Below are 139,374 nucleotides of genomic sequence, written 5' to 3'. Positions count from 1 at the left end.
CAGTGCTTTTATAAATTAAAAAAAAGTAGCGTTATAACATCTTTAATTCTGTTAACAGTTGCCTGTTAGAGAAAGTTTCCCGATCATTTACTTGTGGTATTCTATCTAATTATATGATGAATACATTTCAGCCTTAAAACAATGTATTTACAAAAACAAACACACGTGAGGTACTTTGCAAGGTGCAGTTTTAAATCAGCGTTTTTCTTTAGCTTTGAAGACACATAAAATACGTAAAGACACAACTCAGGTTTCCTTTGCTTTTATTTGCTTTAGAAGGGACAGAACAATGTCGTAGTTACAGCAGACATTTAGAAAGATTTAAACCGTAACCGTAAAAAACAACCAATGAATCAGTAATGTTGATAAAACCAGGTGTAAAACAGAAGCCTATTCTTTTCAACCACGATCAAATTCCTGCAGTAAATAAACCCTTTACCTTTAACCCTACTGCCACAAAAACAACATTGATTTCAAATGTTTTTAAAGAAACCATATATTGTGTTCAATGACAACTTAAAGAAAGTAATCAGCAGATGTGATATCAGCATAAAAAGGAAAGCCAGCGACACGCGCGTTCACGTGTTCCTCAATTAATAACTGGTCTGTATTGTTGGTTGCACTGGTTTCCAGTGTAGTACTGGTCGCAGGTCAGAGTGTACTTGAACACGACGTGCCCGTTCAGGCTAGGACAGCTCTGAGTGTGTGTCCCTTGCTTCACATTGAACGCACATGACACCAGAAGTGCATTCTGTTCATATCTGCCACTGTTCCAGACCTCGACTGTGAAAGACTGAGAAGTGTCCACCTTCAAAAAGATTTGAAAAAACAATTGTTATCAGAATAAGTAGAAACAAACGTATTATGAAACTTTTCATCATGGATCAGAAAGCTTGGTACAGAATCATTACTATGCAAAAACTCTCTAGTAATGCGTTTCCAGTGTTTATTTTGGGTCTTTTCATCCATGACAATATATGAACAAAGAAACGTAGAAACTATATAATTAATTATTTCTGCTAGTGATGGAGACACAACACAAATACACACGAGGAAAGCGCCTGTGTTTGTAGCCCCCTCGTCTAGTGGATTTATAATAAGTGGTCATGTAGAAGCTATAATTGATATGCAGTACAGTGCTGTGTTACTCGATATTCAAGTTATACACAGTGCAGTAATTTAACTTATAGGACTGTTATTTGAAAAGCCTCTGAAACAGCTGTATGGTATTTTTAAACAGTCAATAAAACTCAGTAGATATTGATAATCTGGTAATCTGCATGAGGAATACATTAAAAGATTTGGCATCCCTAAAGATGTTTCCACTGCATTTCTGCAAAGTGCTCGTCGAAGCGTAATCGCTCCTATTGTCCACAAAACCAGAGGAAGAAGATTTACTGACCTTTCCCACGATGAACTTAGAATTCCAGACAGGTGCATTGGAACCGATGTAATGAGTTCTATGAACAGCATTTTTGTATTTCAAGAGAGCATACCTGGAAAAAAGACAGAAAAGTATTTAGTTTATATGCGTCATTTTGGCGAGTCATGATCACAGTGCCCACTATGTCGACCCCTCAACCCTGTTCCCCTTTCTCTACGTACGCTTTAATATTTCCAAATGCATTTCCATATGCATTTCCATATGCATTTCCTCTTAGCCCCGAGGCTTGGATGATGGTCACCTCCAGATGTCCCCACCCGACCTGTCGAGAACAGCACTTTGGGGAGTTCAGGTACTGGCCTCCATAGCCTGCCTGGCTCCAGGGCCTGATGGCGTTTTCCCTCAGGTAATCTTCAATAGCAGCCTTCAGGGCTATCTTTCGTTTAAAGTCCGACACCAGTTGGTGCAGCGGTCTCAGGGAGTACTTCACAACGTCAGGGTGGGAGGTGAGGGTCTTCAGCCAATTGTTGTAGCCCAAGGAGTCTTTATGGATGAGAGAAAACTCACCAGACCAACCTTTTCCACCTACCACCTGTGTGTAGTGGTTACTGAGACTGGAGTTGTACGTGGTGGAGAAGTCCTGATTGTGGAGGACATTGTTGCAAGACTTGATGTGAGCTACAGCGGAATGACCAAGGCCAACAGAGATTCCCCGCTTCAAGCAGTCGTGCACCTAGAAGACAGGAGGTAAATAAAATGAGATTAGTGGTGCAGTGGGTCATTATAGGACTGTTTAAAGGAACAGTGTGTGGCATTTGGGGGGTTCTCGCGGCAGGAATGGATATATGGTCTTCTTGTGTAAAATAACCTGAAAATAGGAATTGTTGTGTTCTTGCTCGCGTATAATTAATCGTTAACAGCTGGGAGCGGTTCTTCTTCTTCACAGAGCGGCCATGTTTCTGCATTTCCGTTTTTTTATAATGATGGATAAACCAATCACTGCTTTTGAAAATAATGAGTCATAGCTAGTAACTACCCTACCACACCTTTTCACTGAGGTAAGAGTTTCTATCCTTTCCTCGCTTAGAGTTGCTTTGAGAAGTTTCCTCAATCCCTCCCAAGCTAGAAGACTTTGCTAGAAATGTATAGGTAGCATCTCTCTGAAAGTAATCTCAGAATGACCCCTGCTCTGGTATATAAAGGGGCTCGTTATGGAGAAAACTGGTGTTTTTTATTTAAAATAAACATGTGTGTGTCACGTGTACCTGCTGTGAGGAGAGCCGATTCAGTGAGGACGAACAGATACATGCGGCCCTGACTCGATTCAGTTGCCCCCCAAATTGAACCTGAAATGAAGTCCAATGTTATTGAGACAAAAGACAACGTGATTATTCCTGTGAGCTGAGAAAATATAGGTGGTGAGTGGAGAGAGCGTGTGTCTTCACCTGGTGCGTATAATGTGTGCCATAGTTGTTGATGAAACTTCTGTAATGGGTTTTGGTGGAGCTGCTGTAGGAATGGGGAAGCCTTTGCAAAACACTGTAGAATTCTCTGCTGATGTATTTTTCCGGGTGGTTCAACAAACGGTAACTAAAACACAAAAAGAAGACCGACTGTTAGATTAAACAGAATGAAAACTTAGTTGAGAAACATGAGGCAATGTCACCCTACCTGTAATGGCTACAGGTGAGTCTGTGACTGCTGAAGTAGCGGTAGTCCTCTTGGTTCTTGGCTGCAGCAAATTTATACAGATCGGACCGTGTTCCCACATAGTTCCGGTCGTACGGGAGGAAACTAAAGCCATTCTGTAACGAGACAAGAGGCTCTTCAGCTGCTTTAAATTATTATCAGCCTCATGTCTTGAAGCACCAAGCGGCTATAATAGGTTTAACAATCACATTGAAACAAATGCTCATAATTATGCATCCTTTTTGAGTCTCAAAGTGGTCAAGGTCTAGCTACTCTCATAAAATATGTAGATTTAGAACGACCATTTTTTCGGGACGAAACTTGTCTACACATCTACGGTATCAGTTACTATAATAATATTGCAAAATATATGTTTCTCTTCAACATTATCTGTGACATGTTTCCTACCTGCCATCCATTACTGTTGGAGTAGTGCCTGAGCAGGGAGCTGCGGACACAAATTACAGGAAATATATGTGAAAATCCCTCAAATTGATGATTTTTCCAACTAACAGGTTCACAGGGATTATGTGTCCCTACAGTTGTAGGGCTTTAAATCATTTGCATTTGATTTTAATCTCCACACACACCCTCATGTCACTAAAACTTGCTGATTTATAGATGGATGCATGTTGTGACATTACTGGTTGAAATGAGTTTGAACTAGCTTACGCAATCACATTTTTCAAAACGTTTTAAAAAAAAACATTTTTATCATATTTTGATGAACATCTGCAGAATATTTCTGGGAAAGTAATCTAAAAGGTTAGAGACATTTTTTTGTATTTTATCTTAACTTTCAATTATTTTCCAGAGACATTTCTTTCAACCAACTTATGAAGCTAACGTTAGCTTCATTAATTAGCGACAGTTGTCATTTCAGCAAGCAAAGGTAAAAGTGATAACCCTTCTTCTGCATATGAGTTCAGAAAGGAGTGGAGACGGTCGGCTTTCCAAAGAGACCTAGCTACAGGGAATGCATTTCTACGTTGAAAGAAGCAAGCTTCTGATGAAGCGCCACAGAATACCTGACAGAGTTGTGTTCACTGTGGTCCAGGTGCACATTACAGTGGCTGAATGCACGCCACTCCTCTACAGCCATGGGCACCTGAATGAAAATAGAGTAATTAAATAATGCAAAGACAGTTCCAGTGCGAACAGGTGAGAAGACAATGGTTAACATGTTTGTTAGTGCAGTGCAGGTTTTGTATTTGTGCTTTTCTGATGTAATTACTTTCTGCAGAACGTTGCCTTGATGAGGGTTACGGTACAGACTGCAGGAGCCACCTGGTTTCAGGTATTTCGTCATGTCGATCACGTGGTGTTTTCGCTTCAGGGTGACCACATCGTAGCCCTGACCCACCAGGTTGTGGCCCGGAACAAAAGAAGCTTTGTGGCACTGGCTGTTGGTCCAAGGCCCCAAGTGACTATCGGAGAGAACAGCGGAGTGGTGCAACAGAAAGAGCAGCACACTCAGGCCCAGGAGGGGCGGCTTTGAGAAGGAGAGCATGGCTGGAGTCAAAGACACGCTGAAATATGAGAGGAACAAAGAGAGGGGAGAAGGACATCAGTGACTCATTTCATCTGTCAAGTGGTTATCAAGTTATTAAGTTATTAAGCTTTGAACTGCACATCCAGACTTGGTGATCCTTCCAATTCAAAGCGACGGTGATGCAGTCACAGCTCTTTATCAGAGTCTAATACTAATGCACATTTTTAAATGGCCAACACCACTGCAATGTGCAAAACAACATTAAAAAGTGTCATATGACGAATAAAGCCGCAATATTTTTAGGGTATTTGAGTTGATTACGGAAAAAAAACCTCATCTGTCAAAAGCAACAGAGGAAATAAATTTCAAAATAAAAGAATAAATGCCACAAATGTTTTTTGACCTGTTAAACATTCAACTTTCCCTCTGAAATCAAAAAAGCCCATTGTTCTTACCTCTGCAGGTCTGAGGAGGTGAGGAGGTGAGGAGAACGTCTCAGGAGCTGGTGAGACGGTCAAGTGTCAAACGAGGACTGAATTTGAGCTTTTATTCCTTCCTGACAATACAGATAATGACAGTGATTATTGAACAAACAATAAAACAGGACAAACCTCATCGCTGAAAAAAATACACCTTCCTAAAAACCTTTAGATTTGTTCCGACAAACTTGATCAACACATTTTTTTAAATAATTACCAGCAATAGAATTATATCATTTACCTCCACCTGTGCACACTGTCCTGCAAAGTATTGCATGTCTAAGTATTTTAAATATCTAATGATTCCATTTTCCAAAACCAGATTGAGGATCTGTCTCGGCACACATACGGTAGAAATGGAAAGATTACAGGAAAGCATTCAGTAAATGGTCCTTTTGAAGACGTGCACCAAACACGTCCGATGGAACAAAATAATCTCAGCACAAAATGATCCCATTAAACTAATGCGATTCAGCCCAGAAGCTTTGTTTATTGGGGGTGTGGGTCATTAAAATGAATCGGGTCAGGCTGTAAGTGTGTGTGTGTGTGTGTGTGTGTGAGGACACGAGAGGAAAGTGTTGTGTGTGTGGCTTCTTCCTGTCAACCAGTACGTAGGATGATGTGGACCCCAGACTCCGTAAAAACAGGACCGCTCATGTCTCCCACTTTGAGAGCAAAGGAGGCGTCTTCAAAAGGCTTCTGCATCTGACCTGAAACATAAACACACGCGTTACGTTGAAGTCACACATCTTGTGTCCACAAGACAAATGCACACATGAACAGGTTGTACATGATCAGCTGTGACCTGTCCATAAAGACCGGCGTTTACTTCCACCTTCAATGATTACACACAATTATGTCTTTTTTAAGAACACAACGTTTCACTGCCAGCTGATTGCATGTTGTGGCTAATTAAATGTCTTTTTAATCAGAAACAAGTGACAGTCAATGGAAATAAGAGCAGCAGTGACAGAAATTAATAAAACTAACTAGAAACACCGAGTAGGACGACTCCGTCTATGTCATGTTGCAGTTTAAGTCCATGACTTTCCAAAAGTTAATAACTTTATCCTAATATAAATTGTGTGAGTCTTTGCCCATTTGTTCATAATTAATATCTTTCATTTGCACTGGCGTGAGCACATTCTGGTGCGTGGTCACGTGTGCGTTTGTTTATTTGTACCTTTTCCAAAAATCCCAGGTCTCCACCGTTCTTAGCGGAGCTGCAGTCGCTGAACTGAGAAGCCAAGGACTCAAACTTCTCCTCTCCAGACTTGATATCTTCTATATACTCTGCACGGAACACAGAAATAAAGAACAACGTTAACATGTGGATCAGACCTGAGGAAATTTCAACATTTGTCATAAGATATAAAATACGCCTCACTTATGAATTTAGAAGGATTTCAAAAAGATGGTTGGGATCACGCGGCTAAAGGAGACTAAACGGCATTGTGCCGACTGGTCGCCCTTACAACTGTGTTGTGTTTAAAACATAATAAAAATAGACATTTAAAAAAAGGGCAACAAACTGAGTGAATCATAAAAATAAATGTTAGAGGTGCGTTGTTAACTATTCTTAATAATATAAAATACAAAATCATGTAGGATATTAATAAATGTTGGCTCCTTGTTAAATCGGCCTCTGATCACTTTGTTGCATGTCCTCTCTCTCTCTCTCTCTTCTTTCTTTAGCTGTTTTATAATAAAGCCAGAGACATTTATATTGAAGTGATTGAAATAAAAAATACTGCGAATGTTAACTACAAGTAACCACATTATTTTAATTTTATTCTATTTATGGACAAATAAGATAAGCTTGTGTTTATGTTTGGCAAACTTCCCGATCAAAGATTGTTGAGTTGTGGAGCACTGTTGCAGCAGCTACCGTTGCATTCGGAGGAAAGAATAAATGATGGATTTATCTTTAGCCGTTGTCGGCGTATTTATTTAGCAAGCTTCAGACACATCAGTCTCACGGTCAGAGCTACTTCAACTGAACAAATAACATGTGACACATTAGCCTTTATAGCCTGAGCCCTAGCGCCACCCTGTGGTGTAACCATATATACATACCACAGTACAGTATCACATTACATATACATATACATCTGAGTACATATCTCAACACCCCCACTTGAACTCAGGTTGCTATACTTCAAGCAAAAGAAACACACAAAAACAGAATGAATGTGAACCTCTGTCATACACATATCACTCTCCAAAAAGAGCACTTGCAAACCTCTTCAGTTTCTCTTCATTGCTTGCTGCAATGATCAAGTCATCGACCCATATGATTATGATCACCTTTCCTTCTTTTGACTCTTTGGCATAAACACAGTGGTCGGCTGGGTTTTGTGTGAATCCATCCTCAGTAAGGCAATTGTGCAAAACCCTATTCCAATTTCGGCCGGACTGTTTAAGACCGTAAAGGGATTTCTCTAGCTTATAAACTATACCCTCTTTTTCTTCATAACCCTCTGGTGGATTGATGTAGATCTCATAATCTATGGGAGCGTGCAAGTACGCAGTTTTCACGTCCATTTGGTGTAGGAGTAAATTCTCCTGTGCAGCTTTTTGTAGCACCACCCTTACACTCGTCATGTCTGCCGTGGGTGAAAACGTCTCCTCATAGTCTATTCCTTTCTCTGTCTGTAACCCTTGGCCACAAACCTTGCTTTGTATTTGTCTCTCCCATCTGCATCAGTCTTGATGGCGTAAACCCATCTACCCCCCACTGTCTCCTTGCCTATTGGCAGTGATGTCGGGGTAAAGGTCTTGTTTTCGTTTAAGGACTGGATTTCCTCATCCATGGCTTTTGTCCATTGTTTTGAGTTAGCTGACCCCATTGCCTCCCCAAATGTCTGTGGAATGCCACACACCGCTCTACAGCAGTAGTCTACTGTGATATGAAGCGCATCACTGACACCGTTTTCAGTTATGAACTCATCTAAATGACTCGGCTTCCTTCTTTCTCTAGATGGATACCTTTTACTCTCTGGTTCGCCACTTGTCACACTCTGTTGCGTTTGATTATGGTCACTAGACCTCGTTTCTGTACCTGGACTATCACTATTTTCGGTTTTCCTACTCACCCCTGCGTGGTTTCAGTAGTCCTGGGTCTCACAGTGTCATCATAGCTATCGCTTGGATCTGGCTCACCTGTCTGTGTTTGTTTTTCCACAGTTGACTGCCTCACAAACTTTACTAGTCTGTGTTTTTGTACTTTGTTTGTATCTGGATGATACACCAAATACGCTGGGCTGTTCTTGTCGTGACCTACAAAATGCCCTTCTCACATCTGGAATCAAGCTTCCCTTTGCTCTGTTTGTATGTGTAACATACAGACGCAAATGTTTGCATTTTGGATACATTGGGCTTTTTGTCGGTTAGCAGCTCATAAGGAGTCTGCCCTGTACGTTTGTTAAAACATCTGTTCCGTACCATTGCTGCTGTTTGTACAGCGAGGGCCATAGCTGCTTGTTTAATGCACTTTCAGCTATCATGCACCTACCCATCTCAAAAGAGTACGCCAACCCCTCTCTGCTGTTCCGTTCTGGTGTGGGGAATAAGGAGCTGACGTTTCATGTCTGATATTATTTTTCCTCAACACTGCTTGGAAATCACTGCATGTAAACTCTGTTCCGTTGTCGGATCTGATGCACCTCACCTTCCCATAAGGGATACATCTGCTAGGAACTTTTCCGTAGCCTGTGTTGTGTCACTTTTCTTCTTTAGAAAATAAACAAACACTGCGCTTGAGTAATCATCAGTAAATGATTGCACATATTTGTAACCTTCACTGACTCAGTGGATACAGGACCTGCAAGGTCTGTGTGTACCATCTGTAAGGGAGCCTTTGCTCTGGTATCAGGGTCCCTATTTCTGGTTTGGGCAAACTTTCCCTGAATACACACCTCACACTCTTGTTCGGGCCTACCCGTTTTACCTTTGATCTGCATACCTACAACAACATTTTGCAACTTCGCAACATCGTCATAGTTACAATGGCCTAATATTTCATGCCATGTCTGTATGTCGTGACAGGCATTACACTTATCATTAGATTCACATTCAGTATGCAAATAATACAGCTTTCCATACACATGAATGTTAAACCTGGTACCGCCTCTGGTTATCAGGACATCTTTATCTTCTTTGAAGACAATCGTAGCTCCACTCGTGGTAGCTGCCTTCACCGAGAAGATGCTCTGGGGATATGACGGTACAAACAAAGCATCTCTCAGCGTCGCCTTTCGTCGCTGTCCGTTGCTGTCGATGAGGGAAACCTCAGCATTCCCCCTCCGCTGAGCAATTCCGCTGCATCGGGTGCCGTCTGCCAGCTCGACAATGTGCGTTTCTTGCTTGAACGCGCTGTCGAAACTTTTGAACCAGGTTATGTCAGTGATGACATGAGAGGTAGCTCCTGTGTCCACCATCAGACCCTTCTCCTGGATACTGCACGCCGGCTGCCGCTGGGTTCTGGTTCCTCCGTCTCTCACCGTGAGCGCGTAGTCCTCGTCGGCATCTTCTGAGACTTTACTCACACCATCTTGTTTGTCCTTACGCCTACACGTGGCATCTTTGTGTGTGTCGCTTTTGCAACAACTACACCATGTTTTCTGTCGACACTCTCGCTCTGTGGCCTTTGATGCCACACTTGAAACATGACATTTCTTTGTCTTCTTTGTTCCAGTCACGGGCGACCGTTTTGGCGGGACGCCTTCCACTCTTCCCTTGAGTCTTCATCACACTGTCGCTCGACTCAGCTACGTTGAACTTCTCCGCTTCTTCAAAACTTCGTAGTTTAGTCTTGAATTCTGCAAACGTGATGTTATCGTCCGTATGCGCCACATGTATTGCAAATGGCTTAAAACTCTCAGGCAGTCCTTTTAAAACCATAGCCACTAGCAATCCGTCTCCTAACGTTTCACCTCGTTCCTCAGCGCTGTGATGGCGGTTTCTGCTCTGATGATATAGTCCATTATACTCTCATGGCTTGCCTTCTGAAGCGATGTCAACGTGGTGTACAAGTTGATTATACAGGGCTTTCCCTTCCTGCATAATACTCTCTCAATATTTTCAGAGCTTTTCTTCCATCATCGGGCGCATCCTCATTACTAACGAGAGGCTTTTGTCGTCCAACAGTAAAATTAGCTCTGCGTGCGTCAGCATTTTTACCTGCATCTGCTGCTCGCTCTTGTTCTGACGTCGGTTCTCTCAGAATAGTGTCCTTTAGTCCATTCAAATGGAGATATCCCAGCGTTTTGGTTTCCCAAATCTCATACTTGGTTTCGTCTCCGTCGAATGTCGGTCGAGGCAACCTGCTCCTCCTCGTTGTTCCATCATGCGAGCTTGCTCTTCTTCTTAGCTAGCTGCCCGTTAGCACGCGGTTCGCTGCGACTTTCTAACTGTTAAACTTTTCTTCCGAACGACTCCTGGGCCCATAACCTGTTGAGTTGTGGAGCACTGTTGCAGCAGCTACCGTTGCATTCGGAGGAAAGAATAAATGATGGATTTATCTTTAGCCGTTGTCGGCGTATTTATTTAGCAAGCTTCAGACACATCAGTCTCACGGTCAGAGCTACTTCAACTGAACAAATAACATGTGACACATTAGCCTTTATAGCCTGAGCCCTAGCGCCACCCTGTGGTGTAACCATATATACATACCACAGTACAGTATCACATTACATATACATATACATCTGAGTACATATCTCAACAAAGATAACGCTGAGATTCTTTACAGTGGTGTTGGATGCCAGGACAATGCCATCTACAGCAGGGGTGCTCAATACGTCGATCGCGATCGACCGGTCGATCGCGGCGACCTGCCAGTCAATCGCGGCGTTGTATGGTAGATCGCATGACATAAACATTTTTTGGCCCGCCCCCCTGTCACTTTCTCTATAGCGCCACATTACAGCAGCAGCATGTCATTTCTGTCTATACGTGTCGCGTTAACAGTCCTCTGCCCGCCGTCTCGTGCGCTGCAGAGCTCCGACACCGGTTTGCGCGCATTGGGACGGAGCAAAAAAAAAGTCACTAGCACCCCCCGTCAACAATCCTTCTCGGCTCGCGCGCGACTCTCACTCGCACGCCCCGCCCCCGTCAACAATCCTTCTCGGCTCGCGCGCGACTCACTAGCACCCCCCGTCGGTCGATCGCCTTGACTTGGTCACATAATAAGTAGCTCGCATGCTGAAAAAGTGTGAGCACCCCTGATCTACAGAAACCACATCACCAGATAATTGATCTCTGAGGTTTTCAGGTCCGAGTAAAATAACTCAGACCTGATGTGTCTTTCACAGCGACTCTTTTTATCAGCCGGGAAGCAAAATAAACTTGTTGTTGTTGTGACTAATGTTACATCCTAATAAGAAACACACGTCGTAGCTCCGGAGAGAGATGTCAATGATGCAACCATTGGGTGTGTCGTTCTAATAACAAAAATGTCACAGTCATATATTATTATTTTTTAAACAGTTTGACAACAAAATGCAAATGTCCACGCCATCACCCAAACTGCTTATTCTATTTAGGGTTGCGCGGGGTGTTGACATTGACCCAGCTGACATTGGGCGAATGCAGGGTTCACCCTGGACAGATCGCCAGGTCATTACATGGCTCATATGTAGACAGGCCTCCATTCACGCTCACATTCCCACCTACAGGCGAATTAGACTCCAATTAACCTGAGCTGCATGTCTTTGGACTGTTGAAGGAGGCCGGAGAACCCGGAAGGAACCCACGAACATGCAAACATGGGCAAACATTTTACTTTTATAAGTACATGTACATGTATAGTTCATGGCACGGTTTAAACAGCACATACTAATGACTTGTGTCTTGGCATTGACTACCATACATCTCCTTTCCGAACCAAGGTCCATGGGGGTCAACAGGAAAGGGCGGGACTTTGTCTCTTATCAGGTAGCCTGTCCATTCAGTGAAGCGCTTACTGCAGTCATAGTACAGCCACAAATACCAGATATGTTTTTATATGTAATAAGATTTCCAACACAAAAAAATCTTTATGAGAAGATTACCAACCCTGCCTTTAATTTGTAAGTTCTTCAGCTTGTTTTGGTGTCACTCTGCCCCAATGACTAAATACTAGTCTCCAGCTCTATTATTTATCTTCATGTTTGATGAGTGATACCGGGGCCCATCCTGCTGCCGGGTACTGGTTTGCAGCTCCCCCTGTCTGACACCCAGTGGGGCGTCAATGTAAAAGCACTAATAAACTGCCCCCGCCCTGTCATGTCTCCGTGCCTCCTGCGGTAAAGGTTTCCTGTGTTGCGTTTACGCGTGTGTGTAAAAAGCAGCTCCCGCCGCGGACCACTGGATTCCTTCCTCTCATCTTGTGTGGAAATGGCGTTTTGATTGAACCGAACTAGCCCACTGAAACCGCCCCGGGGCCGCACGTTAAACCCCTCCGTCAGTCCCACATTACAAGGACACGCCGTCCGGCACACGTGCAACTCATTTCGGTGACTGCGCGCCGCTGTGCCCACTGGCAGCACGGCGCTTTCCGTGAGAAGGAAGTGATGGAGGAGGAACGTTTCTGACGCCTCTCCTCCCGTCTTGTGTGCTCTCTGCTCGCAGGGAAAGTTATTTTTTTTTCGCTGTGCGCGCTTCGCTCGTCCTCGCCATTACGCACGAATACTGGACATCTGCACGATCTGTTTATGGATTCGGGATTAATAAGGTCTGCGACACTGAAATGTCTCAGGATTGGAAATGCAGCTCCACGCCTGCCTGTTGCTTTTTATGATCACAACAGGTAAGGACATCGACTGTAAACTGCTCTAATCTAATCCTCTTTAATATCACTGAACTTTGTATATATTCTTGGCTGAAACTTTCCTTTTCAGCTCCTTTTTTACATGTAATCACAACAGTGTTGCTCTTCTGTCAATAGGTTGTTTGTTTTATGTAAAGTTTGATATTTGAGGTATAACTCGCTTCATAGGGATCATTAGATTATTCAAGAGGTAAGAAACAAGGAGAGAACATCTGTGATCTGTTTCCCCAAACATGTAAGTTTGTTATGTCTTTAACTTGTTCATGCCCTCAAAAAAGTTGTGAGGATGAGAATGATCTTTTATTATCTTTGGTTGAACTGCCCATCATACTTTTATTATTTGTAAATCAGTTTCCAGTCAGCAGTGAGCCCCTCCTTTATTTCCCAGCATCTTCTGTTCCCTCTTGTTCCTCAGATAAAACATTGGCCTCGCTGCACCACCACTGTGGTGGAGATGTCAGCCTGGACCAGCAGCCAGCTGGTCACATCACTCTCACTTTCCCTGGACTTTCTACTGACACCAACATCACGCCCGAGCCCATGCACCACCGGTCTGACAGAACCCCGGCGGTCTCAGTTTGCACCTGGACGATAGGTGTTCCTCCGGGTCGGGCGGTACTGTTAAAGTTTGTGCGGTTGGACGTTGGTTCAAGCGTAACAGTGCGCTGTGTTTTGAACGAGGACAATCGGGAGGTCCTGGAGAGCGGGGGGTCGGCTCTGCTCGCCCACTGTGATGGAGACAAAGCCACCTTCACTTGGACAGGAGCAGGCCGCTCCTCAAATGGAATGCAGCTGTCCTATTCTGGTGAGAAACCATTACCCAATGAACTAGTTTCATGTATCGTGTCAGGAAGGCCCACTTTCCTGCACCCTGATCATAAGAGTCTGATCCTATTGTGGAAATAACATTTGGTTTTAGAAATGCTTATTTAGTCGTCCCAAAAAAAATAGTATTATGGTTACTTTAGATGTACAATGTGAAACTTTGGGAAAGTATTGTTCAGAGAGAGTCCATCGGAAAGTTTTGTATCTGTGTTGTGAGAGACAGATATGTCACGTTGTGGTGATTTTGCTCCTCACCCTCTCCCCCTCTGTTTTTTTTGGGGTGTTTGTTCCTGGTCGTGCAGTCCAGGAAGATGAGAGGAATTCCTCGGAGGACCCCACCAACCCACATTCGGACCTCCTGCGTCGGACTCAGACAGGAACCAGCTTTACGAGCGGCGCTCCTGTTGGTCAAGACGTGGTGAGAGGGACAGACGGGGGCAGAGGTCGCCTCTTTGAAGGTCTGGAGGGCAGCCCTGGGCCTCGGTCTGCGTCTAGTCCCTCCTCTCCGGACCAGGGGCCGCTCCGCCCCACTTCAACCCTGCAGGGACTCACTGTGGCTGGGAGAGCCGATAGGGAAACTCTCCCTCTTCCTGAGGAAGAACCAAACAATGGAGCGGATACATCTGGAGCTGCTCACCTCGGGGATGGAAAAATATCTACCAGAGAGAGAGCCCGCCCCTATTTTCAGCCCACAGACTCGCTGTTTCACACAGCGAACACAGCGAACACGGAGAAAGAATCCGACAACGAGGGCCCTCAAACCCGGATTGCTGCGACGGCCATTAGCTCCAACTCCTCGTTTGGCACATCCACAGCCACCCAGACATCTAAGCTATCTACAAACACACAAACTCGCTCCAGCGCCAGAGTCCCACCCCTCAAATCTTCTTCACCTTCCGGGACAACCTGGGAGAGTGATACCGCCCCGATCCCGCGGGTTGGAGCCATTAGTGAGGCGTCTAGAGGGGAGCGCCCTCATTCCCGGAGGAGCCAGCGAAGCACAGACGGGCTTAACTCTGATCTGAGCTCCGCCGTCACCTCTGATCCTCTAGGATCCCCCACTGAGCCTCAGCAGGGGGACTCGCACACTCGTATTGAACCCACTGCGCCGTCGCCATCGTCCTCTCAGGCCTCCAGCGGCACTCAGTCATCCGCCGCCCGCATCGCGGAGCCGGGAACCACCGTCGGTGCCGCGGAGGCCGCCTCGTTCCGTCCAAACGCGAGCGGAGCCGACTCGTCGGAATCGACTGGGTCAGAGGTCACCGGTCAAACTGCTGCGTTTGAGTTTTCCGACGAGCTTGAGATTCGTCACACTTTCACTTCCTCCACACCGAGTCACACAAACGCCAAGAAGCACACAGGGCGGGGAGAGCTCGCCGCCTCCCGACACGCCCTCCACGTTCACACGGGCGGGCGAAGACGAGACGCACGCGGCCAACGCCACGTCGTCCTCGCGGGGCCTCGCCGAAGTTCACAACGGGACTTTGAGTTTCACAGATTCTTCTTCTTCTTCTGCACCGCTGACGTCGGGAGACGTAGTCCAGACGTCGGCTACCACAACCACGGGAACACACACGCCGCGTCCCACTCACACACTCTTAAATAACAGCTCGCCCACAAACTCATCGACTCCCGTTCCACCGTTGTCGGCCAGTACGGCCGCACGCTCATCGACGCCTTCACACACACTTCAAACACACACTGCATCGCCCTCTCGCTCACGTCTAACTCGCCCACCACTTTCTTTTCCCTCCTCCACCACTGAATCCGCTGCACACACGCCGCCGCTCATCGGCCACGAACCCACGGCCGCGCCCTCACAAACAAGCCAAGCGACATCTTCGCGCACACCTGGTACACAAAACCAGCCGCCTTTGACCCCTCCTACTAACGTCCCAGTCACGCTCACACAGCCCGGCAACGACATCACCACTGAACCGACGCCTCCGCTCTCACTCACAACTGCGATATCTGATGATGGACGTGGAGGTGGAGAGGGAGAGGACGGAGAGAGGGAGGACGAGTCTCGGCAAAAGTTACCGAGCGGCACGACCACACGCACTCGCACGGCCGGAGCCCCGTCGTGGACCACCTCGCATCCCAGCCAGGAGACGAGTTTCACACCTTCGGTTTTGAGCTCCACCACTAGTCAGACACCCACGTTCTACATCATGCCAGACCAACCTTCAGTCATCAGAGGTAATGTACACATTTGTGTGTGATTTTGAATAATGGATTTTTTTTTACCGTCCAGACCTAATGGATTCATTTCCCCTGTTTGTGTCCAGTGGAGTCGATCGAGCTGCTGCTGCAGATCGTTGTGGAAGAGTCCAGATCGGCTTTTACTTCTGGTTTGGAGGAAGACACCGCTGCCTGGGTGAGAGACCTTGTACACACACACTCACACACACACACACACACACAGTGGCATGCAGAAAAGCGCCAACAAATCATGTGATTACACAACAGCTTTAGTTTGACTTAGTGGCTGCTACAAAGTCCTCCCTCCATGTCTCTTTCAGGTGGAGCCGTACCTTCAGAGAGCCCCAGGGTTCAGCCGGCTGCTGGGAGTCTGGAGCAGGTGAGGTCTTATCGAGCACATTTAGACCGGAGCTAAACTGCATTTAGCCTCATTTTGTGCCTCTCATCTATTACCAATTACGTCAAATCCCAGGTTTTAGACACAGCGTGGACATCTTTACACACTGACACGCTGTTATTGGCAAACGGTTGCTTATTGACACGTCCAGCAGACATGGAAGATAGATAGATAGATATATACTTTATTATTTATTTATTTTATTTATTTATTTAGAGAATAAGGGACAGTGCATATTGATTGACAGTACAATGTACATGTAAATATGCCAGATTATAGCCGGGAGGCTAGTTTCCATCTGTAGTCCCTTGGCAGGTTGATGTAATTTAAGAATGCAAGCAGAGTGAAATGGAAAGCACACATCACTTCACACATGACAGTACAGTAATACAAAAGAAGAAAAAAAGATTAATAAAAAGGTGCATGCAAGACATTTGGATACCGTGCGGATTAACTCTAATGGTCACAGGGCTGATTTTTTCAAGTTTCAAGTTTCAAGTTTTCTGTCTTTATTTTTATACAAGAATAATCGGTTGGAAAAAAAACTGGTTCAAATGCAAAGTAGCAGAAAAAGAAGAAGAAAAGAATAAGCAATACAAATATACACACAAAAAAAAAAAAAGAAAAGTAGACTATATATATATATATATATATACATACAATATATATATAATATATATATATATAAACAATGTAATAAAGAATATGTTCTGGTGTGTAGTGTTATCCTTGTTCAGCAGCCTGATGGCCTGACTGAAGAAATGGAGATGTCTCCTGGCACCACTGTACCAGTGATCGGTGATCAGCCCCAACACTGTTGTGTCGTCAGCAAACTTGATGATGACTGTGCATGGCCTGAGCTTGGTGGGGAACAATAGTGTTGAGCTGAGCTGTAGTCTGGATCTGTTTGGTGTTTGGGGACAGGCACAATGGTGGACATCTTGAAGCTCTCAGGAACAACAGCCCTCCTGCCAACTGGTCTGCACATGCTCTGATGAAGTCTGCACATGCTCTGATGAAGTCTGAGCCATGCCTTCAGGTGGCCTTTGAAGGTGACCAGGCTGGGGCTTTCCCTTATAGAAGGAGGTAGGCTGTTCCACATCATGCATCCTTTGAAGGACAGCACATTTTGCCCAAACAGGGTTTTTCTAAATGGGACCTCACAGTCCCTGTTTGTGACAGCTCTGGTGGACAGAGTGGAGTTAATAGATCAATGTTTGATAAAGGTTTTAAGGGGGGGTGGCGCTAGGCCATTTAGTATTTTGAAAATCAAACAGGCCGAAGTGAATTTTCTAAAATTATTAAAACTTAACATTTTGTATTTGGTTAAAATATAGCAATGATGAAACTTAAATGGTTTTTTATCCAGTATTTTCAATGCTTTTTTATAGAGTAGTTCGACCGGTTTAATAACTATTGAGCTTGTCATAGACCAACTGGTTAAGCAGTAACTCACATGTGAGAGTATCATAGAGTGTAAAAACAGCAAAGCGGCATTAGTCGATAGAGAGTTTCTTATTTGTTTAAAATTATGTATATGGAAGTTTATGGTTTTCGACATCATTTTAACATGGCTCCTAAAGGAGAGTGTGGAATCAAGCATAATGCCTAAGTATTTGAACTTATTAACAACATTCAGTTTCTCAGTTCCCAAAAACACATTAGAATGTGCAACAGTTGAGGATTGCTTAGAAAAGAACATACACACTGTTTTTTTCGTGTTCAATGAGAGACAGGACCTGGTGAAATTTGTCGTCACAGTAGCAGCACTAATAAACTAAACACACAAGAATAAAAAATAAAATAGAAAAAAAACAGGGATGAAAGATATAGGAGTATACAAAGTGAAATATAAAATAAAATATATAATAATATATTATAAAATATATATACTACGTTATCCTTCATTTCTGGTCAAGTGACAACTGTAGATCAGATGTCCTTTCTCCCTTTTAGCTCTCGTGTGATCTCCTATAACTCCTGAGGCGGGAAGTATTTGGCTCTTTAGCCGCTTAATGCTCCACTGTGTCCATCGGCTAATTCTATTGACTCAACGGCTCTCAACATGGTGACGGCTGAGCCGATGCTAACAGCGCTAACAGCGCTAACAGTGCAAATACAGCCAAAGTACAGTAACAGTGTTAAACTGAGGGGGAAACCGAAAACCAAACCGAGGGAGACATTACTCCAATATACCTCTTCTATGCAAATCATTGTTTGCTGCTAGATCAATGGTCTGGATTTGTTTTATGGGTTTTGCATGGGGTGAAATAAGACGCTTAGTTAGCTCTGTGACTGGAACACAGTGGGACACGTGAGAGGCTACAAACCGCTGCAGAGGGTTGTGTGGGGAGAGTGACAGGAAGTGAATGTGCTGCTGTTTTAGTGGCCATGCGGTGCAGAGTCTGGTGGAGTTCAGAACCAGCGGCGCTCTGCGGTGGCTCGCCATGACGGGACACGCCTCCCTGTTGGAACGGACTGGACTAGCTCGGGCTCTGTGCGAGGGGAGGAGCTTCAGATCATCCAGGATCACCAACATCACACTGGGAGGTAAGCCAAGGTTGAGTTGCCCATGGGTGATGCACACTGCTGCTTGTGGAGTGTATTTTAGCTGGATGTGTCTTCTGGAGAGGAGATATTTGGTTTCAGAATCCATCCAGATTCCTTTAATTAAGGATATCTCAGATTCTGGCGGAGGCTATCGGTCATTGTTGTTATCCAGGATTAGAAAGTCGACTCATCTTCCTTCCTCCAGAACAAGAGAAAACGTTGCTAATGCATAGCTTGAAGTCCATCTGCCTCTGTTTGGTCACATTTCTCACAAATCGGTGACATTTATGGGAATATTTTATGCAGCTTTACCGTCGAGAAGGCAACCTGTGTCGAGTTTCAAACTGCAAAGAGTGCCTGGCGTTTAGGGAACGGACATTCATGTTTTTCAGACCCTTGCTCAAGATGTCCATTCTTAACCTGCTTACCTAATTAAAGAAGTTACAGGCAGAGTCGCCTGAACATCGTAATGCAGTTAGATTGACTCGGTTAAACTCCCAATCCAGTTATCGGGAATCTGATTATGAGGACGGATATTAAACTCGTTACTGTGGTATGTGATCGTCTCACTGTGCTTGCTTTCGCTTTTGGTTTTTCAAGTTTACGACGCCAATTTCACAATGACTCCAGCTGCATGTTGCTGGCAGATTATTTGGGTCAACAGGGATACTTATTTGCAGAGGGCCAACTCTGCATGTAAACATGAGCACTCAATTAAATGATTGTGATGAGCACGACCACTGTAGATTATTTACAATCTAATGCAGTGCACTAAATGTGAAACAGTCCAGTTGAACTATGTGCTCAACAAATGCTCTATTTACTCCCGCTTGTTGCATTTGCTAAAAACTAAACTGCACACCAGATTGTGGAAAAATGTTTGTCCTTTAAAAAAATAAAAATAAAAAAATCTTTTTTAAAGATGTTCAGTGGGTACAGTAATGGTTTTAGGAGCGAGTGCCACAGACGGTATAGGGAAGTACTGAGACCGACTAACACAATGTTGTTGTTGTTGTTTTTTAACGGGATTTGTTAGCAATAATCAAAATGTAGAATAAAACCACACCTTCCCTCCAACTCCCCTTCCCCCCAGGTCTGCAGGGTGACGTGTGCGACTGGTTGCTGCAGTGTCCCGCAGGCTACAAGTGTGTGTTCAATCCTGCCACCTCAAACTACAGCTGCTCTTCTGTCTGCAACTTTGACTACTGCCACCACCGCGGCATCTGTACTCACCACCCGGACCAGCTCCCAGTGTGCCGGTGAGACCAGACGGAGGAGGCCTTGATGCAGACGCCGAGTCTGTACCGCTCCATCCACCCGGGAAGGTTCTGTGCATTTGCGAGCGTCTTCTTGTCTGGTGTTTTCAGATGCCTTGTGGGAGAGGACTTCTGGTACATGGGTCAGAAGTGTGACGTGAGGATGACTCGAGCGCGGCTCGCGGGCGTGTGTCTCGCCATCTTGCTGATCATGGTGACGGTGATTGGCGTTTTGGCCCTTGTGGCGGTGCGACGCTACCGAGCCATTCTGATCCAGGCCAAAGTGGATCAGACTCGGAGCAGGTACAGTGCGCCCTGTGCTCGCTCATTAAAATCACAGATACAAACATGAATACACACAATTCACAGATGCCGCACCGATTCCTTGAACGTGACATATGACGTATATGAGATGTAGTTGTAGTTACAGTGACGTCCACTAGGTGTAACAGTCTGGCTGCTGAACCACATATTTAGGATAAAGACTGCACTGTGGAAACTGAGGGAAATGTTGAGTCAGTCTGGTTGAATCCAAACGTCCACCGTCAGGACTCACAGTCAGCCCCTTTGTAAACTTCAGTCATCCGCTCTCCGTGATGCGTTCACTGCCATCACGGGAAGTCTGTGAGGCGCTAGACCAGGAGAGGATTATATTCTTTGAATGGATAATCTTCCAATTGAAGTGTTTAAAAGTCTCCTTAAGAGCCCCGTGGGAGCTTGATGAGTTGATAAGTGCAAACACTGCAGCCTCTCAAGGCGTTTATGTTGAGACGCGTTTTGTCTGAACCTAAATCACAGAGAAGCGTTTTATCCTCCTTGACTTCGAGACGCGTCATTTTCATCCTTTTGCTGATATTGCTTACTCCCCCTGAGGTTTCTTTTTGGGGGTGAGTTTTTCCTTTAGCGAGGATCCAAGGACAAAAGTTGTTGCATGTGGTCCATGTAAAGCCCTCTGTGGCAAATGTGTGAATTAAATGTTCACTGCCAGTCACTAATTTTTGCTCATTTTACTCCAGTGAGATTTTCTAAACTGGCAAAACTTTCTTTTTAAATTAAATATGTATACATTTTTTTTTTTACGCCAGATCAAATTGAAGCAGATCCAATGAATACTTCTCCTCACATTATAGTTTGTTGTGTGTGTGTGTGTGTGTGTGCAGCTATCGCAGGTTCAACCACTTTGATGAGCTGTCAGGGCGGTTCTGGTTGCGTTCATGGGCGGGATCAGAAGACTCGCTAGACAATCCCGCCTTCACGCGCTCCGATGAGTTACTGCACCTGCGGGCGCTCGACCGACCCTGCTGTTACCACGACGACACGCTGTCGCTGGCCTCCACCTGCCCCAGTCATGGGGCTCGCATCAACACGATCTACCCACACAGGTACACACACACACACATACACTCTTCAGCAGCTGAGAAAGGAAGGAGGATTTTGGATTTTTAGGTTACCCGAAGGCCACTTTTTGTTCTTGGAAAGCTTTGAAAGGAAAAGGTGGGGGTTGAAACCTTCAACCTCACCACTAGATGTCAATAAATCTTACACGCTGCAGCTTTAAAAGGAAAACAAAAAACCTGACTTTTAAAGCTGCCAGTCGGGGGCAGCAGATACAAATATTTGTCTCTCTTGCTGCTAAATGCCTGCGTGTTCATCAGCTAGTTGCTCACTACCTGTGGCTTAGAGGGAAAGTTGTGAACAGTTGTTTATCAGAGCTTTTTGTGAAAACCGCTGCCTGCGTCTTGGAGTGACGCCGCTGAGGATGACAAACTGAAAGCCAGAAGATTAAAGTTGTGGGTCGTAAAACCGAAACAATAAGATGAAAGATGCTTTACGTGTACTCCAAGCGATGGCTTAATACGTGTTTCATTCCTTTTAAAAAAGTTCAAATAAAGTGAAGAAATCACTAAAACCCAACATCCATGAATAAAACTACATTTCCGGTACTCTGCTAATCTGTATCGTAAGCTTTTACTGCTTATAGTTTCCCCACATGTTTTACAATACTTTCAGACATACATTTAAATGTGCCCACATTTTATATCTCATATAATATACATAAAGGACGTCTGTGTAAATGACCCTGCCTCTCTGTCTTCCCCCGTAGCTCTCAGTATGGTTGGAGGGGGAGCGTGATGAGCATGGGGGACGGGGTGCTGGACTCGGGTAAGGCCAGCGACCTTTCTGTCTGTAGCTGGCCCGTGGAACCCATCCAGTGGACTCCCTTCCCACTTCTGCAGCAACTAGCCTCCCACAGGACACCCACAGTGAGTGTGTGTGACTGTGTGTGTGAGAGAGAGAAACATAAATATATGTATGTATCTGTATATCTGGTTTCATTATGTGTTGTTTCCCTGTGAAACCAGATGAGGGTGTCGAGGCCGCGGTCCTACTGTGAAGGCATGGAGCTGGTAGACCTGGGTAAGAGCTGGACTGCTTGACACTCATAAAGAAGAATATAATGAAAAGTTTACACTGGTATTTGACTCAAATGTTCTTTTTTTGTTCATAAAAACTGTAAAAAATAATCCAAAAACAATGAGTGTAAATGTGTATAAAAGTGTATATTATTTTGTTAGATTTTTGCTCCATGTTCCATTTCTGTTTCTTAGTCCTCTGATGAGATGCAGGATGTACTGTAAAGAAGAACCGAGTGTGTCTAAATGTCTATGGCGCAGAGTTTTATATCATTCTTTAATAAACTTAAATCTTGCTGAGGGCAAGAATAAATGCATTACATGTTTTACTTTTGTCAATAAAAAAAAGTTATTTAAACATACTGAGCTTTGCGTGAGGTTATTACTTACAAAGGACAGTTTACTGAATTGTAATTGACTCTTGCATGAATTATTAATAAAACAATATGTTTTTTCTTGCTTGGAAATATACAAAAAATAAGTTTTCATTCATTTAATTTAGTCTGCAAGTTTTTTAAAGTCAAATTTACATGACATTCTCCATCATTCTGACCGGGTTTCCCCTCTTGTGGAATTTGAAGCAGAGGAACATGGCCCACTTTCCCATCCAGGCCTCTCCTGTGTTGTTAGCTTGCCAGGTCCATTAGTCTGTGTTGTCCCGTCTGACCGGATCAGGTGGCACTGGGCCTCTGGCACCCTCCTTACTCTTCCCCCAGGACAACCAGTGGTCTAATGTATAATCCAGATAAACGGTACGGTTAAAAAAATTCTGGAAATACAAAAACATTATTATTATTAGGGTCCGAGTGACTGTAGAAGTCAGTCCCAGAGGAACCTATTGAAATTGTTAGGATTCTTATTATTACTCCGCTCCTTATTTTTCCACTTTGGGTGCATATTCGGGGTGCGTAACATACCCCAAAAGTCACTAAATTTGGCAAGCTTGTCAGGCTTGGTGAAACTAGACATATGATAAAGACATCAAATTTGGGTCGATAAAAATTGCTTTAATCTGACATTTTTTGCTGTTATACATTTACGGATTTCTCCCACAAAACTCAAGGATTATCTTAAAGCCTTAAAGACGAATGGGGAGGAGAATATTGACTTTTCAGGGAACTTTACTTGACGTTATGTGCACTGCAATAAACGTCCACTTTCTGTGATTTGTTATGTTATATAGACTATTGCTCATCCAATCCTTCCAAAAGAATAATCATGCATGATGCCAGTCAAGACCTGAAAACATTTACATGAAGAAACATTCAAATTTGTCATAGTAACACCTACTAAAAAAATTAAATGACAAGTTTTAGACCATGATCAGCATTACGTGACAAACGGTAAAATGTCCGACAGGCGGTCTGCGTTTTCGGCCGAGTGGGCCGGCGTCCCGTCAGCGCCCCCGACTGGCCTAGATGAGCGAGGACCCATTCATCGCTTCTCGCAGCTTTAATTATTAGTATTTTTAATTTCATAAAAAGTTGTAAACAGTCTTGGTGTATCTGAGTCTTCTGAAAGTAAATTACAATCCAATAGGTTGAATACACACAGTGCACATCTGCATGCAATTAAGTTGACAAAACACGTGTCACTCCTGGACTGGTTTTGGTTAATGTCCCAGAGATAAAACACATTACATTGTTAAACAATTTATCAACCTTCTCGTGGCACGTGTCCATGGAAAAAGTAAGAAGGAAGTGCAAACAGGATTTCCTGCCCATGTGATGTAATCAATTATTGGTCTTGTCACAGTAGAAGACCCCCTTTTTCACAATGCTGAAATGTGGATTTTGTATTACTTTCTTATAGTGGAATTTATATCAACCAACTTCATGCAATAAAGTGTTTTCTGATTCAACTCTTCTACTTGAACTGGAAATGATTAATAGCCAACCGCTTACCTGAAAGGTAGCGAGAGATAATATATGTATATTAAACACAGTCTGAAGTGTATTTGGGCCTAAATCAATGTTAAGTAGCAGTACACGTAACTTCAATGACGAGAATTGGTGAGATGTGTTCACTTGTCTTTGTAAGGTTGGAGTTTTTTGGGGGGAGAATTTCTGTACAGAAATCTGTATCTTCTAATATTACATTTCAAAGAGTATTTCACATCCCTCCTCCCTCTCTCTGTCTCACTCGAGCACACACACACGCACACATGCACACGCACGCACACACACGCGCACGCACACACAAGCTACACTGCTACTCACTGCTTGTGAACCGGAGGTGGAATGTGATGCCATAAATGACGGGGGAAGACTGTTGCGGAGTGTAACGGACAACTATTTAAACTGCATTGCACTCATGTAATTGTCCCTGTCATGGGGAAAGGAATAAGGGAGTGATTGGTTCGGGAGGTGGGAGGGGTGGTGGAGGAAATGTGGCAAATAAAAGATGAGTGAATGTGAGTTAAAGGGAAAGAGAGAGAGAGAGACAGAGATAGGGGATGGGTGAAAGTGGAAGAAGCTACCTGCTAACTTCTTCCATATACGGTCTTAGTCAGAGCCAAGAGCCATGCCTGTGAATTTCTCTGACTGTGCCAGTGAGCAATGCAGGGAGTGTCTACCATGTGTGTGTGTGTGTGTGTGTGTGTGAGTGTGTGTGTGTGTGTGTGTTGTAATCCATGCATTAGTCACGCACGGCTCTAAATTATGAAATGACTTTTGGAAAGATATGAGAGGAAAGATTGAGAAATATCTGCCAAGGAGGAGTCAGTGAGTACAGAGCGAAAAAGTTTGAGGGGGGGGATTAATCGCTTTCTACATATTAATCTCTGGGTGCTGGAGAAGGATACATAAATCCATCCTAAAGCAGAATGCACATTCACCCACACTCCTCCCTATACATGCACAGCCTTAAAAAGGGAGATTCATTCATTTCCTCAGACTGGTCACATGACTTGAGCAGTGCATTCTCCCCCCCCCATGTGACTAGCTCCATTATCTCCTTATATGGATGTCATCCAAAGGAACTCTTAAAGGGATGGTTGTCCTGCCCTGGGTCTATACTTGGTGTGTGAGAGTGTGCGTGTGTGTGTGCGTGTTTAAAGTCGGTCTAGAAAAGGATAATGCCAATTCCCTGATTAAATCGTCCACTCCCCCCTCTTCCTTCCATGTTATTCTTAGCTGCTCCGTACCTGGTGACAAATGGGCATTTGTGTGTGTTTGAAGTTCTGTGCGGTCACTTCCTGTGTGCATCTGCAGAAGCGAAGCACTCTAAAACCTACTTCCTGTCTCCTTTGGCGAGCAGGCTATCATATACCCTTATTAGGAACACAAAGAGCCAATGAGAATTCCTACCATAAGTTTATGTGGCTTTGTCCGGTGCCCTTATTGAGTTAAAACCGCAACCCATACCCACCCACTTAAAGTCTCTTGTCGATTTATAACGTGAACTTTGCATAGCAGTGTTCAAGTGTGTTTTCATAAGAGTGAATATGAATGAGTAATTCAGGTTGGAGACGCACAAGCCTCGTGCGCATATGGGTGTGTGCATGAGCAGGTGTGTATATAGATACATATCAAAATGTGTCACATTCCTCAGTAATAGTTTCTCAATAGGCCTCACTGTTTTCATTTCGACGCCACAATAGGTTTCTGGATATTACACACCTGTCTGTTACACCTGATTGAGGCAACCAGTTGATTGGCACACTCCACTCCCTGAAACTGCACAAGTGATGAGAGATAAGGGATCTCAGGCCTCCTGAGTGTTTGCTGTAAACATACCTCAGCTAAGCGTGACCACATGTATCACTATCACTCTGCATGTGTGTGTGTGTGTGTGTGTGTGTGTGTGTGTGTGTGTGTGTGTGAGTGAGAGAGGAAGACTGGTATGTCTGGGTAGACTCGTTAATCAGGGTGTTGACAGTGCTGTCAGTGACCCTGAGGGTGGAACCACCCCACGTCCTGGTACTACCAGCCACGAGTGTCTGCCATGAATGTGCAAGTGCATTAGCATTCTTCAGTGCAATCTAGCTCTGTCTCTTTCCCTCGCCGCCCTCCACTTCAATGAAATCAATCGTGGGGCTTCTTGTCTGCGTTCTGCACTTTTCATCCGATGCACAGAGATAAAAACAGAAGATAGTAGCATGAAGAGATGAATCAAATGCATTGTTGGCCTCCGTCTCAATGTGGATGATGTCAGGGATTAAAACTTTTAACAGGGGTGGAGTGAAAAACATTTTTAAAATGTGATAATTAGCTCAGACAATAACATTAAAAACAACATTTTACAACTTGTTTCAAAGAGTCTGCCATGTGTCATGTGTTGCTCACGTGTGCATCATCCCCCATCATCATAAATAATGATGGGTGACATTTATAACATGTGTTTTATTGAACATATAGATTACCCAATAGATTGATACTTAATAGAACATAGGTTAGTTTCCATGAAGCTCGTCTCCTCCGTCTCCTCAACAGCGCACGAGCGTTATCTGCATGCGCCACACCCAGTGGACGCGGCTGGACCAATCAGAGGGCGCCGAGCGGAAAGTTCTCCTTTTATGGAAAGGACATGCAGCGCCGGCTCACATAAAACCCTGCAATGAGTTGTCCTCCATTGCAGTCAGGTTCAGACACTAAACCCTCCCGGAGTGTAGCGCTCAGTCACAGCCGATAACCCGCCTCCCTCAAAACAGGTAAGATGCAACTGCGAGGCGAAGAAGTGTGGGTGTATGCTTTTTGTTTTAAATGCGTTTATTCGACATATGCATGCATGTGTGTGTGTGTGGGTGTGTGATATTTCCGCGTGCAGGTTTGACACGAGTTTATTTTTTCTTCTCAAGTTTCAACAGCTAATTTAAATTCGCTCATTCGTTGTTTTTAAATGTTTCTGGTAACTGCAACAGTTTAAGGGGAAGTCCACATTAACGGTTACTTGTGTATCGGTGTGTGTCTGCATGCTGTTAATATCTCTCGGATGGTGTGGCATATTCCAGACTCGACACGCTGTCATCACTTCTTTTTACTAAATCAGACTGCATGTAAAAAAAGAAGAAAGAACAGTGCTTGACCTTCTCGATTACATGTCTGGTTCCGATACGCTGTCTGGGTCTCGTGTCTCACACACTGACACAGATTGCATACAAAGGAATTTAATTTAAAATACTTGACGCTCACAGAAATATGACGTTATTTTTGACGCTTTGTCAGTTCATTAGAATTTTTTAAAATCTTAATTATGGTGGTCACGACCGAATGGGTGGAAGTTAATTCACCACCTTTAACATTTATTTATTTTAAACGCCGCTATTAAGACTTTTGTGACTAAGGGAGTGGCCTTGCTGTGTGTGTGTGGTGGTCACACGGGCCGGGCTGCCTGTTGTCTCTCTCTCGCCTTATAAGGCCATGGCCAGCCCGAGTGTGTTGAATCAGCCTTTTGTCTCCCTTGGCTGGGGCCTGCGCCACTGCGACATCCAGCGTCCGGTCTCCATAACGACGAGGCTTTAACCCTGTTAATGTGGGCCAGATGTAACTCTTGACTGTCACACACAGAGCTTCAGTGTTCACCATTATCTCACCCCCTCCTCCCCCCCCCCTCTCTCTCTCCCACACCCTTCTCTTTGTGCCCAGAAAATGGAAGATGAAATCGCTGCCCTCGTTGTTGACAATGGATCCGGTATGTGCAAAGCTGGCTTTGCAGGAGACGATGCGCCACGTGCCGTCTTCCCCTCCATTGTTGGCCGTCCCAGACATCAGGTACAGCTTCCACACATTGTATAAATTATAATTAACAAAGTTTGTGTAATTTCTGTCGTGTTGCATCTTGATTTTTAACTTCTCTTTTTTTTTTTCCTTCATTGTCTTTACTAGGGTGTGATGGTTGGTATGGGCCAGAAAGACAGCTACGTTGGCGACGAGGCCCAGAGTAAAAGGGGTATCCTGACCCTGAAGTACCCCATTGAGCACGGCATCGTCACCAACTGGGATGACATGGAGAAGATCTGGCATCACACCTTCTACAATGAGCTGAGAGTCGCCCCTGAGGAGCACCCAGTCCTGCTCACAGAGGCTCCCCTGAACCCCAAAGCCAACAGGGAAAAGATGACCCAGGTAATGAGGGCTGACATGCTGATCCTCCAACCCTTCGCCACATGTGCAGTAAAAGCCCTCCTGACTCGCCTCCAGGGCCCCGCAGCAGGAACATACGTGTCCGCTCAGGCGTTTCTGCTCAATCTTTCTGTTTCCTCCTACTCCTTCAATCTCAGGTTTCTTTCATCCTGTGCTGATCTTTTCATCTCTGCGGAAGCTTCAGGTTTCTATCTCTCTGCACTGTGATGCATCAGGATTGACTTTGTTGCGGCATGGTCACTGCTGTGTTCCAATTAGTTTTTTTTGTTGTTGTAGATGACAATCATCTTAACTACACTGGTGTCTGCATGATGCACCAGATGACTGTAGAGCAGGTTGCTGCACAGTCAACACGACTAAACTACAAGTTATTATAACGACTGGGTTTCATATGGTGTTTATACTCTAAACAAAACAGGCCAGTGTGCTGTGCTAACCCAGACCGTCATACCCCAGGTTACATTGGCTCATCTCTCGTCTTCTCTCTCTCTCCTCCAGATCATGTTCGAGACCTTCAACACCCCCGCCATGTATGTGGCCATCCAGGCCGTGCTGTCCCTGTACGCCTCCGGTCGTACCACCGGTATCGTCATGGACTCCGGTGACGGTGTGACCCACACTGTGCCCATCTATGAAGGCTATGCCCTGCCCCACGCCATCCTCAGGTTGGACCTGGCTGGCAGAGACCTCACAGACTACCTCATGAAGATCCTGACTGAGAGGGGTTACAGCTTCACCACCACAGGTTGGTACACAAACTGCGACTTCAAAACAAGCTAAACTTTGAATACTGTGGTGGGGGGGAAACAAACTGTGACTGAGTCTAAAATGTCTGTTCTTGTCTTGCAGCTGAGCGTGAAATTGTGCGTGACATCAAGGAGAAGCTGTGCTACGTCGCACTGGACTTTGAGCAAGAAATGGGCACCGCTGCCTCCTCTTCGTCCCTGGAGAAGAGCTACGAGCTGCCCGACGGACAGGTCATCACCATCGGCAACGAGCGGTTCCGTTGCCCCGAGGCCCTCTTCCAGCCCTCTTTCCTCGGTAGGTTCAAATGCAGAGGGAGTTCAGCTGTTGTGAAGCATAGAGGGTCGTCGTCAAGTACGTGGAACAGAAACTGACTTTCCCCTTTACAACCGCTCGCAGGTATGGAGTCCTGCGGTATCCACGAAACTACCTTCAACAGCATCATGAAGTGCGACGTGGACATCCGTAAGGATCTGTATGCCAACACTGTGATGTCCGGTGGTACCACCATGTACCCTGGCATCGCTGACCGCATGCAGAAGGAAATCACTTCCCTGGCACCAACCACAATGAAGATCAAGGTATAACTCGATGCCCTGTTCCAGAAGGCTCTTTACTTCTACGGCCACTCTGTGAACACATTGAGTTAATTCAGCGTTCGAGCTCTTGCTCGTCTCCTCCGACATTTAATTGACACCTTTTTATTTCCCCCCACCCTCCAGATAATTGCTCCCCCAGAGAGGAAGTACTCTGTGTGGATCGGTGGCTCCATCCTGGCCTCCCTGTCCACCTTCCAGCAGATGTGGATCAGCAAGCAGGAGTACGACGAGTCCGGACCCAGCATTGTCCACAGGAAGTGCTTCTAAACAGACTTGTCAGTCCCCCCCCCTCCCATCCCCAAAACACACACTGCTACAAACTCCAAACGACTCGCTCTGCATACATGCCTACACCAACACACTGGTGTGTGCGCTGAGCCCGCAACGCCACTTCCCCATTTTCCCCTCATCACTATGGCACCGTGCCCCCTGATGTGGAGAAACTCTGCAGGAAGTACAGAGCGTCCCAGGCGGTGTGAATGTGTGAGGAACATGATGTCCATTGTCATGTGTGTGTGTAGGTCATTCCAGATGTGTTTGTTCACCACCTTATTTGCCTCTATGAAGGTTTTTCTCTGCTGGGCCCACTGCCCAACAGACATAGTATTGCTTATGTAAATTATGTAATCTTTTGTTTTTGTACTTTCAGCCTTAACAATACTTGGTCCAGTTTGTTTGTCATTATGCAAAAGACAAAGCTTCTACCTTGTATGGGGTGTGAGAATGATTGTGCCTGGGGCTTCAAGCCTCTGGCGTACACAACAACCCAATAAAGTGCACATGTCTGAGATTCCAGTCTGTCTACTTGGTGGTAATTTGTCGTCTGCTAAGAATTTACATTGTGTCAATCGCACGCTTTAAGTTGATGAAAGTTAAACACAAGTTCCGTTGCACTCTGAAGGTTAACTGTCACATTTTGCCTTGGCTGAGTAAATAAAATGACGGCTGCTGTATTCCATGTAGTTGCGTCAGTTTAATGGTCGTCACTGTCACGGCGCACTAGTTTACAACAGTCACATCTTCTGTGATGGTTCTATACTGGGGATGAATCCAAAGCTCCCAACAAGTATAACCTGACTACATTGTTATTCAGTCAAAGCACAATAAAATACAGTTGTCCATTTTCCAAACAACTATAGTTTCTTTGACTTTCCATCAGGTGGAAAGTGAACTGCAACAACCATCTGTTGGTTACTAACAATATTAAAGTCTTGCAGAAGACTGTTATCCTTTTGGTCAATCTGTAAAATTGGTCATGGGAAACTAAGGAACAAATGTTGACTGTTCTAAAATGTAATGCCAACTAGTGTGTAGCAGATGACAACCAACTAAATACCCCTGACACTCATTCGTGCATGATGACAAACTAGTGGCCTTTAGACTGTTAGTCCAACTAGGAGATACTCATCAATACTCTGCTTTAATAACTGGCAATTTTAAACTTAAATTCAGAACAGGATTATAATGTATACTTATGTTAAAGGGGCAACAGTCTACAGCAAAGTCGCCATATAAAGCATAGACTAAGTGGAAGTATTCATTTTAACGTATTCTATTGCGTCCCCCTAAATCTCACTGTTCCTTTTAAATGAGTAACTGCTCACAGCCGCCTTGGCGTTTTATTGCAGTGCCATCATGTGGACATCTTAATGGGAATTATTTCTGTACTAGATATATTATCCAACTTTGAAACGGACTAACAAGTCATTCAGTTATAACTAAGTTCACATTAGCATTTACTTTAACTAATTTTAATAAAACATACTTTAATACTTTGAGCTGATTATGATTTAACTGACACTTTTTAACAAACTGATATTTGATATTAGTTCTTCCCACTTTGTATAATTGTCTTAATTTTTCTGTCCATTAAATAAACCAAAATCTTTGCTATACTTCTACTCTCCTATATTTCAGAGGCAAACATTTTACTTTTTACACCACATAGGCCTATTAGCTCTATTTGCTCGCCACTTTGAAGATCAAGGTTTTACGTACAACTATGTACACATTGCATTACATTTCAGTATGTTGCATTATAAATTACTTTTTAAATATTAAACTCTCCCACAGGATAAGAAGTAATCTCAGTTGTGACCAGCTACTACATAACATGGTGTGTAGGCCTATACAGAAATGGACAATAATCCAATAATTTAAGATCACACTGCCTTCCTTCTGCTGCCTAATGAATAAGTATACGTTTAATACATTTTATGCGTGTATTCCCGGTATTCTTTGGCACGGATATTTTTAAATTGAATTCATGTATGACAAATAGAAAATCCCTGCATTAAAAACAAAAACAAATCAGATTGGACTAACAGCAGCAACTTCATCTTTTTTTACCGACCGGAAGTGTGTCCGTCACTGAAATACTTCCGTCCCTGTGCAGCAGCGAAAGTGGTCCGTCCTGTCAACGGAGGGATGTTACGCCCGGTAACACCGCCTGTGGTCCGACGGAAAGCGGTTTCATCGGAAAATGAAGCGCTGGGCGAACATCTAAAATCCAATTAAAATACAAAGAATCCTGGTGAACATGAGCGGGTCCGTGAGATGGATTTCAGAGGACATGGACCGACAAATTGTACAGGTGGGAAAATCGACAAACCCTTTATATTTAACGGTGCCGCTGGGCAACTGAACTAACGTTAGCTAACATTAACGCGATGTTGGCTCAGACCGACACAGGTTCCTGATAAATTGTTCAACCAAGTTTAATTAAAACGCTTAGACAGTGTAGTGCAATACTGATATGAAGGCGTTTGACCATTCGCTGGTAATGGCATCATCTTTTAATCCCAAATTGTACAATAGTTGTACGTGTTTCCGTACCTTCAACTATACCGCTGGCTAATTAGTCATATATAAGATAGAGCAGTATTAATACATTTGGTTGTATGTGTGCAGTGTCCATATCCTTGTCATATATTACATATTATTCAAAAGTTAGTGTGGGTAATTAAAATATATAAATGTAATAACCAGATAGGATTTTTGGCAACAGCTAATTTAAAAACTCCCTTCTAACTAATACTGATGCAAAATTATATATACATATAGAAAGTGTTTTTATAAATCAGTCCCACTAATTGATATGCAGCATTGTCTACAATGGCTCAATACAACCAGCATTAAATGGAGAGCTACCACAATATGAATGATATATTGTCATAAACTAGGGTCTTAATACCAGCTGCTGTCTCTTTGTTGAACCGCAATTCCAAAATACTAAGAATTAGGAGTTGATGGCACCAGGATTTGCAGCATCTTTGCCATTATGGTAATTCTACCCAGAGGTTGACTGAATACACGGAGAGTCTCAACGCTTTTAAACCGCGACGCCGCTTTCTTCTCAGGCCGTATTTGACGAGGACACGATGTCCTCCACCTCGGTGGGGATGTCGGATTTGTCCGACGAGATCCTGCTGTGCATCCTCCGCCACGTTCCAGTGTGTGACCTGCTGTGGAACGTGGCGAACGTCTGCCACAAGTTACACACACTGTGCCACGATAAGACCCTGCTCACAAACGTCAGCCTGTCTGAGGAGTATCTGGTAAAGATGTTGTATACTTTTTTTCTTTTTCTTTTGAACTGCTAAATTTCTAGATTGTTTTAGTCCAGATTCCCATCACAGTTTTCTATTAATCTTCACGTTAATGCATGCGTGTGTGGGTCTTTCTGTATATTTTGAAAGCATTTCGTCAACGACACAGTGGAGTATTTGTTGCATTTTAACAGCTGGATTTAATAAAATGAGTTCTTTGTTCTCTCCAGGCTGACGATCTATTGATTCGGCACATATTAAAGCGGTTGGCCAATCACGTGCAGTCTCTTAGCCTCAATGGTTGCTACTGGCTGGCTGGCTCTACAATGGAGCTTCTCGCTCGCTGCAGAGGAGTGACGCACCTCGATGTCACCGGCTGTCGCCTCACTTCCCTGCGTCTCTCCCGTCTCCTCTCCTCCCTCTCTCTGCTCAGATCCCTCGCTTTTGATGTGACGCCCGGCTTCAACTCGGCTCAGCTCAGTTCGGAGGCCGTGGCTTCCCTGAGCCGCCTGTCGGAGCTCAGACAGACGCTGCTGACGCCGAGTTATGGTGTGGTGCCATGTTGTGCACAACTCCGCAAGTACGAATCCGTCAATATTACTGCGTATTCACATGATGAATTTAAGTTTTAGTGCTCGATGAAAACTAAAAGAATCACCAACAAGATCACTGCTCATCCTGAGCTGAACATGACTGTCTGTACCAGATTTCATGGCAATCAATGCAATGGCTTTGGAGACATGTCATGACTAGCCAGCCCCGCTTACTATCTTTATTTTTTAATGTTTTTTTTAATGCTTGATTTATTTATTTATTTTCCCAGACAAATTCTGTGAACAATTCTGGTAGATTTAGTGGTGCTTTTTTGTGATTCTCCTGTCAAGAAACTCAGTTTTACAGATTTGTAGATTAAATGAGCAAAATCCTGTAAGTAGACTTATATTTTCTTCAAAGGGCCCCCATAGTCAGCAGGATTTGTCCTCTGGGGAACATGTCTCCAATGTTATGTGCCAATTCATCTTGTAGTTAAATCAAAAAATGAAAGTTTGACCTGCTGGTGGCGCTACAGGAAAGGTCATCGGATCCCTTAAGTCACGAGGATGTATCCTCTGTGGCTCATGAGAGTTTGAACAAAATGTCATCCTGAATAAATCCATCCAGTAGTTGTTATTTCAGTCTCTGGACCAAAGTAGTGGACTGAACCGACATCGCCATCCTTAGCTTGCACGGATAAAATCACCTGCATGTGCTTTCTGTCACAATCAAATCCTAAAAGTTATTTATTTAGAAAATGGCAATTTGCATTTACTTTGTCACTTCAGATCAGCCATCTTAATGCATGTGGTCCATTGGTTGAGTTTAGCGACACTACGCTAATGGAACTGGCATTTGCGTTCTTGCCTCGTATTCCACTCCTACATTGTTGACTGCGTGTCTGTGTCGGTGCCCGGCAGGCTGATGCTGCAGTTTGACATCTCAGACGTGACCAGAGAGGGGATCGGTGTCTGCTGTCAGTTAATGATGGGTCAGAGCAGTGTGCCGCATTACCAGCAGCTGGAGGAGTTCACTGCCAGGCTGGCTCCGGGGGAGGTGAGTCGGTTGGCCTTCATGTGCAGTACTATGCTCTCGTATACCTGCAGTACACGCTCTAATGCGGTGTGGTTTGTAATCGGTGTGTCTGTGTGTCTGTGTGTCCATGCCCTCAGGTGAACCAGACCTTGCTCCTCCTCTACCTGGCAGTGTTCAGCGTTCATGTGCCGAAGCGTCTCAGAGTTTTCCTTGTGTCGATTCCTGGGCCGAACCCGGCGCACTGGCCCGCCGCCCCCTCATTGGCCCAGAGCTTGGGCCAGCGCGGGGACCTGGAGGCGCTGCAGCTCCCTCGGTCCTGGCTGGATTCCTTGTCCCTGAAGCGAGCTCTGGAGGGAAACAGCCCGAAGCACCTGAGCTTCAGCCGCTGCCCGGCGCTGTGGCCGCAGGTGTTCCAGTCGCTGCTGGAGGGAGGAGTCAAAGACGCCACGCAGCTGACCAGCCTGAACCTCAGCGGGATCAACAAGGTCCTGTACTCTGAGTGCAGGAGTGTGGAGGATCAGCTGGTTCCCGCCACGATGAGCCGGTTGGCCGTCGGCTGTTCCAACGTGAAACAACTGAACCTGATGCACACGCACTATCATCACGAAAGCTCGCCGGGGCTGGGTGGGGAAACGCACCTGTGTGCCAGCTTGGCCAAACTGGCACACCTGCGCTCTCTCGCTCTGCCCGCCTGCGCTCTGTCGGACGGCTTGAACACGCATCAAATCACCACGAACAGCACGTCTCCCTCCCCGCTGTTCCAGGGCCTGAAGAAGTCTCCGCGTCTGGGGATCCAGAATTACCAGCCCGACGCGGAGTGCACCCTGTCGGGGGACAGCATAGCGGGGCTCACGCTGCTCTTAGCCGGCTGCCCTTTTTTAGAGACCTTGGAGCTCATCGGCCCAGGTTTTGTCTCCGCGCTGCCTCGGCTCGAGCCGTGCACTCGCGCCAGCGTGGAGCCTCGCGGCATGTGCCCGTGGGCCCGGGGGGTCGGCGACGCACACTTGGCGGCACTTGAGGCGTTGCCTCGGTTACATCGTCTGACTCTGGCCGGGCTGCCTGGCGTCCTCAGGGGGACGGGGCTGGTACAGCTGACCAGGCAGTGCAAAGACCTACAGGTGTTGTCCCTGGCCAACATGGGATCACTAAAAACCATGAACTACACCCCTGCCTTGCTGGACACACTTAAACAGTGCACGCAGCTACGGGAACTCAGGTTAGAGGATGTCTTTGTGTCCCCTTCATTCACTGTATTAATACACTCTAACCATCAGACAGTACAGTCATTATTATTATATGTCCATGTAGTTAACAGATTGTCCATTGTTATTTATATACTTGTCAATTCTCATATTTAATTTATTATTTGTTATTTAATCTAAATGTTTTCTTCAGATGGATGTTAAGTAGACTCAGAACCACTTAAACCATTGGTTTACTTTGTAAAAACAAGAAGAATCTAAATCTAATCTCTTGGCAATTTTTTTTTGCTATAATTCTAATTTAATAAATAAAACTTGTGATGAAAAATTGTGAATTAGCAGATTGTATTTCCCCCCCCAGATAATTACAATAACCCCCCCCCCCCCAAACTGAAAAAAAATACGTTCAGATTGACCTTGCTGTGTGATGGAGAGTTGTTGTTTTTCATGTAAAGTTGATCCTTCTATCTACTACAAAATAAAAGGCACTGCATCAGTTAGCCTGATTTACATGTCATGGAAATAATTCCCGTATTTATATGTTGAACATTGTGTGTGTGGGTGTTCCAGGTTGGAGCAGCCCTACCTGAATGCCAGCACCTCCTTCTTTGAGGCTCTGTCCTGCTGCTCCCGTCTGCAGCGCCTCTGCCTTATCTCCCGCGGCGGCGCCTTCGACCCGTCGGCCGTAGAAACCTTCATGGAGCGTTGCTGCCACGTCGTCATGTGCCACATGTTCATGGGCGGCACCTTGGTGGCTTGTCGCACTCTGCAGAAAGTTCTGCTCGACAGGTCGGTGCTTTTCTTTTTTTGTGCCGAAGAGAAATCCTCAAACATATAAGTGATAGTTTACATTATCATGCCTCGTGTTATCGTACTATTCATTTATTTATTTGTGTTGTTATGCAACTTTTTCAATGGAATCTTTTCTTGTGTTCTCTCTCTCCCGGTAGATTTTCCACGGATCGCTCGGCTCTGAGCGTGGTCATCTATCCGTTGCAGCATGAAGACCTGTCGTCAGTCATCAGAGACATCCCACTGACACTGCTGGACAGGATGACTTTGTTCCAGAGCCACGTGGCCCAACCCCCGCATCTATCCCCATTGTGACATCACCAGAAAGCTCCAGAGTGATTGGTACGCGACGTCTGCTGCGAGGTGCTCCGACCCATTTTATTCTGCAGGAAATAGAAGTCGCTCGTTGAAACACCGATTGTCACCTGCACAGTGATTTCTGTGTCATTTTGTTTCACCGAGAACAGTTTCAGGCTGCTCGACAACAATCATCATCATCATCAGATTGTTTTCATTTAGCTGACAAAGTAATAATGTTCTTCAAAAGGTAATTTGCTGGGAGGGAGTTTATTGTTCCTGGACATTTCACATGTGTTACCATTTGGAGACTCGAATGAGGCCCTTTCAATCATGAATCATGCCCATTACTACACCGGCGGTCTGTTACTTTGAAAATAAGTGCCAAAAATAGAAATGAAGGGATGTATTTGTTCAGATACTTCTGAATCAAATGAAGTTGTAATAAACTCCATTGAAGTTATATCGGTGTTGTCCATGTACCATTATTATCGTGATTTGTTGAAATCCACCGTAGGGTTGCATCGCGTTTTATCCTCTGGAAGGGCGCCCCGGATTGCCCTGGATCACATGACATTGTTCAACTGGAACTCTCCTCCAGGTCACACAGCTGGGCGGAGTCTATGACCCACAGTCCGGGGTAGAGCGGCTTCGTGAACGTGGTTTCTTCTCTGTGCAGCAGCTGCAGCGCCGTGTCACAGACGCAGTAGTAGGTCAGGCTACCCGCCTTGTGATCGAGGTACACGCCCACTCTGGAGGACCGGGGCTCCGGCACCGCCGTCTCCTCATCCCCGTGTCTGAAACACTTCGTGTTGCCGTTTATGTCCAAACTCCAGGATTTGTCGTTGCAGCCGAACGCACACTCGGCGTAATAGTCCGATCTGCCAAGATCTTTGTACGCCATCGCTATTTCAACAGAGCCTTTGAACTCCACCTCCCAGTAGCAGCGTCCGGACAGACCCTCTTCACACAGCACCTGGTAGAGGTGAGAGAACCTGTCCGGGTGTTCGGGGTACTCCTGGACTATATCTGTGAGCTCCACCTTTCGGTTCCCCTCAGACAGAACCATCTCTCTGTACGCCGTGTTCGAGTCCAGGGTGAGGCGACGGTAATCTGTGAGAGGAGAGGAAGAACAAACGCTGATGAGTCTTTTCATTTACACACCTGAAACTAATGTGCAAAACTCTTCACTGGGATGATTTAAGGAAATGTGTGTTTGAAGGAATAATTGAAATTTGGGGAAATTGACATTCGCTTTATTGCAGAGAGGTCCAGCAGATTAAATCAAGAAGATTGATACCACTCATGTTTGTCTTATAAATACGAAGCCAGACTGGAAACAAAGGGAAACGGCTTGTATTCAAGTTTATGTCCAATTTATTATCAAATTAATGCAACTGGGGCCATTTGGGGATTCTAAGCTCAATGCATATCCCAAAGAGCAACCGATTTCCATGGCACCTGAATTGTTTTGCGGTCTGTTATTTTAGATTAGAAAGACTCACATTTTAAGAAGTCTGCTCTCGTCTGAGGTTCATCGCTCTGTGAATCATTAGACACACACACACACACAGGTTCATTTTTATAAATCAGGGGTGCTCACACTTTTTCAGCATGCGAGCTACTTATAATATGTTATATATGTATTTATTTATATACACACAAACCCTGAAAAAGCAGGGTTGTCATATTTTGTTTGACTAAAAAGTAATTTACAGTGAAAAATTGGAGTAAACTCATGAGCAAGAACAGCTGATGTGGTGACGTCATCAAGTTAGCTGCTGTTCCAATCACAGAAAGACCGTCCTCCCGTCCTTCGGAGTCTGGACTCCCAAGACCAGACTCCAAAAGAACACAAGTCTGTACTCTGTGTACTTTGAATTGAGAACTGTAAATAACCCTTAAGGTGTATTGTTTTGTGTTGATTGCCTTCTTTTGTATCTGCTTTATTGGTTTTGATGTATGCCTTTTTATATTGTATTGTTTTAATGATTTTGTATATGTTTTAATCTACTTCCTCTAAGAGCTAAATCTGACTTTTATTTTGAAATGTTAAAAGGAAGCGCTGTTAAAATTCAAACTTGACGGTACGGCTAAATATTACGGACGGATGCGCATTTCATATAAAGTTGTAAAAGTTTGAATGGTCCCGTATGAGGCTAATGCTCTTACGGTGGTGACGAGGAGGTATTTAAGAAAGATGTTTGGTTCAATTGTATTCGCGGAAAGAAAGAAAATAAAGAAGTTCACCAGCAGTAAGTCTCACGCAGATTCAAATACGGGGATCCGTTACAGTCACCATGGAAACAGTCACATGACATGTAGGCCACTCTGGTTCTGTGCTGTGACGTCGCTAGTGTGTAGTGACGTCACGGAGCAGCGAACCAGAGTCTGTAACTAGCAGTGACTTCCAGCAGAAGTTACGTCTGTGAATCTCACAGAAACCCCCCTCCACCCAGGGAAGTGGCTGAATTGGAGAAGGGGGTGGGCGGGCTCTGCTGTGAGATCACAAAACGGGTGGGTGGGAAGGTGATTCTCAGAAATGAGAATTGCCAAGGACTATATATAAAAGAGAAACAAAAAGGAAATTCATTTCTTACATAAAGAAATTTTAAAAAAGTCACTTGCACCCCCAAGAAGTGAACACTTTTTGGGGGTGCAAGTAACTTTTTTTTGGTTGCTCCGTCCCGATGCGCGCAGACACGCCGGCATCGGAGCTCTGCTGCGCGCGAGACGGCGAGTCGAGAAGTGTTAACGCGACACGTAGAGACAGAAATGACCTGCTGTTGTTTGGATACGATCAATAACAGACGGGTGTTTAGTTTAATACAAGAACAAAGACGTCTTCAAGAAAAGGGACCTTACATTACTTCTGCTGTAATCTGGCGCTTTAGAGAAAATTATAGGGTGGCGGGCGGAGATTTCATTGGGGCGGGCCAATTTTTTTTAATGACATGCGATCTACCAATACTACGCCGCGATCGACGTATTGAACACCCCTGTTATAAATACTGCTTTAGGTGTTTTCAAAACACAGACGGTGCTAATATGTAGAGCTGAAATCAACACACTATTTATTACATAATATGGCAGATGTCTACAAAATCACTCATAATAAAGCTTTTTAATTATGTTATTGTAGTTTACTCAAACCCTTTAATCTGGATAGCAGAACATGAGAACAAATGATGTCAATAAATGCCTTGAGCTGACCTCTAATGTGTAAGAAACTTAGTTGATATTGTCAGAAACACATAATGATAACATAGATGTCAGTTTGTCTTAACATACAAATGAACACTTTAAATAAATTGTGAATAATATGAGCGTGTGATGAGTCGCATAAATGTGTGCGGCGGGCACTTGTTATGACACTTTACCATTGTCGAGCTGTGTCTCTCTTCCATTGCTGTAACAAGTGTCTCCCGGAAACCGGGAAAACTGTGTCTCTTTTAAAATGAATCAAACCTGAGTTTACATTTTCTTATTTGGTCTGGCTTTCCGTTTTCAACACTTTTTACTCCAGGAAGTCAACTTTATAATCAGTGGGCAGGGGCGTGGATTCACCTGCAGAGACGTGAAGTTAACGGCACAGGCATACAAATCGATCACCGATGTACTCGATCTAAGTGGGACGTCCTATCGAGAGTAGATTTTTAAACAATAAATTTACCTCCAGAAATAAACTGTGACATGTTTCAACTCAATTAATAGTCAGCTGTGATCCATTTAAAGGATCGAAGCGCCAAATAAGCCGGTTTATATTTATTGTTCTGTATCTACTAGTCAGGTCTTGCTCAGTTGGTTTGTCATTGAAACATCGTGGTGCGCACAACATGACAAGCTGCGCAGCTGCCCTGAAAATAGCATTTGTAAGTAATATTTTATTTTAAGGGACGTTAGATTGAAGTAGGTGAACATGTTAACGTCCGTCGCCTGTCTGTGCGTGCGAAACGGGAGGAAAGTATCGGTCCCTGTAGCGAAAGTGTGCTTCTTTTCAACGAGTAAGAACTCGACCGGGACCCTCAATCTGACCGGGGCACGAGATGTGTCACGACACTGGTCCTCCGGTCTCGTCCTCACACAGACTCCCTGGCAGCTGCTATCCGCCAGAACTGTGTTCCTATCAGCCTCTTCCCATGCGGGTGCAGATCCTCTGGGGTCCCCCTCGGCCCCGGCTGAAAAGGACCCCCCAGACGGGGAACACTTCGGTTCCTTCTCCACCGACATGTCCTCCAGGAGGACGTACAGGAAAATCAGCCCGTACGTCCAGGATCTCCGGTACCGAGAGGGAGACGAGGAGGACGGGGATGAAGACTGGGTGAAACGTCGCAAGAGGACGAACACACCGTACTGGTACTTCTTACAGTGCAAGAGGCTGATCAAAGAGAACAAGGTGAGTCCTCTTTGAGCATCTCTGTCCTCTCGCCTCCTTCTGTGTTTAACACATTGTGTGTGTGGGTGTGTGTGTGTGTGTGTGTCTGTCTGTGTGTGTGTGTGTGTGTCTCCTCTCGCAGCTGCAGCAGGCCTTGGACTTGTTCAGCAGAGACATGCTGCAGGCGGAGGGTCTGCAGCCGGAGGAGAGCAACTTCACGGTGCTGATAGGAGGCTGCGGTCGAGCTGGACAGCTGAAGAAGGCCTTCAGACTCTACAACGATGTAGGGAGATTTTATTCACACACTATTATTATGTTTACATGCTCAGCGGGGTTTAATTTTACTAAAGTGCTGTAAAATATAAGACGACAACATGGCATAATATATAATAAAATCACATTACATGGCAACAGCAACACAAAAAAAGCAAAAAAAACATAACAACAACTATATAATCCCATATGCAAATGAATAAGAAAAGGAAACGGATAGAAAACAAGAGATCTGGGGTTGGACTGGAGGTAGAGGAGCTCAGAGCTCTAGCAGCATCAATCTGCACGAGCTGCAGGCGAGATATGACTGGGTACTTCCCAAATAAAGAGCGTTGCAGTGACCCAGATGAGAGGAAAAGAAGGCATTTGTGATCATCTTCAGGTTATTAAATGAGAGAAACGGTTTGAGGTTGCAATATTTCTAAGTTTGAAATGGCGACCTTACAAAGCTGCATCGAAGACGACGATGTCTGGCAAGAAGGATGCTCAGTTGCTGGAGGATATTCCAGATCTAAAAGTGATGTGAAACTGTCTCCTCTGTCTGTTTTATATATAATGTATCATGTTATAACCATCAAATATGAGATTTCTTTACTTCTCGAAGGTGATAGTGTTCGTTCTTTGTTGAATCTAGAGAGGCGTTGATTCAACTTTAGGGTGATTTCGTAAGCTGCAGTTTTTGGTGCTGACATTTTTTATTTCTTCTAATATTTCTTCTCATTTACATTAATGAGGATAGACTAAATGTTTGAAAAACTGCTCAGTTTTAACATTCTACACGTCAACAGCAGCCTCTGAAATGATCATGAAGTTGAGCTTTGAACTCGCTCACAGTTATTTTTCACTTAAATTTGCCCCAAATTCATCCGTACCTTCCAGCAGAAGAATCGAAATTATGAAAATTCAAAAACATCTTCGCCTCACTTACTCATTTTACTGCTATCTTACTCAAATTGTGGTATTATATTTCCCGTCATAGTTTTAGTTTCAGTTTAAATGTCCATGGACAACGCGATGTAACGCTGCGCGCGTCTCTTCCAGATGAAGAAGCGCGGCCTCGAGCCCAACGACGCCACCTACACCGCCCTGTTCAACGCCTGCGCCGAGTCTCCGTCCAAACAAGCCGGCATCCAGCAGGCCGTGGCGTTGGAGCAGGAACTCCGCCGCAACAACTACCCGCTCTGCACCATCACGTACCACGCCCTCCTCAAGACGCACGCCATCACCAACCACCTCCAGGCCTGTATTCACACGCTGCGGGTACGACGCGGGGCCGACGTGCGGGAGGGGTCCGCTCGCCGAGTCGTCCCGATTCTCTACACGAGTCTTGTGTCCGTTTGCAGGAGATGCTGCAGAACGGCCACGCTGTGACTCAGAAGACGTTCCACTACCTGCTGATGGGCTGCTTGAAGGACAAAGAAACTGGATTCAGGCTGGCTCTACAGGTAGATGCACAGAATATATTTACTCTGAGATTTTCCGTGAAAGTCGGCAATCTCGAAAGTAGCGTGCTTCAATCTGTGGTCAACAGTACAACCCGAGTGCTACTATTTCAGAATCAAAAACTTTTTATTGCCGTGTATATTTACGTATACAAGCAATGTGTCATGGTGGATGGTGCAACAATAGACAATGACATTAACAACAATAAACAATAAACACAGTGCGATAATGAAAAATATAAATATAAGTATGAGGTAAAGTGCACAGACGGGCAGGTTTCAGAAATCTAACAAGTGTAAGTATTTAAGGTGAAGAGTTGTGTATATTTAAGTATATATAAGTGTGTTTAAGTGTATTTTAATGAAGAATTAAGTGATGTGCAGGGGGGTGACCGGAAAGGAAATGTCCTGGGGATGACAGTCAGTCAGCGGGGGACCCGGGCTCTGTTCATGAGGTCTTGGTCCTGACATTGGGGCGATAGGAGGTGCGTTCTCTCAAAAATCAATCGTATGATTATCCAGAAGGATCCACCATTCAGGAGCCCAAACACCGGCTGCGTCGGTACTCTCCGTTTCACAAATGTCGGACGAAAAAATCACACGTATAAGGCTCAGCAGAGCTGCTCAGAAAGAGGACGAATCTCAATCCTCGCGGTTTAAGGTCTCCTGTAATCCAGACAGTCCATCTAGAGCTTCCCTCACAAGCCAGCTCAGCTCAGCCACCGATGTGTGTGTGTGTGTGTGTGTGTGTGTGTGAATAAGGCAGTCCTTTTAAAGATTTACAAACCAACTGATTATAAATACATAAGTAGGAGGCGCAGTGGAACATAGAAGGAACTTGTAATATTGTTGTTATTGCACAAAGTCAATATGCACCGGGTCTCTTTACATCTCTTTTTGTTTCAGGTGTGGCGCCAGATGCTGAGGTCCGGGATTGTTCCAGACTCACAGAACTATAACCTGCTCCTGCGGACTGCCAGGGACTGTGGGATCGGCGACCCGGCCGTGGCCAGCGGCGTGCTGCTGAGGCCCGACCCGCCGCACAAGGGGGAACGCAATGACGTCATGGACCTGGACCTCCTGGAGAAGCAGTTGTTCATCCAACCTGACCCGCACACCGACAGCCAGCAGCACAGCGGAGGTGGCGAGGAGGCGTCCGACGGCAAAGACTCCGCCCACCTGGTGCCGGTCCCACAAGGAGACGCCGTCTTGCTGCCGGTCGACACGGCCGGCGATTCCACGGCCCCTAACCTGCTGGACCTGTTTGAGGGTAAGAGGGTGGACGTGGTCTCCCTCGGCGCCGTGGCCGGAGCGTCGGATAGGCTCGCCCTCATCGGAGGAGCGGAGGGGTTCCTGGAGAAGTTGGCCGCCGGCCAAATGTGTCCGGACATCAGAACCGTGACCCTGCTGGCGGACACGATGGAGCCGGGACGCCGGTCTCTGGAGACGCTGCTGAAGGTCGCCAAGCAGCACAAAGTGAAGCTGGACGCCGCCTTCTTTAACAGTGTGATACGCAGAGCAGCCCGAGCTGGAGATCTGGAGGAGGCAAAGGTAGACACACACACACACACACACCTACCTCTGTAGTATCTGGCCATGCAGATAGTTACCTTCGCATTGAAAATGCGGAAGTTTATGTTTTGATCGCCGTGTATTTATTTATTTATTTGTTTGTATGCGTGTTATTCGCTAAACTCAAAAAGTATTGAACCGAATCGCATGAAATTTGGTGGGATGATTGGTTATTATCCGGGGACCAGTTGATTAGATTTTGGGATTGATCGGGTCAAAGTTCAAGGTCAAAGGTCATGAACAGGTCAAAATCTTCTTGAATCTCATGAAATTTGGTGGGATGATTGGTTATTATCCGGGGACCATTTGATTAGATGTTGGGATCAATCGGGTCAAAGGTCAAGGTCATGGAAAGGTCAACATCTTTTTTTTACCATAGCGCGATACATTTTTGTCCAATTGGTATGCAACTAATGCCAAAATGTTCATAATTCAATGCCCAATCTTGTGAAATGCGAAGGTATGCGCTCTACCGAGTGCCCATTCTAGTTTTGGTTGTATCCACCAGTGGAAAGTACCCGAGTACATTTACTGATACTCATGTACTGTACTGAAGTACATTTTTTTGACGGTACTTTCAGTGCATATTTCTGATGGGATTCTCTCTCCTTCCAGTTCGTGTTGACAGTGATGCGACAGCGGCACGTCAAGGTGGATGTGAAGACGTTTGGGTGTCTGGCGTTGGGCTGCGAGCAGCAGCAGGACGGACTGCAGCTGCTGGAGGACATGGAGGTGAGGAAACTCTCAACAGTCAGCTTGAGGAATCGCCGTGTATTTGCATAATAAAGGACAGAATATCATGCACTATTCTGTCACAGCTGCTTTTTCCATTTGTTATATGTTGATGTAAACACAGAACAAAAGACGGTGTAACAAAATATAAGTGTTTATCATTAGTTACGCAAAGAGATGAATTGTAACATTGTCATGTGATACTAACGTCAGCAAAAATGGTATTGTAGTACTATTAGAAGACCAATTGTTTGACTTGTTATTTTCTATCTTTTATATGTATTTATTGCAGGAGGCGGGATTTCGGCCTACCGTCCAGGTCTTCTCTGCTCTGATTGGCCGAGCAACTCGAAGAGTGGATTTTGTTTACCTGAAAACGATGCTCAAAAGCATGAGCAGCATGAAGGTGTGGCCTAATGAGGTCATCATCAGACAGCTGGAGTTCGCCTCACAGTATCCTCCCAACTATAACAAGGTAAGCGTCATGGATCATCATGGAGCGAAAGGCTCACCTGTAGTCTCCATTGCCCAATCATTTTAGTGGAAGGGAAGAACTCTTAGCAATGTTGTGTTTTTTGCTTATTCCTCTGCACTCAAGTACCCAAAACTATCCCAATATGATGAAAGTCATACTGTTTATACATTTCGTATTGACGTATTCATATTGTATTTATGTTTCCCCTCTCCTCCCCTCGTGCTTCCTCCTTTCCATCCCTCCCAGTACAAGACGAGAAACAACTACCTGGTCCAAATCGATGGTTTCCGTGGTTACTACCAGCAGTGGCTGAAAGAAATGCCTGGTCAGGGCGCCGAGGACGATCAGGCAGAGCAGCAGTCTAAGACCGAAGGGCGGACACCAGGAGCTGCAGATGGATCCACAATGGCCCAGAAGAACCAGAGAGCCGCAGCGAGGAGATATAAGCCTCACAGCAAGGAGAAGAAGAGCTCCCCTCCTCTTTAACAGCACGGAGGATCTTCATTTCTTCACCTGATCCTCTGGTGTTCTGTTTACGTTCTGCTGCGTAACTCTGGATGGACGTCAGATGAGCGGTGAAGCTCGTGGACCTTCCTTTAGCGGACTTGTGGAAGATGCATTTAGAAATCGTTGTAATTTGTATTGCAATTAAAGTTCATGTTTGAAACATAAATCTCACCGTAGTTGTATATTTCTTTTTTAAATGGTCATTTGCAATTTGTGTAAAAATGCACATTGTGTGTAGGTCTTTCTTTTTTATTTGAATCAATGTAAAGCCGGTATAAGAGGACGCATATTACGATTTGCATCATAGATTTACAAGTTCACTGGGCGATGTTTTTCAGATGGTTTAAACAACTTAAAACTGACTTTCTTTGACCAAAAATGTATTTATTGAAGGACTATTTATTACTTGACCATCTCTGTTGCATTTGTAAGCATTGAGGGGCTTTGGGAGGGAAAGGATGGTGTAGTTTGTTGAATTGTGTCAATGATGCAATTTAAGAATCAACTATTATCTAATTGTGATAGACGTCAATCTTAAAGCACTGCTTGAAATGGGAATCTCTTGATGCTTGTTGTGCCTCGACAGGAAATATAAAATGAGTTTTTAGGTGTCTGATTACTTTCTAAAGAATCTTTTCAGAGAGAAAATGTGGATTTATTATTCATATATTATTATTTATGACTATCTTTCAGTTACAGATTGATCAAACGGCTTTCAATTTATTTTAGGTCGGCCTGGATAGGCGTTTTTCGTAATTATTACAGGAACGCTAAGATTAAAGAGATTTTTCTCATTTATTTTTAATAAGCCGGCATCCGTCTGAGTTGATTATTGTGAAATGTAAAACTGTTGTGGGTCAAAAATATGAAGTCAAGTAGACCAACAAAAAGATGAAACCATATTTATTTTAACTGCTTTATCTACGGCTCCACAAATCAGTCCACTAGGTGGCGGTAATACTCCACTGAGCTGGTTTGCCGACCAACAATTGAACCCACAAAGAAGAACATCGAGAGTCACATCCGGTTACGATGAGTTTTGGAAGCGCGGGGCGCCAAAAATAACTTCTTCAGTCTGGGGCAACAAAGGTAAGACAACTCGCTAACGAAACTAAAACAGCCACGTAAACGTATTTAATTTCTGTATTTCGCAATAAAGAAGTACATTAGTAATGTTTCCGCAATCTGCGACAGCTTTTACACGTTTGTAACTTTCTGTTTCCTGTCTGGAGGAAAAGCGAGCGAGCTTCTTCAAAATAGAAACTAAAACTCGTGTTGTTTTTTAAAGTTAACGCGACAACATAACGTCTTTTTAAAAAAAACACCATAGTTTAATGTCTCATCTAGTTACGTCCTGTATATTTCATCCCCTTCGCAGAAATACTGACAAACCAGCCTGTAAACTTTCAGTGAGGAACAACTCCTGGAGGGTTTGACTCGGGATACGTACGCCATTAATTCCTTTCCCGGGTTTTCTTCCCTGCTAGTCATCCCTGATGGGCACAACGGTGGACACTGGAGAAATAATCATCATTCTCAGTGATGATGAAGACTGTGAAGAGGACATGTGCAGTGATCTCTCGGTTCTCATCGTGGAGATGGAGGACGTGAAGAAGAGCGGTAACAGCTGTGTTTACTTACACACAGGGATGTAAAAGGAAGGTTGTGAATGGTCATCAGCTGATCTTCCTCTTCTTCTGCTGTGTTTCAGCCGATGCCGTGCCTCCCAGTGCTCCGGATGAAGACCTGGTCATCACCTTCTCCCGCCGTGCTGAGGTCCTTCCTCATGCACGCTACGACTGTCCCATCCACGCTTTTACGTGAGCGAATTTGCACTGATTTTCATAATTTTTTTGTGTTGCACCTTCATTGGCGATAACCCCCGACCTCTCCTCTGCCCGGTGCCCAGGGCGACAGACTGTGAGATCGGTGCTTCTGTGGCCAATAACCATCTCGCGTGCGATCAGTGCTTCTGCTACATCTGCGACAAGCTGGCGGCATCGGTATGCGATGACGTCGTCTTCCAACCGTCCACGCGAGTGTATTCTATCTAAACTATGTATCAGTCGTATTTATATTATTAAAACAGCCGCTGTTATTATCATTCTAGTTTTATCCACAGCTGCAGGAAACTGTGAAAAGTATCTCGAGATGACCTCTGTTATGATTCGATGCTATTTAAATCAAATGAATTGAAAGTAATTGTTCTTCTTTTCCAATGTTGAATAATTTGTGTGTGTGTGTTCAGTGTAAGATGTGGTCTTACGGCGGTGTGTGTCACTGCAACAGCCACAAGAGGAGCGACTTCTGGAACAACCTCAGAAACGGCTTGCTGCTGGGAGGACTGAAGACCTTCAACCTCACCGTGTCGGAAATAGATTCTCACCTCCGACTCGCAGGTACTTGCGCTCACACACACACACTTTGGGGAAATCCTCAACCTGAGCCACTCATTGTTTCATATTTACTCCCCGATTCACTGGATTTGTCGTCCTCTCGTCCAGACACGATGCTGCAGAGCTTCAGGCAAGGGCTCTCTGAGAAGTTCTTGTCCACCGTGAAGGCTCCGGAGCAATGGGGCGTGAACCAGTGGAACCAGAAGAGCCCCATCTTCGAGTGAGTGGCGGAGCCGTGGAGAGGATACCGACGTCCCTCCAGGTGATCTCGTACCACTGCATGCGTCGGGGACACATGAAAGCCTTTAGGATTCACCCTCCATATTTCCATATAAGTTTATAGAAATACTATAATGCATTGCTGGAGAGCTCCGTTAAGACGTCCCTTTTTTGGGACTTCAAAAACAGCAAAAACAACAAAAATAAAATACACAAACGTATTTTAACCGAGAGCAAAAAAATAAATATAAATTTTAGGGCTGTCAGCGTTAACGCGTTAATCTATGCGATTAATTTGGCCGCGTTAACGCACTAAAATATTTTACCGCAATTAACGCAATTTATTTTTTATTTTTTATTTTATTTATTTTTTAAACCGCGACAGTACGGTTTGACACTGTTTCCGTTTTTAAAACAATCATTTCTCCGCGAAAATAAGGAGCAGAAATCAGTTTAACTCGTGGATGAATCAGTCGGGTTTCCTCCTGCTCCTCCTTCCTCCCGTCTCCCCCTCTGATACACAGAGGAACGGAGGGGCGACGTGTCGGGGGACGCGGCGCGGAAAGAACTCGTCACACGAAACCTTCAACGTGATTGGTCAATCCGTTTGTCTGTCAACATTTCGGGGAAAAAAACCCCAATGAACACTCAGTAAATCACAAAGGACCTCCCACCTCACAGGTTAGGCTCATTTAGCAGCCTGTCAGTCAGAGAACCAGAGAACACGGCGCGAGGACAATGAGCCTCATTTCAGAGCTGAGATTGTTCTGGAATGTTTGATGTATAACACGTGGGGGTGTGTCACATGCAAAAGACTTTAAACGGTGAATTTAATTTATTTTGTAAAATGTATAAAATGAGCCCAGCCTCCAGAGGGTTAACGTGACATATGTGAATGTCAGTCAGTTATCAAGGCCACTGGTTTTGCTGCTGTTCAATGTTAAAGATGACAGGACCAATGGGGTCTCAATATACTTTTTTTTTTTACTAATCTGATGTTTCACTGAAGAAACAATTTATCATCCACGATATTAAATACCTCGCTGGCACTGTATATGTAGGAGCTTCTTTGAAAACACAGCTCTGTGTGAAGTTTGGTCTTTAAAAAGAATGAACTTTTAACTTTTAATTGCGATTAATCACGATTAATTAATCGCAATTTCAAAATGTGCGATTAATTAGTTAATTTTTTTTAATCGATTGACAGCCCTAATAAATTTGACTAACGCCTTTTAAGGAGCAGACTTTTAAATCGTCACATTACGAAAGAGACGCTTTTAGAATTCCGTTGTTTCTTCTCTTCGTGTTGCAGCTACACAACCGTGTTCGAGTTTGTGTCTTCGTTCCTGAACAAAGCGGCTCAGCAGGAGGGCAGAGCGGCGGCCATCTTGAGACTGGGAGCCGCTGCCGAGTTCATACGGCATTTTCAAATCTCAGGGTACAAACACACACACACACACACACACACACACACACACACACGCACAGCATGAAGAGCATTTCCTGTTCTAGATTAATCTTAACGGCTTTTATGCTCTCTGTGTAGTCATTTCCTTTGATTGATGTGATTCTCTCCAGGTTTTTCATCGCTCAGTCTCCCATTGCTACTACTGTCGATCCCAGACTGATGTTACTGCAGAGGTACACACACACACACACACACACACACACACACACAGAGAACCCATGTTGTGTCCCGTCTGAAACTAGTTAATTTAGATTTCCACCTTGTTGTGGTTCCCCAGGGTAATAGCGTCGATGCAGAGGCAGATGGTGATGACCGATCTGACCTCTGAGTTCATCGACAAATTGCAGGATTTTTTCAAGAGTTTACCTTTCCCCGCTGAGCTGAGGACCCTAAGGAACAGGTGTGTGTCTTCAAATGTGTCCTGAGCGCATAAACGATTCGTTGCACATAAAAAGCCTGTTTGTGCGTGACTGTAACTGTGTGTGTGTGTGTGTGTGTGTGTGTGTGCGGGCGCTTGCTTCAGCCTGTGTGTGCGGCATTGGGATGACGTCCTGCTGGTCACCGTGCTGAAGGGGCAGAACGTGACCGGGAACCGCAAAGACAAAGGCAAGAAGGACCAGCTGATTGAGAAGATTTCCGTCGTGCTGTTGAGAACGGAGCTCCTCCAGCGGCAGCACAGGTACAGCACGGAGACACGTGTCTACACACACACACACACACACACACACACACACACACGCGCACTAATGAAACCAAACCTGGCCGCGTCCTCCCTCCGTCTGCAGGTACAGAGAGTTGTGTCGCTACCTACGAGTCGTCAAGACGGATGATTCCAAGCGGTGAGTGTTCAAATAGTCTCGCCTATTTTAAAATGGCGCTGGTGTTTCACGTTGTTGTGCGAGGGACTTTATTGTTGTTGTTGTTGTTGTTGTCTCTCCGTTTAGTCTCCAGCAGGTTCGGGACCTCCTCCCGTTCTTCATGTGCATGGACGGCTCTCTGACCGGCAGCCTGAACAGCTTCTTCACGGTGGTGAGCGCGCCCGCCTCGCGCCTCACGCCGCAGCTCTTCCTCTTTTACTTCCGCATCTTCAACACGGCCACGGCGCCGACGGCGCCCGTCAGCCAGGTGGTGCACTGCTTCTCCGACGCGGCCTGGCAGCCGATCAAAGGTCAGACTTCACCGCCGTGGGAGGAGGAGGGGGGGGGGGGGTAGATTTGTATTTATTTTTAACTCATTTTCTCACGCCACGTCGCACTCTCGGTCCTCCCTCCAGACGCGGCGCCGCTGCCGCGGGCCGTGCTGGTCCGGTTCGCTCTCCGGGTTCAGAGATGCTCCGCGGCCGTTTTCCACGACGTGAGTCCCTCAAACCAGCAGAGAGACGGCCAGTCGGCTCAGACTGAAGTCACTCAATTCACTTTATTTTATATATCCCAGTATCACAAATTTCAAATTTGCCTCTGAGGGCTTTATAATCTGTACGCATACGACATCCCTGACCTTTGACCTCACATCGGATATTTACTCGTCAGTCCTGTTGTGTTTGACTATATGTTCTAATTATCTGTATTTCTTGTTTTGGACGCTGCGTTTGTGACACTATATGTCCCAGTATAATCTAATTTAAATGCTGATTAATAACCATAATTCTGCTTAAAATAGTCTCAGTGAACGTCTCTTCTGCCGACACGGCACTCAAGAGGGGGAGAAAATATTATACAGTAAACAAACTGTACATCTGATTCATAAATAGTTTTGGATGAATGATTTCATAGTTTTAAACCGACCATAAAGGCCGACATACACAGTATAGAATAATATTTTCTCTGAATACTTGTAAATCTATTTGATTGATTTCTTAGATTTTTTTTAAAAGCATTGCAAAGCCTGGGTAACACACAGGAGACGGACACGCTCGGAGCTCCTGAACCTCTCATCTGTCAAAGCTGTGTTTATTTCTTACGCTCCCAGAATGCTCTTCTTCAAGACTTGACGTGCGCACAGAAACGTTTTTTTTTGTGGAGTATTTTCTTTAAATAGTTTCGGTGCTTGTTGTGATGAAGTGATTTTGTGAGTTATCGTTTAACGCCCAGTGATGTTCCCCAGCGTGTGTGAATGTGCTGCATGGTTTGACGTGCTCGTGTCCCCGTGTGTGATCCTTCGCCTCGTGTCTTTCTCATCCAGTCTCGGTGTTGGATCGATTTACTCCAAGTCGTCAACACGCTCACCGCTGTCCCGGAACCACGTCCAGATTTTCTACGCGTATGTTTTTGTTGTTGTTGTTTATTGACGGCTCCTTTTCATTTATTTATTCATCAATAAGTTGTTTACATGATGGGAATCCTGTGTCTCTCATGTCTGATCTTCAGGAGTCGAAGGATGTTGTGAATTCAATCCTGCTCGGTCAGCATGGGTCAAACCTCCAGATCCCAACCTTCTTTCTGGAGGTGCGCACGCTCACGATCTACACACATCCACGTGGGTACTACCGAAAGGGTAGTACACTGTTAATATGTGTGTGTGTGTGTTTACAGGTGTACCCAGACCAGGCGTTGTTGCTGTTGGTAACGGGGGCTTTAGATGTGAGAATCCTGAGCATTGCTCTGAGTCCAGCCCTCCCTGTGCTCAACACCTTTAAGGTAACCTGGTGGCAGACATTTAGTCCAGAGAGCTGAGCGGCCTCCGTGTCCCTCGTGTCCTCCGTGTCACTCGTCCCTGTGAAGCTGAAACGTCCGTCTACAAGTTGTATCCAATAACATCTCTGTGTCCCTCAGGAGAACATGTGGGCTCTCAGGTGGCTCTGGGACAATTTGTCCTCCTGCCCAGAACGGCTCGGGTCCTTCTTACTGGAGATCTCGCCAGAGATGGAAAACACAAAAGGTGTGTGTGTTTGTGTGTGTTCGTCTTCCTCGTAGCAAAGAATCAACGCACTAAACCCTCAATATTGGGTCCAAATGTATCTGTGCTTTTGCAAAGATCGTTGGCGACACCTGGTGGTGACATGGATGAACTGCACCCACGTCTTGCCTCACAGGCCTCAGTATGCTTCTGCATTGAAAAGATCATGTGACGTCAATTTCTGGTCTCATCCTCTGAGTTAATGTTTCACAGTATCAATAGTTGTATCGTGGATAATAAGATGTGTTACGGGAGATGGTCTACAGTTAGTTTTCAGATACATGTTTTATCAATATTTAGGTGAATATATCATACCAGCGGATACCCAATATTCAAGGACTCTGATTGGATACGGGACATCCCTCCTTCTCTGAAGCTCCGTGTTTTACTGTTGCCTGACATCGAAGTTGAAACTCACAATTATTTTCAATTAAGCTGTCGATTATTTTCTCAATTCATCGTTTGACAAAAAAGTGAAGCATCTTCTTGTTTCCATGGTAGCGGGTGATGTCTTTAAATGTCGTGCTTTATATGATCAAAAGTCCACACTGATCTGCAGCTTCTATCTTTATCTTTTTAACATGTTTTCACTCCTGAATCACTTTGAAGGATGTACAGTATGTGTGTGAAGTCAGTCTGTTTGATTTTAAATTAGATTTTTATCCGGGCGGTTAGTGACGGCGTGGGCGCCATGGTAACGTAGCTCTGACAGCTGGCTCTTAGCAAAGGTCAATTAGGAGTTTAGAAGTCTTGCAATTAGTGTTCACAGCCCAAAAAAGTCTTTTTCTCTCTCTCCGTCAGATGGGCATCATGTGTTATCCTTTCTTCGCGCCGCTGTCGCCAACTCGTCTTCCTCGACTGTGAGTGAGATTTATTTCCTGACAAAAGCACCACAGCCCTTTTGAGATCACATTTTACACTGGATTTAATGAAAGTTACTCAAAGGATCTGAGCTGACCTTGTATCTCCCACGACCTCTCGCGATGCGCTGGTGCTCAGCACCTGCAGTGAGTCGCTGAGTCCTTCACGACGTCTTCAGTGTGTTGATCCACCCTCTTCGTCTCTCGTGTAGGCAATCGAGCCGCTGATGAACCCCGCTGCTCCTCCTCAGTGAAGGCCGCCGCGCCAGCCGTAAGTCACACAACTGTCGGCAGCTGTTTCCTCCTTTTTTAGGGGTTATTTAAAAATGCACTTTTGAAGGAAATACGGTGTTTTTTTATCTTCCATTGTGGAACATATATTTTCTTTTAGAAAGCAAACTGTATATTGTAATTTTTTTTACATGCAATTGTTTATGGATTTTTTACATTATTTAATATAGAAATATATGTATTTAATTTTTAACCAATGTAATGTTAAATCCATTAATAGTCGTCTTCTTCCCGGCCTTTAACAGCTGTTAAAGGTACAATGTGGCCTGAATATGACTTATACTCTTAACTGAACTAATATTATCAACTGAACTAATATTATCAACTGCATGGGAGCGGTTACAGTGTTGAGCCCGGCTGGTCCTGTAATACCACTTTGTACCTCTGGGGGCGATAGAGAGTCATTGTAGCGTCCGCTTTGCCCTCAGTACAGTTTTATATTTGATTTAAAGCTTCCTTTTGAACAACTTCCAACAGCTGCATGCCAAACTATCATTTAGTTTGTCCCTTTTTGGTGTTTGCAGATGAGCCTGATGCGATGAAGCGAAAAGGGGAGGAGCCACGAATATTATGTGTCTGAAGTTCTATGCAGACGCCAAAATATAACCAGACGACCAGACTTCAAACTTTGTTGTTTTTGCTTATTTTGAATCCTAATGTAAAATATAAGATTGTATTTGCAGAGTAAATAAACATGTGCAAAACTCAAGATATTCTGTACTGATTTTATTTTTGTTGTACTTTTCATAAATTATGACTGACTTTTTTACTTTTCATGAGTTTTATTCTACTGTTCTTTTGACAGACTGCATAGACTTTTTGGAGTGTTGCTCCTCCAATGTACATTTGATTTAACGCCTCTAATCAACAACTGAAATCATGTTTTTGTCCTTCTGGTTGTTTTAATTGAGTGGAGCTTATATTCACAACAGTTAAAATACTTACAGATATTCACTTTAAATGCAAATGCTTATCAGAGGCTGTCATGTAGTGTTTGCAAATAAAAGAAAAAGTAACTGTTTTCATGCTTTGACTATTTATTGCTCAAGTTTCTCATATTACAGCTCAGAGTAACACACACATGCTCATGGATATTTTTTGAGTTCAGGTGAGCCTGCGCTTGTTTTACGAGAACAATCACATTAAATGAAGAGCTGGAATCCACCCTGAGAACACCAGCCTCTCATCCTCATGCAGCTGAGCTGGTTCAACGTTAAAATGACAGTTAGTCAGGCTGTAGCTCCAGGCGGTCACCTGTAGGTTTCTTTCTCCCCCCCACGCACCGAAGACGAGCACACCGAGTTTATAGTCGGTAATATTCTTTATCCGGCTGCAGACTGCCTCTGCTCTCCCCTCTCGTGCCTCCATCCCTACGCCACCTCACACAGTGTAGAGCAGGGGTGCTCACACTTTTTCAGCATGCGAGCTACTTATAATGTTATATATATATATATTTATGTATTTATTTATATACACACAAACCCTAAAAAAGCAGGGTTGTCATATTTGGTTTGACTGTAAAAAATAATTTACAGTGAAAAATTGGAGTAAACTCATGAGCAAGAACAGCTGATGTGGTGACGTCATCAAGTTAGTTGCTGTTCCAATCGCAGAAAGACCGTCCTCCCGTCCTCCCGTCCTTCGGAGTCTGGACTCCCAAGACCAGACTCCAAAAGAACACAAGTCTGTACTCTGTGTACTTTGAATTGAGAAACGGCTATTGTCACTGTAAATAACCCTTAAAAGGTGCATTGTTTCGTGTTGATTGCCTTCTTTTGTATCTGCTTTATTGGTTTTGATGTATGCCTTTTATATTGTTTTCATGATTTTGTATATGTTTTAATCTACTTCCTCTTAGAGCTAAATCGCACTTTTATTTTGAAATGTTAAAAGGAAGCGCTGTTAAAATTCAAACTTGACGGTACGGCTAAATGTTATGGACGGATGCGCATTTCATATAAAGTTGTAATAGTTTGCATACCTGCAAACTTGTCACCATTCGGTGAAATTCACCGTTTTGAAATCAAAATAGGTCATCCACGTGAATCGTGTAGATCCGAAGAGTTTTTGTTTTGGGGTAGAGGGGGGGGGGTCAACGGGGGGGGGGTCACCTGGCCGGCCGGCGTTTCTGAGATTGGAGTGAGACACGGAGAACACTGACATCTGTACAGTAAATACTATGAAGCGACAGAAGGAGCTGTTTGCCGAGCTTAGCATAACAACTAATAACACATAAACAACCCTCGCCCACTTAAAAGTTGTTTCTTGGTGTAAAAAATATGAACGATGAAGCTTCAGTAAGCTAGCGGAGCACGAAGATTTGAGGCGGGGAGAAACAGCTGTAGAGAGAGAAGGTATTAATGTAACGTCCGCTCGCTTTGGGGTGCTGTGTGAGGATAGTTATTACGTGTGTAGGAGTTAAAGAGAAAACAGTTCACGCTCGCGCCGTTTAGCTGGCGGATGTCGCGCGCTCGCGGACAAGACATTCTCCGTGACGTCACTGAGTCACCATGGAAACATTGTCTGCGCTTTGATGCCGTGACGTCGCTCGTAGTCGTGACGTCACGGAGCAGAGTTAGTGTAAATAGCAGTGATTTCCAGCAGAGCAGCACCGTGATGTGACGCCCTCAGGAGGTGTGGGGGGGTGGTCCTCTCATACCAGCGGTGTAAAACTGAGTACGTCTTGTGGCGAGTCACCTCGTGTGAAGTCTCCGACACTCAGCTGCATCGCTTGGGTGGGGGGTATCCTGGCGGGTTAGTCACAGAAAGCGGTGGGCATGACTTGTGGATCCCACAGAAGGACCGGGGGGGGTCGGCCCCCCCTCCCGGGATGGGGCGGTTTGGTGGGAGTCACCTCGTGTGATTCTCCTACACCTCATCCCGGGGTGGGGTGGGGTACACAGAAGAGGGCGGATCGGCGTGTGTGTGTGTGTGTGTGTGTGTGTGTGTGTGTGTGTGTGTGTGCCTGCGTCCTCGGTCCTCGCTCATCTGCGCCGGTTGGGGGCGTCTCGCCGGCATCGCGTCTCGCCGGCGTCCTCGGCCGGCGTCTCGCCGGCGTCGCGTCTCGCCGGCGTCCCCAGCCGGCGCAGATGAGCGAGGACCCGTTCGACGCTGTCTCGCAGGTCGGGGACGCCGGCGTCGCGTCTCGCCGGCATCGCGTCTCGCCGGCATCGCGTCTCGCCGGCGTCCTCGGCCGGCGTCTCGCCGGCGTCCCTAGCCGGCGCAGATGAGCGAGGACCCGTTCGACGCTGTCTCGCCGGTCGGGGACGCCGGCGTCGCGTCTCGCCGGCATCGCGTCTCGCCGGCATCGCGTCTCGCCGGCGTCCCCGACCGGCGCAGATAAGCGAGGACCCGTTCGACGCTGCTTGCAGCTTTAATGTTTTTTTTGTTTTCTGTTTCTAATCTATTTCTATTTCTAATCTAATCTATTTCTATTGCTAATCTATTTATATTTCTAATCTAATCTATTTCCATTCTAATCTATTTCTATTTCTAATCTAATCTATTTCTATCGCTAATCGAAACACTAGAGAATCGCCGTATAGGTCGGGGTCAGGGTGCAGGCGACTCAACTCCTCCACCCCCTTAAGGGGGAGGGAGGAGAAACTAATAACCCGCACACTTTTGCCGAGGCTCGTCGTCCACCGGAAATGTGGATCGACACGAAGCAGTGCACCAACTCCACCGAGTCCCGCCAGCTCTTCGCGAACACGAGGCACCAGCATGTCGACGGGAATCGGACATACTGGCGGCCCTCCATGGGCTCTACCTCTCTTTTTACATGCAATTGTTTATGGATTTTTTACATTATTTAATATAGAAATATATGTATTTAATTTTTAACCAATGTAATGTTAAATCCATTAATAGTCGTCTTCTTCCCGGCCTTTAACAGCTGTTAAAGGTACAATGTGGCCTGAATATGACTTATACTCTTAACTGAACTAATATTATCAACTGAACTAATATTATCAACTGCATGGGAGCGGTTACAGTGTGAGAGAGGGCGAGTGCAATCACTGGCACCGACAACTCACTGGCACCTCACTGGCAACTCACTGGCACCTCACTGGCACCTCACTGGCACCTCACTGGCAACTCACTGGCACCTCACTGGCAACTCACTGGCACCTCAGTGGCAAGTCTGTGGCAAGTGCCACAGACTTGCATAGATAATGTATTTGTATTTTTTTAGACTTACTTAAAATATGCAATACGATATTGCTGTACAATACTGCTGTACTATATTGAATATTGTTTTGCTACTACTACGTTTCACTTCGTAATATATAACACTTATATACCATGATATGTATAATGTGGTCCGCCTTTCTTTAATAATAAAAAATATATAATTTTTTTTTTTACCATGTCATACTGTTATACCTCCATGAAATTCTCCTTTGAGGAGATGCCACTGTTAGTCTAAAGTTTAAGCACTGGCACTCAGTGACACTTGCCGGCACTTGCCATCAGTTGCCAGCAGTTGCCAGCAGTTGCCAGCAGATGCCACTACTAGTCAAAAAGTGCCACTACTAGTCAAAAAGTGCCACTACTAGTCAAAAAGTGCCAGCAGACGGAGGGTCGGCCGCAGTGACGAGTCTGCGACGATTTAGTGACAAGCTTCACTGAAGTGCCCGGACAGCGGAAGAAATCACTTTCATGATCACAAAATGGAGGAGCTGCGGTTTAGCTAGATAGATAGCTAAAATAGCTAGATACACAGATGGATGGAGAGAGGGCGAGTGCAATCACTGGCACCGACAACTCACTGGCACTCAACACACTCACACTCACTGCACCACTGCACCCTCACTGCACCTCACTGGCAAACTCACTGCACCTCACTGGCAACTCACTGGCACTACCACGCTCGGCACCTCACTGCACCTCACTGGCCTCACTGGCAACTCATCGGGCACCTCACTGGCAACTCATCAAATTTATAGTGGTGGCAAGTCTGTGGCAAGTGCCACAGACTCTGTGCATAGATAATGTATTTGTATTTTTTTAGACTTACTTAAAATATGCAATACGATATTGCTGTACAATACTGCTGTACTATATTGAATATTGTTTTGCTACTACTACGTTTCACTTCGTAATATATAACACTTATATACCATGATATGTATAATGTGGTCCGCCTTTCTTTAATAATAAAAATATATAATTTTTTTTTACCATGTCATACTGTTATACCTCCATGAAATTCTCCTTTGAGGAGATGCCACTGTTAGTCTAAAGTTTAAGCACTGGCACTCAGTGACACTTGCGGCACTTGCCATCAGTTGCCAGCAGTTGCCAGCAGTTGCCAGCAGATGCCACTACTAGTCAAAAGTGCCACTAGTCAAAAGTGCCACTACTAGTCAAAAAGTGCCAGCAGACGGAGCAGACGGTCGTCTGCCGCAGTGACGAGTCTGCGACGATTTAGTGACAAGCTTCACTGAAGTGCCCGGACAGCGGAAGAAATCACTTTCATGATCACAAATGGAGGAGCTGCGGTTTAGGGATAGAGATAGCTAAAATAGCTAGATACACAGATGGATATAAAATTTTATATAAATTTTCTTTTGTGACACTTACTACAATAAGATATGCTGTACATTACTTGTACTATATTTTAAATTTTTTTTGCTTCACACGTTTATGTAATATATTAAATTTTGCCGGGGCCCTGGAAGTATCTGTTATAAAGTGGCCCTTTATCTGGTAAAAAAAAAACTTTTTTTTTTTATTTTTTAAAAAGGCGGGTTTTTAAAAATTTGGGAAAGGAAGGGTTTAAAAATGGGTCCCCCTTATGTTAAAAAATTCGACTGCTGCTAAAACTGGGTTTTTCCCCCCCAATTTGGGAGGTTTGTTGTCCGCCTCCATTATGTTTCTGGGGACCCTCCCAAACATATTTCCCTTTCACCGGGGCACTTCCGCTAGGTGGGAGTGAGCCGTTTTGCACCATGGGGGGGTTGTGGGGATGAATTCCCCCCCAGTGTTAGCAGTGCCCCCAAGGGGGGGAAAAGGAAATGCCCATGGCCTTTGGGGGGGCTTCCCGCAGCCAATGGGCCTAAAACTGGATGGAAAAAATGCAAAAAAGAAACAATCCTTGGGGTTTAATTTTAAATAAAGTGTTTTTATTTTTAAAATTTATAAAGGGTTAAATGGATGGGATTAAGCCGTATTAGTTGCAAAAATTTTTTTCATGGTTTTTTTTTTTAAAATTTTCTTTTACAATACTTTGAAAATTTTGGGTTTCTTCCTTTTTTTCAATTTTGTTAACCCCGACAATTGATTTATTCAGTTAAGTTTTGAGTGAATTTTGTTGGGCCAGTATTTAATTAATCCTCAATTTAACATTTTCCAACCAAAATCCCACCCTTTTTAGAAGCCCTTTAAAAAAAAAAGGAGAACGAATTTTTGGGCCAACAAAAAACCACACAAATTTCAAAAACCAACCAACACACACACCACAAATTTGGCAAAAAATTTAAAAAGATGAGTTTTAAGAATACGAAGGTGCTCAAAAAACCAAAAACCAAAAAATTTTTTTAAAAAAATAAACCACGTTTCTTTAGTAAAACCCCAGTCCCCCAAAAGAATTTTTTCCCCCTGTCCCGGGGCTTCAGGGACTTGACAAACGCCAACTCGTCACCGCGACAGGAGAGGCCCCCCCCCTCTGGGCATTTTTCATGGGCCCTTTTTTCGATCACTTTTTCTATATGGGATTTTATGTAGTCATTTCAATTTCAAATTTGGGAATCCGGCAAGTTCATGGTGCCAGTGACCAATTAACTCTTCCTAAACATTGTCTGCGCTTTGATGCCGTGACGTCGCTCGTAGTCGTGACGTCACGGAGCAGAGTTAGTGTAAATAGCAGTGATTTCCAGCAGAGCAGCACCGTGATGTGACGCCCTCAGGAGGTGTGGGGGGGTGGTCCTCTCATACCAGCGGTGTAAAACTGAGTACGTCTTGTGGCGAGTCACCTCGTGTGAAGTCTCCGACACTCAGCTGCATCGCTTGGGTGGGGGGTATCCTGGCGGGTTACTCACAGAAAGCGGTGGGCATGACTTGTGGATCCCACAGAAGGAGCGGGGGGGGTCGGCCCCCCCTCCCGGGATGGGGCGGTTTGGTGGGAGTCACCTCGTGTGATTCTCCTACACCTCATCCCGGGGTGGGGTGGGGTACACAGAAGAGGGCGGATCGGCGTGTGTGTGTGTGTGTGTGTGTGTGTGTGTGTGTGTGTGTGTGTGTGTGTGTGTGTGTGTGTGTGTGTGTGCCTGCGTCCTCGGTCCTCTCTCCAGTAGGGGCGAGATCCCCCTAGCGACGCTGGCACTCAGTGGCACCTCAGTGGCAAGTCTGTGGCAAGTGCCGCTCGGTGCCAGTACTCAGCGACAACTCACTGGCACCTCACTGGCACCTCACTGGCACCTCACTGGCACCTCACTGGCAAGTCTGTGGCAAGTGCCACAGACTTGCATAGATAATGTATTTTTTTAGACTTACTTAAAATATGCAATACGATATTGCTGTACAATACTGCTGTACTATATTGAATATTGTTTTGCTACTACTACGTTTCACTTCGTAATCTATTACACTTATATAAGAATAAGAAGAAGAATATACACTTTTATTAATCCCCAAGGGGAAATTAGTTCTCTGCATTTAACCCATCCTTAGTTATTAAGGAGCAGTGGGCTGCGGTGAAGCGCCCGGGAAGCAACTGGGGGTTCAGTGCCTTGCTCAAGGACACTTCGACTTGCAACTAATGGGGAGAGCGGGGATCGAACCCACAACCCTGCGGTTGCAGGACGGCCCTCTTACCCCACTGAGCTAAAGCCGCCCAGTAAAGATATTTTATGATATTGTAACGTCTCGGACGTTATGGCACTGATGACACGGAGACGGGACGACGTTATTAATCCTCCCTTTATTGGGCATCCACCAACACATACAGCGTGTTCCTCTCAGCTTAGCAGGTCGAAAGTCAACAACAACGGTTCCCGTCAACCACCCTTAACTCCCGTTTTCCGACAGGTTAACCCCGCCTCCCCTCTACTCCGCCAATCACAGGCACGCCCCCTCGACCAGCATGCACGGTGCCACACTTTGATTGACAGCCACTTCACAGGGTCGCTACAATATATTACGAAGTGAAACGTAGTAGAAGCAAAACAATATTAAATATAGTACAGCAGTAATGTACAGCACTATCGCATATTGTAAGTAAGTGTCTACAAAAGACACTATATATATATATATATATCCATCTGTGTATCTAGCTATTTTAGCTATCTATCTATCTATCTATCTATCTATCTAGCTAAACCGCAGCTCCTCCATTCTGTGATCATGAAAGTGATTTCTTCCGCTGTCCGGCACTTCAGTGAAGCTTGTCACTAAATCGTCGCAGACTCGTCACCGCGGCCGACCCTCCGCCTGCTGGCACTTTTGACTAGTAGTGGCACTTTTAACCAGTAGTGGCACTTTTGACTAGTAGTGGCATCTGCTGGCAACTGCTGGCAACTGCTGGCAACTGATGGCAAGTGCCGGCAAGTGTCACTGAGTGCCAGTGCTTAAACTTTAGACTAACAGTGGCATCTCCTCAAAGGAGAATTTCATGGAGGTATAACAGTATGACATGGTAAAAAACAATTATATATTTTTATTATTAAAGAAAGGCGGGTACATTATACATATCACGGTATATAAGTGTTATATATTACGAAGTGAAACGTAGTAGTAGCAAAACAATATTCAATATAGTACAGCAGTATTGTACAGCAATATCGTATTGCATATTTTAAGTAAGTCTAAAAAAATACATTATCTATGCAAGTCTGTGGCACTTGCCACAGACTTGCCACAGAGGTGCCAGTGAGTTGCCAGTGAGTTGCCAGTGAGGTGCCAGTGAGGTGCCAGTGAGTTGCCAGTGAGGTGCCAGTGAGTTGTCGGTGCCAGTGATTGCACTCGCCCTCTCTCCCTCGCTCATCTGCGCCGGTTGGGGGCGTCTCGCCGGCGTCGCGTCTCGCCGGCGTCCCCAGCCGGCGCAGATGAGCGAGGACCCGTTCGACGCTGTCTCGCAGGTCGGGGACGCCGGCGTCGCGTCGCCGCATCGCGTCGCCGCATCGCGTCTCGCCGGCATCGCGTCGCCGCGCCCCGACCGGCGCAGATAAGCGAGGACCCGTTCGACGCTGCTTGCAGCTTTAATGTTTTTTTTGTTTTCTGTTTCTAATCTATTTATATTTCTAATCTATTTCTATTGCTAATCTATTTCTATTTCTAATCTAATCTATTTCCATTCTAATCTATTTCTATTTCTAATCTAATCTATTTCTATCGCTAATCGAAACACTAGAGAATCGCCGTATAGGTCGGGGTCAGGGTGCAGGCGACTCAACTCCTCCACCCCCTTAAGGGGGAGGGAGGAGAAACTAATAACCCGCACACTTTTGCCGAGGCTCGTCGTCCACCGGAAATGTGGATCGACATGAAGCAGTGCACCAACTCCACCGAGTCCCGCCAGCTCTTCGCGAACACGAGGCACCAGCATGTCGACGGGAATCGGACATACTGGCGGCCCTCCATGGGCTCTACCTCTCCAGGAAACTACAACCGACTAGTGGTGTTCACCTCCTATCAGGGATGGATTAACCAACGGGCCTACCGGGCCCAGGCCCAGGGGCCCATGAGCTCAGGGGGCCCCTGGGCCTGAGCCTCCGCGCGTGACGTCGCTGTGATTAACATTGTATTGATATGAATATGATGATATGACACGATGCGCCGTAGCCGGTATCTGCTAGGCTTAAGTCATTCATGTCAGTAACAGGGCCCCAATAGTCCTACTCAGGGATGGATTACCCAACGAGACTACCGGCACCAGGGGCCCATGAGCTCAGGGGGCCCGTGAGTTCAGGGGGCCCGTGAGCTCAGGGGCCCGTGAGTTCAGGGGGCCCGTGAGCTCAGGGGGCCCATGAGCTCAGGGGCCCGTGAGTTCAGGGGGCCCGTGAGTTCAGGGGGCCCATGAGCTCAGGGGCCCGTGAGTTCAGGGGGCCCGTGAGCTCAGGGGGCCCATGAGCTCAGGGGGCCCTGAGCTCAGGGGGCCCCTGGGCCTGAACCTCCGCGCGTGACGTCGCTGTTATTAACATTGTATTGATATGAATATGATGATATGACACGATGCGCCGTAGCCGGTATATGCTGGGCTTAAGTCATTCATGTCAGTAACAGGGCCCCAATAGTCCGACTGAGAAACTAAAGAATAGCCTAAACATTCACTTTGAAGATGTCACAAGAAAGAAACCATCATGATACCTTTCAAGTGAGTGTTTATCGGCTCAGTTTATCTAGAGGACGTTAGAGGAGCGGAGTACTCCATGCAATATGGGCCCTTCAACTCTGTAGGAGAAATCCAAAAAGCAAGTGCAAAACAATAGCAGTAGAGCTCTGTCTAAGCACCCCCAACACACACAAATGCGCTGTTTATGTATTTCTGTAAAGTTGTTCTTCATGAAGACCCCATTATGATGTTATCCACCCCTGATCTGTCTGAATGGAGCCCCTCAATCATAACACATCATAACATTTCACTGTATGCTCCTTTAAATAGGTTTTACTGGTAGGCCTTAACTGGGACAAGTGAGATTCCTTACATGAGCTTAAAAAAACTATTTTGAACAGTTTATAAAAAAAAAAATCTCGCGGTAAACTCGCGATAAAAAAATGAACACCGTTAAACTGACAACACTAGTTACAACTATCGAATATTTAAAGTTAGTAAACTGGAGACAGGCAAGTTCACGATAAGTTTTTTTTTTTTTAAACCTTTATTGTATTTTTTTTTTTTTTGCGGACGGGGGGGGGGGGGGGCCTTGACACGTCCAGGCCCAGGGGCCCGTGGTTTCTTAATCCGTCTATGCCTCCTATTACAAACTCTGGTTCTGCGCTCCGCGACGTCACATAAAGGAACCGTTACCGTGGAAACGCTGACGCGTGTGAGTTGTGTGTGGGAGGAGCTACTGCTCAAGAATTCAAATCATCGCGCAACAAAAAACAACACGGTGTTGCTGTTTCAGGAGAATCAAGCGCATTTATGTTTTTGCATTTTCATATTTCATGTATTGTTTTCATTTTCGTTTTGTTTTTTACTTTGGTTTATAAGGGACAGTGCACATTCATAACACATTTCTGTAAATGTGTCAGTTAGCCAAGAGGCTATTGTTCATCTGTAGTCCCGATTAATGAAATGCATTAATGGGAAAACTAAGCCAGAAACTAGAGCCATACATTTTTCCCAAATTGTGTTGCGATGCCTTGAATCATTTGTGTTCAGTAATCCAAAGAGACGTGACCCACGGCATACAAATATAAAACTGTAAAAATCATTCAACGCTGCAGATAAAAACATACACGCGTGATTGCTCACTGCATTTGGTTGTCAATATTATTATTCTCGACCTCCTTTATGAGTATGCGAGTGCAGTGCTACGCTGCGTACGTGTTCCTGTGCAGCTGCATCGAGTTGTACGAGATCCTCAAAACCGGCGGTCCACGTCCGGCGTGGCGCCGCTTGATGAGGTCGCACAGGAAGTGCATCACTCTCAAATCGTGCTCGCTGCTGCAAGGCGCTCGCGTGGTCGTGGTCGCGGCGTCCTTTCCTTCTGCGCCAACGCCGCCAACGCCGCCGTCGCCGCGCGGGCTGAAGGTGTGCAGCAGGGCCTGCTGGGCCAGCGCGGTCAGGCCGCCCTCCAGGTGCAGCAGGTAGGTGAGGCCGCGGCTGATGCCGGTGCGGGGGTCGGCCAGCCGGCCCACGAGAGAGCCGCAGTAGGACGGGCAGCGCAGCGTCCTCTGGTCCAGGTCCAGCAGCGCCAAGTAGCGACTGTAGCGGGTCAGAGAGTGGACGACGCCGGCCGAGGAGCCGGAGGAGCACCTGGACGAGAAGAAGAGACGGAGAGTTTTCATTGGTTGTTCACATTTTATCAAAACGTCGACATAATGCATTAAAAACCAGCAGCAGGAATAAACCTGAGCTGTGAGCCAGTGGAGTCAGTAAATGCTCCTTCAGGCTATTATATAGAATAATACACTTATAAAGCAGCAATAACTGATTTATTCTGCCCACAGAAGCTGTAAACACAACATTAACCTTTCGTGACCTTAAGGCAGTTAAACAGTTGCTTATTGACACTTTGAGCAGATTTAACTTTGACATTGTTTTTTAATGGGAGGGTTTACGAAGAAAAGATGACATGGATGAAGCTCAACATAACAATAATCATTCAGTGACGAAAGGTAGAAGGTGTGAGGTTGTATTAGGTTATTTTGATTCTGCACATGAACATAGAGGAAGTCTTATGTTTTAAATGAATACAGACAGGAAGATGTTATAAATAGGAAATATTAGGAAGAATATTATGATGACTGTATTGTGAATTCATTGTGAAGCACTGTTTTCTGTTATAACTATGTAATAATAAATGTAATCGGCAAGTGTAATGATCCTCTGTATGCCGCATGAGAATGAGTGTTAGTTTATTATTTCAGAGATGTTGCATGAAATGAAGGCCGACTGAAACCCGAGACGTTCCCTTAACCCTTAAGGTAACATAATGGACTCTTATTGTGAAGGAACTTTTTAGTCTGATGACCGGAAGTGTGACGTTTGACCCCGGGGGGGTCGTGACGTCTGACCCCACCATTTTGATCTCTGGCCTTAAGCCAATGAGAATGTTGCATGCTCTGAAAAGAACAATGGACTAACCTCTGGGACGAGCTGATTGGCTGTTGATGCTCATAAACTTGCGTGTTATGGGGTTTAGTCGCTCTCTTTACGTCCTGACCGCGAGCTTTAATTGTTCGTTAGACTTATTGCCATTAAATATTGTGAAACTGAGCTCGAGACGTCCAGTATTCTGAATCTTTTCAAAGGGGGCGTGTCCTCTGCGGTACCTGTGGATGCCCATCAGCCTCCAGGTGAGCAGGTCGCTCAGCTGGAGCGGCGAGGTCAAGCGCGTCATCACGGCGGCTCCGTCGGGACCGGCGGCGGGCAGGAAGAGGCTCAGCGCCTCCACCAGCTTCCGGACCAAACCCCCGTCCCGCCGACGACGACCAGCGGCCGACCGCTCAGGAGGCAGAACACGGCGTGCTGGGAGAACGAGTTCTGTTTGAGGAACCTGAGCGCTCGGAGTCCCGCCTTCCTCCTCCTCCGATGACGGCGGGCGAGGGAGAGCCGGTCCGAGGAGCCGGCGACGCTGGTGCTGTCGGAGCCCTCGTCCACGCTCAGCCGCCGGAGAGGAGCGCCGGGCGGAGACCAGCGGTCCGCCTCGGCGCCGGGGGGAGGGGGGCGGGGCGGCGGCACGGACCAATGAGGCGCCGACTCCACTAATAAAACAGTTTTATGACACGTTAAAGAAAATACTTCGAGTGGTTTTGTCCCTCATCACGACGAGCGGTAACAACAATCCATCACTCAAAAGAAACGTGAGACGGAGGATCAGTTTTTAACGGGTTGATCGTCCCCCGGTTTGTGACCTCCGGCTTCAACTTTGACCTCACGTACCCGGTTTAGATAATCTGAGACTGCTCGCCACATCCGACTTTGCCGTGTTCCCAGATCTCAGCAAGTACGAGAGATAATGAGCGAAATTACAATAAATAGTCTTAATAAACCCGAGTGATGAGATATAACTGCAGATCTGGTGCCTTTAGTTTTTAAAGTTATGACTTATTTACTCCGTGGAATACGTAACGGTGTGAATCACTTGCAGCGGACTGATCTCTGTTTATATTTAGTCTCAAAACTCCAAAGAAAAGAGACATTGAGGTTTTTAAATCAAGTTTTGGTCGCTGAATAGACACTTTTCCAAAAAGATATGACATTTTTTTATTTACTCAGTTTTGTTCTTTTTTTCAAATTTCTTTTTTATTACATTTTAACAATCTCAAAATGTGTGGATTCATTATGTTTCATTATTTGAAGAACGTTCTATTCTATAGTATTGTATATATATTTTTTAATATATTTTTTTATTTGCTTTCTGAAGCGAGGCTCAACAGAATTTCACATTTCATGTCCAATAGTGTGAATGAAACAAATAAACAGAACTCGGCGGCTTTAGGCACGAGTGTTGCAGCAGATGCATTTTACCTCGCAGTCGTTTGGACATGTCTCGGTGGTCTTCATCGATCCGGTTGCTCTTCATCCCTTCACCGGCCTTCCCCTTCTTCTTCACGAGGACCTCCCCACTAACGGCGATCCGCTTTCCGGCCTCTTCTCCGTCAACACGGCCGTCGTCTTCTTCGTTCTCTGAGGTCGCTGCAGCCGCTGTCTTCTCCTCACGTCGACACTGGGCCCGTGACTCCTCCTCCTCCTCCTCCTCCTCCTCCTCCTCCTCCTCCTCAACGCTGCTACTCAGAGGCTGGAGCTCCGCCTCTTCCTCCATGATGGCGGTGAGGTCGTCCGGGCAGATGGACTCGGTGGTGCTCAGCACCTCGATGCTGTCCTCGCTGTTGCCTCGCCTGGCGTACGCTCGCCCGCCTCTGGCGCCTGAATCTGCCGCGGCTCGCCTGCAACAGGCGTCCGCCATGGCAACTGGCGTTTCTGTGGGAGAGAGGGGCGTGTCCATAACTGACACACGACTGCAGAGAGGATTTCTGAGGCCGTTACAGTGGTTATTACCTTCTCATTGAAAATGCGGAAGGTAATGTTTTGATCGCCGTGTATTTATTTATTTATTTGTATGCGTGTTCCTCGCATAACACGAAAAGTATTAAACCAAATCGCATGAAATTTGGTGGGATGATTGGTTATTATCCGGGGACCATTTGATTAGATTTTGGGATCGATCGGGTCAAAGGTCGAGGTCATGAAAAGGTCAAAACCTTCTTTTTACCATAGGCGGTCAATTTCTATCCAATTGGCATGCAACTAATGCCAACATGTTCATAATTCAATACCCAATCTTGTGATATGCGAAGGTATGCGCTCTACCGAGTGCCCGTTCTAGTTTCTCTGTAGAATATGTGCAAAAAAGTCCCAGAGTTTAAAGGTGAAATCTAGAAATTCATTGCATAGATAAATAAATAAATAAAGGATATTCACTATAAATCACCAGCTGATAGTTTTCTCGTACCTGTGCCGTCAGATCCGGCGCCGACTTGCTGCGTTCGGTAGGACTTCTCGGTCCCGAGCACTTCGATGCTGTCGCCGCTGCTCATGCTCCCCGTCATCTCGGGGTCAGGGGTCAGCGCTCCGGCTTCTCCTGCCTCCAGTTTGATGGAGATCTCCTCCACGCAGGAGAAGAACGACTCCAGGCTCATCGGCTCGGACCGGAACGCCTCGGCGCCGCTCTTACCCGCCGTCGCCTCGGCGCTCTCCCGCTCCTCCTCCTCCTCCTCGTCGGCGTCCTCCGGGCCGCACGCGTCGAACAGGAAGTTGACGAGCGCGCTCCCTCTGGACAGCGGGCGCGCGGCGCGAGCGGTGCGCAGCGCGCTCCCGTTGCCGCGCAGGCGGCGCTCCGTGTCGGCGAGCTGCTCCTTCATCAGCGTCAGGAAGTAGTCGTGGCAGAGCTCCTCCAGAGGCTTCAGGCGGCGCTCAGACCTGCAGGAGGCAGAGCAGCAGGAGGAGAAGGAGGAGGAGGGGGAGGGGGAGGGGCAGCGCTCAGGAGGCAGCGACGCAATCGGATCGGCGAGGGAGTCGGCGGGGTCGTAAGGCAGGAAGTCAGGGTGTTTCAGCTTCCTGTTTGGGTAGGAAGTGACCTGGCGGACGAGGTCTCTGTGATGCGAGATTGAACGCTCTACGGCGTGGAGCTCGTCTTCCTTCCCTTCCTCCCCCGTGGACCCGCTGGGCGCCATCGGAGGTTCCGTCTCCTGCAGCAGAGTCAACCTCGTGTACCTGAAACAGTCAGAGAGAGTTCAGCCAATCAGCGGAGAGCAAGACAACGTGCACTGCCCGCTGTGGTTGTAAGACTCTGTCGCCACACAGAGGGACGATGACATCACAGCCGGCGGTGCATTCTGATGTGTGGGCTCTCATGCGGCGCCAAGTTGTTCTTTAAATCAAAGTGCATCCTGAACTTACTCGAGCTCCTGTAATCTCCTCTGCAGCTCCGAGGAGAACGCCTGCCTGTTTCCCGTCTTGAGGCTCTCGGAGGCCTTGGAGAAGCCCGTCGACAGCTCAGAGAAGTTCTCCATCAGCTTCCTCTGGTCCGAACACACGTAGGCCATGCAGAAGGGACGCACCATGCCCCGGGCCTCGAGGTCGTACAGGGTCACGTGTTGGACGTACGCGAACGCGTCCTCCGCCGAGTCTCCCAGGACCACTTTGGAGTCCTCGCTGAAGTTGAGGCGGGGCCCGGGGGATGTGGGAGGGGCCTGGCAGGGGCCGGACGCCTGGTAGTCCACCGACATGATGCGAACGGAGAAGTGGTTGAGGTCAAACGACCCGATGACCCCGGGGACGTCCGGTATCGTCAGGACCGGTTTGGGTCCCACCTTCAATCAGCAATAAAGAAAGATTACTGTTGGGTGTGTGGAGGACTTAGGTCTTGTGTGTGTGTGTGTGTGTGTGTACCATCCGTTGTTACACCATTAAAAACATAACCACAAGTGTATGTTAAAAACACATAAATTAATAAAATACATTTAAATCATTCAATATTTCAAGCTTCCCTTTTTATAAATGTAGGTGCTTTGCAAAAATTAAATAACTAATTCACCTCTGTGAAGGACGTTTGAAATAATAATAGTAATTAGATAATTAAGCATTATTATTATTATTATTGAAGGTTACACTACAGAACTATGGCACTACACACACCATGATATTGTACCACATATATATAATTTGATATACCTGTATTAATACTCTTGGATGCGTTTATTATACATTCTTGGTTGTAGTCATTTAATGCACATAAAGAAAATGTATGTTTATGGCCTCTGGTATTGTACTATTGAGCGTCATATTTATCATTTTAATCGATGAATAATTTTGATATCTTTATCTGGTCTCTTTTATGTGTCACACATTTTATTTCCCCAGAGAAAGTTTCATAAAGTCTTATCTTATTTCCCCCTTTTCTCAAAGTCCCTCACAGATATTGTTTCATGATTCCCAAAACATCAGGAACAATTTGTGTGTGTTAATCAAAAATAATAATACAAATTTAAACACACACACACACACACACCTGCTCTGAGAATTCAGCCACCAGGATGAAGTCCCTGTGGAACTGGGCGCAGGAGGTCCAGGGGTTGGATGGAGGTAAACGGGGGACCGAGAATTCTTCCGGTAGAGCCTCCCGGTCCTCCTCCCCTTCCCCGAACCCCTCAGTGCCGGTGAAGGCCAGCAGGTCCGGAGACCCGATCATCTTCAGACCATGAGGGGGGTTCAACCCATGGAGGGTCTCCTCAGCACCGGGTACCGAACATCGCAGTAATCCGGTGCGTCTCGGTTTTGTAGTCGGTGAGTCAGCTGCTCACACGGGACGCGACAACAACAACAACAACTTAAGAATTTATTGCGCAGTTGACTCAATCCAAGAAGTGTAAAACTTCGCTTCCGGTGAACGAGGGTCCCGAAAACAAGGGGCGATTTCACTAACAGACCTTCCGAGAAACTTAACGGAGAAGCGAAACTCCCCGGCGGGCGGCAGTCACACGGTTCGCTGACCTTTGTCCCGGGACCTGCGCCTCTCTGTGTCACGTATTTGACCGGCGGACTGAAGCCTCGACGCCTATATTTAGCCACGTGACGGACGCCGCGCCGGCACCGGCTCGCTTCTGTTGCGAAAGCGGCGCTTCGCGGAGGTCTCGAGCCTAGTCGGTTAGACTTCCGGTCAACAGTTTCAAAATAAGTTTATTTTTTATTTTTTTAAACATCCGTTGAAAAGCTGTTGGAAAACACACTCAAATACCTCTATCTGCCTGATGGATCGTGGAGGTCTCCATTGTGGAATATGCCTACTGCGAACTATTCATACACTGTCATATTCATTGAATGTATTTTAACTCTAAATCTGTCATTCTGGTCACATGACGTCTGTTCTTCTGTCCATCCTGGAGAGGGATCCTCCTCTGTTGCTCTCCTGAAGGTTCCTTCCCTTTTTCCCCCCTGAAGGGTTATTTGGGAGTTTTTCCTGATCCGATGTGAGGTTTTGGGACAGGGATGTCTACGTGTACAGATTGTAAAGCACTCCGAGACAAATTTGTAATTTGTGAAATTGGGCTATACAAATAAACTGAATTGAATTGAATACAGTCTATGGCCAAAACTAGCTGCAAAAAAAAAAAGAAGGAAAAAAAGTGATTTAACAATGCTGCAATAAATCCTTCAGGCCTGGAACAAAGAGAGATTAGAAACACAATAATAAATAGGCTTAAACCCAATTTACTCAGTTGTAGGCTTTAATCCAGGGAGCCAAACATACCATGCATGCAACCTGCAGAAAGGTAGTGCTGTCAATAAACCAGGACAACCTGTAAATTCACACTGCAAGCAAGAGGCAAACATTTGATTTGGCCTAAATCAGATTATTTTGTTGTCACTGCTTCACGATGTGCGAGTTACATTTTCCTCTTCCTGATATTTGAGTCACGTAATTATAAATTAATTCAAAAAGACCAACTTTGTAGAAATATAGTCACAATTTTAATGAAAGGGAACCTACCTGTGTTGTTGATGGAAAAATAAGACACACTAAGAAGAGTTTATAAATGACACGAGGCCTTCGCAAAACAATAACTAGACACCATCATCAACCTCAAATGATATAGATACTAAAATGTGTTCCATTACAACTACAGCACAACCACATTTCATGTTTCTGGATGATTGTCATGTGTTAGGTCGATAACCCCCTGACCCTCACATGAGTGTAAACTTATCACTCGTCTTTGTGACACTCAATTAAAACAAAGATTTCAGGGCAACAGAGCAAGAATCTAAACAAACGCTTTAATTTGTATGTAAACTGTTCAATCGCACAAAATACATGTTCCGTCACTCGGCAAGTGAAATGGTCACAACATTCACACAGTATTTAAAAGCAACTGCATACAATTTTGAGGCAACTTTAATCATAATATAAAGGGTTAGTTAACCCAAATACAATTGGCAACAGACTGAACACCAAACCAGACAAAAGTACTGCACACCGGAACCTTTAGTATGATAAAAATATACCCTTTGCGTAAATAAGTTAGACAAACTAAATACTTTTATAAGTGCATTAAAACCGGTTGGTATTAGGCAGGTTATTAATTTCCTGCGTAGTTACATTATATTAAAGGAGATTTAGGAAAATTAATGCAGAGCACACGCCATGAGTCAGAGGCAATAAACTGACCTCTGCGGTAATTCGGTCTGAGCTGTGCGTGGCCACGCTGACCACCGCCGACTCCCTGTGAGAAAACAAAAAACATTCAAACTTAAATGCAGACTTTTGGTGGCTGTGGTGTTCTGATCAGGCACATCCTGAAGCATCAAGTCATGTTGTTGACGAACACTCCCACAGCTCCTTTCCTCGGCACGCCTCCTTTCCTCGTGAGAGGTTCGTTTCGCCCGCTTCTCCCTTTGCGGAGGAGCTAAAGAACCGGGAGCACGCAGGGGGAAGAACACAACGTCATAGCGCTGACCGATGAAAGATGACTCCTTTGATCTCTGTGTGTGTGTGTGTGTGTGTCAGAGCTTGTGTTCCGTGTCCAGACACGTTACATAAGCAGTATTTCAGGCTCTGACACAGCGCAGTACAGCATGAAACCCATCTGGTCCACCTGGTCCTCCGACAAGCCGCTCAGCAGATTGACAGCTGGCTTGAAGTAGCTGTGCAACGCCCCTCGCTCCAGGTAGCCAATCAGCTCCGCGACGCACTGCTGGAACCTCACGTGCAGGCTGATCTCGGACCAGTCGCTTTCACCGTCGCTCAGGTGCAGGATGAGGTTGGCCAGCGGCGCGGCGCCGAGCGGCCGCAGGGAGGGGTTCAGTCTGCACACCGCCTTCAGGGTCTTGAGCGCGTGGCGGCGGTAGCCGCCGTCGGCGTCGTCGAGCTGCGTCAGCCGCCGATTCTCCCACGGGTAGAGAGACATGTGCCAGGCGGTGACCCAGGGAGAGGTGAGCTCCGGCTGGGCGGTCAGAACCACGTCCTCCTCCCTCAGCAGAGGCAGCATGGAGATGAACAGGGGCGGCGCGCTGCTCGCCATGCCGGCTTCATTTCCAGGCCTGCAGGATTGCAACGGGAGAAAAGTCCATTTGAGAGAGCGAGCACATCTAAAACACACGCAGGTTGATGGATGTGATCGCAGACATTAACCTGTGTGATTGGGTTTTTGGTTCCTATTTAGAGGTCTTGGATGCGTTTTTAGATTTCTTGGATGTGTATTTAGTAGGGCTGTCAGCGTTAACGCATTAATCTATGCGATTAATTTGGCCGCGTTAACGCACTAAAATATTTTAACGCAATTAACGCACTAAAATATTTTAACGCAATTAACGCAACTTTGTTTACTTCCGGTGTTCGTTGAAGTTTTTACACTCAAACCGAGTGTCAAACCGCGGCAGTACGGTTTAACACTGTTTCCGTTTTTAAAACAATTATTTCTCCGCGAAAATAAGGAGCAGAAATCAGTTTAAACTCGTGGATGAATCAGTCGGGTTTCCTCCTGCTCCTCCTTCCTCCCGTCTCCCCCTCTGATACACAGAGGAACGGAGGGGCGACGTGTCGGGTGACGCGGCGCGGAAAGAACTCGTCACACGAAACCTTCACCGTGATTGGTCAATCAGTTTGTCTGTCAACATTTTGGGGAAAAAACAACCAATGAACACTCAGTAAATCACAAAGGACCTCCCACCTCACAGGTGAGGCTCATTAGCAGCCTGTCAGTCAGAGAGCAGAGAACAGGGCACCAGGACAACTGAGCCTCATTGAATAGAGCTGAGATTGTTCTGGAATGTTTGATGTATAACACGTGGGGGTGTGTCATATGCAAAAGACTTTAAAAGGTGAAGTTACATTTTTTTGTAAAATGTATAAAATGCCCCCAGCCTCCAGAGGGTTAACGTGACATATTTGAATGTCAGTCAGTTACCAAGGCCACTGGTTCTGCTGTTCAGTGTTAAAGATGACAGGACCAATGGGGTCTCAATATACTTCTTTTTTTTTACTAATCTGATGTTTCACTGAAGAAACAATTTATCATCCACAATATTAAATACCTCGCTGGCACTGTATATGTAGGAGCCTCTTTGAAAACACAGCTCTGTGAAGTTTGGTCTTTAAAAAGAATGAACTTTTAATTGCGATTAATCGCGATTAATGAATTTCAAAATGTGCGATTAATTAGTTACTTTTTTTAAATCGATTGACAGCCCTAGTATTTAGAAGTCTTGGATGTGTTTTTAAGAGGTCTTGGATGCGTTTTTAGAAGTCTTGGATGTGTTTTTAGAGGTCTTGGATGCGTTTTCAGAGGTCTTGGATGTGTTTTTAGAAGTCTTGGATGCGTTTTTAGAGGTCTTGGATGTGTTTTTAGAGGTCTTGGATGCGTTTTTAAGAGGTCTTGGATGCATTTTTAGAGGTCTTGGATGCATTTTTAAGAGGTCTTGGATGCATTTTTAGAAGTCTTGGATGCGTTTTTAGAGGTCTTGGATGCGTTTTAAGAGGTCTTGGATGCATTTTTAGAAGTCTTGGATGTGTTTTTAGAAGTCTTGGATGCGTTTTTAGAGGTCTTGGATGCGTTTTTAGAGGTCTTGGATGCGTTTTTAAGAGGTCTTGGATGCATTTTTAGAGGTCTTGGATGCATTTTTAGAAGTCTTGGATGTGTTTTTAGAGGTCTTGGATGCGTTTTTAGAGGTCTTGGATGCGTTTTTAGAGGTCTTGGATGCATTTTTAGAGGTCTTGGATGTGTTTTTAGAGGTCTTGGATGCGTTTTTAGAGGTCTTGGATGTGTTTTTAGAGGTCTTGGATGCGTTTTTAGAGGTCTTGGATGCATTTTTAGAGGTCTTGGATGTGATTTTAGAGGTCTTGGATGTGATTTTAGAGGTCTTGGATGCATTTTTAGAGGTCTTGGATGCGTTTTTAGAGGTCTTGGATGCGTTTTTAGAGGTCTTGGATGCATTTTTAGAGGTCTTGGATGTGATTTTAGAGGTCTTGGATGCATTTTTAGAGGTCTTGGATGCATTTTTAGAAGTCTTGGATGTGTTTTTAGAGGTCTTGGATGCGTTTTTAGAGGTCTTGGATGCGTTTTTAGAGGTCTTGGATGCGATTTTAGAGGTCTTGGATGCGTTATTAGAGGTCTTGGATGCGTTATTAGAGGTCTTGGATGTGTTTTTAGAGGTCTTGGATGCATTTTTAGAGGTCTTGGATGCATTTTTAGAAGTCTTGGATGTGTTTTTAGAGGTCTTGGATGCATTTTTAGAGGTCTTGGATGCGTTTTTAGAGGTCTTGGATGTGATTTTAGAGGTCTTGGATGCGTTATTAGAGGTCTTGGATGTGTTTTTAGAGGTCTTGGATGCATTTTTAGAGGTCTTGGATGCATTTTTAGAGGTCTTGGATGCGTTTTTAGAGGTCTTGGATGCGTTTTTAGAGGTCTTGGATGTGTTTTTAGAGGTCCTGGATGTGTTTTTAGAGGTCTTGGATGCGTTTTTAGAGGTCTTGGATGCGTTTTTAGAGGTCTTGGATGCGTTTTTAGAGGTCTTGGATGTGTTTTTGGCGTCACTCTCAGCTCCATTTTTCCACGTCCTGAGAAAAACATCTAAATTTTCTGTCTGTTGATCGTGTAACAGGGAGAGGGGCGGGGGGGGGGGGGGGTTATCAAAATGTTTTCATTCAAAACGAGAGTGAACCAAAACACTTATAGCTTATAGCGTCTCCTTATAGCTGGGGGGGGGGGGGGGGGGGTGAAGGGTTGAGAGATAACTCGGAGATCGTCACCAGAGGCGACGCTTTCACACACGGGAGAAGTTTGCCCTCCGGGCTTCCTGCCAGTTGGACTTTACCGTAACCCACAACATGAGCTTTTCCTAAACCTAACCATGTAGGATCGTCGCCTTAATCCTCGGGAGCTTTCCTCCTGCGTGCACTCGGATCACATTATGGGGATTTGAGCCATTGTTCACAGAGAGGGGTTTTCTTTCAGGATCCCATTTAACCCAGGGGATTTAAAAAGGACTTCTATTTAGTTTCCTTCTTGATACTTAAAAATGCAAGGGAGATATATTAGACAACAGATAAATGGACGATTTTGAAATAAACACTTTACATTAGTTAATCACTGCATCGACAACCATTACATAATTGTGTTATTACTGACATCTAAAATTCAAACAGCCGAGTGAACTAATAAAAACCACCAAGCACTTCTTTTGTAGTTGAATCTCATCGTTAAAAAAACAACAATAGATGGATGGACACGCACCGAATCTCCAGTCTCAGGTGTGGTCCTCCCTGCACAGGTCGGACCAGACAGTCCATGGTGCTGCTGATGGACAGCCAGTTCATCGTTTCCATCACAGCTTTACTGAACATGTTCACAACCGCTTCTGCAGACAGGTAACTGCCCACCAGGTGCCTACAAGACAAGAGAGAGGGACCAGGTTACGGAGAGGCTCATTGTGTTCTCTAACAAACCTTTAGCTCTCATTAAGTTGATTACTGACAACAGAATCACAAAGGCTCACTAGCATCGGCTTTGACACTGAATAATGTGTGTCGGTCAATGGTGATTTAAAACTAAAATCAGTGACCTCATATATTACACATTTCAATCTGATTCAATGTTAATATAAAAAAAAATTTTTTTAAAGGATCCTGTCTGTGAACGTATGTTACGTGAAAAATAACTTTTTAGTTGAAACAATTAGTGAATTTGATTATTTATCATACAAGTAATTTTTCAATAGAAGAAGAAAAAAAATTACAAATTTAAATTGCCACATGATTCCAGCATCTCAAAGGGGACTTTTCTGATTTTCCTCTTTCATACATCATTGTAAACTGAATATTTTGGCGCTTTTGGTCAAACATAACTAAACATTTGAAGACGTCACCTTCTGCCCTGCAGAGCTGTGATGGGCACTTCATAAACTAAAGGATGAAATATAACTCTTTCGTCTCAATTATGATGAGATAATTAGAAGGAGAAAAAGGTTGATTTAAATTGTGAGGGTATTTAAAAATATATATATATATTTTTTTAATAGATCTATTTAAATAGAAGGAAATATCAAAGTGCAGGCTGCTTGACAGATTCAAAGTATTTGGGTTATTTGTGTGTGATCACCTGTCCCAGTAGCTGAGTCCTTTGGGGAAATATTCCAGATTGACCCGTTGGACCATCCAGTGCAGCGGGTGTGTGAGCAGCGTCTCCTCTCCCGGGATGAGACGCCACAGAGAGGCTTCCAGCTGGAGAGGCACCAGCAGACACGCGTGGTCCGCACTGACCACCTAAACACACACACACACAAACCCAGGTGGTAACCATCCACACCTTGCTGGACAACACAAGAGAATACAGTGCGTGTACCTGCAGGTCGTCCAGGAGAGAACCCCCGAGGCTCATCTCTCCCAGGGGCATGTCGGGGAGACGGCTGTGCAGAAAGCCCTGGATCTCACTGCAGATGTCCACAGCCAGAGACTGAGCCCTGCGGACCTCATCTGGAGCTAGTGCCACCCTCGTGTGATAGAACAGCTGCAGTCGCTCCTACACACACACACACACACACACACACAGTCTTATGTTGCACAGCTCAGGCAGGAGACTACTGGACTATGTCTGTCTCCTTCAGAGAGGAACAATTACTGTGATGCCGAGGTGACGCCTCTAAACACGAAGGTAACAAAACAGTTTGGATGTTTTTAACTTCCTCTGGAACAAACACGAGTAAGAGAATATTTAAGGTCTTTCTGTGCCTCCAAGCAGATTCAAAGTTAGAGCGTACCTAGCTTCTGTACTGGGGCGTATTCCCTGGTGAAGCAGAATATTTGAGCGGTGATGAGATATACAATTGATCGTATAGAAGTTATAATGTTAGTATTGTGACAACAGAGAGACAGAACAGACTTAAGGAAAAGTCCTCGAGGACTGTTCAGGCCAACAAAAAAAAGAATTTGGTTCATGAATGACTTATATATTTGTTATTACCATTATTATTATTATAGGGCTTAGTCAGAGCGCAGGACCTTTTGTTCCTAAACTGATTATTATCATTATTTAGATTTATGGTCAGAACAATAAAATGACCGTAGTTGTGGTTCTAAAAGCTTTGAGGCTTCATCAAACAACGTGGATATGGTGTGGTGACAAAAAAAGAAAGACACCTGCACCGCTGACTCACATGTGGCACCTTTTCAGAAACAAGTAATTAATATTAAAAGTATTGTTGTTGTTTTTTAACCAGATGTACACATCCCAGTGTTATTTGTAAAAGCATTGGTCCTGGGATGCAGAATAGAAAATCGAGATGATCCAATTTACAGAAGCAAATCTCATTTCTTCAAATCCCCTCATGTCCAGTCACGCGTTTGCAGCTGCTCTGCTAACATCGACTGAACAAATTGTTTCGTGTAGCTCATCTAGAACAATCCACCACCGCTCTGCCCACGTGGGCGTTCTGCACACCAACTCAGAGCGGCTTTCATGCTCGTTTGACTTCCTGTACGCAGCCAGTGCGTAAGCACACACAGTATCGTCGTGACGCGGGGCTCTCGGGGCTCTGTGCAGCCTCACCAGTGCGTAACAATGCGTAGCCCCCAAGCGCTGCGCTTTAAAATAAAACACGTTACACACGCATAAATGAACGAGCGCGTAAACGCAGAGACAGCAGCCGCCGAGACCGAATGCGTCTTCTCTGCCTTCGAGAGCTCGGAGGCCGACATGTGAGCGCCTACCTGCAAACTGAGGACGCTCAGCTGGGCTCTCTCGGACTTTGACTCGGGTTTGGACGGCGCCTCCGGAGAGGACGTCTGAGGCTGTTGTGAAAGATCAGCTGAAAAAGATGAAAACTGCTGTCAAGTAAATACAATGACGATCAGAGCATATGCCTTATATACACCTCGCAGATATTTATGTGCGTGTCATTTGGATGTGGTATGTAACACACACACACACACACACACACACCTTTATGCTGTCTGGCTGCCTTGGCAACATGTTTCATCACCACTTCCTCAATGCCCTTCTTGATCATAGTTGGGGAAGCAGAGGCCAGACTCAACTCCTCCCAGCTCTCGGCCATCTTCTGCTTCGCTTTTTCGTCATCGTCAGCTGCACGGCCCGCGCGCTCGATCAGCTAAACACAAACACCCATCGTCACATGACTGATAGTGCCGTGTGCAAATACTGCCATGACCCGCGGGTAAGCCAATTCAGATTGAAGAGGCACACAGATAACCGTAGACAGGGATTTCTGCATACTTTAGTCCATGACGTACAATTTACCATTTTCCAAATGCATTTTTTTATAAATTTGCAGTAGATTTACACTCATATTAATATATATTTTTTAATCAACTAGTTTTTTGTCCGCCTTAGTTTATAAACAGCAATCATTTAAACCCAATACTCTGATCTACAATTCTAATTCAGGCCCTACTCCTGGATTGGAATACAGACCCCATACTGTAGATTGGAAATGATTTAGTCTAAAAAATGAGTAGTTTTGGTACTATAGTCTATTTATTTGCCATTAAATCATTCTAAAAAGGTAAAAAAAAGCTGGAGGATTAACTGCCAATCTATCCAAAACAACTGAATGGACATACTAATTTTTTGTGTGCTAGCGTCGCACTTGTGCATTAAAGATTAATAAGGAATCCAGAGCTTTACTGCACTTTTTTTTGTGCCCAGGTCTAAATCTTTGCAGTAATGAATGTCTTCAAATACAGACGGGTGATGTGTGCCTATGAATGACGTGGTACTAACAACCTGGAGAAGAAAAGCACTGACCCGTTTCACTGCCAGAGTAGCGATTCCGAGCACGGCGGCGCCACCGACTCCCAGAACCAGCTGGGCATTAGACAGCAGGAAATCAATCACCATGGCGATGACATCCTCTCCTCGCCTACGACTGCCCTGGAAGTTCATCGCTTCCTTTCTTTGTGGTACGCCTTGGGGAAAGGAGATCGCATAACATAAATTCAAGTGGGCAGAGAGTAACGAGACATAACTGTCAGGTAGAGGGAAAAGGAAATCCCTGGAAATCGTGGGATGGAGCTGAAGAAGAAACATAAATGTCAAGAAGTCAGAATAACCCATGAGACAAACTGACAGGACGGGCAGCAGAATAATATTTTTCAAGACACACCGACAGGTAGAAAAGTAAACAAAGTAAAAAATCTGGCTGAATGAGCGGAGAAACAAACAAATGCAAACGCCTTTATAACTGGCATATCATAGGAAAATAATGGGTCACCTCTCAGTCTATAGTTCTCATAATGTCCCCGAGAATAACTTCCCTTTCTGTTAAAGAACTCGTGAACGTGTCAAAAGAAATACAAAGATATGTAAAGCAGCGTCACTTTGATAAACATGGTTGTAACTCGTTTCAGAATCATAGAGGAACATAAAGCTTTGATTGAGTTGTTCATCGAGCAAAACATCTGAGAAACAAATTGCTTTTAAGTGGAGTTTCAATACAGTCTCTGATGTATTAACCCTCCTGTTGCCTTAGGGTCAATTTGACCCCATTCAATGTTTAACCCTCCTGTTACCTTTATATTTACTGACATATTTTACCCTTGGGGTCAATTTGACCCCAGCAATTAAAATCTCCAGAAAATTATTAGAATTAATATTGTTTTCCAAGTTTAAGTGTAAGGTACTTTGTGTTTGTTTGTTGACTACCTAAATAGCCCTTTAAATATATAAAAAAGTTGATATTTCTTATATGTTTGACAGTGAAAAACAGCCTGGGGTCAAATTGACCCCAAAGAACACCGACGTTAAACATTGAATGGGGTCAAATTGACCCGAAGGTAACAGGAGGGTTAAGAAATGCAGTTTACATGAAGAAAAGTTATCTTTTATTGATTAAAGAATATTATTTTATGCTGTATGGATTGTAAATCCCCTTGATGCCATTTTTTAAATATTAGGCTATGGAAATAATAGAGACTTGGCTAATTAGTGCAATTTTCCCATCTTTCATCTTTGATGGCAAGTTCAGTTTTGGAAAAATTAAAACCCTCTTATTGGCCTTAAACACAGAGCAGATAATATGTTAGTCATTTAACAGATGTGGTTGTTTTATAAACAGGAAGCTCACAGAATAACCAGACATGCGTTCTACTCGTAAAAAGGATGTGGGAACTGCGCTGTCGGTTCGTTTCCCTCGGCTGCTTCGGTACCGGAGAAGTTGACGGCAAATTCTCACTGGAGACATTTTGGTTTGACTTTTATTAGGAATATAATAAATCTAATTGTTTAACAATGGTTGAGTTTCATTGCAGTGTTTCAATAAACATCCAGTGACACACGTATAATGCAGGCACCATTGCATATCAAAATGTTTTCTGTAATATTTTCTTTTTGGGAGAACAGCTGCCCGTCTGACTTTAAAACCTGTGATCAGGACGTAGGAGGCTGCGGCCGTGCAATGCTTCTCAAAGCTAAAGCCATATTCTGACATGTAAACATGATATAAACTTGACCGTGTGCCCTGTGCTTATCTTATTTAGCTCCAAGCACCTGATATCCAGAAATAGCCACGGGACAAGACTTTAAAGCCATTTCAAACGAGTAAGTCTCCTCTCTTTTTGCCCGAGGTACCGGATCCCAAGAATGGAGACACGCTCTATTTATAGACCCAATACATGCCTGAGTCAGACCCGCTGGGTCACATATAGAACAGCCTCGCTTGTCAAGTTACAGCACAACAAATTTCTGCAGCACGTTCAGTACTGAGGTGACACTTTCAACGTCAGAGGAGAGTTCACTTTGCGTTTTGATGTGAGCTACATTACCGTCAGGTCTACCAGAGAACTCCTGATGTTGACAGGTTTTAGTTGAGCCCATTGTAGCTGCAAACAAATGGAGGAGCTGATACATATATACTCAGTTAACTAGAGCGGGCACTCGGTAGAGCGCATACCTTCGCATATCACAAGATTGGGCATTGAATTATGAACATTTTGGCATTAGTTGCATGCCAATTGGATAATAATTGGTAAAAAGAAGATTTTTACCTTTTCATGACCTTTGACCCGATCGATCCCAAAATCGAATCAAATGGTCCCCGGATAATAACCAATCATCCCACCAAATTTCATGCGATTCAAAGATGATGTTGACTTTTTCGTGACCTTGACCTTTGACCCGATCGATCCCAAAATCGAATCAAATGGTCCCCGGATAATAACCAATCATCCTACCAAATTCCATGCGATTCAGTTTAATACTTTTTGACTTATGCGAATAACACGCACGCACGCATACAAATACACGGCGATCAAAACATAACCTTCCGCATTTTCAATGCTACGGTAATAATGCTCTTACACAATATGCTTTTCGCTGCTTCCAAACAGTGCAAGGGGGCTGTACCATATCCTAGTAGTCCAACAGAGTGTATTTAGACATTTCTAGCTTGAAAAAAACTACTAATCTAGTAAGAAAGTTGCAGATTGTGTAGCATGAGCAGCGTTATATTCCACCAGGCTGTTACTGTAGAAGCAGTCTCTCTATATGGGGTAGTAACAAAGTAATCGTACAGATGAAACACTTATTTTGTGTTTGTGGTATCCTGTACTGGCCAAAGGTGGCAGCACTGCGATACAACGAAAGGTGAGACAACATTATGGCTTCTTCTACGCAGTATAACGGCACGTAATCCCCGAGGCAGGAATTCTGACATTTCGAGTTTAACGCATTTAAGTTGTTTACGTTATCGTCCACCTGGCATTCTCTCCGGTGTTACGTTACAACAGGTGACCGTGTTAACTGTCGACTTTCAGCCGATCGCGCCTGTTGTCGTAGTAACGACGGCTGTTGAACATCGGACAGTCGAGGACAACTCTGTGACGTCAGCAGTTGTCCTCAACTGTCCTTTTTTCAACAGCCGTCGTAACCAGGACAACAGGCGCGTTCGGCTGAAAGTCGACAGTTAACCCGGAGCACCAGTGTTGCAATACAGTCAACAGACGTCGCTCACGTAGAATCGACAAATGTGCGTCTAGTTAACCCGACGTGACCGACGAAGTTTAGCGGCGCGAAGATAAACGAACAAACGGCTGTGTTCGGCTGGTCGCAGCTAACGTCAGTTAGTAAAGATGACTTAGTTAGTTAACAACCAGCGGACATTAGCAGTCCACAACTCCTCAGTACACTTACCACTTAGTGCGCAGAGAAGTACAACATTAGTCTTTCGATAAAATACGTATTTAACAACAAGGCGTGAAGTTACTTTCAATTGTTCACGGACAAAAAGTAAACATAGCTCAGCCAGCTAGCTAACAGCGGATGTCTTCTTCTTCTTCTTGTTCTTTTTCTTCTTCTCCTCTTTAATTGCGGTAGAGAGGAGCGGAGTCACAGGAGAAGCTCCGGAACATCCAAAACCGATATATTATATCTGGAACAATCTCACTACAAGAAAAAACTGCAACTACAATCTGGCATCGAAAGTTACCAAATGATTTTACTAAATTGTTTAGGTACTTATCTCCATGTTATGATAGTTCTACTTCTCACATTTTGGAGAAAAGTATTGCACTTTTTACTTTACACTACATTTATTTAAAAGAGCTGTAAGAAACTTTTCAAATGAAGAATTTGCATTAAAAAAAATATAGGATTAGTTTATAAAATATATCCGGTTACATATTAAACTGGCAAAAGTGCATAACGTAATTAACATTAGCTCCACCTAGAAAAAGGCAGCTTTAAAGTAGCACTTATATATTCAATTGATCCAATAATGTAATAATAGAACTGACGGCTGCCATTATGAGTCTGTACATTTACCTTACATTTTGAATGCACTTTATTTTTAGTGGAGTATTTTAATAGTGCAGTATTGCTACTTTTACTTAAGTATAGATTACAAACTCAAACCGCTTTTCCATGGTGAAGAACGAACTTTGACCTCTTATCTCAGAATTCATTTTCCAAACATGCTGCCAATTAATCAGATTGCCAATCTGTACCCACATTATCATTTGGTTAAACCGAGACTGGATCTAATTCAATTTGAAAAAGTAAAAACAAATAAAAGGAGGCTATTGTTCCTTTTCAGTTGTGGTTATCTTTTGATTTAGTTCATTGGGTCAGAGTCCACGTTACCTTTGATTCTACAATTTAAAAACATTTAAACGCCAATACATTTTAAATATTCTATTTATTGAATTATAAATAACTTTCTGGAAATATAGGGGATGCATAATATACAAACATATATATACAGATTCGGGAACTAAAAGGGAAAATTGAATTGCAAAGGTCCAAACTTGTTTTCACTTTGACTTCTCACCGTGAGTAAAAAACACTTTATTAATATGATCCTAGAAATGCAAATGAACATTAATTAATAAAACAACTAATCCAAAGCCCCACACTGTTTTAATGAGGATGAGGGCATAACTTCTCCACTAGGTGTACCTTCCAGCTCAATATGGCCTCAAAGAATGACGGAACATTCACCGAGGTGGACAGAAAACCTGGAACACGCCTGGACTAACATACAGTATATACTGTATTGTTTTAACATAGATGGACATGTTCTAGCCATATCAGTGGTTCCCAAAAATGTCAAAGTTGAACAGAAAAGTCTTTTGTTGAAGAGACATTATAGTCAAGAGAATTGAGGAAAAAAGAGAAACCTATCTTTGATAATAGCCCAGTGTTGGAGTCAAAACCCCCTAAAAAAAATTCTTAACCCTCCTGTTACCTTAACATTTACTAACATATTTTACCCCAGCAATTAACACCTCCAGAAAATTATTAGAATTATTATTGTTTCCCAAGTTTAAGTGTGAGGTACTTTGTTGACTACCTAAATAGCCCTTTAAATATATAAAAAAGTTGATATTTCTTATATGTTTGACACAGTGAAAAACAGCCTGGGGTCAAATTGACCCCAAAGAACACCGACGTTAAACATTGAATGGGGTCAAATTGACCCTAAAAGGTAACAGGAGGGTTAAACAAGTGTTTGCGGGGTTGAGACCCGAGTCTGACACCTTTGATAAAACACGACATTAAAACCACATTGGCTCTCCTCAAATTCATCAAAAAGATTCCCAGTCCCATGGAAAAAGAAAGTACGTAATTATTTTAACAATTAAAGCGGTCGAATGTGGAGAGTTTAGCGATAAGCCCACAGTTGTGGTCTTGAAATAAAATCCTGATCCCCATTTGTCTGATACAACATTGGAATTTTTTCGCCTTGAACCGAGCTTTATTTTCTTCTCCGCCGCGTGTTAAAGAGACACATGGAACGAGACGTTAAAGGGCCGGCGTTGTTCAAATATCACCAGAATAAATGAGGAAAAAATTTGATTTAATACAGAACAGCAATAACATCCTCCGTCACTTTACAAGGTAAGCGACTTCCAACCGAAACCGGAGTGTAAAACAAGGCCCGAGGTTCTCAGCACTCCATAAAACATCCGTCTGGTGGCTGCGCCGTGTCGTTACCTCCACAAAGATGAGTCGTACAGCAGGATCAAATCAGAACGCAGGAAGCATTTCTGCACGTCTGCCAGTTGCTTTAACTTAAAACTGCGCCAGGGAGGCCAAAGTGAACCGAGATCTGGGATGGCAACGAAAAGATAAGGATCAGAAATGTGGGTGCAATAAAAGCAAACCTTTCTTTCCACATAAAAGTTGCCCCAATCAAAAGACTATACAAAAGTATTGTACATTATAACAAGTTAGAATACAGCCCAGGTTTTCTTTTGTACAAATCCATACATACATCTTTTTTTTTTTTTTTAGCTCTCGTGTTCTGTACATCTTGGTTACAAAAAATACATGCCATTTTCTGAAGTGTCTATGGACGTAGAAACAAGAAATGTTCAATTAAAGGTGAATCAACAACGAAAGCCGAACTGGGGTTAATAACTTGAGGTTCTGGACTTTGGGAGACTTCGCCTGCCAGGAACAAATAACGCACCTCAAACTCAAATCAACATGATGACTGTGGCTCCTTGGGACTAAAAACAGGAGCGAGAAAAATGACAAGTGATCAAAAGAATATGACAATATTGAAATACATAAAAGATATATTTATATGTATACATGTGTGTGTGTGTGTGAGAGAGAGAGAGAGCGAGAGAGAGAGAGCGAGAGAGCGAGAGCGGCGCTCATTGGCGTCTCATCTTGACTTTGCGCCCTGAGCTCTCCCGGTGTTTCTCGGACTCTTGGTCGCGTCGCCAGTAGCTCTCGGAGCTGATGCTGTCCCGGCGGTTGTGGGAGGAGTTTGACGGGTGTCTGTTCTCCTCTTTGTCCATCTCCAGCACCCGCGGCCTGGCGGGGAAAGGGAGGGAGGGAGGGGGGGGAGACAAAGATTGAGACGCCAAGTCAGATTTGCATCTTAATTAATGCAAATGACATGAACACGTGAGAACACCGTTACGGACTCAGAAGTTGCCGTGCTCTTTTCAGACAATATTTAACATTACCGGCTTCATCCGTCTGTTTAACTGATGGCTTTGTGTCATTTAAACACAGGGGACTTGAGTTAATGTTCCTCGCGGATTCATTCAGGCACGAAAGCACATTTACTTGTGAGGGAAAGAGAGCAGCGAGTTTAAAATGTGATGACAGCCAGAAGAGGGCTGTCTGTTCTCTCACGAGCTGCATCGCTGATGGATTTTTAATTATTTTGCTTTTGAAGTCTTAATTAATGACCATTGTGGGCGTGAGGGCCGCTCAGCGAGTCCACGGATACATTCTCATACTAATCTCGTCATTTAAATGTTATTAGAGTGGCGAATTCAGCTGCCCGTTTCATATCGTACGACAGGGCACAAGCATTGAATGTCAGTCCGGTTCATTCCTATTCGCCCATACACATGTATGGGGATTCATCACGAAATGGGAAATACAGTTACAAGAAGTGTCGGTCTGATTATTACATTTGAAGTGGAAAATTGTTTGAATTAGTATAAAATAGGCTCTTTCATAGTTTATTAAATTGATTTTGTGCAAAAGATCTGAGGCCAGAATACAAACCTTACAGGAATTGTAGAAGGAAAAACCAGGCACACATTTCTCTCTGTGCATTTTCTTGTCACATAAAAGTGAGCACAGTACTCATTCAGACACGACGGACCGGTCCACTTGGTTCCTATAAGCGAGACCCGATTCATTAACATTTGGGCTCCGTCCAGACTACGTTCGGTCCGACTGGCTCCGTCGTCAGTGTGTCAGTACATCTCAGTGAGCGACCTGAAAGCGGCCCGACGTTAACAAAATGCCCGGGGCTGCGTTGTTGGGGAGGGCGGAATGTTAGTTTCAGGTTCCAGTGAGAGGATGAAATATGATCGCGCCAAGACGACTCGAGAAACAGATCCAAGGGTTTGAGGGCTCGTCAGACGCCAAAACACTTCACGGTAATTATAATGTAACGGGAGAGGATTTTGGTGCTCGTCTTTCGTTGCGATGATCTGGGAGGTAAGCAGTAGAAAAACAGCATCGCAAAATAATCAAACAGGAATATGTGCTTGAACACATTTGATTGGCCGATGCAGCGCCTGGTCAGACGAGGTGGCATTCCTGCAAAAGTTTTTTGCCAGAGCCCTCGGAGATTGCATCCCCTGCTCTGTCAATAAAATCAATGATAGCTGCATTTCTTTTCTTAAAAAAACCTTCAATACCCGGTGGATCTAATTATGTGATGCGCCATAATAACGGAAAGACAAGTGTTTTTGGGGGGGAAATGGAGTCAGTAAACTGTGATTTTTAAAGGGGAAAGAATTACAATTAGTGTTACTCTTTTCTACCACGGCTGCTCGTTCAGCAGTTGTGCATCATGTTGCTGGTATGCAGCTATTTACAAGTTTCTTTGATGCTTAATAAGGAAAATATATCACACTTCCCTCTGATGTTAGTTAAGTGGCTCTTAACATGATGTGCGACTTTCAGATCGACTGACTGTCCGTCCATAGGTCTCCTTTAGATATGGTCTAACTTTTTAGTTTATGCAAATATAGTAGGTTTTCCACAGGTCTGTTGGGCCCCGTGAAGACATGTGGTGCGTCTGTATACCTGCGAGCAGCGTCAGGATCGGCTCTGCGATGATGATGAGAGCGTTTGGCTTTCAGAGGAGCCGGTCTCTCGACGGGAAAAGAGATTTCAGAGTCCAGTCGAGGAGCATCTGGTCGGGTCCTGGCCAAAAAAGAGGAGGGAGCGAGGATTAGAGAGATTTACGACTAAATAATTCCCTTTTTTTGGAAAGAATTGGCACTTTTGACTTACTTTCTCAGTATGATGACTGCACGACGTGCCTTGATGTCTTGTGGGCGGATGCAGTGGGTGATGTCATCGGCGGCGTAGCCACTGAGAGAGAACGATGCCGTGAGCCACAAATACAAACGGCAACGCAATCAAATGCGGCAGGACAACACACACACACACACACACAAGATCTCACCTGAGCACCGTGACGCTGCCTCTCCTCACGGGCAGGGTGAACACCGGCTCCGACACCCGGATCGGTTTGAACTGGAAGCGGCAGCCGAAGCAGAGCGCGCTGTCGCTGAATAAGGACACGGACACGATGGGCCGCGCGAAGATGTGCAGCGGATCCACGTGCGACACGATGCAGCCGCCCGGCTGGTAGTCGTTGATGACCGCGCTGTTCACGAACCCTTCCGGGACCACTCCGCTGGCCACCAGGCGCTTGATCACCAACTCGTGCACCCAGCTCGGGATTTCGTCCACCTCTCCTTTGGGGTACAGCCTCTCCTGGCCCGGTCCCCGCTTCTCCAGCTGGGACCCGTACGTGTAGCCCTCGCCGAAGAAGTACTTGTTGCGGAGAGGCGCCCTGTCGACCGTGTGCTCGCGGTAAAGTCCCGCCTCCCCCTTGGCCACCACGTCGTCGATCTTCTCCTCGATGAGGGCGCACTCCTCCGGCGTGAAGATGTTCTCCTGCAGGATGCTGCCCTTCACCCGGCCGGCCTCCTGCTCCCGGCTGTCCGCGCTGTCGTCGCTGTGCCCGTGCTGCTCGTCATCGTCGGACTCCCGGAACTTGCGTTTCCCGCTTCCCTTCCCGTTGCTCTCCGCGTCCACGTATTTGTTCTTCACCTCGTCTCGATGCGGAGTCATGGATTTGAGCTTATCCCTCAGGTCAGAGTACCCGCTGGCTGCCATGTCAGCCACCCCCACCCCCCCCTCCAAAAAACCCGACTGGGCGAAGTGCGACGTGAGCTCCGGAGCTAACGGCTAGCTAACGTATCAGCGCCGCATCTCCGCACCGTTTTAACGGACTTGTTTTTAATATAAACCGGACTTTAACAGGAGTCTTTGACGGGGGACTATCTTAAGGGACCCGCACACACACACACGCGCTGACGTGTAGCTAAGGCAAAGTCCTCGTCCGCGCAATGAAACATCAACCGTAGTGTGAAATATGCCAATCCGTGTGTCCGATATCACCTGAACGCGTCTCCACCAGAAGCAGTCAGCCGGCGGTTTAACGGCTAACGGCCGCTATCCTACGTTGCTTGGCTACGAGCTGGCTAACGTTAGCTTAGACTAGCCTGGCTCAATCTGTCCGTCACTTCTTGGAAATACCGACGAACCGACGCAGCGACATTTCACGTGTGAGTCCGTTAAATTCCGGACCCCGGTGCACCGGAGACGTGTCCACTCTCGCGCGGACTCCGAGGGTTCGAGAGGAAAACCATGGTTGTGTTCGCCGCGAGCTTCGACCGCCGTAGCCCTTTTCCCCTCAGAAAAAAAAAATAAACTCGTGGAACCTGCCACAGATCGACGCATGCTCAGTGGTGACCTGCCAGTTTTGGGGAGGGATTCTCACGTGACCTGATCGGCCAACACGCGCATGAATCCATTTTTGGAGCCGAGCTATAAAGCGATTGCTAATTTGGTCCCAACTGAGGTCTCGTTTACTTCAGAAAGTACACAATGTTTATTTAAGGTTGTCATTTAAATTTTTACAAAATTATTTATCGTTTTGATATCTATCATAATAATAAACTGTATTTGTATACTTAATTATTGTTGTAGCCTACCTTCTGTGAAGAGAAACTTATGCAAATACTAATATTTACGCATAAGTAAGAGAAAAATATAAATTTATTTGCACAAATTCACTGCTGGAGTACAATACTGGTGTTTAAAGTAACACTGTTTATTTATTTAGATTTGTAAAATCTTTTATAACATGTTTAGTTTATTTCCATAACTCACCCAGTTATAGACCTAAAGTTACACTGAACAATTATGTATTTTTAAAATATGTTTACGCAAATTCATTTAATGATTTAGTTCTGAAATGATCAATTTGGCCAATTTATTATTCGAAATTGTCTGGGCGTTTTATAGATGAAGCAATTTGTTGTGAAATGTAAAAAATAAACAATCATGAAAATAAATAACATATTTCCGAAGTTTTTTGGAGTTTTATGCATATTAAAACATTCAGTTGTGGCATTTATACCGATACCTCTTTACAAAAATACTTTTATCAATAGACAGCAGCAATGCTCATATTTCTCTTTTAAAATAGCTGATTTTATTTAGATAAAATATTCTTTACAAAACAAGAACATCGATGCATTAACATTGGTTGAATACAACAACTGTTTGACTAACATTGCATTTTTCTGATAAACTGTATAAATAAAAATAAATTAAAAAACATGTTGGATATCAGTTATAAAACGTTGTAATGACAAGGCACGGCCCGTGAAGCTGCCTCACTGTTCATTAACAGTTTCTGTACATTCTAAAAAGTCTCTAATGTTTCATCAATCAAAACTACAGTAGCAAGTATAAAGGTTTCAATCTGAACTGATATTTACTTTTCACTGTCTTCAGTCTGCACTTTGTTCAGTGAATGCAGTATGATAATCTAGTAAAAGTGAGACTGACTTCGGGGTCCACTTATGCATTCACATATGATATTAGAACCCCTGAAGGCAAGAAGAGGTAGTCTATTTATAAAGGTTTCCTCTGCATTAGTGTGTCCATGCGACTGTGTGTGCTATAACATGGTGAGTTCACTGGGTGGCAGGGTGAGTCGCCTCTCCCGCACGGACATCATGTTTTCCACCTGCATGGCGATGACTCGACACAACTCCAGGCCCTGTGGACAAACAGCGGCAACATGAGCGCAGTAACGTAGCGACTCCTCCGCTCGACACGGCAAATGATCCCGCGTGGCCTCTGAAGAGGGTCCTCGTCTGTTTGCGTAATACCTGCTCCAGCTGCAGCTGAATGACCCGCTGTGTGTTCATGTCCCCCAGGGTCAGGTCTACATACGGGTAGCTTGTTCCAGCAGTGGGCCTCTGGGTGCGGCTGGACTGCACCTCCACCAGGGGGACCGCTGCCATCAGCTCCTGCGTCACAGAGACCAAGTGTTATATATTATATATATGTGTGTGAATATGAAGAAAAAAAACACAGGGCTGAAACTGCTATGTGACTCGACTCTTACGTGTGTGTTTTTGTGCAGGAAGTGGAGGCCGTGTTGGTTTACGGCAACGATGCAGGGGGCGTAGAAGGTGGTGGAGCTGCTGCTTTGGATGTAGAAGAACGAGGAGCCGAACATGGGGAACGCACTGATCAGCCCTGCACGCACAAAGACACACAATGTACACACAATGTACCCCACGGTAAGTGCGGATGGTCACATTTGTGTTCATAGCATATGGACAAAAAAATGCATTTTTAAAGCTTGAGAAAAAAAGTTGTAAATGTCTTCTGTGGAAGGGATTAGTCCAAATTACCCTGGTGATGTCATCAGTCATAGGTTGAGATGCATTATGGGAAATATGGGATGTGGTGTTTTGAGGATTCTACCCATACAAGAGACTAAAAGTCAATGAATCTTAGCCTCTGTTGCTTCGGGTTTGTTTAATCTCACTGAATCCCTGGAGCAGCTCTTTAAGACACACATATGTTCTGTATTATCAAAATATCCTTAAAACAGTTCAAATTTACACGTTAACATTGCAGCATTTCTTCAGTTCCTGTGAATGTGAAGATTCATCCGATGATCGGTTGTGCTCCACCGTTTATTCTTGACTCTGGAAACAATACTTGACAAACCTATCTCAACTTAAGGTTAAATTGGAGTGTTTAACCATCCTACACATATGGTGACGGAGGAGTCCAGACGTAGAAGGTGTAGAGAAAATGGGTAAAAACTGACGAGTTCAGCCAAAATCAATTTCACGAATAAAAATAAAGTATTAGTTTGACCTGCAGTGCCTTTATGTGAACAGGAGATGTTACCCATAAACTGTGCTCTGGCCTGGTGCGGGCTCAGGATTTGCACTTGCTGCACGTGTTGCGTCACCATGGTAACCCACTGCTGGGGTGGCTGCTTCTTAAAAAGAGGTGTGGCGATGTACTCCGATAGTTCATGTCTAGAGGAGAGAAGAAGATAAACAGGAGTCAGCTTCATTCAGGGATTTCTTAACATTTATGATTTTACTCTGTGAGCTGTTCTGTGTGTGTGTGTGTGTGTACACTATTTAAAACACAACATTTATTGACTGCATTCTCTCCTCAACAAATACTTTCTTCCTGTACGGTTGTTGAATATCAGCGCTGAATTCAAAATGTAGAAAACATGGATTGCAGCTTTAGCGCTGCTGGACTGTAAAAGCTATCCAAGTTGTCCACATTACACCTAAATAATAAAATATACAACATTTAACAACAACAACAACAACACATGCCCATAGATGTAATGTGCACCTGCAGTGAATGTGCTGAAGCAGAAGCTCCGCTTAAGATTGATTTAGCAAAAATAATGAACCTGCAGGTAAAAATGGATTTTTTTACGGGAAATGTATGCTCATTTCATTTTGATATTTCAGTCACGTTACATTTTCAAATTAAACTGGATTGGTGTTAATAGAGAAAAAGGGAAGGTTAAATGCACCCTGAAATAATAAATAAACATAATTTAATTGCTCTAATTGCAAAAATGAAAATCTGGAGGCCGTTGTGTTGAACGTATTAAAACCAGAAGGGCTCAATATACAGTACATATTTATATATTTATATATATATATATATATATGTGTAACCCTCTGTATTTAAGAATAACTTTGGTATTTTTCAACCTATTTACCCTAAATGACTAATGTGGACACCGATTTTTTAAACTGGTCCAGTGTTGAACAAGAACACTGCAGACACTAAACAAGCTGTAATGTAATTACATCGGGCAATTCCTCATCCACTAAAAGCTGCTTATTTTTGCCACTGACAGATTTATATATGGAAAGGAACCTCCAGAGAAATAGAACATTTTTTATTTACCTTTAGCATTCTCGTTTAATTCTACTTAAAAAATCATTGTCCCCATCAGTCCAGGTTGCAAAATATTGAAATTATCCATTATCTTCTCTCTATTTGAACAATTCTTGACTTTTAACAATAAGTTTGTTCTGCTACACCCTCAGCTGTAAGTGAACCCAGCAATATGTTTGATAAAGTTCTAAACTAAATGGAGTTTGTGTCCTCACATGCTGGGGATGAAGACGCTGTCTTTGGCTCTGTGCTGCAGAGCCGCCAGTTTGGAGATCTGGTGGAACTGCTGATCGCTCACTTTTCCATGTGTTAGAACATTTAGCAGGCCTTTACGGTAGTCCGGCAGGATCTAAAGACAGACACACACACACACACACGCACACACACACACAGTCACGGTCACGTGCGCTCATGTCGGTAACGAGCACCGCGTGTGTGAAACTCCAGCCGTGTGACCTGGTTGAAGTGCGTGGCGACACAGAACTCGTTCTCAAACGCGAGCGGCTGAGTCCAGACGACCCGTCGGAACCAGAAGCTGTAGCTGGTGTCCACCGCCTCGGCCTCCGTCGCCACATCCAGGATGTACTCGTGTCGGTTCAGAGGACGCACATTCTGACCTACACGCACACAAATGAAAATTACACACAAATTACCCAGAGATTTGGATAATAATCTACTCCGCAGCTGAATAATATTTGTCAATATGAAGGGTTTTAAACCCAACACAAACCGCTGACATGAGCATCAGGCTAATACTTGTGTAGACACATGTTGCGTGAGCTGCTGAGCTTTTCAACAGCGACGGCAGCTGCCAGCCGATGTCATGCAGAGATATTTAATGCTCCGGGAGGAGAGGAAACAACAACAGAATGCACAGAGTCCCGTATCGATGCTTCGGGGGACGACGTCGGCGTGCAAATGAATCTGACATACGTGTGCAAAGCAACAAGAAACACAACAAAAAGCTGCTTCTGCATTCAATCAGGGAAAAAAAAATAGTTTAAGAAAACATGCAAGTTGCCTTTGTGTTCATTAAGTGTGTTTGCCAGTTTGTGCATCGTGGTTTTCAATACATCTCTCTATCTATTCACCGCGTGCAAGTGAATGGCACATTAACATTTCACGAGGAGGGAAAGAGGACTCCGTTTGGTGACATCGTCATCGGAAATGAAACGGTGACATCGAGCCGCGCGTCGTTATTCGGCCGCGCCGCTCCAGATGGAGACTCTCGCGGGACTCGTGTGTGACTTTCTCCCGCCGCTTCGAAACCAGAGAGCGGCCCGAGACGTGATCTGTGAGCGGCTCTGCTTCACCGACGCCGACGAGAAGGACGGCTCGTGTGCAATCGTACAATGTTTTGCGTGTGTTTGTGCGAGAGAGAGAGAGAGGACGAGCACACCTTTGTGGGTGACTAAAAATATGGCGTATTCTTCCATGGCCTCCAATTTGTGCAAACCCATCTCGTAGCACAGCTCCTCAATCACCTCCAGGGCAACCTGGAAGACACAGCGGCATCAACACGGAGCCCGGCCGCCTCCTCGGAGACGCCGGCGGCGCCGAGCTGCTCGCGGGGCACTTACGGAGCACGTCTTGATTTTCACGTGGCGCTCGATGCCTCCAGGAAACAGGAACAGCTGACGCTTTGAACTCCGTCCCGCCTGAGGAAGCATGAGCACACACTCGTATAGTAACACAGATAAACCGACATATATCTGCAGTGGGGGGGGGACTTTATTCAAGCCAAGCTTTTATGTGCTGAGATAATTGTGCTTTGCATTAAGAATTGATGTACGAAATAGAGCATTCGTTTTGAAGATGGGATTTATCATATTATTAATTAAACTACGCAGAAATTCATGGTTGAAGGATAAGGATGTTGATATTTTACATTTTTCTTTGTCTCTTATCACGTTTTGACTTCCCTGCTCTGAGATACTCAGCCAAACGTCAAGTGGTTCCGAGATAAATCTTAAAAATGACATTAATCGTGAAGTTTTGGGGGCTATTGTCAGGCTTCAGTGGCCGTGTTCATTGTAACGTTTCCTTAATGTGCTTTTAATCGTTTTTTGGACAACAATGGAGCTCTGTGGCACAGAGGACGACGCTTTGAATACGCAGAGAAAAGATATATATTTAATCCTTCCATGAGATTAGTTAACAATGAATAAATAAAATAGATTATCACTGGACTTTTCCTTGTCCTTCCAGATTAATGTGCAGTTTATATCAATAATGTTCACACTATAATATATACATGTGGCTATCCTGCACAACGAGTGGCCAATCCTACTGCTCCATGGATTGAGGCAGACATTCATCATTTATTTATCTTTACACGTTATTTTTTATTTCCGTAAAGGATCTGAATACTTCTGGAGCACTGACCATCACGGCCTTCAGCTCCATGCCGTTGGGTGGAACCGTGCGGCCGCCGTACCGGAACGTCTTCTTCAGGTTCTGCTCACACGCTTTAGCGATGCCTGGCGCACAAAGATGGCGTCGGCGTTAACGTGCTCACGTGCACCGCAGACTCACACCTGGTTGATTGGGTCGGTGTCGTTACCCTGATACTGCACGCCGGCGCAGCGGGACGCCTGCTGCAGGTTCTTCAGCACGAAGGGCTTGAGGACCTCAGAGCAGCGATGGAAGGCGGTCAGGATGTACAGCAGCCTCCAGCCTCGTTGGCAACTATCACTGAACGACACCAGAGCGCACACACACACACACACACACACACACACACACACACGCAGAGGATTACAGGAGAAGAAAGAAGAGCGCAGAGTGGGTTGGAGTTGTTGTGGGAAAGTGGACTTACGGTTTGGAGCTGGTGTTAGCCGTAAGCTGTTTGAGGAGTTGGCAGTAAGCCTCATCCCTCATCAAGGTGAACTCTGCTATGAGCTGAGACACAACACACACACACACACACACACACAAACATTAGGAAACTGTCAAGGAGAATAGTAGCTTTGGAGAGAAAGAGACTGTGTGTATTTACCTTGAGGACAATGTTGACCAATTCCTGTTCTGTCAGTCCCCTCGATGGAGAGTCACCCATGAAACGCATCACCGCTACACAAATTACACAACCAGGACACACACACACACACACTCACGCAGGTCAACAATAATTTAAGTATCCAGTAGGATATTTTGCAGAGATATCCAGCACTTGAGAATTCAAAGTCTCATTTTAACCGAGGATGAATCGGAGCCCGGGCGTAATAAGGTGATGTAATGAGATGATGTAATAAGATGATGTAATTATGAGGAGAGATGGGAGAAGGTGAAAACTTACACAGGAAGAGATCAGCTGCCACTCTGTTCATGGCTGGATCCATAAACTCGATCAGAGACTCAGTCAGAGGGACCTGCGAGGGAGAAAAAGTGTCAGGCAAACAGCTTAATACACCTCATTACAACATACAGAAGATATATTTGATATGTAAATTAAGTTATAGCGAGGAGAAAGCACCTTGGAGAACTTGATCATTTCAGCGGGCTCTCTGAGATCTCTGTTCTTGCTTTTGCTCTTCAGGGAATCTCTGAAACACAAATCCGGCACAAAGTGCAGAATTTAGATTTACAACAGTGATAATACAAAGATACTTTACTTCAGTAAAAAAGTTGCAATACCACTCGATAAAAATAAGTCCTGCGTTCCAAATTGTATTCAATACAAAAGTATTTCCATGTACTCATTATGCAGATTGGGGTGTCACAATGTTTAGTATTTTCTTATTCAATCATTATTACTGAATTACTTTAATATTGCAACTGGTTCAGGTGGAGCAGATTTTATTGACTTTAAGTGCTGCTGGGCATAATTTTTTTATGAACCAATGATATGTTATGAAGGTCAAATCTAAAAAGTAACCAGTAATTATAGCTGTTGAATGAACGTAGTGGAAAAGAGACTAGAATGTGTCACTAAAAAACATCTTGGACTAGAGGTATAAAGCATCATACAGGATATGTTTTTAAATGATATTTCGCTTCTTTTCATCCCTGGATTTGAAATGGTAAATGTTTGTGGGCTCTTTCTCCTCCGGCGTCTCACCCCTTCCCGCTGGTTTCTCGTCTGAAGAAGTTGTTGGCGAACTCCAACATGTCATATTTACTGTCCTGCAGGGCCCTCTCATCCAGATCTCCTTCGGCGAAGCCGTCGAGGGAAACCTTCTGGAGGTCAAAGGTCGTCAGTGAAGAACAATCACGCACCAGAGACCCGATGTGAGAGTGCGGCGCCTGTGCACCTCGAGCGTTTGATCTATCTCGTGCGCGGCCACGGTGGACGCCACGGCGACGGCGACCGCCGATGACGCGGCGAACTGCCCCGCCCCTCCTCGGGGCTCCGCCCGGCGGTCCAGGCGCAGCGACAGGAAGTCGGGAGGAGCGACGGGATGGACGCAGTCGGCCGGGAACGCGCCGCAGCGGCCGAACACGGCACCGAACTTCCACCCTGACGCACACGGACCAGAGAGAGATTAGGAGGGCCGACACACACACACACACACACACACACACAGCTGAGTGCTGATCGCTTTCGGCCTTTCCTCTCACAGCGGGTCAACTTTTCATTTACAAGTCAGATCTGTATCGGCGTGCTTTTCTCTCTCATTTGTAAGACTCTCGCTCGCGGCGACGCTGATAACACGGACACAGCAGCCTAATTATAGATACAATACACAGGGGCGCTTCTGTCACTCGTATTGACTGACATCGACTCCCTGCAGGGTTACCCAGAACCACCGCAACAATGCACCAAATGAGTGTGAGAGGGGGGGGGGTCACACGTAGGGGTGAATCCACTCAGCTTTGAGTGTCTTTCAGCTCATTGTTTTGGTTTTTCCAGCCCACAGCTTTACTGTTTTGGTTCACTTTCCCCCTTTTTCATCGACTTCATAACCAGCAGCAACTGTTCACCGTGAAAAGGGCTCCGATAGTCTCACTGGAGCCACCGGCTGGGGAATGTAGTGGAGCATTTAGCAGAAGCTTGAGGAGGCCCAACACCCAGCTAGGAGTAGAGGTCACAGCGGACTTACATTCAGAAGGTGTCGAGAAACAAAACCAGTGCTGCTCCGTATCGGCTGGATGTGTACGTACGCAACTGTTCGCTAACAGAATCAACTTTATATGGCGACATGTCAGAGCTTTGTTGATAGTATTTGCGTTTCAGGAGAAACACGACGTGGACTATGTTGAATATGCTAAGAAATAAGTTTAACAAATGAAATGTGTGTTCAAATATGCAATGTAGGAGAATTCTACAGACGCAAATAGATAAATAAATGAATCGGAAAATAAATGTGTATTTTGGATGTTTTTCCACTAGTCGGAAAAAAAGACATCAGCCCAAAATCTAAAGATGTTGTGCCTGAAACAATTATGTTTGAGCCTGTGCAGCTGCTGGTCCCCACAATGTGACTTACAGGAAGTATCCACTCACACAAGCTGTCCTCCTCACACACCCTGAGGTTGTAATACTTAATGACAAATTAATTGTGTGATGCAGCTCAGATCTAACATTCAGATTTCATATTATTAGTCCTGGCCTTTCGAAATGTATCATATTTAGCCAATTAAACATGATGACAGCTCTCAGTGGATCGTATGGTGGAGGATGGATCCAGATTCAGAAAACCTGCCCACTGTGTGCTACGCGAGGCTAATTTAAGAAGCCCAAAGAAAAGAATGAATGTATCACGGTTATACACAACGATGCGCGTGGAAGCACACACAGAGTTTGTCTTTTCTTTTTTCTGTTGGGCGACCACATGAGGGGACTTCTCCTCATCTGTGACCGTCTCCAGGAAAATAATCTAAGAATCAATATTTTTCAAATTGCATCGCCATCTTACAGCTGACACAGAATGTTCTGATCCAATATTGTTTTTTACAAAGTGCTGTGGGCAGCCTCATCATCACGGCAGCTAGTTCTCAGTCCGGGTTTGTAAACCTCTCGAAGCGGTCAGTTTGAATTACCGCCTGGTTTTTGTTTTGGGAAACTCGGCGCTAACATCTGGTTACCACGGCAATGCAACGAACACTCACCAAAGTCTTGAGTGTCTCTTTTCAGATCCTCCAGAAACACCACCTTCTTCCTCACCACGCAGCCGTAGCTGTAACCTGGACACACACACACACAGTTGGATCAAAGATTCCCTCTGGAGATTACATGTCATTCATGTCCCGCTGTGTCTCACCCCTCTCCAGTCCGTCCATAACCTGCAGCCGGATGACGTCGCCTTTGTGAAAACTGAGTTTCGAGCGGTCGTCTGTCACAAAGTTTCGCTCTGCGATCACGTAATCCGAGTCCTGCAAGCAGGAAACACAAACAAACAAACAAGTGGATACGGTCACACTGTTGCTGGAGTAAGATGACGATGCATGACACATAGCCATAAACCCTCCTGGTGCACCGACTGCCACACCTCATAACGTTTTGACATTTGAGTTGTTTGTGTTAGCTTCAAATAAATCATTGTTTGTGTCCTTGTGTCACCTCCTCTTCATGTGATCTGTCGTGACGAGTCATTCAGGTGTAATCACGACTTCAACAGCACCACAGACGACTAAAGTTCTTTGTTAGCTCAAACTGTTCAGCTTAATGTTTTTTTGGCTGAGCTGGAAATCCAAAAATCCAATAAATTAAATGTATATAATTAACAAATGTTTTTGACAGCATTGAAGCCCTGATTCATCATCAATGTACAACGTTGTTAAACTCTGAGTCGTCCTCACTCCAACTGCAGCCCTTTTTACCATTGAAATACAGACTGGACAGAGCAGGAGTGTGTGTGTGTGTGTGTGTGTGTGTGCTGTACCTTTTTGATCTCATTGATGAAGGTGTCTATGAGGTCTTTGACCTGCGGCGCCTTGGCTGAGAACAGGATCAGCTTCTCGTTGGTCAGATTGAACTCCAGCATGTTTTCAGACGGGATGGTGACGAACAGGATGTCTGCGTAGCTGAAGGACACACAGCGCAAGAGCTCCCAACTGTTAAGATGGAACAACTCTTAGATATAGATCTGTCAGTGTGTGTATAAAACATGCACATACGTGTAAGGTCGTAGGACTCTGAAGTAGTCTGGAGCTGCAGCGCTGCTTTTTACGGTCTTCAACAGCTTTATACCGCCGTGTGACACCGACAACACCTGCACACCTGTTCCTACACTACCCTGCACACACACACACACACAGTTCAATAAAATGAAAATATCACCCTGTGATATAATTATTTTCCTCTCAGGCTTTACCGCCCTCACCGATGCAGGGAACAGACGGGAGAAGTATATCTCCCAGGTTTCTCTGGCAGCCGTCACGATCGTTTTCTTCACGCGCTCCTCCACCGGATCCATATTCTGCTCCACCCCGTGTTTCACTGTCATTCACACAAACGAGACACGTGAACTCATGAGTGTCGACGAGCCGCGCTCGGATTAAACGGTGATCTGAGGAAAGATCTTGCGGGAAGAGCCGACAGAGTACCGAACAGAGCCTTCATCCTCTGCCTTTCATCCCGGGTGATGCGGACACACGCCTCTGACAGGGTGTCGTTCACGATCTGCAGGAGACCACGGAGGTGATGTGAGAAATAATTGAGTTTTTCCGTTGTACAATTTTTCGTGCCAAGGGGTAAAAGAAGTAAGAAGATTGAATGAATTAACAAAAGCGTTTGATTAAATGTAGATGTAAACACGTGTTTATCTGTCTATTCACCCTGCATGAATCCAACTCTCTCTTAGGTCACCTGTTTGAAAATGAGGTCCAGCACCAGAGGATTGTTGAAGCTGTCTCTGGGATAAAAAACCTGCAGAAGCAAGAGAAATGACTCACAGCAGAATATAATGCAAACATTACAACAGTGAACCACCATGTTTGCGTTTGTGTCTTTGTCTAAGTACTCGCCTCCTTCCTGAGGTACAGTCTCCAGGGAACATTGGTGTAGGTGTAGTGCTCCTCGTTGGTTCTCTGATGGAGCTGCGTCTGGGTGGTCTCGGTCTCGACGGGAAGCTCTCGAGAAACTGCACCAAATATGTCACGTTATGCTTCAGTTTCACTTCCCTCCATGTCCTTATTCAGAATTAACTGTAATCAGCGTGTTAATGGAGCGTGTTGATGATCTGCTGCTGTCTGGTTTGAGTATTCCATCGTTCTGATATTGATATAATCTTGTTTAAAGAAATTCAAAGAGGCACAGTGGCGTACTGAACTAAAGATGAAACACAAAAAAGCAGATTTAAACAATGCAGGCTAATTTACAACTTTCAAAAATCGTGAGAGGGAAAAGCAGCACCAGCGTGAACGCAATGCATGGTGGGAGTCACACAACTTCACTTTCATTGCATTTAAATAAAATGTACTGTAATGGTTGCAGAAAACTCAGAGAGAGACATGGTGAGTAAAAATAGAAGTCTGAATAGTTCAAATGCTTAAAAATAAATATTCCAGCGTAACATTCGACATATTTTAAAGTCAAAAGTCAAAGTCATCTTTACTGTCAATTTTCCATTTGTGGAACATTCAAAAGATCGAAAGTATGTTTGTCTCTTGTCCGACATAAAGTGAGTTATAATAATTGTAAAAATAAAAGTTTAAAAACATGACTGGAGAAGTGTAGACTTGACGGTATTGATAAAGCTTAAGAAGTAACGGATTATGGGGACAAATGCTTGAATTTCTGGTTTGTTTGTTTTGTTTTTGTTTTTGTTTTATATATAAGGCTCTTCCGAACAAGTTTTCAAGCAATCATAGGTTAGGGCACTTATAAGCTAGATAGCTTCATCCTTAACGCTTTCGGTCAGCTTCTTTTTTTAAATTCCTGGTGGTTGTATATTTTGCTGATCAAAATAAATAAACTCATTCATTCAATAAAATTGATAAAGTGATAAATTGCAAACATTTAACAACAACAACAAAGAACATTTAGACAACATATCATTTATAAATAAAGAACTATACAATAACGTTGCGTCTGTATTGTAGCAGCAGTGATCTCTGCAAAGTGCTGCATTAGAATATGTGGATGAGTGTCGACTTTGAGTGAAGGTGAGCACCTGGAGGAGGAAGAGGGAGAGGACGAAGGGGAGCTTTCGTCTTCGTGCTCCTGGTGGGTTTAAATCCCGCCTCCGTCATTGCGGTCGCAGACGGTGGGGGGGCAGCAGCACGTTTGGGCTGGGCAAACACACACAAAAACAACGTTTCTCCGCATGACTCACTTCAAACGTTTCTCGCTCTGCTTGCTGACAGTGTAATCTTGCATGTGTGTGTGTGTGTGTGTGTGTGTGTGTACCTGTAGAGCAGGAGGGTTGTCCATCTGCGGCTTGAGGATCTGTAAAGCTTCATCACGAGGGGTTTGCTTCTTCTTAAACTTCCTCTCTAGTCTCCTAAATACATCCACAGTGTCATTTCACTCTGGCGCTGTGTGCTTACTGCAAGCAACAACAACCCGGCCGGGATCTGTTGGGGGTTTGTTGTGGCCTGGGCTTTACAGTATGTGACTGGAAAATAGAATGGACCTGTATTTATAAGCTAAAATGTGTGTGTGTGTGTTCATGATAGCTCACCTCCTCTCGTGTGGCAGCAGGTCTCCCGGTGGAGGTGGGGAGTTGTACCTTTTGATGATGTCTTTAAAAAAAAATACAAACAGTGTGAGAATTACGTAGATTACTCTTTCTATTTTATTTTTTATGGAATCAAATCTAAATACCAACTATGGTGTCTGTTAAAAAATAAAGAAATGCATCAAATATGATTCAGTTTAGCTGTATAAGCATCGACATTTTTAACCCTTGTGTAGTTTTTTTCGAATCAATCAACCTCCCCCACCCCGAATGTAGTGACCCCATTCAATGTTTAATTAATGTGTTTTTTCGGTTTCCATCAAACAAACATAAAAAACATAAAAACTCAAACTAAAAAAACTTTAAAATAATAATAATAATTTTTAATTTTTTTATTTTAATTTGCAAAATTGAAATTGTAAAAAAATATAAAAAAAAATATAAGTAGGTAGGAGGTGGAAACATTGAATGAAGTCAAAATGACCCCAATGGGGAGAGAGTGTATTGATTGAGGTCAAAAAAATGACCCTAAGGCAACACAAGGGTTAAAAGCTTAAATCCAGATGCCTTGTATGTCTTGGCTGGGGACGACGTCATCTGAACACCGAGCAGAGTACTTCACCGCCTCTCCAGCAGGGGGCGGAACAGCCGTCACCACGGGGGCTATAACACACACACACAGAAAAATGAATGAACACTACAGCTGATAAGGAGAGATGCTCTCTCTCTAAAGCTCTCTTAAGGACCAGTTTTAGTTAAAAGGGCTCTCTCTCTCTCTCTCTCTCATGTTCTCTCTTACAAAACTTTCTGACTGGTGTGTCCTTGTTTATGGGGACGCCGGGAGCCTTCCTCCGAGGGACGCTGTCCTCACCCGACTGAACCTGCAGGAAGCCACAGAGAGGACAGAGGAGTTGCATCGCGGCTCTGCAGACACACACGAGGGACGTCACACTGGACTGTTTGATTGCAGCACATTTATTTGAGGAGAAACGTGGAACCTGCTATTCGACACGGTCGTTTGTGTTTCGTCAACGTTCTTTGTGAATTTGGTTGTCGGGGTGTTTTAAATGTTCCCGTGAAGTTCGGTCGGACACGTTCATTTCACGTTGCTCTGATCTGCACCCTAATGTTAAAAAATAGAATCATAAAAATAAAAAAATGTCGCTGTATCAACACATCTGTAAAGTGAATCACAACAGTGTGACTAAAAAATATGAAAATAGAAATATTGAATCATGCCTTCAGCTGTACGAGCCACACCTGCAATGAGTTGCTGATGCCGTTAGTGCAGATGTTTTGTCTGGTTCTTTTTCTTTCCTAGGGTCTCTCTGGTAAAACAGATCCTGATCTCAATGATTAAATAAAGGTTAGAAGTATGCCTAAATAAAGGTTATGTTAAAGGATGCCTGCTTCTCCCTTCCCTCCAGCTATTGCTCATCACCCTGACTGCACAGTTCATAATCTTACTGCAAACAAACCACTCACTCTTTTTATCTGTGAACTATATCATCTTCCATGAATTTAAAAAAGCACTGATTACGTAACGTGACGTGTCACTTTGGGCTGTTACATCACGCGTCTCAGATTCACTGACCCGTGCGGCAGCGTTCGCTTGAGCTGGCTCCGTTGTGTTCGTTTCGGTGTAGCTCGTCTGAGTCTGGGGCTCCGCGGGAAGCCGAGCCTGAAGCTGCCACGGGGTTGGTTCCGGCCGGGCCGGGGCAGGACGCCTGGGCGGGACGCCCGCCGCGGCCGCGTAGCGAGACGGAGTGAAGTTGGCGTAGGGGCTGGGCGGGAAGTTGGCGTACGGACTCGGGGGTATGACGGCGTAGGGGCTGGGAGGGTGGTGGAGCACGGGGCTCATGGGAGGGCTCATCATCGGGGAGGTGGGGGGGCTCGTCATAATGGCCATGGCCTGCATGGTCATCTGCTGGGCCTGAGGAGCAAGACGATGATGCGGACATTTTTTTTTTAGAAGAAAGCGTGACGCTGGAACAAATAAGCAGACGCGGCTCCAGACGGAGGGTTTACCATGACGGCCTGCTGGTCCACGATCGCCTGCTGCTGGCGGGCCCAAACAGCCTGCTGGGCATCTGGAGGAGGAGGAGGAGGAGGAGGAACACAGTGAACAGGAAGGGGGGGGGTGAATATTTTGTTTGATGAGGTGTTTTTCTTTTCTTCTTTTTTGTCTCATATTTCTCTTCACACTCGATACCAACCAGGTGGTACAGGTGCCACAGCAGCAACTGGAGGCGACATCATGCCTCCCACAGGAAGGACTTGCACAGCTGTGGACACACACACACACACACACACACAGCAAATTTCAGATTTGACGTCTGTTTGCTTTATTACGCATGTTTTTGCTTTATTGAGATAGTGAGTTTTTTCCAGTGTGTGACGATGCATCTGTCCAAATGAGTCCATATTTACTTCCCAGTGCACTTCATCTTCTGTCTGCTACTTTATTTGAGTGTAACATGTACACTGTGTCGGGAAATACCTCAACAATGCATACAAAGGGACAAAGAAATGAGTCACCTCAAAAGTTCCTGGTTCTTTTGAATGTGTTTTAGGTTGGAAGCCTGAAAGAAGATCTGTGGTGAACACAAGCTTAAGATATTTAAAGTTTTGATCCACGATGTAAAATATGTCAGTAGATACGACTCTCAGAAGTATCTTAATAAAGTTGGTTGCTAACAAGAGGCTTAATGAGACGACTAAAACGCATCACGCTGACTCGTCGCCTTTACAGCCTCGTTGTGTTTACTCGCGCCCATGTGACCCCGGTGTAGTCCTTTTTTAGAGTCTTTTTTTTTAGTTTTTAGACCTGTGATGTAGATGTTCATGTATGTGGAGGTAGCCATTTGTCCTCGCTGTGGCCTGGACTACGGAGACTGATACTACTGTTTTGATTGTTTGCCGTTTGTTTTGTTGTGTTCATTTATTTAAGTGTCAAGGATTGCTCTGTTTTGTTGAAAATGCACACAAAAAAACGTTAAAAAAAACAAAACAGGAGAAAGTGAAGGAGTAAAGAAGGGAGTGGTTTTGGACAGAGTCTGTGTTTTTGACTGACCCCCAGGTGGAGGTGGGGTGCCGGTTGACGGGTCTTGCTGTTGCCACCCCTCTCCGACTCCCCCCGCCCCCTTCATCCTGCTGGACAGTCCTGCAGCCGATTCCACTTCCTGTGAGGACAGACGGACAGACTTTAGAACCGAACATCCGTTTACACCGTGAATGCAAAAGAGAACATAAATCCAGTGAATAATATCACCCCAAAATGAGTATCAAATACACGATATATCAGTCTACTGGCTGATGTGTCATCATTGACGTACGGCTAATAAGAGTCAATATTCCATTCAGAGTTGTTTTTCCTCTCCACTTGCACCTTATGGTTTCTTCTTTTAGTTTGGAGAGTGTGATTCAGTCTCATGATTATCTCGCCAAAAACATCCTCTTCGTCACTTGGTTTGGTTAATTTTGTAAAAAGTTGAATTATAACACATCATAGATGACAGCCGACTACACCTGCTGCAATCTCCACACCTTTGAGGCTGTCTTAAACCAGCAGGTGAAGTGTTTGCTACCAAAAGATGGCTATGCTATCATAAGCTGCATTTGTTATTGTGGAAACCGATCGGAGTTCGAGAAAAACATCCGAGCGAGACATAACGACTCGTGTAATCAGGGCACGTCTTGACCGTCGAATCAGAGTATTCCCCCTCTGATGTGAGCCGCTTCGTCCATCAGAAATCAGCCTCTGACCCATAAATCCACAGGAGCGTGTGTGTGTGTGTGTGTGTGGGCCATGTCTCATTAAATAGTAAGCCCTTCATTTGCCAGAGTGTCAGTTCCTCGTAAGCAGATCCGCACGTTGCCCGGGTGGGAAACCACCGTGGCGATCTAGCCGCTGTGACAGTCACGGTAACTGGGTAACGTAATAGGTGGCTGGGGCAGGAGCGCTCTGTAGAACACATCTGATACATGCTAATTCCTGTCAGCCACATCCGATAGCGCGGCTGACATTCACCACGTCTCCGGCTGAAGGCTGATAGATCCAACATGGCCGGCATTCACGGCACCAGTACCCCGTAATGTAATTTGTGAGAATGGGCTATACAAAATAAACGGAATTGAATTGAAAACGTGTGTGAATCCTAGAGGAGCTGACACAGGTGTTTGCTATATTAATCTGCTAAATATACACCTTCGATTACAGACAAAGCACCTTATTAAAAATGATGGCTGCAAACTATTACAAGACACATTTCCTATTTTATCAAATCTGGGAATGAAAAGAAAAAAATAAAACAGGTTTCCAGATCAGTAGCATCTGTACGGTTCATACGGTTCAGAGACAAACCTTGTCATGTTATAATAATAATAATAATAATAATGGATTCCATTAGTAAGGCACTCTTCATCCAAAAATCTCAAAGTGCCACAGAGCCAGTACATAGTTAAAACTATAATAAAAAGGAATAATATTGTTATTTGGTCCTTTTATTTATTCTATTATGGTATTATTAGTATTGTTGTTTGTATATATGTCAATGCATTTTTTCTATTTCTTTTAAATCTATGTTTTTATCTATTTACTAATATTCCTTCATGCTCTGTTTAATACAAATATGTAACCAGGCAATATCCTCAGAATACTCATCACGACGTCGGGTCGCTACATGAAAAAATAAATACTTACGAGAGCTCAACACGACCTCGACAGTAACCATCGGTGGATGTAGGACAGAGGAAGTGTGTCAGTGTGAGTTATGTAACTTACTCCGGTCCCCTCAGCCAGCACCGGGTCAAACAGGCTGTCCAGGTAACGGTCCATCCCTCTCTGAGGCTCAAAGTCTGCGAGGACGAGAGGCTCAGTCAATGTCTACGGTGATGGACATCGACGCGAGCCGCTGCCACATGTTCACGTTTCAATGCTTACCTCGTCCATCGGAGCCATGTAAGACTGAAGACATGAAATCATCCTTCATGTCAAACCCACTGCCCAACAGGCTTCTGCACAACAACAACAAACAACGATTACAACCTCTTCATCGGGACTTAGACTTCGCAAAACACTCAAAACCGTGACTTAAATAAATTGAATATTATAAATAAAGTATCGCGAATAAAAGCACTTGAGCCCTTTGTTTAATGAATACGAAATTATATTGAATTCTGAACAGATTGTTAATAATAAACATATGCATTAATATTAATGCACAAGTAACATTTAACTTGTGGCTGGAGTTTGAACTACTTTATTTACAGATAGTTAGTTTAGACCTCCCATCAAAAGTGACTCAATATGTTTTTTTTTATTCTTTGTTTTTTGTGTGAAATACTGGATACTTTTACCTCTTAAATGTTTCCTTGGAGGAGCAGCCAACAACTTATCTTTTGGTAAAGAGTTTTCTTAAGTTTTCTTTATCAGCTTATCATGTGTTTCTAATTTAAAATCTAAAAAAGAAATGTAAGTAATAACTACAACTGTCAGATAAATGTAGTTTTCAGAAAGTCGTATTAAATGGACAAACTACAAAGAACAGGAATGTTCCTGAGAAGTCGAGCTCAGGTATGTGTCTCACATGCTGGCGTTGGGCCGCACTCTGCTCGGCTCCTGTGCCGAGATGATGAAGTAGCTGCTGCGTTTGGGGAAGTGAGCAGGAAGCTCCAGGTCCGACATCAGGTCCAGAACGTAGTCCGAGCCCTCTAGCTCCACCCACTGAGCCGGCTCCTTCAGCAGCACCGACCAGCCACGACGACCATCCACCACGCCCCTACACACACACACACACACACACACAATTACAATCACTCATTCTCAACCTATCCTTTAGTTTCCTATCTTCAACCCTTCTATGTAATCCAATCTATACACGCATTGCTATATTTTACAGTAAGACGGTACCTGTGTTGTAAGATGTCTTTTGCCATTTCATCTCCCGTTGTCCAGGAGTGTAGAGGACACAGGAAGGACACGCCTGGAGGAGAAAAGACTTTGTAATTATGTTTTTTTGTTAGTTTATAATTCATTAAAGGGATAGTTTGGATGTTTTGAAGCGGTGTCGTATGAGATCCATCGTAAGAGCCTTCCCTCAGTCGGCTTTGCCCCAGTTAGGAGAAACAGACAGGAGACAAGCAGCAACACGTAGTTCACACACAGAAAAAAGTCAATATCCGTTTAAGTTTACGCCGTTTATCGAATATTTCCACTGCTTTACCTTCCTGTCGGACGGCTCTTGCCGAAAGGGGAACTGAAGCTGTTATATGCATCGAATGCTTCCTTCAAAGCGGACTCCATTGCCAAAAACATTCATTTCACCCTGCACCCTGATCATTTAGTGTGTTTGTGTGTTTGTGTCACTTTGAGTGAATCCGAACTGACACTTACACACATTAAAGTCACAAAAGGGCGAAAACAAACTGATCAAGGCGGCGGTAGACCGGAAAAACATGTTGTTTTTAATCAAAAGGAGTCTGAGATAACAGCTTCCGTTCCCTGAAAGAGAATATTCTAAATATAGCGTACACTTCAACTGATATTGATTGTTTCCTCTTGGTGGAGAAATTATGTTTTATCAGGTTATGAAATAGTTCCTCGACTGCATCCCTCAAACAGAGTAGCACTCTCCCATTTCTGCCTATAAAGATTTACACCGACAGCATCATCAACAAACAGACACAAACAAAGCCGGAGCCCCAGAGAGGCGATCGGGTGTCGTCTGATCCTCAGAAGGCTTGCCAACGGGCCGGAGGAGGAAACGAGAGACAAATAACTGGCCAGAGGAAGTCAACATCAATATTTTGTAATTCACAATGCTCATCACTTTGACATTGACACATATTGCTGGTGTGTTTATGATGTTTTATACATAGTTAAGCGTTGTGCAGTGTCGCCGCCTGTAGTTTAAAGACTAAAGGAAGGAAGGAGGTTTTGGGACAGGGATGTCTACATGGACAGATTGTAAAGCACTCCGAGACAAATTTGTAATTTGTGAAATTGGACTATACAAATAAACTGAATTGAATTGAATTGAAAGGCTCATCTGATTGTAGAGGTATGTGCACCTGCGTGAACTGGGATATGATGACATGTCACCTTTTTTTTCTCTTCTTTTTTTATTGTCTGTCACTTTGTTAAACTTTGTTTAATGTGCTCCTGCTGTGTTGACCAGGACACTCTTGTAAAGGAGGCTTTTCCTGGTTACATAAATTAAAATAAATAAAAAATATATATATTAAAAAAAAACCACTACATTTCTTGAAAAGTATCAAAAAGTATATTCAAATAACACACGGTTCTCTCTCTGTTGCAGGAGAGCAGGACGTTACACACACATTGGGTTTCAGATGTAGCGACACATGGACAGCCCTGTTTAATTCAATTGAATCCATTTTAATTTGTGTCACCAGGAATGCAGATGGCGGTCCAGTGTCTTCCTTCCAGTGTCTTGCACACTCTGTCTATATTTAATATTTGTATATTTAATTTAATTTTACACTGCAGTCATTAGTATTGTATTGTGTATGCATATATGTTGAATATATATATATATATATATTTTATTTATTTTATATTTTACTTTGTATACTTTGCACAGTCATTGTATTATATTTGTTTGTGTGTGTGTATATATATATATATACATATATGTTTCATTTTATATACATATATACAGGACTGTCTCAGAAAATTAGAATATTGTGATGAAGTTCTTTATTTTCTGTAATGCAATTAAAAAAACAAAAATGTCATGCATTCTGGATTCATTACAAATCAACTGAAATATTGCAAGCCTTTTATTCTGATTTATTGCTGATTATGGTTTACAGCTTAAGAAAACTCAAATATCCTATCTCTAAATATTAGAATATCATGAAAAAGTATACTAGTAGGGTATTAAACAAATCACTTGAATTGTCTAATTAACTCGAAACACCTGCAAGGGTTTCCTGAGCCTTGACAAACACTCAGCTGTTATAAATCTTTTTTTTTACTTGGTCTGAGGAAATATTAAAATTTTATGAGATAGGATTTTAGAGTTTTCTTAAGATGTAAGCCATAATCAGCAATATTAAAAGAATAAAAGGCTTGCAATATTTCAGTTGATTTGTAATGAATCCAGAATGCATGACATTTTTGTTTTTTTAATTGCATTACAGAAAATAAAGAACTTTATCACAATATTCTAATTTTCTGAGACAGTCCTGTATACTTCATTTTGTATTTGATATTTTACTTGTATACATCTATATCTTTCATCCCTGTTTTTTATATTTTATATTTTATTCTCGTGTGTTTAGTTTATTGGTGCTGCTACTGTGACGACAAATTTCCCCTTGGGGATTAATAAAGTATATATCTATCTATCTATCTATCTATCTAAGGTCACTTCACTGCAAATGTTGCGTGAAGAGTAAAGAGACATTTTGGCTTGACCAGTTTTGAATAGGAAACCGGTGGAAAGCCCGGTGGTGTGTCCTCACCATCGAAACAGTGTACGTGCAGAACGGCGTGCGCTCCCTTGCGATTGGCCGTCCACTCCAGCAGACAGGGCGGGTACGTCCGGTCGTACTCCGGCCCGACGTTCAGCCGCCGCAGAGCTTGAAGCAGACGGTGCTGACACACACAGCCGAAGCCCTCCGGCCCGAAGTCAGACACGAACCTGCGGCGGCGACGAAGACGAGCGCAGAGGTCACAGGCATTGCGCACGCAGGTAAACAATACACCGTGTAATGATTACGTCGATATTTCCATGTACAGCAAACACATTCCACCGTTTAACGGCGTTTCCCTACTTCAGCAAGTACTTGGCGAGCCGTTGAGAGGGCAGGAAGGCAGAGAGACAGCAGGACAGGAGGAGCCACCCCCGCTCTGAATTCAAGATGTTAGGATTCCTCCACACCTGACGCAGACAGTAAAGAGATCATGTGTAAAGATTCCGTCTCATTTTGGGCCTTCATTTCTACCCCGCGGGGTTCGGGCCTCACCTGATTGGCTACCTGAGCCATGATCTCATCTCGGAGGCTGGGATTGGCAAGTCCTTTCTGGATGATGTAGTTCCCAAACAGGTTCTCCTGAACCCCGTTCAAGTTCGGGTCCCCCATGAATCTTAGTATCTATCGGAAGCGAAAAGGCCTTTAAGACACACGTTAAGTTAAACATACAAAGCTTTCTCAGAAGAAACACAGAGAAATATATCCGTCTGAGAAAATCATTGATTTCTTTTATGTGTTTGCATAAACAGTCTGAACTGTACACATTGTTAACATGTATATTAGTGAAAAAACAATTATACTACTATGTGTCTAAGAGCTGAAATATGGTGATAAAATACAGTTCAAATGGTAAAGAAATACTTTCGCACACCTGGTTTTATTACAAGTGTGTTACATGTTGCTATACACACATTCTACCCCAAATAGCGAATCCTTTTAGGCTACAGGATGTTTATTCCTCTGTGTTTGATTTCCTGACGTAACGTTGACTTTAAAGGTCTCGGATACTGGAGTTTCCCAGTAGCATGTGAATGCAACACGTACCAGAGTGAAAATGTTCAGAGCTTCTTCTTTTAGCTCCTCATCCATTCGAATCAGTGAACTCTCCAGCGGGGCTGTCAGCATCCCAAACATTGGCTCCTACAACACACACACACACACACACACACTGTAAACTTAGTTACATGGATGGAGCTTTGCAGCAACAATTTCCTGGGTCGAATCAAGTTTAACAAGGTAAATGTTTCTGTTTTATTCATGTGTAGATGTTCTGTTTGTGTTTTCTGTATTTGTGTGTGTGTGTATGTGTGTATGCATTTACCCTAAATATGGCCCGAACGTAGTGTGTCATGAGGTAGTTGTTGATATCCAGGGGCAGGGTCAGCTGGGGGTCAACCTGAACCTTTGGAGCCTGGACCACCGCCAAGCAGCCAGAATGCAGCTCTTCACCACCTGCGCACACACACACACACACACACACACACACACACACAGCATACCGTGTGTCACCACAGAAAGACAAAGTAAAATATGATTTAACCCAACCGCAAACAAGGTGGAATAAATCTCTGGAAAAATTCATAACACCATCCAACTGTGGATAAATGTTGGTATGCTGTCTCTGGGAGTTGGAAACTAGTGTGTGTGTGTGTGTGTGTATGTGTGTGTGTTTTGTGCACCTGAAGCCGCCTGTATCAGAACTGCCAGCTCAGCAGGGATAAGCAGCGTTGTCACATTCACCACCTCTCTGTTGACGCGATCCTACACACATAGCAAACACACTCATTCAACATTGTCATTGCACACTGATGTCTTCATCTCTTTGTTAAAGTGTGTGTGTGTGTGTGTGTGTGTGTGTGCTCCTTCTCAGACACTTCCACCTCATTTTACACCCTCACTCACCTCCTCTGCCTTCCTCGCAGGCTCCACCACTGTCTGACGGAAAGACAACGGCAACACACTTCACACATTTGGTCCCTTAAAAATAAAAAACAACATTCTGCTAATGACTCGGGCGCAGTGTGTGCGTACCGTCATGTAACGCTGGCGGTTGACGATGAGCAGCACGGCGGAGCGGAGCCTGATGAGGTACTTCCTCCTCCGAGCAAACTCTCTTCTGTTCAGGAAGAGCGTTAAGAGCCATATAAAGACATCTTCAGCTCTAACATCAATCACTTAACGAGATAGAGTTAGTTATAGTTCATGTGCACTTTGCGGGATTTCCCCGAGTTCATCCGAGAGTGATCAGCGATCTCTGAAGTGTCATTACAGACTCATAATGTCTTGCCCTGCGTTTATTGCAATTTGAGTGCCCTCATTAGTGCAGTTTTTGTTTTTAATAGCGAGTGAGAAATCTATCACCTTTGATGGGCGAGCGCAGCCGGAGTCCTCTAACCCGGTCGGAAAAAAAAAGATGCAGGTTTTCTGCGATAAGTCTAAATTGCCAAAGATGGAGACTGAAAGCCTCAGACTGGAGCTCGACGGGGCGCTGCCTGTTAAAGAGAGCTTAAGCTGTAAAGGGTCAACGACCAGGAAGAGACGGGTGATACGAGGGGCTTTCAACCTGAGCTCTGGAACCAAGGGTGATACACTTTTCTTTTTAAAGATCTTCTATTATCTGGGGATTTCTTTTTCTCTATTATCTATATTTAACGGTAAAATGGAATCATTCCAATCCAATCCAATCCAATCCAATTTATTTATATAGCACATATTAAAAACAGAGGGTTTAACGAAGTGCTTCACAATAAGCATAGCATAATAATAAAATATAATATTACAGTAGTAGATAAAAGGCATACAAACAAAATAGAGAGAAATCAATACAAAACATAGCTCAAACTGACTCGAAAGCGAGGGAAAAGAGGTGGGTCTTCAGGCGGGACTTAAAGGTTTGGAGGGTGGGCGACAATTTGACCTGGGGGGGCAGGTCGTTCCAGAGCCTGGGGGCTACTGCTGAGAAGGCCCGGTCTCCTCTGGTAATTTTCTTAGTTTTAGGGACTACTAGGAGGAGCTGGTCAGCCGATCTCAGACCCCTTGAGGGGGTGTACACCTGTATGAGGTCAGAGATGTACTGAGGAGCCAGCCCATTAAGCGCTTTAAAAACAAACAATAAAATCTTAAAATGAACTCTAAAGTGGACAGGAAGCCAATGGAGGGAAGACAGGACTGGGGTGATGTGATCGTACTTGCGGGTTCCTGTAAGCAACCGAGCCGCAGCGTTTTGCACACGCTGCAGGCGGGCCAGCGAAGTCTTGTTTAAACCGGCATAAAGTGCATTACAGTAATCTAAACGCGTAGAAACAAATGCATGAATTACACGCTCAAAATCAGAAGCGGATAAAACCGGTTTAATTTTGGACAGCAGCCTCAGGTGATAAAAACTGGACTTAACCACAGAGTTTATCTGTTTATCTAATTTAAAGGCACTGTCGATTTTAACGCCCAGATTAGAGACCATGGGTTTTGCATACTGTTGCAGGGAACCCAGGTCAATGGAGGGGACATCGCCATTTGGTCCAAACACAATTACCTCCGTTTTACTCTCATTTATGTTTAAAAAGTTTCGCGCCATCCAGGCCTTTATGTCATTGAGACAGTCAACCAGGGGCGTCAGAGAGCAGGTACGTTTCTTTAGGGGTATGTATATTTGGGAGTCGTCCGCATAAAGGTGGTAGGAGACGCCATGTTTTCTAAAAATGAGCCCAAGGGGGAGAAGGTATAAGGAAAATAAAATGGGCCCTAAAATGGAACCTTGGGGAACTCCACAGGATAGGGGGGCAGAAGACGGTCAAATCAAACTGATAATAAAAATCCTTCTTCATTGGAGCTGCTCACCAATCTGTGCAGCCCCGTGTGTGTATGCGACGAGGGGGGGGGGGGGGGGGCATACCTTTATTTCCGTCATGCGCCATGAAATGTAAGTTGAGGTCAGCTGTTCGTTACCTGACCAGGTAGCCTCTGCAGCGAGTTTCAAACAGGATCAAGCGGCGGCGCGTCTTGGCGAAATTCTTTTGGACGAAGCATGCTCGGGTGTATCTCTGCAGCGTCATGGCGGCGATGTCGAGCAATCGGTCGCGCTTCCCCTCCAACAGCTGATACAGCTCCTCTTTCAAGAAGATCTAACACACACACACACACACACATAAATCTCAGTTTCACAGTAGTTATTTATGATGCATGATTCATTTGACCTTATTTTGCACATGTGTTATGGAGAGAGCTCACCTTACTGACTCCCAGCTGATATGAGCCGCTCTTGACCGGACAGAGCTTGTGGAGCATGACGACACAGTTCTCTCCGTCTGCAGGCGGAGGATCCTTCAGGCAGAGCAGGGCTTTGTACCTGTGCGTTCCCACAATGACAAATCCAATATGAATTCTGGAGTAAATGTGAACGAGAATCAGTGAAATACGAAGCCGCAACATGGTTACTGACCGAGTGACCAAAGCTTTGGTCGATAAAGGTTCATTTAGATTTTTCTGTCTTATGTTTTCACGTCTAAGTGAGTAATAGGGAAGTGTTTTTTCAAATGGTCCAGTATTGAGGGAAAACGCAACTTCATCGGCGTCAATGTAGGTCCACAAAAAGTGTTTGTTTTTGTCAATGATAGGAAAAGGAGAGTCAACTAGCGGTCCATGCCTACGATGAACTATTCATCCACTCTGTCTTACTCATTGAATGTGTTGTAACTCTGTAACGCTTCCTTCTGGTCACATGACGTCTATTCTTCTGTCCATCCTGGAGAGGGATCCTCCTCTGTTGCTCTCCTGAAGGGTTCTTACTTTTATTCCCCCTGAAAGGGTTTTTTCTATTTCTTGGGAGTTTTTCCTGATCCGATGTGAGGTCAAAGGTCAGGGATGTAAAGTATGTGTACAAAATGTGTACATTTGTGATATTGGGCGATATAAAATAAACTGAATTGAATTGAACTTCCATGTAAAGACTACTCGTGGCTTTCAACCTAAGCTCTGGAACCGAGGATGATTTAAAAAATAACTATGATTTTTTTCGATTTTCAATCTCATTTCGACCTTTTGGACGCAGCGCAAGATTGAGAACGAGACTTCTCCGAAGGAAACACACGGGTCGTCTGCATAATGTCGCCAGACACTTTTAGTGGACGTACATTGACGATGTGGAATGATGATTACATTGCAGCCCCTCTAATGGCTGCCGTCTGCAGCCATCTCGCTCAAGATATGAAAAGTTTTACTCCACATTAGTCATTTAGGTATTTGTATTGAGCAGCTTTGGTGTAAAACTAATTGTTCGTGAATGCTGGACTCTCAAACTGCAGCCAGGTGTCTGAGCTGAGATCAATTACTTTCCAATCGCAAGAGCCACGTGGCTCAGCGAGAAGAAATTGGTGCATGGATTTCACCCACAGCAGAAAAAGGTAATAATTCAAGTAATTCTGTCAGATGTTTGACACATTTGTGAGTGATAGAAAAAGCAGGACCTCTATTTTTGGGAGAGATAGTCTGTCCTGTATGTAAGCGTACATGGTTCAGTCTCCTCAACGTAAAGACGAGGAACCGACCTGGTCAGGAAGCGGTGGAAGTGCATTCTGATTGGATAACCCTCCTTCCTGATGAGGATGGTCTCCATGATGCCAGAGTAATGCAGCTGAGTGTTGACCAGCTCCATGTCAAACACTCCTGGCTCCTACACACACAAATAAACATATATACACACACAAATACACACACACACACACACATACAGTACATACACACACACACACACACATACAGTACATACACACACACATACACACACACACATACATACACACACACACACATACATACATACACACACACATACACACACATACACACACACATATACATACACACACACACACATACATACATACACACACACACATACACACACATACAGTACATACACACACACATACATACATACATACACACACACACATACAGTACATACACACACACACACATACATACAGTACATACACACATTACATACACACACGCATACACACACACATACACACACACAAATACATACACACACACACATATTCACACACATACAAACAAACATACATACATACACACAGACATACAAACACATACATACACATACACACATAAACACACTCATACACACATACACAAATTAGCTGTAAATTGCAGATCAATCAAAATGCAAAACACTGCAAACGTGCACACGTCATCCAACTTGCAAATATACCTTGTGGTGGTTTGGCTTGATGCATCGCACAAAATAAGGGTTACACCTGTCACAGATAGATGAGAACGAACGGATGGATGAATGAACGATTTGATAAAGGCTTCGTACATCGTTCCCCGCGTTTTCCAACTTTTGCAACTGAGAGGAAAAGCAAATAAGTTAGAAATGGGTGGAGCGCGGCTTGGTGTTACAGTTCCACGACATATGAACCGATCCCCCGAGGCCTGGAGGTTATCTATAAGAGACACGACTGAGCTCCAATCAGGCAGATCAAAGGCATCTTCCCGAGAGAGACGGCTCCTCTAATCACTTCAGTCTCCTGGGCACCGAGGCGGCTCATCTTCCAGGGCTCAGAATGCATCCCTCTCTCTCTTTTCCTACTTCCTACATCATGTACACACTCTCTCCATCTGAGGCCCCGGTAGTGACATTTTTTTTTGTCGGGCTGAACGGCAGCAAACATGAATCGTAGCAGACATTTTGGAAAGGATTCCATATATATCTTTTTGTTAAAGATTGACTTTTGGACTTACCAACACAATGAATTGACTTGTCAATGTTGAATGTTTATTTAGTTTTGCAATAATGTTGATGTAATTAACGTGTGTATGGTTAGAAATGTATATATATTTAAATATCCAACACACATATAAATTAATTCATGCTTAAATGTTCTTTGAACATTAGCCAACGAGCTAAAAGAGAATAAAGCTTCGGATGATGCAGTTCTACATCTTGTCTTATGATGATGAATTTCCATATTCTGCTGACTGATTAAGAGGGAACTCTGTTCAGGATGTGTCGCTGTCCACCGACAGGGGGGTGCTGAATTAAAGTTGCTCTCAAAACACGGTAACCCCAGGGTCTAAAAGCGCTTCTGGCTCCATAGCAGCCTATTATTCAGCTGGCTGGAGTAGTTTTCCAGGCATATCGGCTGGTCTTTGAAATTCATTGTATTGGTAACACAAAAAAACATGAATCAATATCTCTCTCCAGGCAGCCTATAGGCGGGCGATGTCACATGAGCATCATTTACATATCCGCCTTCTTCGGAGCAAAGCTTACAGTTAATGTGGGAATGTATGAAGGCATTATAGCAATATTCAGCGGCAAATATGGTCTTAAGATGAAATGTTTTTTCTCAAACCTTTCCATCTTCTCCAGCAGCTCCTGCAGACTGCTCTGGAACTTTGCGCTGACCGTGTCGGCGTGATGACGGCGCGCCGCGCTGCTGCGCCGCACGCTAGACGCGTACTCCGAATGCTTTAAAAAGAAGCCGGATACCAACTGTAAACACACACACAAACACACATACACATACACAATGGAGAGGGCAAAGAAGTACATTTATATAAATATTTAAGTTCCACTTAATGGATCCCAATTTAAAACAATAATTCCTAAATTGGTTGTAGGATAAAATTCTGAAGAGAAAAATAAAAGTAATGTGCCGCACCGCCACAACACAAGAAGATGAGTAACAACCATGATATTTAAAATGTAACTGAAGAGGCCTAAGAGAGAGTAAGTCATGAGAAAAGAAGTGTGTTTGAGGATCTCACTCTGTTCTTGCTCTGGATGAAGAGGTCCAACACATCCTGGCGGACCATGTCGAAGTTCTTATCCAGGAATTTGTGCACCTGCACCACAAATCAAAAGAAAGAGAGAAATGTACTTTTATAGATCCCTGTGGGGAAATTCTTCATCTGCATTTGAGCCATCGTGAGTTACTAAGGAGCAGAGGGCTGCAGTGAAGCGCCCGGGAGCATCCGACGAATTAAAGACAGCAGAGCAAATGTAGATCCAACTTGGTTCACATTTAGTTTCTCCTCCAATTCTTTAGTAAAACCACTTAAGTGAAATCAAAACTAAGAAAAGGGATTTTCAATTTTCTTGAAATTTTTTTTTTTTTGGAAAGAAAGACCACAATAAAGAAAGAAAGACAGAATTTAAGAAAGCAGTGTACCTGGTACGTGACTTTCCCAGCAAAGTGTTTCAGGGTGAACTCTGGCAGTGGCATCTTTGGCCTGGCGTACAGCGGGTTGTTTCCATGGTGATAGTGGCACTTCTGAAGGAAGGTGTGGTCTGTTGCCTAGCGATGATTGTAGACTGGTTAATGGTTGGTGAGCCGTGGCAATTAAATCTCTACAGCACACGCCCATGTCGCCCGTGTGCGATCGCCTCAGTCGGTCACTCGTGGAACAACGTGCTCATATTTCTGACCGTCAGATTCATTTCATAATAAGTTTATCTCAAGAGTCAGTTTCTTACATCAGGAGCCACGGAAGTAATAATCCCGGCAGGTAGGCAATTACGTTTAGGAAAAATCCAATAATTGCGATGTTTTTCTTTATAACTCAGAACTGAGGTGTGGAATGTTTTTAAATCATGTTATTGTTTCAGCTCTTTTTCACACAATACACCTACATTTTGCATTTTAAAAGTTTTCCTTTTCAGTGGAACTGCTTAGCGATAGGAATCGACACGTGTGGATGTACCTGAGGGAAGCCGCACTGGTCGTCCAGTATGCGCAGTATCCCATGAGGCTTAGCGGCGATGAGGTCGAGGCAGGCCTGGTTGAGGCTGAAGGGCTGCTGCTGCCACTTGATCTGCTCCCGCATGTACTCCTCCTACACACGGCACACCGGGTTTTTGAGTATGAAATTCTTTTCACTTCAGCTGAAGCATTGCTGTGTCCACTGTAGTTCGTGAGACTTGATGGCATCGTGGGTTTATGGGAGCTTTTTCTGAAATGAGTCACTGTACAAAAAAGGCTGTTTATACAATTATTATTCCACTCTTCTTTTAACCGTTTTTTCATCGGTTTTCACTCAAAAACGAAAGCGAAGTCCGGTTCAGCTCTTCATGTGGACACATATTTTGGTGTTTTGCTGGCCAAAAGATGACGAAACTTTGGTTAAAACAATGCTAAATTTGATTGAGAAGTTTTTAACTGCAGAAAGTTCAGTATACACAGGAAATTCATAGGAATAATAAACTAAGTTAGAAATGAGATTTAATTGGATTCTAGTAACTGCTCATGCAGTAGGTCAATAATCTCCACGTTCCCAATTTAATTTGATCCTTTTTTGTTTTGGATTTGTTGGATTATCGTGAGTGATTCACATGGCCACCTCTGGTATTCCCTTGTGTTCAAATATGATCTAAAAACAACATACAAGTGGTGTCATTTGCTATATTTGGCCTCAAAAGGGCAAACCCATCCACGTCATGGATTAAAAAATAACTAAAAATGCTTATTCAACATAATTTATAAAGAAAAAATAGACCACACATACACAGGTGTGTTTTGTAAACTGGTTTTTTCCAAAATAAAGAAACGTAAATGTATGTGTTCCTGTATCAAAACATGTCACATCCTTAGTGACGCCTCTTAAAGGAAATAATGGTTAAATTAAAGCGGAATTTCTAAAAACCTTAACTGAGGTTTTTACACAAGCTGTTTTTAGAGACCTAAAACAGCCCAAAATGCACGAAAAAGGCTACGTTTAAAAAAAAAGTACCTGTGTATGTGAGGCCTAAATTATTTATTTATTTTGTATTTTTGTCAAACAAAATAAAGATTATGCTATGATGAATGCTGAGCTATATGCATGATGATGATGTCGTCCAATAGAAAGTCTCTATTTGATAACGTGACGAGATGAGACGATGCTGTCTGGATCTTACTGTACGCCACGGCAGGCTACTTTTCTAAAATTAGTTTTATATGTGAGGACGCATCGCTACTTCTCCCCAGCTTTCCTTTGAGAAAATGATTATTGTGAATATATGGCCCAGAAACCGTCTTTCCACTGGAGAAATCCATCCTGGGAAATAAGCTTTCTCTGTTCCCATACCGCTTGCGTTCTTCTACATATAGAGTTTAAGAAATCCGGTTACTGTGGAAGGCGGACTGTAACTCAATTACTAAACTGCACGTGAACACACAGAATGAGTATATTGCAACGTGCGGCTCGGAGGACCTTCCTCATGATTATATGATCTGTCTTTGATGCTTTCCTTTCATACTTCTCAACCACATTGAGACTGGTTTCAAACTCGATGTCTTTTGACACGCACGTTTGAAAATCCATCCTCACTGGGAGGATGAATGCATGGAAATATGAACTTGTGGTTTCCCTGACCTGCTCCTCCTGGAAGACGACCTTATTAAAGAAGAACTGCAGAGTTTCATTGGCGTAGTTGATGCACAGCTGCTCAAAACTGTTCACCTGTAGCTCCTGGAGGGTAAAGAGAGGAGACAATGGGGGGGGGGGGGGGTTGAGTTAACGCGGGTCAGTTCAGACGCATCGACGCTGTCACATCATCGAGCGAGGTCGTTCTTCAGCCTGACCTCAAATCCGTAGATGTCCAATATGGAGATGGAGAGGGCGTCGTTGCGAGGGTAGACCCGTCCGTTGATGCGCTCCGTCAGCCAACCAAACAGCAGCGAGTAGAGGATCTTGGCAACAGCATCTCTATGAAAAACACACAATAAGGTTTCTATGGCAACAGAAAATATGGTTCCTATGGAAACAGAGGACATCTGAAAAATCTCTCCCCCAGCACTGACGTCCTCTGTCCTCGCACGCCTTTTACCAAAAGATCGGAAGAGAATATCAAAGGCGCTTCATTCCCTCGCTGTCGTCTCCTGGCACGTTTATTTTTCTTTTTTCAGATACACTTTTATTTCAGGTGCAAAAGTGCAAAAGTAGTTTGTATTTAATTTAACACAGACTGTATTCAAAATCAATCACCTGGCATCCACGGCACTCTCCACTGTGAGCGGAGTGAAGATCTTCTCCCTGGCTGTATCCTGGGGGGACCCAACACATCCGTTATCTGACAACACCTCTCGAATTATGATCACATATTTACTCCTATCGACGCTCTAGTGTTCAGCTCACGGTCAGCTTGAAGGTGACAGCCTTCTGCAGGCCGTCAGGTGACACCTGCAGCAGCTCGGCGACCACCCTGATCTCCCGCGTGCTCACCACCGCCGCGACCTCCTGACCTTCAGCCTGCAGGACGGCACACACGCACGGAGGCATACAGGTTCATGACCACCGTCAACTCTGCACATCCTCGTCCGTGAAACTAAATGCATTTAAATGCTTATTTGTGTCTCTATGTGTGTGTGTGTGAGTGGCAGAGCGACCTTGTGTGTCTGGAAGAAGATGTTCCCCAGATGAAGGACGGAGGACAGCAGTCTGTAGATGCTGCTTTGCTCCTCTGGGGTGAAACGCAGGATGTCCATGGCGTTCAGCAGACGCCTGAAGTCGTCCCCGTCATCCTTCCCCTCGATAGTACAATCTCCTCCCTACACACATTACAGAAACCAACACACTGTTATACAAATTTTAAAAAACGAAATGCTTAGCCTCAGCCGGTTTAATTACTGCTCTAATTAAGGGGAAACTTATCAGCAGCTGAAAGTCTTGTTTTTTGTTGTTGCAGACCCTCCGGGGGTTCAACTCCTCACCTTGATGCAGTGAAGAAGAAGTGTTCCCCAGAGTGTGTGTGTGCACTGCGACATCATCTGCTGGGCGTGGTCACTGGTGCAACAGTGCATGCGTCTTACCATTCAGCCACGGGGAGCAGGGAAATGTTACTTTTCGGTCTGGTGCTGCACTACCGGTTAAAACGAAGAATAAGCCACATGTGCTAGCGGACACGACCAATGACGGCGTAATTAGAAAAGGATCTTTAAATCAGCTTCGGCATGAGCAACGCGTTGTGTTGTGTTTCATCACATCTCGTGAAGTCCAAGAAGAAATCCAAGAGAGCAAACCGGCTCCATGATGGAAACAAGGTGCAGGAAGTGGAACAGGGACTTTTGAGCCACATAAGGGGGAGGAGCCTGGATGTTTGTATTGTTTTGTAACTATATCTTATTTATAACATTCAATCGATTATGAGAAGTTTCGCCTTCATTCTGTTCGTTTTACTGATAAAAGTAATCAAAGATAATGCATCATGCATATATTTGGTCTAAATTATGAAATATATGTTTTCAATGACACTTGCATAAAACAAAGTGGTGATTTATCTAAAGTATACCTCTTCAAGATGTCTGGTTTACCTCTTCAAGATAATAAAAGATGATGCAAACAATTTCTAGATAGCACCAAACAAAACATACAGCTGACGGGAATGTACTGTATTTTTTTAATTTAGCTGCAAATTATTTCGATTCCCTGTGAGAGAATTATAAATGTCAGTGTCAAATATGAGGGAGAGCCTTCCACTAGTTGTAGAAACAATAAATAATGAGTGCTCTCGGGTTAACTCTAGACATTTCTTCTCCTTATTTTATATTCTTTCCTTTTTGTGAAATGTTGGACAGTTTAAGATCATTTGCACTTTGGACAGAAATCTGCAAATTACATTCATCACTCAAAATATCTCCGGCTCAAAGACTCCAGATCGCAAAGGTCATTTACTCTGAGTTTCATGTTTGTGACATGAATCACTTTGTAAAATAAATGAGATATTTTCTGAAAATTGACATCTCATTTGTTAATGTGACTATGAAATTGATGACAGTGACCACACCTTATACCCGCGTGTGTGTGTGTGTGTTAATTTTTTTGCCGAGCACCTGATTCAGATAGTAGTACGTCTCAGCTTCCTGGAGATACAGCGAGCGCTTCTCATGAGGAGGAAGACCTGCCAGCATCTCATAGAAGATGTGATAGTTCCTCTCCGATTTGGCCTGTGGATGAAAACACACACACACACACACACACACACACACACACATACAACAATGATGAACAGACTGGGCTGTGTAACGATGGAGGGGAACATGTTTAACACCTTTTTGGCTGTCTTCCTCTACAATCTTCTCTTTTTAATGATGACTTATTGGTAAAAAGACTCCACCTGACCTGTTGTGTGTGTGTGTGTGTGTGTGTATGTGTGTGTGTGTGTGTGTGTGTGTGTGTGTGTCTATTGAGTCCATGTGTGTGTTCTTCACCTGAAAGACAATGCGCGACTTCTCCAACAGGTACTGGGACGTTATGGCACCGCTGATTACCCCCCTTGGAAAGACACACACGCGCGCGCACACACACATACACACACACACAAAGTAATTATTGACTTAATTAACAGTCATGCATGTGGAATGTCTATGGATCTTTTAGTCCTACTCTAACTGTGTCAGTGTAACCTGTTAGTATATTCTGAACTAAACCCACTGTGTGTGTGTGTGCGTGTTTGTGTGTATGCGTGTGTGTGTAAATATTTACATTAATTATAAAACCATGTCATACAGCAACTATGGTAACACATCGCGATAGCAACAATCAATTGAACTATTGAATCATGGGATTAAAAAAGATGAAAATCTGATTGCATTTTTCCACATTTCCTGTATAAAATGTTTGTTTTTGTAGCTTTGTGTTGAATATGAAGCCTATTGTACTCCAGAGGAGGAAAATCCTCAACTGGTCCAATCTGCATCATGCATAGGTCTAACTACTACTACTACTACTACTACTAATCAACCATTAAAGTTCTTCTCATATATAAAGCTCAGTGGGGCTAATGATGACCAATGCTTGATTTGGTTTGAATGTTTTTCTATATGAGATCAAGTTCCTTCTTTCAATATTCTAGATTCTCTCCTTTTCGAAAGACTCGAAAAACAGCCTCTGACTTTTGTTCTTTTCATGATTACATTGGTAAAAGTTAGTCAAAGTACTCACTCCTCCATGTAGATCTGCGTGTATTTGCCGAAGCGTGAAGAGTTGTCATTGCGCACTGTTTTGGCATTCCCAAATGACTCCAAAAGGGGCGTGGCCTCCAGGATCTGACCAATCCCCACAGACACACAGTACACGTTACCACCGATACCTTCATGGGGATGGCGGTTGTCAGTAGAGCAAAAAGCAAGCAGAGGAATACTTCACCTCTATCTGATGGGAGACGGACGGATAAGACAGGAACACGATCACAGCGTTAGCTTCAATGACCGCAGTATGGACCGTACTAGTCAGCATGCGTGTGCTCATAGATACTGTGATGTGTACCTGCTGTGTGACGTTGCATTTGTGATGTATGGCTGTCAAGTAACGCAGGATCAGTTTAGTAGCCTCGGTCTTTCCTGAGCCGCTTTCTCCGCTGTGATAACAAAAGCTGTTAATGTGAATCCATCACATTCTTCATGACGCACAAAGAGGATTGTACACACTGTGTACACACTAACAACTATTCATACCTGATCACAATACACTGGTCCTTTTTGGCATCCATCATGGTGGTATAAGAGAGACCAGCAATGGCAAAAAGATGGCTGCAACACAACAAAACATTTTTTTAACGAACAAAAACACATTTGTATTCTCATTGGTTGTGTGAGTGTGTCTGTGTCTGTGTGTGTGTGTGAGAGGTGTGAAGTGGTAGTGAAATCCATAACCAAACTCTCCCTTGGCAACCAACCAACAGCTGTGTAATCGGAGCATCGTGCTAACACCTGAGAGCCCAAGGTTTACACCTCTCTGTACCAGCGTGCCGCAGCTCAGAGTCCGGCTCACGACTCGTGTAGACGGATGTCGTACATTTAGACACTCACAGGTCACAGTTAGAGGTGACATAGGTTTGTTGGTGTAAGTTGTTTAAAACAAAAGTGAAGCCCTCAAATTAAAGAGAAAATGTTGGCCCTAGATATGTTTTATGCACATAGTGATAAGCAATCATTGGTAGATGCGGTATATTTTCATTTAAATGACAAAAAAAAGGGAAAATATAGGTTTTATATTGCAATATTGAAATCTTTCTCCAAATCAAAAGTGAATCCCTTATTCATTGCCCAGTGAAAACACAACCTCCTTGCTAACTTCCCAGATCTAAAACACACACACACACACACACACACACACACACACACAAACTCTCCCGGGTCTTACGGAGGGTTGTCACTCAGGCCGCGACCTTCATACTGAAGCACCATGTCTGTGCCATAAATGTTGAGCAACTTGTAGGGATTCACCGACACGAGGATGCTGCCGATGTAGGTCTGTGTGGATGGAGAAAAAAGAGAGACAGAAAAGGACAGGAAGGAGAGCGGATGAGTGGATGCGGGAGGCGATGTCCATGACATTTGATGATATTAGTTGTATAATTTGCATTTTATAGATGAAGCATACATATGCAAGTTCCTGGTCGAAGCGCTTCTTCAGGTTCATCAGAACTGTGGTGTCATTCAGCTCCCTGAAATTAAACACATACAGAGCACACAGTGTCACACGCAGTCACTCGACATCCAATATTCATTACTTTCCATGGCATTCAAGACGTCAAAAATCAAAGAGATTCTACTTGGCATAACTGTGGAATAATTTGTCTCAAACTGCTGTTGAAGGGACACGACTATCCAGTGCGGGGGAGTCTTCTGGAAGAGAAGAGATGTTTTTGGTGTGTTGCATGTTTAACTAGAATGGGCACTCGGTAGAGCGCATACCTTCGCATATCACAAGCTTGGGCATTGACTTATGAACATTTTGGCATTAGTTGCATGCCAATTGGACAAAAATGTATCGTGCTATGGTAAAAAAAAGATGTTGACCTTTCCATGACCTTGACCTTGACCTTTGACCCGATTGATCCCAAAATCTAATCAAATGGTCCCCGGATAATAACCAATCATCTCACCAAATTCCATGTGATTCAAGAAGATTTGACCTGTTCATGACCTTTGACCTTGACCTTTGACCCGATCGATCCCAAAATCTAATCAACTGGTCCCCGGATAATAAACAATCATCCCACCAAATTTCATGCGATTCGGTTCAATACTTTTTGAGTTCTGCGAAAGATTTTGACCTGTTCATGACCTTTGACCTTGACCTTTGACCCAATCGATCCCAAAATCTAATCAACTGGTCCCCGGATAATAAACAATCATCCCACCAAATTTCATGCGATTCGGTTCAATACTTTTTGAGTTTTGCGAATAACACGCATACAAATAAATAAATAAATACACGGCGATCAAAACATAACCTTCCGGCATTTTCAATGCGAAGGTAATAAAATACTCAATGCTGGGGATATATTACTGCTCTGGAAACGTTTTCATGGACTTTCAAAGCCTGCAGGCGCACAAATACACACGCTGTGAATAGTTGGTAGAAGAAAGTGTAAGGACATTGAAATGAGCCGTGCTGCCGACGCTGGAGCCACCAAATGCTTGAGAAAGTGTGTGTGAGGCCGAGGCCGTTTGTTAGGACTGGGTTCTGCTTACGGCAGCTGTGTCATGTCTTCCATTCCCTCCGCCCAGCTTTTCGTCCTGTGGCCTGTTGTGGGCATGCTGAGGATAGAGAAGATCTGGACACAAACACACAGTATGCAATTAGTCAAACACTGGCATGCAACTTTGTCAAAGCTTGAGGGATATCGTGATCAGTTGATGCAGAAACGATATTAAATATGCAGAACATCTAATAATCTGTTTTGAAATGATTTTGTGGGCCATCCAGTTTTCATGTAGTAAGCTTCACAGTTATTGCATTTCCACGTCTACATTTCACTCAAAATGAAATCAACTTTTATTTAAAAAAAAAAGAATACATAGATTGGAGCTACCTTGTCGTACCAGCTTTGGCCAGGTACTCGATCTCTGTCGGGGGTCCAGTTTGGGTCCTGGATCAGTTCGCCCACCAGTCCAGGTGAGGGCGAATACCCCTCTAACACCCCGTCTTCTTTGTACATGGACCACTTTGACAGATTCTGGACGGTCCCATGTGGTAAAACCCTCTCAGCGGCCCACACGTCTTCCCCTCCTTGCCCTTCACCTCGGGCATTTCTGGCCCAGTGTCCTGAGCTCGGCCCGTAGGGTGGCACCACAGCGTAGCGACTATCCTCACCCTGCAGGCCCGTTGGCACCCTGTATGAGGCGTAGCGAAGCTGCTGGTTCTGGACGGCTTCAGACAGGTTCGGGATGTGGAACTGGCGTGTGAGAATAGAGCCATCAGGCAGCCTGCGGAAGAAGGAATTAATCACTTCAATTAAAAACATTGAACAAATGTAACAGTGAAACTGTTTTTGTGTCATTTTTGAGTTAGAACTACTTTATTTTATTAAAAAGATGAAGAGATGCAGCTAGAGAAGGAGCGAACTAGATACTGAGGGACTTGCAGTTGCAAAAAGGTTGGGAGTTAACCGTATAATGGGATGACTTTGGTAAAGCCTTAACTAAGATCACAGCGGTTACCTTCCCATTGGATCCAAAGCTATGTTTACTGGGAAACTTCACAACTTTCAACGAGGTCTTTGATGAAGCTCCTCTATTTACTTTATTCATTTAATACATTTTATTTCATTTACTTGTGTATTTTTTCTTCTTCTTTTTCCTAACTTGTTATGCCATTTTCTGTAATGTTTAATGTTGTGTGCAAAATATTTGGAAAATAAAATATTACCAGAAAAAAGGTACGTAACCAGAGAGAGAGAGAGAGAGAGAGCGAGAGCCGTGATGAGAGAACACAGTGACTGAACAAGAACATACATCATCGGTCGTATTGGCCTAATCCTCACAGTTCTTCATATGCTCCAACAGGAATGCAAATATGTACTTGTAGTGCTTAGTGCTTTATGAAAAGAGCTCATATTTAATATTCCATTAGTAAAAATGTGAATGTCTAGCTGAGGTTCTATTTCCAAACAGTTAATTCTGTGCAGCATCTGGTTATTAGTTTCTAGTTTTAGTGTAGCTCCTCACCTGTATTTGACATCACGGAGTTCGTCATTACGCAGAGCAGAGGCAAGATTGGGAGGGTTGGGTTTTGGTGCCGCTGACAGGCCAGAGTTGTCTCTGAGATGATAGAGACCTGCAGACCGAAGTGATTGGTTTTGCCTCAGAGCGGCTGAGAGGTCGGGACCGGAGGGCCTCTGGCCAGGCATAACCAGGGAGCCATCAGGGAGGTGGTATGAAGCATGACGAAGGTTCGTATTCATAAGAGCCTACAGAGCCAAGACAGCAGTTAATTATTCAATGTGATAATCATAATTTCCAGAGTAATTCTAAAATCTGTATTGGTTGAAATGCTATGTTTGATTTTCCCTGGGTTAAAAGAGACAGTGAGGTGCTGCAACAATGTTGTATTAAGGTACATTTAACAGGTACTCACTCTAGACATGTTAGGGCCAACTGGCTTTCGTGGGTCGATGATGATGGTTCCATCAGGCAGGGTTAAGGACACACCCTTTAGATAAGGATTCTGCAGGGCGGCTGTCAGGTTGGGGCTCTTTGGTTTCCTTGGGTCCACTATAATAGTTCCATCTGGGAGGGTGTATGAAGCTCCTTTCAAGGCTACGTTGCTGAGGGCCTAATGTTAAACAAGTGCCATTGCATTAATCATCAGTCGAGTTAAAGCAGCAGCGTAGAATATTTGATTACCAATTACTATTAGCTAAACAAGATCTACATCAATTTGTGTAAAGTATTTCAAGTCCCACTAAAGACAAGAAAGGAGGAAAGTCTAACAGATCAGCAAACACACAAGGTAACAAGTAGTGTGTAAGGAAAGCATACAAGCCCAAAGAGTCTGAACCCATAGCTAACCTTCAACATGTTGGGTGAAATGGGTCTATTGGGGTCATGGACCCCCTCCGGTAGCCTGAAGGAGGCGCTCCGCAGGGCAGAGCTTTGAAGGGCGCCGGAGAGGTTTGGAGACAGAGGTTTCCGTGGATCAATGACGACCGTGCCATCGGGCAGGGTGTAAGATGCACTTTTCAGGTAAGGGTTCAGAAGTGCTGCTGATAGGTTCGGGGACTTTGGTGTCTTGGGGTCAATCACAATGGTACCATCAGGGAGAGTATAGGAGGCTTCGCGCAAAGCTGGGTTGCTTAGAGCCTTGGCCAGGTTTGGGGAAATGGATTGCTGAGTGAGCAGAGCAAGAGGAATATTCATCAGCTTTTAATAAGACATGGTTCACAAATATTCGGGAGAGTGAAGAAAGGAACACATTACTTGCTGTCTCGGGTCTATAATGGTGCCATCGGGGAGAGTATATGTAGCAGTCCGGACATTCTGGTTCCGAAGTGCTCTTGAAAGGTCCGGAGACATTGGCTTCTGGGGGATACGTTGGTCCTGTGTGGGTGGAAGGGGAGCGTAATACAAGAGAGTGCAACTGTAATAAAACCATTGTTGTTTCTCCATGTATAGACAAACATACATGGCAGGTATTCTCGTCATTTTGACATGTTCCACCTCCACCTACCCTGATAACCGATCCATCGGGCAAGGTGTACGAGGCTCCACGGACTTGTTGGTTCTGCATGGCACGGCCAAGCAATGGGGAGGAAGGTGAAGCTGCGTATGGTGACACCAAGGATCCATCTGGCAGTCGGTACGACGCCTGCATCAACTGTTGGTTTCGCAGGGCACCTCCTAACATTGGTGAAGAGGGTGGTGGGGGTCCATACGGGGACTGTCTAAGTTGCACGGGTGTCCGATAGGATGCTTGGCGTACGTTTGGGTTCTGTTGGAGAGCATCGTGCAGCTGAGGCCCAGCTGGTGCATAAGGGTTACGGCGTTGCATCACAGGGGATCGTAAAGAGGACACATTCTGCAAAGGAGAACGGTTCTGTAGGGCATCATGAAGCAGTGGCGATGGGCCCGGCTCAGAGATGTAATCGTATGGAGTGACAACGGTTGGTCCGTATGGTGAATGGATCTGTGGAGTCTGATAAGAAGCCACACCGCTCAGTGCCTGACCATGTCTCATGGCTCTAGACAGCATGGGAGTGGACGGTACAGAGGACTGAGGGCGTTGGAGTGGAGACACGTAGGAGGCTTCTCTCACTGCCTGGTTTTGCAGAGCTCCAGACAGCACTGGGGAAGAAGGGGCCATCGGCTGTTCATGAGACATTGGCCTTTGTAAAGGTGAAACATAAGATGCACCCATTATAGCTTGATTATGCATAGCATGAGACAGCATGGGTGACGAAGGGGCCATAGGCTGCTCATAAGGGGACATTGGTGTCTGCAGTGAGGAAACAAAGGACGCGTCCCCAATTACCTGGTTTTGCAATGCACCGGACAGCGAAGGGGATGATGGCGCATAAGGTTCCATATATTCTGGAACAATCCCACCTCCCATGTCTACCATCTGGGTTGGCTCTGGGTCGATTGGGGAAGCGAAAGACGCCTGTCTGATAGCCTGGTTCTGCAAAGCGCCAGATAACATAAGAGAAGAGGGGGCGAGAAACTGATTTGATGGATCACCATAAGGATCGGCATAGTGGCCAGACACATATGTTTCTGGCGCATAAGTGGGTGGGTGGGCAGATCGAGGGGGCAGGTGAGGGGAAGACTGACGAGAAAGTCGAGGAGAGAAGCGTGGGGATGCAGGCTGTGGCATGTATTTAAGGGAGGGCTGTGGAGAGGCAGGAGGCATCCTTCTTATCGACTGCTGGGCCCTGAGGGGACGTCCTCGGGCCACAGGGCGAGGGTGAAATTGACCCGAATCTCTCCTCCGCTGGGGAGCGCGGTGGACCATGTGAGGGGAGTGAAACGGGGAGGAGAGGGAGGACTCCACAGTGAGAACCGAAGACCTATTGCTTCGTAGGGAGGAAGCACGGAATGGACGTACGTTCTGGGTGGGTGGGGGCATCGGGCGCCCTCGGAGGCCCATTGGTGAGGGCCTGACGGTACCTAAAGGAACATTTCCCCCCATCCTGGGCCGGGCCAATGGTGTGGGGTCCCTGTGCAGCCTGGTTGAGCGACGAGACAGTGTCGGAGATGACGGGGCGGGCCGCGGTCCTGTCGGGGACAAACTGCGACGAGAAAGCGAGGGAGCGGGAGATGGTCTTCTACTGCGCTGTGGAGAGTGAGGGGGAGATGCACGACCAGGGGAGAAGGAAGGGGAGGGCGGACCATGCATCTTCCTTCCCCCAAATGGGCTGCGGGCTAGAGTGGGTGAGGCTGGAGGACTTTGCCTCCTCGTGGACGCACGGGGTGAGGAAGGTGGAGAACGATGTCTCATTGACACTCTTGCCGAGGGTGGAGGACTTCGCCGGATCATGGAGGCACGAGGAGAGTGAGGGGGGGAGGGTCCTCGAGCCATGGGAGACGGGGATCTCTGAGGTTGCATTGTATAAAGGTCGTGGGGGGAGACCATGGGAGACGCAGGTGGTGAGATTTGTCTCGACATAACAGAGGGGGGTCTTTGGGCATTTCTGAAGCCCCTCCTTATGGATGGTTGTGGGGAGGGACTGCGTCTCTGTGGAAGCATGGGACCGGGTACCGGGGAGGCCCTGGCAGAAGGATGGCGGTGCATCTGTGGGGAGGGCATGATGACAGAGCGGCGGGATGGAGTCGGAGAGGGTTTCAGGCGCCGTGCAGGACCGGGGGACATACTTGCTTGCTTAATTATCATAGCAGTTGGAGTAGGGATCACTGCTCCATAACCCTGTTGCTGTGACAACGGATCTGTCATCATCTGCAGTCAGAAACACAAATGATGGATGTGGACAATAAATTGAGAACCAAAAAAGTTAAGAGAGCATATATTTTGCAAAAAATTAGTTATTAGTACTGAATATAGTATTGAGATGGGATTTGAAAATGTTTGATATTACAACTTGAATACAACCGTCCGCTTTAAAAAAAAAAGTTATGCAAACTATGCATTTCACTGCAGTTATTGTCGAGTGTGGAAGAAAGACTGCAGGATATTTAATAAAGGTACGGAGAAATTCTGTCTTGTGTGTCTTATTTTGTAAAAGTATTAAGGCACAGCTTTGATGTAGGGTTGTTTTTGTAAATACAATGCAGAGTTAGTCTAGCATATACATGGGATTGATTTGAATAACTAAAATGTAGGATACTTGGAGGCTACACTGTGCTGCTATTTTATCTAGAGAAAAATAAGATCATCAGATTGGGATCAGGGGCAAAATAACTTCATCTGGACCTCCATAATTGTCAGTTAACCTCTTGCAACCAACATTATTAAGTAAGAGCAAACCTAACATTTGCTTCTCATGGAAATAATGTAATCAAGATGTTTATTGTTTCATGGGCTGTTGAGGAGCCAGAAATATTTTTTTAAAGTCTAAAAGTTTGCATTGAAGAGTATGGCTATACAAAATCAATGACACAACATTAGCTACAATTACCTGTGGTGACATCATTCGTTGCTGCGACATCATCATCTGCTCTTGTGGTGACATCATTCGTTGAGGCATCATCTGTTGCCGTGACATCATCATCTGCTCTTGTGGTGACATCATTCGTTGAGGCATCATCTGTTGCTGCGATGGCATCATTTGAGTGGACGTATTGTGTTCTTGTTGGTACATCATCTGCTGCTGCGGTGACATCATCTGCTGCTGCGGTGACATCATATGTGGGGGCATCATCATTTGTTCTCGAGGCAACATCATCATCTGTTGTTGTGGCGACATTCCTCTCTGCTGCTGTATCGACATGTCACCGGGATGACCTGGTGCGAGAGGGTTCTGGTCTTCATACTGGATTTCTGACATGTCTTCAAATTCTGGATCAGGTGGCAAAGTAGGTGGAGGGTGCAGGGTCACATGGAGGCGCTCTTTCCCAAACATGCGCACCTGAGGTCTCGGAACCTTGAAAGTCATCTCGCCTCCCTGAACTCCAACGGTATCATCCCCGTATTGAGCATACTGGTCTGCATACTGGTCCCCATACAGGCCCTGCACCTGATCCATCCCTCGCCCTCCAAAGCCAGAGAACTGCTGGGCCCCTGGCGGGAACCCCATTGCCTGCTGGGAGCTGTAGTCTTGGTAGGGCATGCCCGCATCATTATAACTGAGTTGGTAGTCTGGGGGAAACCCCCCTTGTATTCCCATCGTCGCTGCGTAAGGGTCCTCGTAGTAACCTGCCTGCCCGTTGTCATAGTAACCCCCTTGACCGTTTTCATCGTGATAACCCTGAGCCTGAGGGTCAAGGAAGCCATCTTCACCGTACACATTGTCCTCGCCCATTAGTGCATAGTGGTCCGGACCCTCGTCACCATACGCTGCCATTGCCTGCTGTAGCTGGTAACCGTGGTAATGAGCTTCCTGGTTGTCATAGTAGCCTTGAGCGGAGGCATACGGGTTATAGTAGTCCCCCATGCCCTCATCATAAAGATCCCCTTCATAATATTCTGCATTTGGATCATAGAGTCCTTCGTCCTCATAGTAACCCATGTCTTGATAGCTTGCTTCCCCGTTGTCATAGTAAGCAAACTGATCCTCACCGTCATCATCATAACCATCATCGTAGCTTCCATAACCTTTCTGGCCAACTGAACGTTGACGGTCGTACCCATAGGCCTCCTCCTCCTCCTCCTCCTCCTCGTGCTCATAACCGTTGTTTTGGTAACCGCGAAGATGACCTCCGGAGGCGGCGTATCGACTCCGTGCTCTTTTTCCGCCCACGCCGCGGTGTCTTTCATTCCCTCGCATTTTCGTGGACAGGAAGCGTTTGGTCAGCCAGTTGGTTGCTGCGGCAACCTTACCCAGCAACGCGCTTGAGTTCTTGAAGTCTTCAAGAGGCCCGTCGCCATTCTTTTTCCCAAATAGGTTTTTGAAGAAGCCCCCCTTCTTCTCGTTTGAATCTTTTCCTGCCAGGTGGAGCAGCATATACGTTCGCTTCTTCCCATCGCCTTCCTTCGCTTTGTCCTCCTTCGCTTTGTCCTCCTTCTCTTTCTCCTCCTTCTCTTTCTCCACCTTCGCTCTTTTGGCCTTCTTGCTGGCATTAAACTGAACCATGAACCGAGAGGTGTTCTTCAGCATGGAATTGCGACGTTTCTTCTTAGCGAGGCGGGATTTCCTCCTCCCCAACCCCAGGAACAAACGTGATGTACTTCTCAGCTTCCTTATGCTGCTCCTGCGCCTCTGGAAGCCGGAGTACTTCATGAACATCGTGGACATGTTCTTCAGGCCTTTCTTCGGGATTACCTTTACAGGAAGCTGTGGAGCTTCTTCTTTCTTTTTGCCTTTCTTCTTTTTTTCATCAGCATCCGATTTCCCACCTTTTTGGCGGCGGCTATCTTTCGATTTTTTTTTGCTGTAATCCTCTTCTTCATAGTCATCCTCCTCTTCTTCGTACTCATCCTCCTCGTCATCTTCTGAATACCCACGTTTAGACTTCCCCCCTTTCTTTCCCTTGGCCTCCTTGCCCCCCTTGCCTTCTCGCCCCTTCTTTCTCTTGTCACCCTCTGAGTCTTCCTCCTCGTCCTCTTCTTCTTCACTGAAATCTTCGTCCTCTTCTTCATCACTCAGGAGCTCCTCCTCATCCTCCTCGGACTCCACCACTTTCTTACCTTTTCCTTTTCCTTTCTTTCCATCATCTTTCCCCTTGGGTGGCTCCTCCTTTCCCTTCTTGCCCCCCTTCTTATCATCTTTACCTTTATCTTTTCCTTTCTTATCATCCTTGCTGGGTTTCTTGCTGTCTTTTCCTCCCTTCTTGTCATCCTTCCCTTTCGCTTCCTCCACTTTCTTTTTCTCTGGTTCAGGTTTTCCACCCTTCTTTGCATCCTTCTTGGCTTCTTTCTTGGGCATTTTCACAAGTGGCTAGGAGCACACCATGCCCTCTCTTTAGGATGCTGTAAACACACAAACACACAAACACTAATATGACATGCACACGGTTATGGAAAGCAACGCAGCATTTTTAAGTTTAAAATTTTAGATTACGATGCGATATGTAAAGGAAATACAGAAGCAGGAGCCTGACCTTTGAAAGATTCCTTGGTTTAGATATGCCTGGTTGACTTTGTGCACACACGATATGCAGGTTCTGATTGAGGACAGGTCCACCTGGCCAAAGCAGTTCCACACTGCTCAGATCTGGTCCCCATGAAGGCTCCTGTCCAGACGTAGAGTTAAATGTCAGCGATCTTTATCACACACACACACACATGTAAACCTGATCCGATGTGAGGTCCTGGGACAGGGATGTCATTTGTGTACAGATTGTAAAGCCCATAGAGGCAAATTCGTAACGTGTGATATTGGGCTCTATGAAATAAACTGAATTGATTGTAAACACAAACACTAGCAATGACACAATGAAACAAGGTACTCAAGTAAACGTTGGTCTTGGTATCGCCGCCCCTTCCAGGAACTGTGTTAAAATGATACCGACATGATTTAGTCAGTGCTTACGCCACGGCACCACACACTGTTACACTTCAGTGGTGCTTCAAACTGCTACCCACCTTGGGAGCACATTATCTCCAAGCCCAACCCTGGGATCCCAAACTCCTGACTAAACCCTGTTCTGCATCCCCAAAACCTGTTCAGAGTTGCTTCACCGCAAACGTGTACAGGCCACCCTCAACATCTCTAGTCTTCGGGAGCTCTGACTCCTGCATCGAGATATAAGACGCCTTTTAAGAGATCGCAATCCATACCCTTGTATGTACAGCTCTATTATAGGTGTTACAGTCAAAGTGGTCAATGGGTCAGAACTCTAAACCTCTTTTCAAATTCTAAATCTGCTTCTGTATGCGCGTCAAAAACTGTATGATGAAGCGTAACCTCCCGACGAACACGTATGTCTAATTTATACTTCTGTCGAAAAGCTTGAAAGAGCTTCCTCAGAGCCACATGGATGGTTTGCAGAAGTAGTAACTGGACATCAGAGCTAGCAGGCGGGATACAACAACAACAACAACAACAACAACCTTATTAATCCGAGGCACAGGAGATCCTCCCCACTACCCAACTCCCTTGTTTTCCCAGCCATGGAGTTGTCTTGGGCCAAACTAATAAATGCATGCAAAGGTGCACAGCTGCAGAAGTATAATTCAGGCATTCCAGAAGTGATTTTCT

General features: G+C 44.7%; 11 protein-coding genes across 16 annotated transcripts; 5 read left to right on the top strand and 6 right to left on the bottom strand.

Annotated features, from left to right (window-relative positions):
• Window positions 1–246: 246 nt before the first annotated feature.
• On the bottom strand, window positions 247–4,596 carry LOC130189781 (perforin-1-like). Its single transcript, XM_056408716.1, has 8 exons — window positions 4,308–4,596; window positions 4,102–4,181; window positions 3,482–3,521; window positions 3,056–3,189; window positions 2,830–2,974; window positions 2,650–2,730; window positions 1,707–2,117; window positions 247–808 (listed from the first exon to the last, which is right to left on the bottom strand). Exons 1-8 carry the CDS (start codon window positions 4,581–4,583, stop codon window positions 590–592), a joined length of 1,386 nt encoding a protein of 461 aa, XP_056264691.1. The 5' UTR covers window positions 4,584–4,596; the 3' UTR covers window positions 247–589.
• A 7,831-nt stretch (window positions 4,597–12,427) lies between these two features.
• Window positions 12,428–22,860, top strand: si:ch211-14k19.8 (uncharacterized). Of its 2 annotated transcripts, XM_056410002.1 has the most exons (9): window positions 14,742–15,878; window positions 15,968–16,056; window positions 16,202–16,260; window positions 18,665–18,828; window positions 19,922–20,087; window positions 20,196–20,387; window positions 21,245–21,466; window positions 22,189–22,348; window positions 22,448–22,860. In XM_056410002.1, the coding sequence occupies exons 1-9, from the start codon at window positions 15,851–15,853 to the stop codon at window positions 22,520–22,522; spliced, it is 1,155 nt and encodes a 384-aa protein (XP_056265977.1). In that variant the 5' UTR covers window positions 14,742–15,850; the 3' UTR covers window positions 22,523–22,860. The 2 variants fall into 2 exon arrangements, 1 of the variants encoding a protein (XP_056265977.1); XR_008830989.1 differs by lacking the exons at window positions 16,202–16,260; window positions 18,665–18,828; window positions 19,922–20,087; ... (2 more) ...; window positions 22,189–22,348; window positions 22,448–22,860 and adding exons at window positions 12,428–12,833; window positions 13,270–13,659 and having other exon boundaries at window positions 13,982–15,878.
• Window positions 22,861–27,065: 4,205 nt separating this feature from the next.
• Window positions 27,066–30,719, top strand: actb1 (actin, beta 1). Of its 2 annotated transcripts, XM_056410291.1 has the most exons (7): window positions 27,066–27,149; window positions 28,084–28,209; window positions 28,324–28,563; window positions 29,080–29,326; window positions 29,431–29,622; window positions 29,725–29,906; window positions 30,048–30,719. In XM_056410291.1, exons 2-7 carry the CDS (start codon window positions 28,087–28,089, stop codon window positions 30,189–30,191), a joined length of 1,128 nt encoding a protein of 375 aa, XP_056266266.1. In that variant the 5' UTR covers window positions 27,066–27,149; window positions 28,084–28,086; the 3' UTR covers window positions 30,192–30,719. The 2 variants fall into 2 exon arrangements, with proteins under 2 accessions (XP_056266266.1, XP_056266267.1); XM_056410292.1 differs by lacking the exons at window positions 27,066–27,149; window positions 28,084–28,209; window positions 28,324–28,563 and adding an exon at window positions 28,594–28,765.
• Window positions 30,720–32,312: 1,593 nt separating this feature from the next.
• Window positions 32,313–37,795, top strand: fbxl18 (F-box and leucine-rich repeat protein 18). The gene is made up of 7 exons (XM_056409989.1): window positions 32,313–32,517; window positions 33,284–33,481; window positions 33,703–34,052; window positions 34,927–35,062; window positions 35,179–36,257; window positions 36,814–37,032; window positions 37,194–37,795. The coding sequence occupies exons 1-7, from the start codon at window positions 32,464–32,466 to the stop codon at window positions 37,348–37,350; spliced, it is 2,193 nt and encodes a 730-aa protein (XP_056265964.1). The 5' UTR covers window positions 32,313–32,463; the 3' UTR covers window positions 37,351–37,795.
• Window positions 37,584–40,872, bottom strand: LOC130190535 (stonustoxin subunit alpha-like). Of its 2 annotated transcripts, XM_056409990.1 has the most exons (3): window positions 40,713–40,872; window positions 38,838–38,874; window positions 37,584–38,445 (listed from the first exon to the last, which is right to left on the bottom strand). In XM_056409990.1, the coding sequence occupies exons 1-3, from the start codon at window positions 40,737–40,739 to the stop codon at window positions 37,913–37,915; spliced, it is 597 nt and encodes a 198-aa protein (XP_056265965.1). In that variant the 5' UTR covers window positions 40,740–40,872; the 3' UTR covers window positions 37,584–37,912. The 2 variants fall into 2 exon arrangements, with proteins under 2 accessions (XP_056265965.1, XP_056265966.1); XM_056409991.1 differs by lacking the exon at window positions 38,838–38,874.
• Window positions 40,873–41,161: 289 nt separating this feature from the next.
• On the top strand, window positions 41,162–46,879 carry ptcd1 (pentatricopeptide repeat domain 1). Its single transcript, XM_056409239.1, has 8 exons — window positions 41,162–41,728; window positions 41,850–41,990; window positions 43,022–43,240; window positions 43,324–43,425; window positions 44,329–44,973; window positions 45,610–45,726; window positions 46,019–46,201; window positions 46,448–46,879. Exons 1-8 carry the CDS (start codon window positions 41,252–41,254, stop codon window positions 46,685–46,687), a joined length of 2,124 nt encoding a protein of 707 aa, XP_056265214.1. The 5' UTR covers window positions 41,162–41,251; the 3' UTR covers window positions 46,688–46,879.
• Window positions 46,880–47,744: 865 nt separating this feature from the next.
• On the top strand, window positions 47,745–55,858 carry zgc:112980 (uncharacterized protein LOC503706 homolog). Of its 2 annotated transcripts, XM_056409261.1 has the most exons (20): window positions 47,745–47,797; window positions 48,196–48,328; window positions 48,420–48,528; window positions 48,618–48,711; window positions 48,957–49,107; window positions 49,213–49,324; window positions 50,636–50,761; window positions 50,902–50,964; window positions 51,069–51,191; window positions 51,315–51,470; window positions 51,577–51,630; window positions 51,736–51,959; window positions 52,065–52,144; window positions 52,973–53,050; window positions 53,158–53,235; window positions 53,323–53,427; window positions 53,563–53,668; window positions 54,488–54,546; window positions 54,759–54,817; window positions 55,362–55,858. In XM_056409261.1, the coding sequence occupies exons 2-19, from the start codon at window positions 48,205–48,207 to the stop codon at window positions 54,798–54,800; spliced, it is 1,884 nt and encodes a 627-aa protein (XP_056265236.1). In that variant the 5' UTR covers window positions 47,745–47,797; window positions 48,196–48,204; the 3' UTR covers window positions 54,801–54,817; window positions 55,362–55,858. The 2 variants fall into 2 exon arrangements, with proteins under 2 accessions (XP_056265236.1, XP_056265237.1); XM_056409262.1 differs by lacking the exon at window positions 47,745–47,797 and having other exon boundaries at window positions 48,237–48,328; window positions 48,998–49,107.
• A 9,383-nt stretch (window positions 55,859–65,241) lies between these two features.
• smcr8b (Smith-Magenis syndrome chromosome region, candidate 8b) lies at window positions 65,242–72,625 on the bottom strand. The gene is given in 8 exon segments (XM_056410216.1): window positions 65,242–66,760; window positions 67,780–67,927; window positions 67,930–68,211; window positions 68,978–69,430; window positions 69,963–70,723; window positions 70,910–71,322; window positions 72,021–72,304; window positions 72,439–72,625. Coding segments are annotated over 7 exon segments (2,682 nt in total). The 5' UTR covers window positions 72,201–72,304; window positions 72,439–72,625; the 3' UTR covers window positions 65,242–66,315.
• A 1,142-nt stretch (window positions 72,626–73,767) lies between these two features.
• On the bottom strand, window positions 73,768–85,285 carry mief2 (mitochondrial elongation factor 2). Of its 2 annotated transcripts, XM_056409965.1 has the most exons (8): window positions 85,150–85,285; window positions 81,769–81,929; window positions 80,944–81,112; window positions 80,712–80,809; window positions 79,348–79,524; window positions 79,105–79,268; window positions 78,241–78,393; window positions 73,768–75,049 (listed from the first exon to the last, which is right to left on the bottom strand). In XM_056409965.1, exons 2-8 carry the CDS (start codon window positions 81,904–81,906, stop codon window positions 74,542–74,544), a joined length of 1,407 nt encoding a protein of 468 aa, XP_056265940.1. In that variant the 5' UTR covers window positions 81,907–81,929; window positions 85,150–85,285; the 3' UTR covers window positions 73,768–74,541. The 2 variants fall into 2 exon arrangements, with proteins under 2 accessions (XP_056265940.1, XP_056265941.1); XM_056409966.1 differs by lacking the exons at window positions 81,769–81,929; window positions 85,150–85,285 and having other exon boundaries at window positions 80,712–80,825; window positions 80,944–81,074.
• A 2,009-nt stretch (window positions 85,286–87,294) lies between these two features.
• On the bottom strand, window positions 87,295–91,852 carry alkbh5 (alkB homolog 5, RNA demethylase). The gene is made up of 4 exons (XM_056409181.1): window positions 90,410–91,852; window positions 90,235–90,315; window positions 90,025–90,144; window positions 87,295–88,281 (listed from the first exon to the last, which is right to left on the bottom strand). The coding sequence occupies exons 1-4, from the start codon at window positions 91,126–91,128 to the stop codon at window positions 88,119–88,121; spliced, it is 1,083 nt and encodes a 360-aa protein (XP_056265156.1). The 5' UTR covers window positions 91,129–91,852; the 3' UTR covers window positions 87,295–88,118.
• Window positions 91,853–92,489: 637 nt separating this feature from the next.
• Window positions 92,490–137,469, bottom strand: myo15ab (myosin XVAb). Its single transcript, XM_056408715.1, has 74 exons — window positions 135,676–137,469; window positions 132,792–135,014; window positions 132,542–132,661; window positions 132,134–132,451; window positions 131,700–131,897; window positions 131,291–131,532; window positions 130,156–130,549; window positions 129,815–129,897; window positions 128,718–128,781; window positions 128,478–128,587; window positions 127,790–127,864; window positions 127,602–127,692; window positions 127,482–127,487; window positions 127,278–127,381; window positions 126,545–126,608; window positions 126,167–126,280; window positions 124,724–124,885; window positions 124,473–124,586; window positions 124,323–124,381; window positions 123,920–124,043; window positions 123,711–123,806; window positions 122,061–122,192; window positions 121,529–121,654; window positions 121,125–121,202; window positions 120,710–120,849; window positions 119,563–119,608; window positions 118,874–118,998; window positions 117,558–117,675; window positions 117,276–117,451; window positions 115,362–115,446; window positions 115,233–115,265; window positions 115,010–115,091; window positions 114,652–114,782; window positions 114,375–114,470; window positions 113,823–113,951; window positions 113,631–113,737; window positions 113,319–113,497; window positions 110,740–110,812; window positions 110,417–110,608; window positions 109,771–109,844; window positions 109,612–109,685; window positions 107,902–108,010; window positions 107,045–107,113; window positions 106,857–106,918; window positions 106,423–106,761; window positions 105,628–105,709; window positions 105,396–105,491; window positions 104,832–104,892; window positions 104,558–104,651; window positions 104,322–104,439; window positions 103,174–103,289; window positions 103,016–103,075; window positions 102,754–102,829; window positions 102,531–102,646; window positions 102,325–102,443; window positions 102,090–102,231; window positions 101,469–101,580; window positions 101,317–101,391; window positions 99,519–99,724; window positions 99,326–99,444; window positions 98,741–98,810; window positions 98,564–98,636; window positions 98,264–98,337; window positions 98,084–98,166; window positions 97,829–97,959; window positions 97,651–97,745; window positions 96,846–96,923; window positions 96,665–96,761; window positions 95,722–95,882; window positions 95,481–95,614; window positions 94,237–94,370; window positions 93,437–93,570; window positions 93,198–93,338; window positions 92,490–93,085 (listed from the first exon to the last, which is right to left on the bottom strand). Exons 1-74 carry the CDS (start codon window positions 137,467–137,469, stop codon window positions 92,984–92,986), a joined length of 12,429 nt encoding a protein of 4,142 aa, XP_056264690.1. The 3' UTR covers window positions 92,490–92,983.
• Window positions 137,470–139,374: the final 1,905 nt, after the last annotated feature.

The sequence above is a fragment of the Pseudoliparis swirei genome, chromosome 24 (genome assembly GCF_029220125.1).
Source record: "Pseudoliparis swirei isolate HS2019 ecotype Mariana Trench chromosome 24, NWPU_hadal_v1, whole genome shotgun sequence".
Taxonomy (NCBI): domain Eukaryota; kingdom Metazoa; phylum Chordata; class Actinopteri; order Perciformes; family Liparidae; genus Pseudoliparis; species Pseudoliparis swirei.
This window is presented reverse-complemented; position numbering and strand designations above follow the sequence as displayed.

Coding starts and splice junctions, on each gene's coding strand:
- LOC130189781 (XM_056408716.1), bottom strand. CDS start 4,583: ATGCTCTCCTTCTCAAAGCCGCCCCTCCTGGGCCTGAGTGTGCTGCTC. Junction 3,190..3,481: donor CCAACAGTAATGGATGGCAG/GTAGGAAACATG, acceptor GTCTCGTTACAG/AATGGCTTTAGTTTCCTCCC. Junction 809..1,706: donor CAAAGTGCTGTTCTCGACAG/GTCGGGTGGGGA, acceptor ATCTTTTTGAAG/GTGGACACTTCTCAGTCTTT.
- si:ch211-14k19.8 (XM_056410002.1), top strand. CDS start 15,851: ATGCCAGACCAACCTTCAGTCATCAGAG. Junction 16,057..16,201: donor AGGAAGACACCGCTGCCTGG/GTGAGAGACCTT, acceptor TGTCTCTTTCAG/GTGGAGCCGTACCTTCAGAG. Junction 21,467..22,188: donor AACACGATCTACCCACACAG/GTACACACACAC, acceptor CTTCCCCCGTAG/CTCTCAGTATGGTTGGAGGG.
- actb1 (XM_056410291.1), top strand. CDS start 28,087: ATGGAAGATGAAATCGCTGCCCTCGTTGTTGACAATGGATCCGGTATG. Junction 29,327..29,430: donor TTACAGCTTCACCACCACAG/GTTGGTACACAA, acceptor CTTGTCTTGCAG/CTGAGCGTGAAATTGTGCGT. Junction 29,623..29,724: donor CTTCCAGCCCTCTTTCCTCG/GTAGGTTCAAAT, acceptor AACCGCTCGCAG/GTATGGAGTCCTGCGGTATC.
- fbxl18 (XM_056409989.1), top strand. CDS start 32,464: ATGAGCGGGTCCGTGAGATGGATTTCAGAGGACATGGACCGACAAATT. Junction 34,053..34,926: donor TGTTGTGCACAACTCCGCAA/GTACGAATCCGT, acceptor GGTGCCCGGCAG/GCTGATGCTGCAGTTTGACA. Junction 36,258..36,813: donor ACGCAGCTACGGGAACTCAG/GTTAGAGGATGT, acceptor TGGGTGTTCCAG/GTTGGAGCAGCCCTACCTGA.
- LOC130190535 (XM_056409990.1), bottom strand. CDS start 40,739: ATGGAAGAGAGACACAGCTCGACAATG. Junction 38,875..40,712: donor AGAGACACAGCTCGACAATG/GTAAAGTGTCAT, acceptor AATGATTCACAG/AGCGATGAACCTCAGACGAG. Junction 38,446..38,837: donor GAGAGCAGACTTCTTAAAAT/GTGAGTCTTTCT, acceptor CTCCTCTCACAG/ATTACCGTCGCCTCACCCTG.
- ptcd1 (XM_056409239.1), top strand. CDS start 41,252: ATGTTAACGTCCGTCGCCTGTCTGTGCGTGCGAAACGGGAGGAAAGTA. Junction 43,426..44,328: donor GATTCAGGCTGGCTCTACAG/GTAGATGCACAG, acceptor TTTTTGTTTCAG/GTGTGGCGCCAGATGCTGAG. Junction 45,727..46,018: donor AGCTGCTGGAGGACATGGAG/GTGAGGAAACTC, acceptor TATTTATTGCAG/GAGGCGGGATTTCGGCCTAC.
- zgc:112980 (XM_056409261.1), top strand. CDS start 48,205: ATGGGCACAACGGTGGACACTGGAGAAATAATCATCATTCTCAGTGAT. Junction 48,712..48,956: donor GCGACAAGCTGGCGGCATCG/GTATGCGATGAC, acceptor GTGTGTGTTCAG/TGTAAGATGTGGTCTTACGG. Junction 51,471..51,576: donor CTCCTCCAGCGGCAGCACAG/GTACAGCACGGA, acceptor CTCCGTCTGCAG/GTACAGAGAGTTGTGTCGCT.
- mief2 (XM_056409965.1), bottom strand. CDS start 81,906: ATGAACTTCCAGGGCAGTCGTAGGCGAGGAGAGGATGTCATCGCCATG. Junction 79,525..80,711: donor TGAGCGTCCTCAGTTTGCAG/GTAGGCGCTCAC, acceptor GTGTGTGTGTAG/GAGCGACTGCAGCTGTTCTA. Junction 75,050..78,240: donor CACCTGAGACTGGAGATTCG/GTGCGTGTCCAT, acceptor GCAATCCTGCAG/GCCTGGAAATGAAGCCGGCA.
- alkbh5 (XM_056409181.1), bottom strand. CDS start 91,128: ATGGCAGCCAGCGGGTACTCTGACCTGAGGGATAAGCTCAAATCCATG. Junction 90,145..90,234: donor GCAGTCATCATACTGAGAAA/GTAAGTCAAAAG, acceptor TTTTTTGGCCAG/GACCCGACCAGATGCTCCTC. Junction 88,282..90,024: donor GATCCTGACGCTGCTCGCAG/GTATACAGACGC, acceptor TTTCCCCGCCAG/GCCGCGGGTGCTGGAGATGG.
- myo15ab (XM_056408715.1), bottom strand. CDS start 137,469: ATGTCCACGATGTTCATGAAGTACTCCGGCTTCCAGAGGCGCAGGAGC. Junction 124,587..124,723: donor TCTTCTTCCAGACACACAAG/GTCGCTCTGCCA, acceptor GCCGTCCTGCAG/GCTGAAGGTCAGGAGGTCGC. Junction 105,710..106,422: donor AAGCGAACGCTGCCGCACGG/GTCAGTGAATCT, acceptor GGCTTCCTGCAG/GTTCAGTCGGGTGAGGACAG.